Source organism: Arachis hypogaea, chromosome 16 (assembly GCF_003086295.3).
Source record: "Arachis hypogaea cultivar Tifrunner chromosome 16, arahy.Tifrunner.gnm2.J5K5, whole genome shotgun sequence".
NCBI classification, from domain to species: domain Eukaryota; kingdom Viridiplantae; phylum Streptophyta; class Magnoliopsida; order Fabales; family Fabaceae; genus Arachis; species Arachis hypogaea.
This window is the reverse complement of record NC_092051.1, coordinates 10210789-10354967: the sequence shown is the minus strand read 5'-3', so window position 1 is coordinate 10354967 and position 144179 is coordinate 10210789. Positions and strand designations below refer to the sequence as shown.

The window sequence follows — 144179 nt, the reverse complement described above, 5'->3', positions numbered from 1 at the left end:
AATTAACAACTAAAACCTACTTTAATTCTAAATTAAATCCACTAAATAGAAAATTCATAATAATAGTTAACAATTAAACCCTAATTTAATCCTAAATGTCACTCACTAAACAGAAAACAAGTCGAACCTAATAAGTACTAATTAACAAGTAAAACCTGAATTGATCCTAATTTTAACAGAAAAAAAAAAAGAAAATTAATTTACCAGAGATTGGAGTGGACGGTGGCTGTTGGTGGCGACTGACAGAAGTGGATGGCGGAGACAAGGCGAGGGGCTGCCGGCAAGGATGTGGCTAGCGGCGAGGCTGACGCGTGGCAAGCCTCTGGCCGAGCTGCAGGGGTTGGAGTGGCCAGAAGAGAGAGAGATAGAGAGAGCGAGGGTGGGAGAAGAAAGGGGATGCTAAGACAGAATGAGGAGGCGGCGGCGGGGCTGACGGAGTGTCGGGAGGTAGAAGTGTTGGAGAGAGAGGCGGAGGAGAAATGGTAGAGAGAGTGAGAGAGAGAGGATGTTGGCGGTTTGAATTTAGGCAAAAGTTACCGTCGGATTTATTCGACGGTAAAATTCACTCCTTCTTTTTTGTTTTTCTGCCAATTGTTACCGTCGAATTTACTGTCGGAAAGGCGAATCCGTAGGTAATACTTTAACCTGACAAATTCGATGCCTATTTTGCCGATAACGCCGCCACTATTCTATGGCATTAAATCCGACAGTAAATTCGTCGGTACTCAACACTTTTTTTTGTAGTGTTTCTGAATTGAGATTATTGATACAAACTTAATCTATATTTATGTCAAAATCGAGCAAAAATCAAGTAAAACCGTTAGAAATCATTTGGCACTGGAATGGTCCTGAACGGATTTGGTCCTTCTTATGGTTGGTGGCTCGTAAGGCTATCCTTACTAATGCGGAGAGGAGAAGAAGACACTTGTCGGATAACTCTTGCTGCTCTCGTTGTAACGCGGATGATGAGACTTCGATCCATGTCCTTCGAGATTGTCGATATGCAAAATTGGTTTGGAATTTTCTCAACCTCGTACATCATAGTCAAGACTTCTATCATCTCAACTGCCGAGAGTGTGTATCTAGCAACCTTTCAAATAAATTTGATTAGTCTATTTTGTTTGGAGTGACTGCGTCGTTCTTGTGGTTCTACCGAAATAAATTAATCTTTGAAGGGTTGATGACTCACCCTGCTACTGCTGCTGCTTCCATTAAATCCCCAACTAATGAGAGTTTGAAGGTGATGAAGAGAACTCTTGATCTTAAGAAACGTGACCATGACCATGACCAGTTGATTAAATGGACACTTCTTCCTGAAACTTCCATCAAGTTGAAAATTGATGGCTCTTATTATTCGAGTACCACCAATGCCGCCTATAGGGGAGTGTTCCGTAATCATTTAGGCATGTGCTAGCTGAGCTTTTCATGCAATATCAGCAATTACTCCATTATGCATGCAGAGCTATGAAACATTGTCAAAGGCCTTCAAATAGCAGCAGCTAATAAATTCGAGCATGTGACTGTGGAGTCGGACTCGTTAATGGCCATCACTTTCATCCGAGAAGGTGCGGCTACTCAGCACCCTTGCAAAGCTCTGCTTGATGACATTGAGCTCTTGGGTAAGCGCTTGTAAACAGTGAATTGGAGCTATACTCTCCGTGAAGGCAATCATGTTGTTGATCTCTTGGCAAAAAAAATGGCAGTCTCTATCTACTGGACTCTATGTTTTTTATAGTCCTCCACCTGATATAAAATATGCTTTGCTAGTTGATGGTTGTGGCTAGGGGTGGCAAGCGGGAAAGCCCGCCCCGCCAGAAGCCCGTCCTTTGGCGGGCTGGCCCGCACCGCTCCGCCTAGTGAGGCGGTCCTAGAATCCCACCCCGCCCGCCTAATTACGGGCTGACGGGCTAAGCCCGCCAAAGCTCTTTTTTTTATTATTAACTATAAATAATATATATAATTTCACAATCATATTAATAAATTTATAATTTCTAAAGGCATAAAAAATTATAGTTTTTATATTCATAAACATTAAAATCTTTGTAATTATAAATATTTAATAAATATAATTATAAACCAAGTTTTCATCCAAAACATAAGTATAAATATTCTCTCCAAAGTAAAATAAACATAATTTAAAACATAATTATAAATATTGTCTCCAAAATAACATAAACATAATACAAACCACTCAATTTTTATCTTCATACTCTTGTAAGTTAGGTTGGGAGAAGTTAGGTTTTGGCCAAAACATTGTAAAAATACCCCCTCACTAAAAAAATACTAAGTCCAGCGGGGAAGTTCACCCCGCCCGCCAAAGCCTGCGGTTTAAGCGGTGCGGGTTAGACAGGATTTTGCTATTTGACGGTCCCAATTTTTTAGCTCGGTCCACCTTTTTTAGCGAGTTACGCAGGTCGGTCCGACGGGTTTAGACCCATTTGACACCCCTAGTTGTGGCTCTTTTAGATTAAAAGAAAGGTGATAATGTTTTGTCTTTTTATTTTTGGGATCCTAAACCCCCTACCCCACCAAAAAAAAATTTGTTATTCTTTATTGATGTCTATTTTTATTTCTTTATATATTTATAAATATAATAAAAGATAATGAAAAAGATTTTAGGCATTTGCTTTTCTTTATGTATCTTATCTAAATGGAATGCAACTTAAAGATTGTCAGATTGTTATATTTCATACTGGATCTCATTTTTGGAATGTCTATAATCAAAATTATTTTTATTTTTGGACATAATAATAAAAATTATTGGATCGGATAAAAAGGTCTATATGAATTTTATTAGGTCTATCTTCTAAACAGAAAGTATACTAAAGGCCCAAACAATTGAATTATAACATTTACTTTTTTTTTTCGGCCATTACACAACACTATTTTTACTCTTTTTATACCTCTAACAAATATTTGGGCCTCAATCATATACCAAAGAAAACTCTGAAACCAAATCTCTTCCCAAATAAAAGCTAACAAAAACATTCTTCGGAAAAGGGGATTGAAAAAGAAAGAGTAAGAAAGGAAGATATAGGATTTTGGGCCAGCAATGAAATAATGTTATTTTCTATAAATCGTTAGATAATTCATAGATAACGAAACTAAAAATAATGATTTCTCACTCATTTATTAGGGTTTTGATTACTCTCCATTCAATCTATAAATAACTACCTATTCTCATCGGTAAATCATCTTGGATAAAGTATCTCACGCTTAGAATATATATATCATTGTCTCATAAACTATTTTTAATGATAATGTTAGAGAAATTAAAAAAGAAATAGTCTAAATTTATTTTATTTAGTATTTATTAATTTTTTAAAAAAATATTGTGTTGTGAATATTTTTATATTGCTCTTGTATTGGATATTTGTGTCGTTTTCGCTGCTAGGCTCTTTCACATTTTTTTTTTGCTAACTAAATGTAATCAAATTTCAATATAAGTGCTAACTCCTAGATTTTCTCAAAAAAAAAAAAAAAAAAAAAAGACTATTACGGTAATTTCCATTCAAATAACAAAGATATAACTGTTAAGTCACCAGCAGTAATTTGGTGTTAAAAAATAATTTGGATAATAAACATAAAATTCGGATATTAAATTTTATTGTTGCTAAATCCTAATGTACCAAAAGAGATGTATCTTGTCATAATTTAAGTAATCTAACTAATCTTGTATTTTGTGAAAAACACAATTATGGTGTAATGTGAGGCCTAATTTGATGGGTAATTATATGTATTTTTATATGAATTAAAAAAAAGTACGTCCTAATTTTGAATGATAAGCGTTGAATTAATATATCAAAGACATTGAATATTAAAATATTAATTATTATTATTATGCTCCTGGAGGTTATGGGATCATGCCATACCGGATGCCACCGATGCAGAATCAACCCGGTTACCATAACATGATGCCGCACATGAATCAAGCAAATGCACTACGGCCCGAACTTGGCCCCAATATGAACCCAAGAAATTATCATGTGCCTCCTGCAAGTTATGTTGGCTCTTATCCTGCTGTTCCAGGCCTACAACATCCAATCGCATACGCAGGAGGCATGATTAGTCCAAGGCCTATGAGTAGTTCTCCTGGTTCTATTTCACCTGCAGGTGGTAATGGCAACTCTGGTACATCATCTTCAAGTGCTAGCAAGAGTTCTGGGGGTCAAGTTGAAGGTTGTTATATCTATATCTTATAAATGTTGGTACATGCATATTTATGTTGCTGGTTTCTTACATCTCTTTCATTATAAAGAGTTTAGGTGGTGACTATTTTGGTATCGTTTTAATTAATGTATTAGGACCACCCGGTGCCAACCTGTTTATTTATCACATACCTCAAGAATTTGGAGATCAAGAGCTTGCCACTGCTTTTCAACCATTTGGTAGAGTTTTGAGTGCTAAAGTTTTTGTCGATAAAGCAACCGGTGTTAGCAAATGTTTTGGTAAGCCCTTGCCCCATTTACTGATGAATTTGATAGGTAGTTTCCTATGGAGCTTGTGCCTGATGAGCTCCATTTCCTGCAGGGTTTGTTAGTTATGATTCCCCAGAAGCTGCTCAATCAGCCATTAGTATGATGAATGGGTGCCAATTAGGAGGTAAGAAATTAAAGGTCCAGCTTAAGAGGGACAACAAGCAGAGTAAGCCTTACTGATGAAGCTTAACAATGGAATTTTGTATAATTCACGTTGTAATTCATGACCCATCTGATGTTTATACAATTTGTAATTTCTGTAACATGAAATTTCATTTAGACATTGATTATTAATTTATTGATTTTTCCCCCCAAGAATGGCTATTGATTGTATTGTCTTCTGTAGTTTCATCCAGGATAAGAGGACTCTTTTCCTTTGGCTCTCTGCGTCCTGCGGCAACAACAACGTTTTCTTTTTTTCCTCTGTTTTCGTTTACTTTTCTTGTTTCTCACAGGTTGAGGTAGTGAGCCGAATATTGTTTGCACCAGCCGCTATCTATCGTTTAGCCAGCAGCACCATGGAAATTATGTGGCACGTAAAAAATGGCCCTATACACAAATATAGCAATTAATATAAAATAATACTGTGACAAGGCATAACATATAGATGGTTGATTGTATTTTTGTTCGGATTATTACAGCCACATCAGTAACTTTCCTGGAAAGTGGGCAGCGGGAAAGTGGATGCCGGATTTTTTAAGTAGGATTCGTAATGGATGCGGCACAAGCAGCTTTAGGATTTATTTAGAAAAAAAAGTAATAGAGAGTGATATAATGGAAGGTCATGCTATCCCTCCGTGTTGTGCTGAGAAAAAGACACATGTAGTTTTTATAAAGTTAAATTCCGTTCTCCGTTTTTGCTTAGGAGAGGGATTAGTTGTGATTTTTGAGATTTGTTATGTGAATAGCGGGCTTGATGGTATGGGCCAAAGTAGTAAATTTGAGGTCAAACAAAAACCGATAGGGAGAAAATTGCAGTGGAAAAAAAAGCCAACCCAAAATAAAAAAACAATCTACTATGTATTTTACTTTTTTCTGATGTAGCTAAATACTAATAATGAATGGTGGTCCTCTAATATTCTATTAAGACGTTTGTTTTAGAAAAGAAATTTTCTTTAAGTGAAAAACAAAATAAAAATATTTTAAATCATGGAAATATAAATTAATTTAATATTTGTCAAAATTTAAATTAAGTTAGTAAAATTATATAGATATCCAATAAAAATATTTATTAAATCATTTTAATAATTTTATCAAATTAATTTAATTTCAATAAGTATAAAATTAATTTATATTTTTTATGAATTAAAATATCTATTATATAAACTTTTATTAATTATAGTGGAGTGCTTTTTTGTATAATGTGACACATGCATCTGTCTTTGATGATAAACTATTATTTTAATAAAAAATTTTAACAATTTATATTTTAATTTGTAAAAACAATAAATTGATTTATATTTTTATGATTAATTTTTTCTTTTACTTAAATAAAAATCATTGTGTTATAATACTCTATAATAGAATCATGCATGTAACAATAACAAATTTAAAATTTATGTATAGATTGGACATGTCTTTTCACCAACACATAACAGATAGGGTATTAGTTGAAGTTATATCGAATTAAACCCAAAAACAAAAAATTTCAGACATAATCAATAAATGTAATATACGAAGTACACACAGTAGAAGGCAATCTAATACAATAACTACATCCAACACAAGGAAATTAAAACATTGTCATGCTTATACCAAGAAAATTAAATTCAGTAAGTATACTTAGGCAAGACATTGTTTTCATGCTGCCTCTTTTTTTGTCAATAGTTTTCATGTTTATAGATTTTTTTTATCATAATGGACATCCACATCCGGTTAGACTAGACACATGTCACGAATTTAACACCACAGTCAACTACATGACCAATTTGGCTAGCTAAAAAGACACAAACAAAATATTTATGAAGTCAACTGAAAATGATAGAAAATCAGATAGATTACATTGCCTAATATATTTTCCCAATTGATTGACACTTTTATTAACTTTGTTTTTAATTACCAAAAAGGAAAAAAAATTTATTTTTTTGGTCATTCTCTATTAACTTTGTTTAAATAGTTTGTCCCATATTAAAATAATACCCATTTTTTTTTTTTTTTTGATCGGTGGATTGGACAACCCCCAATCCTAGGTTACACAACACACACACCCACTCACATACACTAAAGGTTCTATCACTACCCAGCTATAGCTGGGATTCGAACCTGAGATGTGGCTTCTGTGAGGCCAACATATTGGCCATTGGTGCAATGCCTCGGCCACTAAATAATACCCGTAACTCAAAGGATTTTTTTTTCTCTTTTGGATTGGCTTGTTTTATCCATTGCAATTTTTTTCCAATCCTTTTTTGTTTGATCTCAAATTCGCTACTTTGGCCCATACCACCAAGCCCGCTATCCACATAACAAATCTCAAAAATTACAACTAATCCCTCTCCTAAGTAAAAACGGAGAACGGGATTCAACTTTAAAAAAGCTACACGTGTCTTTATATCAGCACAACACGCAGGAATAGCACCATAGAACTTCCAATAATGGAATATAATTGAACCACAAAGAATTTGAAAGTTTCGTATTATTTTATAGATATTTTTTTTGTATATTAAAAAAAAATGACGAAACAAAGTTATAACTTATAAGTTTAACAAAAAAAATTAATATTTTTATATTATGATCAATATAATAAAAAATAGAATAAAATAATATTTAAAATTATAAAAAAAATAATTAATAAGTTATAGTACGTTTAAGAGTATAATAGATTATTTACTTTATAATTTTTTAGTATGATAATCAATTTCTCGTTAATATTCACATCTGCTCCATTTATGCTTAGGGGTATTTTATACCTCCAGACTTGTTCTTTTTATTCTGTTTAGAATATGATATTTTTGTCTTTTTTTTATGACGTCTATTTCATTTAAAATATAATTTATTGTTTATAAAAATAAAATATAAAATACTAAAAAATATTGTAAGTTCTGAATATAGTTAAAGTTGTTACATTATAAATTTCATAAATCATCTTAAAAAGTTTAAACTCATCAAATTTGATAATTGATGTCACATTTATTTGTGTAAGTTAGGAATAAGACAATTACTACTCATATCGGTCTCATATTTAAACAATTATTATTTGGTATTTTCTCTATCTATTTATAACCTAGTCAATAATTGAAAAACTCACTTTTTTAAAGCATGCTTAATTGGATTACATCTACTCAAATTACCATTCATATTAATATTTAGGGTAAAGTATAGTTTTTGTCCCCAACGTTTGGGGTACATTCTATTTGTGTTTCTAATGTTTAAATCGTTCTATTTGTATATTTAACGTTTATAAAAGTGATTCAATGTTATCCTACTATCAATTATACTAACAAATCATATTATATTTTTCAATTATTCTCACTTGAATATATTCATTCTCAATTAGGTCTCACTTTGATGTGTTCGATTTTAATATTATACCCACTATTTGTGTTTATATTCAATTATATCCCTAAAAAAGTGAATTATGTAAATGTTGTAAGAATTAGTTTCAACATTTGATGAGCTATTTTTTGGAGTAGATCATCGATTCTATTCCAGACATTTGTATTCTAACTTCAAAAAAATATTTTTAAAACTCAAATTAAAGCGCTCATGATGTATAATTGACGGTAAGATAACATTGAATCACTTTTACAAACGTTGGAGATACAAATAGGACGATTTAAACGTTAGGGACACAAATAAGATTTACCCCAAACATTGGGGACAAAAACGATACTTTACTCTAATATTTAACTATTTTTTGTTAAGTTTTAAAGTGATTTTTTAAAATGATATCATGTACTAAAATTTTTTATAAGATTTTAATTATATTCTTAAAATTAACAAAAATGTATTACATTTGTCTTTACGCAAATTATTTTTGATATTGGAGTGGAATGGTGTTTTTTAGGATTATGAATAATAAGGATGTTATTCTCAAATGTGGAAGTTTTTTATTTAAAATGTAAAAATTGGACCTTCTGATTTATTTGGGAATAAAAATCAGACTATCTGATTTATAAAGAACAAAAAGTCGGACCCTCCGATTTGTAATTTTTTTTTAAAAAAAATCATAACAAACAAATCGGACCCTCTGATTTGATATTTAAAAAATTTTAAAAATCAAGTTACAAAGTAATCGGTAAGTCTGATTACTGATTCCCATATTAAAATAAAATACATGCACACACCAACAAAATTGAATTACACACATTTATCTTCCATAATAAAAATTTTTAGCCAAACCTATTTTTTTAGAGTAGTGTTAGGGAGCCAATGGCCTAAGCGTACAATGTGTACAATGGGTTAAATCTTTGGTTTATGAATAAAATGAACATCACCTGGGTTAAATCTTTGGTTTATGAATAAAATGAACATCACCTATACTATCCAAAATAACCATCCGGATACCAGGGATAATAAACATCTCATGTTATAAAAAGTTAATTTTGGGTTCACCAAGGTTTGAACTTTTGACCTTCCAAATTTGCAACTCTAATACCATGTCTTGAAACCACTCATCCCAAAAGCGTAACCTAACAGGATAATGTAACACTAATAATCATATCTCTAATACTTTCTAAACCTTTATTGTATACATTGTACGCTTAGGTCATTGACTCCCTATACTTTCTCATTTTTTTATTAAAAGTTTGATGACGTGGCTTGATAATGTGTTGACTAATAACATGTGACACAATTGTGTTACATGTCAATTTGGGCCATTTGTCGCAATAATATTCGTCCACATGTCATCCGCTATGTCATTATTATAAATATATCAAATTGGTTCCTAAATTTGTATTAAGTAAACCATTTTAATCTTTAAAATTGAATGTCGTGTACTAAACTAGTTTTTTCATTAATTTTTTTTTATAAATTCAAAATTCTCAATATTTTTAAATGCATTAATTTTAATTCTATTTTTTAAATATTATTTAAATACAAATACTTTTATAAAATATTTTTTTTGTAGTACCCTTAACTACTGTCTTAAAACTGATGTGAAAGTACTTCAAATATTCTCACTGTCATCTTCAACTTCTTTCGTTTAGGTTTAACCCATTTACACACAATCAAAAACGTGTATTTTATAAGAATCGAAAAAATAAAAAATGTATATTTTTATTTTTGATTTATTATAAAAAACGTGTTTTTGGATAAAAAAATGTGTCTAATTAATCATATAATTTTTTTTATAATAACATACTTATATACTACAAAATTTATCAATATCAAATTATTATAGAAATAAATTATATAATTAAAATTAAAATTTTAAAATATGGAATGACACATGTCACTAACAGTCTATCTCATCAAATCATATCATCATATCATTAATAAAAAATAAATAAAAAACTAACATAATATATTTTTATCAATTTTAAAAATATAATTTATACAATTAAAATCTAAAAAATGATTTTATTGTACGACATCAATTTTAAAAATTATTTTGGGACTTAACTCAACACTTATTGACTAGCTTTTATTCAATCCCACCCCCCGAATTGTCAAGAAACTATAACTAGTCCATTTCATTTACTTTTTTATTCAAAGATTTCCCTTTATTTTTTCCAATAAACGTCACGACCGAAGCCTAAAACACAAATTCACAATCTGAAAGTTAACATATCCATCAAAGTCAACAAGGAATGCAAACGAAATACTGACAAAGACTATATAATCCCTATTTGACTAAATCTTGTGTTAGACAATTAGACTCCGTCTAAACTCTAAATGCTAATAATACTCTTTTCCATTGTCAGCATCCTCCCATCAGTTCCCTCTTATGGCATTTACAAACCAAAACTTTTTAACAAGAGAATAAACACTTTTTTTCCCCTGTATCATAATACATATTTTATTTTATTTTTCCATTTCATTAAGAAGTATGTTCTATCCACAACAATAATAAAAGACAGCCCTGTGAATCGAAAAGTATCAACTAATGTTGGAATACAAAATGCTTTACCCAAAAACATGAAGTCTTGGTTATTAAATTAATTATATTTAAAAAATATCCCATCTGAATATTGAATATTCTTGTACACAAAGTCAATCGCTAGTGTAGTGATTATAGATCTGAATAATTTTATGTTAAGTCTTAAATCGAAATTTATTGCCATTGATGATGACGCGATGATGATCCTAAAACTTGAATTCACTTTTAATTATCCAAAAATAAGAGGAAAAAAGTGGACTCTATTTGCTAAAACCTTCGGTATTGGTTTTCAGTTTTTCTTTTCTCCACCCAGCAATTCGAAACTATGACCTTATTGACTTATTCAGCTAATTAATTAGTTGATTAAATCAAAATTGACCATTTCTCCAATCCTATATAAAAATATTTCGTCCAATTCATAATTCCCATGGACTAGACCAATATATATTATATAGAATAAACACTTAATTTAATCTGTAATGACTTTACTTTTAAACAATTTTTTATTATTATAAAAATATTTGAGAATTACTCTTTGTCAAATAAATTAGTCTCTTTTTATCATTTTTAATCAAATTTTCAATATGTTTATGGTACAAATAAGTTCCTAATAAATATTATTATAAGATAATTGAGTCACTAAAAAATATTATTATCAAATAAATTAATTATTTTTTAAAATGACAAAAAAATTATTCTGTTTAATAAGAATAATTCTCAAAAACTTTTAAAAAAAATTAAAATTTATTTAGAAATAAAATATTAAATTAAAAATTCTTTTGGAACGGATATTTTCTGTTTTTTGTATTATATATGCATGCCTTACTAAATACGGGGAAAAAACTATCAGGCCATCCCACCCACCAAGGAATTTTATAATGTTTTTAGTGTACAAATCAATTTATATATACCAAAATTGATGTTTAAGCTAGTAATTTCTTGGCTGCTATAGAATACAATCAATAATTATAAGTAATCATCCTTGGAAACCATTAATCATGATTGTCAGCAACTTGTTTTTGGGATCTTGGGTTAAGCTGATGGCAATAACAATTGCCCACAAGCATCATAACAGATAGATATGTGATTCCTACCATGTGCCCACCACAAAAGTCAATCTTGCTTATTATTATATCAGCAAGGTGTTATAACTTATTTTTTTAATTTTTAATTTATAAAAAAATATAATATTAATGTCTGGTATAATTTTTAAAATTAAATTATAATTTTTTAAAAAATTATTTTAGTATTTATAAAAAACTTAAGAAAAATGACTTTTTTTAAATAAATTTTTTTTGTCATTTTTTTCTTAAAATAAATATTTTTAAAATTAAAAATTTAAATACAAAATAATTTATTTATAAATTATTTTTAATATAAATATTTATTATTTAAACTATTTTTTTAAAAATAACTTAATTAAAGTATTTATCTAAATTGGACCTAAATATTTAAAATTGGTACTGGATAAATTTAAAATTGAATATTTTATTTTTAATAAATTTTTAATATTATTTTTGTTAGACAAATTAATTACTCTTGTTTTCATCAAATTTTTAAAATATGTATGGAATAAATAAATTTTTAAAAAATTTTATTATAATATCTTAAAATAATATTATAAGATAAATTAGTTTCTCTTTAAAATAATCGAGAGATCAATTTATTTTTCGAAAGTTTTTAAGATTTGTCGAGAATAAAAATTCTTTGCAAAACAAAGTTTTTAATCTATAATTTATTTAAAACCTTTTTTTTTAATTCTTATTATATATTTTTTTTCTTTTCTATTTTCTTTCTGAGAATAGAGTGGCCACCCACCAAAAGTGGTCCCATTTCTTCGTTTGATTATTATTTTATTTCTTTTATCATTGTATTTAATGGGTACATCCCATGTTTCAAACTTAATGATCTACGGTTATTATTATTATTATTATTATTATTATTATTATTATTATTATTTTCTGAGGACAGAGGAGTATGATTATTTTTCCTTCTTTGTTAAGGCAAACAAAAGGACTAACTTAATTAGGTGTGGGAGGTGGATAAAGAATCAAAATAAAATTCACAATTTTTATCTGTTGTTATAAAACAAAAGAAAAAAAAAATATTGGCAGAGATATTATGATATATACTAAGGGTGTCCATGGATTGGATCGTATCCGCAAATCTGCGGTAATTATTTGCATCCGATCCGCATCTTTTGCGGATCGGATCGCGGATATCTGCTCTACATTTGCGTATCTGATCCGCGGATCTGCAGATCCGCACTATAATAATTAAAAAAAAAAATAAATATATATGTTTGGTATTATATTTATTTGTTTGTATGTTTTAGTTAGTAATTATTATTCATATATTGTATTATTTTATTTTTGTTATTTAGAGAGAGTTTGATTAAAAATATTTTAGGAATAAATAAGTTTAAAAGTATGAAAAAAATATTTTTATCGAATTCTTTTATATAGAAATATGGTTAAAAAGAGAAGATTTAATTATGCGGATATATCCGATATCCGATCCGCAAATGTGCGGATCGGATCAGACACTAAAAAGTGCGGATATCATATCCGATCCGATCCGATAGAAATTGTGCGGATCGGATCGAATTTTCGGCCATATTCGATCCGATCCGATCCGCGAGCACCCCTAATATACACTTAATTAAATCAAAGTAATTATATTTCATAAATATCCTGCTAGTGCCTTTTGGTAAAACATATCCGCGCAAGTTTGATCCTTTCAAGAGCCACTTCACACTTGCCATTAATTTTTTAAGTCTAACTATTTACCGTGAATCACATGGTCGCGTCTCTTATGCTTGTAGTTGTGGATTACTTGCGTAAATGGTAGCCGCTACCATTGTCTTTCTCGTGATAGTTTTATTAGTCCCAATTCCCCCCCCCCCCCCCCCCCCTCTTTTTTTTTCCAACTCTTTGAAACATTCTCTTCCATAACATAGACCAAATTTGAGCAGTTTCTTCTTCTTTTAAAGTGGCTGCCCTTATATGTTTTCTTGCAGGCTATAGCAACCCGTAATATATGTATTTTACATGCCTATTGTCCTACACGGAATTCCCTATATCATGACACTAATATTAGCCAAAGTTCCAACTTAGGAATTCACTTAATGAAAATTAGTATTGGAGAATGTTTTAAAATTTCTATCTAAGCTTAATAACTATCTATTCTCTTCGGCAAATATATATCACCGTCTCAACTCTCGTACACCTTATGTTTAATACGTGCATTTAATTATGATTTTTAACTTAATATCTCTTATAAAGTATGTTAGCTTGAGTATTCGAGTCTTTAGAAGTATGTTTCTAATATTAAAAACTACCGTTTTAAATTAAGATAATCAATAATAATTAACTTCGTATCTCCTAACTCATCTCTATACAATTTTGTTCAAATCATTTTATATACGAATAGAAAATATATAATATTGTGACTAATATTATACAATTTTTTTGGGAAAAAATATAGATATATACTATTGTAAAAAGCCTAGTGGAAATTATCAATTGAGCATTAATCCAAATGGGTATTAGGCTTAAGATAATGATTATTGGTGCTTCACCTTGAGCTAATGAAGTTTTATGATCAATGGTCCTTTTTGATATGAGTGATTCTTTTATTAGCTAATCACGAGCCTCATTATGTCTTTATTCTCAAATTATATTATATATTAAATGGCTAACCAAAGTTTATTGATTACAATTATGAGTTGTACTTTAAAAAAGAATATCGATATTCATTTTTAGGAAAATAATATATATTTTTTTAAAAAGGCTCTTAATTATAAAGACATATAAATAAATATATAATCATCATAAAAAAATATAAATAAATATAGCACATGAAAGCACTATTGAATAAGTCTTAGACAGATTATTTAAGATTTAATTAGTTCACTTGAAAGACGGGCTACCTTCAAAACTCTCGTGCTTCTTCGGCAGCTCCTACGTTGAAAAGTAAAAAAAAAAATAAAACAAAATATAAAATATGAAAAAAAAAAAAAAAAAAAAAACGTAAGTGGTTTGGTAAGAGTCATGCTCCATCTAACTTGACTTGATATTTGAGAACCATCAACTTTGACACATGGAAGCAAATAGATTTAAGTTCAATCATAGCAGATTAAGATATATATTGTATTGTACCGTGTTTGTACCGACGAAAAAGAAAGAAGGAAAAAAATAATAATAATAATAAAAATAAAAACACTTTTATTTTATGATCATTTCCATCCAAATGACAAAGATATGGCTGTCAAGCCACCAGCAGTAATTTAGTGTTAAAAACAATTTGGATAATATAGATAAAATTCTGATATTAAATTTTATGGAATCTAACTAAAAGAATTACCAAAAGAAATATATCTGTCATAATTTAAGTAATCTAACTAATCTTGTATTTTGTGAAAACACAATTATGATGTAATGTGAGGCCTAATTTGATGGGTAATTATATGTATTTTTATATGAATTAAAAAAAAGTACGACCTAATTTTGGATTATTAGTGTTGAATTAATATATCAAAGACATTGAATATTAAAATATTAATTATTAAAAAAATGATAAAGTTATTAAAGTTATGTCATGGTGTACGGTTTCTTCTAGAAGAGTATATATGAACACATTTGTATAATATGTTGGTTGCTACATATACACACACCCCTCTAGAAGACACTGACCAACTTTGAGGCCATTCCCTTCTTTTCTTCTCCATTTTAATAGTGACCACACTGATTCCCATAATCTGAACCTTAAGAATAGCCAAAAAGGCTTCGAAGGAATGAATGAAAGAAAGAAAGAAAAGCTTGCCCCATCATTGTCACAAAAACAAAGACACACCCCAAGTTTGCTTTAGCAGATTCCAAGGTATCTAACTCAAACCTTTGCAATGGATTTGAAGGGCACTTGTAATAATAATATTAATAATGTTTCTGATGGCTACATGCTTCTTGAGGCCAGTGGTGACTCTGAAGCTGATTTCATCAATCCCAGCATGGTTGAACAACAACATGCTTATGAATATGGAATTCACAATATTGCAGATGTTGATGATGCTCAATCTTGCAGCTATGATGATGAATTTGAGAACCCTTCTGAGAAGCTAAAAGGGTGTTTGAATGCTGCTTCTTCTGCTGATGATGATCAAGATGGGGTAAAGAAAAAAGGTGACTTTTGTGGAAATTCATGTTGTGATGAAGATTTTGGGATGATGCAAGAACATTATAAGTCATGTGTCTCTGATGATTCATGTCTTGAGCCAGCAGATGAGGTGGAGAAGAGCAGGCAGTTCTGGGAAGCTTGTTTAGCTTCTTGATCAATTTGTGTTTGTTAGTGAGCATTTATTTTTCTAAGATCACTGCTTCTTTTCTGGTTTCTCAGTATCCCAATTGAGGATTTGCTTCACCAGAAACATTTATTCTTTTTTTAACTTTATTCTTGAAAATATTGGGTTTGGGGGGTCCACTTTAATTGTATGCATACTTGAACAGAATTGTACACACTACACAAAAAAGTTTATGATTTTCACTCTTTCAAAGATTCAATAAGTTCTGCACTTAGTCCTATAATTGAATGTAGTAGACTGCATCATCATTCTCCCTTCTTTTCTTTATAACACTATTTGATTGATTTTGAAGGGAAGATGTGACATGGTTATTCCTCAAGCTATGTAACTATAGTTGTAATAGTAACATTTGTTTGAGATGTGTTGAAATTCAGATGATCACGTTTTTCCATGGCTGTGAGATTTAGGAAAGTTGGGTGTTGGGAAAGTTAGCCAGGGAAGACATATGGCCCAGCAGCCATAATAGCTGGAAAGTATAGGTTTCATTTGGTCCCACTCATTAAAAATCCTCGGTTCTTGGTGAGTTTCTGGACATGTATACTACTTGTATAGTTGAAACTTTGAATATAAGATGTGATGTTTATATAATTAAAATTAATCACTTTTCAACTCACATAGTACCATATACTTAATTGTGAATTTGTCAAAGGAAAAGATATTTTATCAGAAAATTCTAATCTTTATTATTGGATTTCAATCAGATTGAATTAAAATTAGTTGAATTTCTGTTTTCTGATAATAAGACGTAGAATTCAGTAATTTAATAATAATAATAATAATTACCATATAATAATTGCTAATATGGTAATACTACAGTTATATTAAATTGTTAGTATTGTTAAAGGGTAAATTCAAGATCTTGCAAGGACATGGAGATTTGGAGTTATTAAACTAAAGATATAATCTGGAATATATTGAATTTGAACATAATACACATCATACACAGCATTTTTCAGGTTAAATCAAACTTGGTAGTTCCCTAAGAATTCTAATGCATAACAACCCCCCCCCCCCCTTTCTTTTCCCCCTCCTCTAGAAATTGTTCAGTACTATAACATACAGAAGAACTAAGAGATCAAATTCAGCCCTAAGCTGAACATAACCTCCTAACAAAATCCACAACAAACAAACAAATCATGTTCCATCTATCAACTATTTTACACAAGCAACCCCTGCTTGTTGAGACAATCTGATACAAGTTACTAGTAACACACTGCTAAAAAAGGACACTAAGGTTCTTAACTAGATGAAAACAGTGGCCCCAACGATTCAGATATTGCAAATTTATCTATTATCTCCACATGACTGGTGTCTGTACTTCCTGTTGATGGGCTACTTGTGTTGACATTCGACCCCTCCGCAGTCAGTGGTGAACTCGAATCGTCTCCATAAGAGGGACTTGAGCACGAATTCCCAGGTTTGATATTAGTTAATGATACAGCAGATTGCTTGTTATAGCCAGAGCAACTTTTGGGGCTACAGAATTCTTCTAGCAAAGATCCTTCAGGAGGAGGTTCTTGTTCTGAGCATCCTTCTTCTGTGTTTTCATTCAAACACTTCAAGAAGCAATGCTCTATCTCGCTTAGAGACTGGACCTCCCTTTCTTCCCCTTCACTGCTATGGCTGCAGTTAGCATCATCATCATGATCGTCATAATCTAACTTTGTTCCCCGCAATTCCCCGCTGGTATCTGTTAGTTGCTGACTGTCATATTCATCCTCAGATTGGCAATCTGATGAGCGAAATGACATGGGAGAATAACCATCTGTTGCTGTTTCTTCGCGTTCTCTAAGTGTCTTCAATATCAGGGTCTTTAGTAAATTCATCACTTGGACCGCATGCATCAGAGCAGTTAATGGATCAGACATCTGTTCCAAGAGACAAAATAACGACACAAATTAAAGTCATACGGTATAGTACTGTGCATTATTGTAATAAAGCTATAGAACCAAGTTGTAACAGCATGCTATACAGAAATGGCAACTATTTTAACTGTAGTTTGTTTGGTAATAAATATTGCAAATTGCAAATTCTTGTCTAAAAGAAGGTAAACATGACCAATTAATCCATTGCTACAAAATTTTACATATCATTTCCTCAAAACATAAGGATACCATATCAAGTAAGTACAACAAGAAAAAGCTAACAATTAATAAGGCTTCATACCTGAGTCATGTTTGGAGCAAAAACCATAGCTATATTTCTAGCATCCATTTTGTTATACTCCTCTTCTACAACAACATCAGCCATGAGATCAATGGCCCAGTTGAGCAAGGCTGATTCAGTTGGCTTTAGCTGCTTCACAAGCTCAACAGCATCTTCTTCTGTATTGCACTGAAGAACTTGCTCAGGGGAAAGTCCATCGAGCACCCCCGAAGGAAGTTCTCGGAACCAAGCTTTAATTAGCCCTGCCAAGCAATGAACATCAATGTCTTCCGGCACAATGCCTCTATTCAGCTGGTCCCTTAATAGCTCCTCTTCGCCGTTTTCCGGGTTTATCCTAAATATACCTTCAGCCTGAGAATTCGAAGAAGAACCAAAACAAAGGGAAAACAATTAGTCTCATATTCTAATACTGATTCTCACAAGAAATTAGTGTTACAATGTCATGAATTATGTACCTTTAGGCCTTCCTGTGAGTATAGTCGCTCCTGCATTAGCAAGAGAATAGTTGGGACACTGTTTCCTTTTGAATCATAAGAACATTGCATTGATTCAGCTGAGACACCAAAAACACTAACACTGCAAGTATTGGTGATGGAAAAATCAGATTAGAATAACAGAATTACAAAATGTAAAAAAGTATCCATGAATTAAATATTCTAAAAGGGGGTAAAAATAAGCATGAGAACTTTTCAATCCTATGTTTTCGTTACCGTTAGGGATGCTTTTTAAGCAAATAAAGGTAAACCCTAATTTTCTTTCTTTTTTTTTTTTTAGCTTTCATAAAACATTCCATCTAACTTTTAGTTATGAATCTGAGAATCTTCTTTCTTTCCTTTACTTTTCTCCCATCTAACGTTCTTCTATCACATATCTGAAGTCAACCCCAATAAACTTGACTAGTTTCAATGAAAGCATGGATTGTACGAAAAATGTTAAACGAAGTACCTAGCACTGGGAACAGGAGCGGGAACATGAACCTCTAACTCAACGGGGAGACCAAGGAAGCCATTGAAGCGATCGAAGGTGACATGACTAACGTGCTTAACGTTTGTGGGCCATCCAATCTCCATTTGATGAACGGTATTCGATATCACATCTTTGGGACTGTCTACACTGCAAGCCACCATTGATTTCCTAAGCGCCGCCAACAGAACCGCCACCGGAGACAGCTGGTTCTGTTCGTCGTCGTCTTGCTCCGACGCTCTCCTACCACCACCGCATCCAGCGCCCTTGCTCACCATCACTGCCCCTGTCATTCTTCTTATCTTGTCTCTGTATCTGTGTGTATAATGTGCAGGAATGAAGATGGAGACAAGAGAGGTTTTAAATTTGAGGATGAGGCTTGTTACTTGTTTCGTTTGTTTGTGTTTGTGTTAGTGTGAGTGTGGGGTTTTGTGTTTGTTGCATTCATCTTCTTTTGAAGGCTCGCTCTCTCTCTTTTTGTACTTCAACGGCCACTCGTTTCAAATTTTGCTTTATCTACAGTCCTCTCTCTCTTTACCCCTCCTTTTTGGCTCATAATTACCCCTCTTTGCCACTCCACATTCAACACCACAAACATTTTCTCCTCCTATTAATTCTACTCTCTGTAATTGGAACATCATGTTTTCATTTATGATTTTTTATTTATTTTTTAAATATTTTTAATTATATACAATTTATGAAAGAATGTTATTTGTAAGATTTTAAGGGTTCTTTCGGACAAATTTGTTCGGTTAATAATTTTTAGTAATTTTGGTCAATCTAAATATTAAATTATTTTTAATAAATAAATTTTATTAATTTATATATATAAATTTTAAAAAATATAAATACAAAATGTATCGATTTATGTATATAAAATTTTGATAAATATAAGTATAAATTATATATTTTTTACGTGTAAAATATTTATAAATATGAGTGTAAATTATTACTGAAAAAAATAATAATATAGTGATATGACATACTAATTCTTTAATTGGAACCAGATATACTTATCATTTTAACTAATCTCACATTACTATTATTATTATTTTTTTTTTTGAAATAAAGAAAGCTCAACACATTAAAGTGGAGCAAACAAATAAAATAAACATAAAGACCTACTAACAAAACCCATTCCCTGCCATCTCTAGCATGTCATCAGCCTCCCATAGGATCACCACCACGCCATTCTGTGTAGCTCAACACTATTCTTGTGTGAATTATCTGAATATTTGTTTTTTTATTGTTAAATATTCGAGTATTACGTTCTAACCAGATGTTCCAAATTACAGCAAAAAACGCTGTCATCTACAACTTCTGTCCTTATTGCCTACTATGCATGCCATACCAACTCTCAAATAATTTTTTAATGATTCTCAAAATTATCCATTCTCTACTCAGAGACCTCAACCACTTGCACCACACTTATTATTATTATTATTAAATATTTGTGTGCCTGATAGTGAACCAATATCAATTAATAAAAATCCTAAATCTTACTCACAGCCTCAAAATTATTACTAACAAGATAATTTAACTACAACTATACAATTAATAAAATTTCTAAATCTTACTCATAACCTCAAAATTAATTATCGTATACAAATTCATATTTAATATTTATATAATAAAATTAATTATACAACAATAAAAAAGTTTGATTATTCTATAATGATAATTTTTATTATTCTATTGTAAAGTATTTGATTATTATGTTAACTAATTTTTTTATTAAAAGAATATGTGAAACAATATGTAATAGATATAGATAAATAGATAGTAATAAATTTAGTAGCTAATTTTTAGTATTGATGGAATATTTTTTATTTAACTACAGCTTATTGGGTAAAATTATTAAAAATATTTTTTTATTAAATTAAGTATTACTGTAGTAAGAAAATGTAACACAAGAAGACTCGATAAAATAGGAGAGTGTAGGCAATCTAGGCATATTAAAGGTTTTATTTGTAAAAACGTGAAGTTTGTATTTGCTATTTATTATGAGCTCACATGACATCAATGTGTGAAAATTAAGGCCATTGAACTCGAACTTGGCTTACAAAACTCAGTACCAAATCTACAAACTCGTTTTCTTTGAATGCAAAATTCATTGAGCGCTTAAACGAATTTTTGTATGCGTACTCATTACCGATAAACACATTCAAACAATCATTAAGCAAATGTACTTTGTTCGATAATGTTGTGTAATGAGTAATGACAATTACCAATTTCCAATCAATCACATTCTATAAACATATCTTAGTAAAATTCGAATTTGTTGAAGACCGTTGAATAAAGAGATGACAAAAAGAGTTATTTTTTTATTGAGGGCAAGATCCCCTTGCTTCGATCATCAAATCACTGGAGACAAGACAAGACAACTTTGGTGCGATACCCTTCATATAAGGTCCTTGTTTTACAGATTCCAAATGTATTATGAGAAGCGAACCAAGATGCACTAATAAACGTTACTACCTTTTTCTATTAATAAACGTTACGTTGCTCGCAAACTTTTTTTGAGAGGTTTTACTTTCTTTTCCTTTTAAGAAAGAAGAGCCCATGCTTGTGTTTATGGATACCACTACTCATCCTTCATTCAGCCTTTCAATTTAATATTTTATTATTTTAATTTTTAATTAATTATGTTTCCTGTTCTTAAGAAACTACAATTAGTTTTAGAAAAATACTACTTACATTTAAAATTCAGCATTTGTTCAGCTTTTTAATTTAATAATATTATTTAATTATTTTTAATTAAGTCACTTTATTATTTTTTAGTAAACATATTGTTAATCATATTTAGTTTAAATTTTATTTAATTATATGTGTCTGTTTTAATTTTTTTAATTATTATAATAAAAAGACTAATTAAAGAAATAAGTTAAAAGATACTTGGTTGCATTGATAAAAATATACTATATGATAAAAACTCAAGTAATATATGTTTAATAACCAACTCTAATAACCAACCAAAAAAAAAAGAGAACGAGTGTCACATAAGATGACTAAGTCCATCAACTAAAACAAATACAAAAATCAAACCACCAAATAAAAATGTCACTTTGTACAACTCTAACATCCAAATCTCTTGTACTACAAATTATTTAAAATAAAACACCTTTTAAATTTAACTTCAATTTACACATATTTAATTTATTTATACAAAATATAACAATTTTTAATATTTATTATATACTATCGTTAATTTACTGTCCCGCGTATCACGCAGGTTTCATTCTAGTCATGTTATAAATATACTAAAAATTAGTCTCTAATTAACCATTTTATATACAAATACATATTTCGCATTTTATAAAATATTTTTTTTATATTACTGTAAACAAATTTGATTATTCTAGTAACTGAATTATTTAGTTCTTTATTTTTTAATATTCAAAATTTAAAATTTTATTTTGTTAAAGATGATTGATAAAATTGTGAAAGAATAGGAAAAGCAAAGAAAATAACTTTTATTGATTGTTGATTGATTGAATTGCACTGAAGTGTGTTGTAAACTATGAGGGTAAAACTAAATATATATAGAGCATTGTCCTATGAAAGATAAAAGCAAATAAAGATAAGATAAGAACAATTAAAGATAAGATAAAGATAATATAATAAAGACTAAAATTAAAATTGAATTTTTGTATTCTGTTGGGCTGAATTTGTGGGTCACGATACTTCTTTATTGTTGTCATGGGTTAAAGTAGAAGAGTAGTTTAATAATGATTAACCCAATAAAATTAAAATAGAGATTACAAATTAAATTGAATTAATTTAAATTATATTTCAAATTATAATAGTTTAGAAAAAGGAATTTTGTTATTGGGAGAGTGAGTGAGTTAGTTTCTATGAGTGATTAGTTAGTTACTGTGGCTTAGTTAATTCTGTTAGTGTTTGGAGGAATGGCAGTGGTCACTTAGTTAATTCTGTGTCCTAGTGTGTATAATAATATAAATCGATATAGTTACACTAATAGTAATTTACTTGTACAATTTGGATATAACAAAATTCATGTTCTTTTTTCTGGATATTCTGATCTTGGTAATCAAGATCTCTAATATGGTGTCAGTCTGAAATTATATTTTTTTAACAGTTTTGCAAACACTCTTGAATAGTTAGAAATAATATATAATTAAGCAACCAAATAAGATGTGAGCATTATAATGTAAATCTAAAATAATTAAGCATAAATTTACTATTAATAAAAAAAATCAAAATAAAAGATTTTTGTTTTGCAACTAATAAACAATAAAACTCAATTTAAATTATCCAATGAGTAAATATTCTGCACTTTCACATTATCTCCGATAATAATATTTTTAAGTGGGATAAGAGTAGGAACATGGCGAACCATTTGAAACTTGCCATGAACGTTGATATCATGCCAAGAAGTCCCAAAAATACAAAAATCTTGATTTTCACGATCATGGTAGACAATGCAACTCGGTAATTGAGATGTGGTTACCGAATATTTGAAAATGGGAGTCCAAGATTCTCCAACTCCATATCTTTCCATCATCCACATTGATACAAGCAACTCATTAAAATACATGAAGCAAAAAGAACCCCTGAAATCTGCCATGGCTTCTCTACCTTGACCCGTGGGCGTGTTAGAGAAGAATTGAAACTGCTCGGTGTCAAAATTAAAAGTCCATATTGAGGCATTTCTATCAACATCTCTACCAATCCAATGAAGTGCCCCATTAAAATAATAAGGACGTTCGAACACATATCTCAAATGCTTGGGATAATCTACCTCAATATTTATCCATGTCGACGTTCCAACTGTGTGCATTTGAACAACTATTCGATGATCATGTTTAAAGATATGTCTCGTTATCTTGTATTGGTTTGTTTTTGGGTGAAAACCAAAACACCAAGATATTTGCTCGCAGGGAGTCAAGATTGGAGGGTGTTTTGGAAGTCTTATGAACTCACCTGTTATTGGATTGCAAACAAATGAAATGTTTCTATCTATTGACCACCTCATGTGAAAAAGACCATTACAAGAATGCACGTTAACATAAACTCTTTTACTCTGGAATGATTTGGGAATAGGGAGAGGAATCTCAAATTTAGGATGAAGTTTTATGCTGCTACTATTATTGGGTTCCAGGACCTCAAACAAACTGAGACAGAATGGATTGTTTCTCCATTCAATTCGATCATATTCAACAAGATGAAAGATTCTTGAATGGCAGTGTCGGATCATGGTAGCAGGAAGTGTATAAGTAAAGAGTAATTTGGCAAAGTTTGGATCAGAAATCAATGTATTCCAATGCTTGCAAACACATCTACAAATGAGAACAGATTTCATGGGAAGTCTAACAAAGATGTCGGTAATTATATCGACTGGAAGACTGGCAAAATAAGAATTTCGTATTTGGGATTTCCTGGCAATCAAGTACAAAATAATTCAGAAAAAGAAAAAGAAGAAATTTACGATATTGTTTTGTGTTACTTCATGGAGAAACAAAATATAGCTTACCTCACCCAACATGCAAAAAAGCATTGGAAGAGAGATTTGATCATTTTTTCCATCACTCTCACGTGGCAATGATTGTTGGGAGAAGGCAGGCACTCGGCGATTGAAGCAAGTGAAGTTGAAGCTTTCAAAGGGAGTTTACTGGTTTTTATAACAACCATACTAGCTGAATGAAAAAATCAGTTATGAATTACTAATATATTTTGTAAAGAAACTTTTAAATAAACTTTTAAAAAACCACAAACAATAGCATCGGCTACGTTATTTTCTGTTTTTATTGATCAAATAAGAACAAGATCGGACTAACCTTAAATTAAGGATATATATACAAATATAAAATACCAAAATAAAAAGAATGAAATAAATAAAAATAAAAATAAGATAAAATTAGATAAAAAAAATCACTTTACTTCAAATGGTATAATATCTTCTCGCTCGTCATTTTTTTTTGCTGATTTCTCGTACTCGACATTTAATTTTATTTGTGCATTTTATACTTTGTCACAAATGCTACAATAGTTTGATAAGTAGTATTTATAAATTTTACATTAGGTCGAGAAAAAATTTAATCATAAACCTATAAATATAAAATTCAATCCTTTAACTAAATTAAAATTAAATTAAATTAAATTAAATATCATAACAAGTAAAAAATTAAAAATATAAACTAATAACCTAAACTAAAATTAAATATTATAACAAGTAAAAATATAAACAACTTGAGGTTCACCGAAAAAGTATGTTAAATAGGGTTGTTAGGCTGTTTCGATTTTGAAGAAAGTATCACTTCAATTCAAATTTCAAATGACTTGATTTTGATTTTATTTTTAAATTTAATTATTATATAAACCTTTTAAATTTTTATTTTTTTCTTAAAAGAAATATAAAACTAACATGAGTTAATACAAGACTAAATAAAAGTAAAAATAAAAGTCTACTCATTTTATGTTCATATATATATATATTGCATGAAATAAGTGAAACAACTTAATGATAATAACTTAAATCTACTATAAAAGTGATAAAGGTATAATAGGTACTGTATGCAATAATAAAAAAAAGGTAGAGTGATATGGATTGTTACAAGGTAGTTATGCATTTAGGGAGAGATTCCTTGTATTGCTGCATAGTTGCTTAAATATGTTCCATCTCGTCCTATATATATATATATATATCAAGTCTAATATAAAATTCAATCTTTTAATTAAATTCAAAATATATTAAATTAAATTAAATAAAAAATATAAACTAACCTAAACTAAAATTAAATACTATAACAAGTAAAAATAATATAAACTAACCCGAGGCTCACCAAAAAACAGGTTAAATAGGGTTGTAATGCTTGCTTGGATTTTCAAGGAAGTACCAGTTATGCCAAGACGTGGTGCAATGGGTAGTAATTTGGATAAAGGAATGTAAGCCAACAAAGAAAATTAAGGGTTACTGAAGCTAAAGAATAGGGAATATGCGCGTAGGTGGGTTTAAAATAATAAAAAAAGTTGTTGAGGAATGTGTAATTGTGTATTGATTTGTTGCAATTGGTTTTTTGTTTATAGATAAATTATTATCCTTGTTTAAAAATATTCAAAATGCTAGTAAAAATATTGATAATAAAAAACAAATTCATCTTATATTTTTATATTTAAAAAATCAAATTTTTATATTTCGTGGTATCTTTTTTATCTCATCCCTGGTCATTTATAAAGTTTGGATTCATATATATATATATAGGTCAGAGAGAGATTACAGATTTTGTAACATCATTAATAGATAGCAATTTCAGTAACAGAGTTAGGATTCATATATTTAACGAGTAATATTTATGGCCCATGAGGAATTTGCCCAACAACGGGGTTATTAATTATGGTTAAGCAATTGGGTATGTCTAAAACAAGGACAACAATTAGGCTGCATTTGTTTTTACTTTTTAGAGATAGACGGAACATGACACTGAAATGGAGATAATAAGACGGAGACACTAAAAATTATCTTTTGTGTATTGTATTTGGATACAATGGACAAGACATTAATGTAATGTCTAGTATTATGTTTGGATACACATGAATAAGACTAAAATATTATATGAAATAACTAAAATAATCCTGTGATTCCAAATTTTCTACATCAATACAAATTAATTTAATAAAAAATGAGAGTACGTAGGAGTACAGACGGAACTTGAAAAAAATATTTGAAGAGGCAAAAAATTTTAATAAAAAATATATTAGTATTTATATTAAAATAAAATTTATAAATATAATTATTTTATTTTAAAATTTATTATTAATATGTAGGAATAAATATGGTTAAGATTAACAAAAAAAATAAATTTGAGTTTGATTAATAAAAAATTTTGTTTAAGTTAATAAGCCAAATTAATTTTAAATAAAAAATTAATTTTAAAAAAAATTCATTTTTACATGAAAAAATAATTAGTTTTTGCATATAAAAATTTATTTTTATTTAAAAAAAACTAATTTTTTTATCTAAAAACTGATTTTTCTTTATAAAAAATTGATTTTTCTTTAAATTATATAAAATTAATTACAATTTATAAATTATTTTTTAGCATTTTAAAAGATCAACTTTACTTTTGCTAATATTTATCTTTCAAAAGTTTTAAGATTAATTATTTTTGTTATTATTTTTATTACAAATCAAATAATATAATATAAGGTTAAAATGGTATTGAAGTAAAACGATAAAAAGAAAAGAATTATCTACCCCCAATAAAAAATTCTATAGAAAAGAGAGAGTATCTGGAAAAGAAAGAGATAGAGGAAGAATAAGAAGAAAAAAGTATATCTGAACAACGCAATAGGAAAAATAAAAAGGGATAATATTGGAAAAAAAAGAAAACAAAATTTATAAAATTGCCCGTGTCCACTCTTCTAAATCCCGTGTCCATCATTGTCCTTCGTGAAAGAGTGGACACAAAAGTATAAAAAACTGTCTCGGAAACAATATGTCCACTGTCCATGTTTCCGTGTCCTGTCCCCGAAAACAAACGGCTACCTTATGTGCTTATTAGATGCACCATATTTATATAGACCATTAGATTTGATTATATGAAAATCAAAGGCTAATATAAAGAAGAGTATTGATGGACTCTAATAAATACAGAATATCATAGTACATAAATAAATGCTTTAAATGGCAATACTTTAATACGCAATACTTTAAATGACAATAGAATCTTTTATTCTTAAATAATTAAATTTAAAATATATAAATACAAAAATATGAGTATTTTTATATTTTTTATTCAATAAAATTAATTATTATACAATAAATTTTTATAATATTAAAAAATTATATTAAAATAAAATTTTAAACTGTAACATAAAAATATAAAATAATTAAAATTTTATTTTATATTATTTGACAAATAATTATATTATTATATTCAAAAATTTATTAATTAACTAATTTTGTTAAAGATATTATTATATAAAATAATTTTTCATTAAAATATTTTGAAAATATAATTTATTTAAAACATTATATATAATACATGAAAATATTAATTTTTTTATTTTTTTTCAATTTTTTTAGAAAAATGAAATAAAAATAATATAATTCTAAATACATGTCTATCACATTATATATTTACTTATATTAGTAAGACCTAAACTAATCAAGCTTACGTATTTAAAAATATATAATATATAAATACAATAAAATAAATATTTTTTATTTATTAAAATTAACATTTAAAGTTTCATATATAAAATATTTAAAATTATATATTTATAATAAGATCATTTTTTATTTTTATTATTTTCAAGTATTTTTTTATTATTTTAGTTAAATTTTTTATTCTCTAACTCGACCAAATTTATAGGGCAGTTTACATAAATAAATTGTTTGCCCCCTCAAATGTACGCAATTGTATTGTTTCAAATATGAAGATGCAAAGTCACCAAAAAAAATATGAAGATGCAAATACATTATTTCATATATTTATAGAAACTGCTGCCGCCAGTAGTGGTTTACCGAAACACATCATCTGCTATAGCCAACAGCACAGAAACCGCTAGAGACTATCGCGATTTCTGTTTGTTTGTAAATTATATGTATTGGGACACGTGCATAAACCGTTGGAAGCAGCGATTTACGTTAAGTATGAAAACAAGTAGTAAAACTAATATTTATTTAAAAAAATAATTACAAAACAAATAATTAATGATATATACAATTTAAATAATATCATAAATAAAAAAATTTAATTTATAATTTCACAGTATAATTTAAAAATATAAATATGCATATAATAAATTTTTTATTTGTATTTATTATTAAAAGTGAAACCAAATTACAAATAAAAAAATACAGTACTCAAAGTATTAAATTATATAAACCAAGACTTTTTTTTTTTATTCTCATCTCTTTTAAAATTTATAAACCAAGACCAAATAATATATATTTTCTGTAATTGTAGAATTCTTTTGTTAAAATTATATTTTATTTAAATATTTAAAAAATTAAAATAAAATTAATTTTAAATTTTAAAATACAAATTTTTATATAATCTATGTTGATAGGGAGGTATAATTATTTTGATAGATGTTAGTAATTTTATTTTTTTTAATTTATAAAATAATTCATAAGAATATAAATTTTACCAATTAACATGTATTTAAAAAATCATCTTTAAATCTTAGCCATATAACTCAAAAGGTCATTGCATTTATATTTTTTAGGATTTTAAAAAATAAAAATTATTTATATTTTATAGTTGATTGATTGGATAAATAATAGTGATAGCATCATAATTTTGATGAATAAAATAAAAAATATAAATATGCATGTAATAGTTTTTTATTTATATTTATTATTAAAATGAGATTAAATAGCAAATCAAATAGTGAATACTCACAGAGTACTAAAATATATAAACTAAGACTAATTTTTATTTTTTTTATCTTCGTCCCTTCTAAAACTCATGAATGATAAAATAATTTATTTTTAGTAAAAAAATCACTAAAGTATATATTTTTCTTTAAAAATTACTTCATTTTTTATCCATATAAATCATATGATTGCAAAAAATATATACTCAACCTAAACTGATGTCGCCTCCAGCGGTTTACACGTGTCCTAATACACATAAACCGCTACTGGCAGTAGCAGTTTATGGCCAAAGCATCAACAAACAGAAATTGCGACAGCCTCTAGCGGATTATGTGCCTCTAGCGGTTTATGTGTTCCCCATTCGCAAGTAATCCGCTGCTGTGTATAGCGGATTATGTGTTTCGATTAACCACTACTGCCGCGGTTTCTATAGATATATGAAATAATGTATTTGCGTATTCATATTTGAAACAATGCAATTACGTAAATTTGAGAGACAAATAATTTATTTATGTAAATTGCCCAAATTTATATATATGAAAAATTAGTGTAAATGACATAATATTTTCAAAATACTTTTATTTTTTTATATTTATATGTTTTATATTTTTAATTACGTAAGTTTGATTAGTTTAGATCTTATTAATAAAATAAATATGTAATATGAAAGGCATGTTTTTAGAATTATATTATTTATTCTGTTTTAAAAAAATTGAAAAAAATAGAAAGGTTAATTTCATGTATTATATATAATATTTTAAATAATTATATTTTTAAAATATTTTGATGAAAAATTATATTATATAATAATATCTTTAATAAAATTAGTTAGTTAATAAATTTTGAATATAATAATCTAATTATTTGTCAAGTAATATAAAATAAAATTTTAATTATTTTATATTTTTATGTTACAGTTTAAAATTTTATTTTAATATAATTTTTTAATATCATAAAAATTTCTTGCATAATAATTAATCTTATTGAATAAAGAATACTCATATTTTTGTATTTATATGTTTTATATTTAATTATTTAAGAATAAAAGATTCTGTTACTCTTTAAAGTATTGTGTATAGTCACCAAAAAAAAATATTGTATATTAAAGTATTTTCATTTAAAGCATTTATTTATGTATTAGGATATTCTGTATTTATTAGAGTCCATCAATGCTCTTCTTTCATATTAGCCTTTGATTTTCATCTAATCAAATCTAATGGTCTATATAAATATGGCATATCTAATAAGCACATAATTATTGTGCTCGTTTTAGACATACCCTAACAACCTAATTAATATATCTACCTACCGTTTTTAGGGGTGGATTAAAATCCCTACCAAAATCTCCACCTACCACATCAACAAACAACAAAAATCTCTGTTGCCATTTGCCAATCCTTATATTTTCCTTTGTAAGGTGTGCTGGAATAAGATGAGGGTGCTATGGTCAACCTCCATGGGCTTTCAAAAAGCCGAACCATGTTAGTGAGCTTCAGTTAATCAAATATTAATAGTTTTTCAATTTAGTGTCGATCACATTTGTTTCGGCCTACTTTGATCTTTCATTCGTTAAATTGAAAGGTAACTGACGGTGTCTCTAAAAGTTTTTAATAAATTGAATGTGGAATTCATGATAGATTTTTCTACTTATACCTTTTATTGACCCGATTCTGATTTTTGTTCATAATCTCCTTTAGGATATTTGAATCTGCTTTGTTGGGGCCATGGAGAGATGAACTACGAAGATTGTTAATTGGGTTCTCTTTGATGAATCATTGAGGTTGAGCGGAGGCAAATGAATCGTAATCAAAACCGAAACAGGAAAAGAAAAATCCATGGACAGTATTCAGTAGGTGATTAAAAATAGATTCAATTTTGGTCTTTGGGTACTTTTGTTTAGCTTATTTTTAGGGTAAAAAACCAGATTAAACCAAGGGAAGTTGAAAATTACTTAGATAAGCCAAACTGAAATTCGTTTCTGCAATGAGCCAAACCCTATATTTATATAATTCGAACCAGTGTGGTTCGAACTCAATTCATTAGTAATTCGAACCAGAGTGGTTCGAATTATGAAGAGGGAAATTCATTCAAGTAAATCGAACCAGGGTGGTTCGAATTACTTGGGAGGAAAACGTATCACATAATTCGAACCACACTGGTTCGAATTATATAGGGAGAAGCTGCATCAAGTAATTCGAACCAGGCTGGTTCGAATTACACAAATTGAATTCAAACCAGTCCGGTTCGAATTAGTGGTAGACAGTGCAGTATATATATGGTTCTAAACGTGAGTTGCTCTCATAGAGGGTGTAATATGGCTAGTGAGGAGAGTTTTGGGGTTTTGGTTCACCATAGAGGATCCATTAAGAGAAAAACTCGCTCCGGTGTGAAGTTCACAGATAAGGATCCTCTCTGTATCGTCGTGAAACCAACGACGAGCTATGATGATCTTGTTAGATCTGTGCTGATGAAACTCGGTCTGGAAGGTGCGAAGCGAGTGAAGAAGTTTTTCTATCGCATTCCAATCACTGTCTTGCAGGATACGGTGAAGTATGATTGCTTCACGATTGGTAGTGATGAGGACCTGCAAGTCATGTTTCTATGTCGGAGGCAGTTTCCCGAGGTTAGGACACCAGAGTTGTTGGCAAAGTTGGTTGATGTGGTATCCAGCTCAGGGGGTTCGAACCGGAATGCCACCACTGAAGCAGCGGCAGCCGGTTCGAGTTCAAGGCCTGCCGTTGCTTCTTCGTCCGTCCCTGTGTACGAGCCAGCGGTCGAACCAGTCGCCTCCCCGTCTTTTGCTGTTGATCTGAATGATGGAGTAGGCGACGTGGTAGGATCAGTTGATATTCTGCCGAACGCTTTACAGGGAGTTCCACCAGTTGGCGTCGGTGACGGAGTGTTGGGTGATGTAGAGGAGGACGACGTCGAGCCGGATATGATTGAGGATGACAGCGGCGACGAGGTTGGAGCGACTGAGCCTGCTTTGGTAGTCGGTGGTTCTAGTTCTGGCACACAGCAGTATCCACCACATTTTTCCTCTTTGGACCTAGATGCCATGAGGCAAGAGGGTGTTTCAGGGAACTCTGTTGGATTCGGAGCTAGAGATGCTGAAGGGACCGCTGGTTTGACAGAGTTCCAGGTTGGTCAGCAATTTCAGGATAAAGACGAGGCCCTGTTAAGTGTGAAGACTTACAGCATCCGGCGAGGGGTACAGTACAAGGTTGTGGAGTCTGATCATCGCCGTTATGTGGGCAAGTGTTCTGAGTTTGGGAATGGGTGCACATGGTTGATTCGACTGAGTCTGCGGAAGCGCAAGGGCATTTGGGAGGTCAAGCGGTACAATGGACCTCACACTTGTCTTGCGACCTCCATCTCGAGTGACCACAGGAGCTTGGATTATCATGTGATTTCCGCGTTCGTTATGCCAATGGTTAGGGCCGATGCATCCGTCAGCATCAAGGTGCTCCTAAATGCCACGGCAGCACACTTCGGGTTTAGGCCGACTTACAGGAGGGTCTGGATGGCGAAGCAGAAGGCAATTGCCCTCGTATATGGTGACTGGGATGAGTCATACAACGAGCTCCCCAGGTGGGTTTTGGGAGTCCAATTGACGATGCCTGGTACTGTTGCAATCCTACGGACGAGCCCCGTTCGAGTTAGTGGACAAGTAGACGAGTCTCAAGCTTTTTTTCACAGACTTTTCTGGACGTTTCCACCGCTCATCCAGGCATTTCGCCATTGCAAGCCTTTAGTTAGCATTGATGGGACCCATCTGTATGGGAAGTACGGGGGTACTTTGCTCATCGCGATTGCACAGGACGGGAACTCCAACATTCTACCCGTTGCATTCGCACTAGTAGAAGGTGAGAATGCAGAGTCTTGGTCATTCTTTCTCTCCCACCTTAGACAGCACGTGACACCGCAGCCCGGTCTTCTGGTTATATCGGACAGGCATAACGGCATAAAGGCTGCGCTTGAGGCTCCGGACGGGGGTTGGTTACCTCCATCTGCATACCGTGCATTCTGCATTCGACACGTAGCGGCTAATTTTGCCCTTACCTTCAAGGGCAAGGATGCACGTAGGCTTCTAGTGAATGCCGCATATGCCAAGACCGAGGTTGAGTTTGATTACTGGTTTGATATTCTTCGGTCTGAAGACCCGGCTATGTGTGAGTGGGCGAACCGGATTGATTATTCCTTATGGACTCAGCATCGTGACGAGGGACGGAGATTCGGTCACATGACGACGAATATCTCGGAGTGTGTGAACTCAATCCTAAAGGGTGTCAGAAACCTCCCTGTTTGCTCTTTGGTGAAGGCAACATATGGAAGGCTTGCGGAACTCTTTGTTCGCAAGGGTAGAGAGGCTGAGGCCCAGATGGGAACCGGACAGCAATTCAGTCAGTACTTGGTGAAGTGTATAGAGGCCAACTTGAAGAATTCGAGGTGCTTCACGGTGACTTTGTATGACCGGGATAACTTCGAGTTCACCGTAGCCGAGACCACCCCGACGGGCTCTTTCTCATTAGGTACCTACAAAGTATCGCTTGCATCCAGGACCTGTGACTGCGGGTACTTCCAGGCACTTCATTTCCCGTGCCAGCACGCACTTGCATGCTGCGCCTACTCACGGGTTACCTGGTCCTCTTATGTTCACAGCGTGTATCAGATTAGTTCAGTGTTCCGTGTGTACCAGATGGGATTCACACCGCCGATACCGGAGGGATTCTGGCCACCTTACGACGGGCCAACCGTGATCCCGGACCCTGCCAAGAGGCGGGCAAGAGAGGGTCGTCCGAGATCGACTAGGATACGGACGAACATGGACGAGGCAGATCCGAATCGGCCAAAGAGGTGTGGCCTTTGTCGCCAACCCGGACACACCCGCAGGAGTTGCCCACAGCTTGGAGGACCGTCTCACACGGGGGGCCAGTAGTAGCGATCTTGTTATTGTTAGTGTTTATTGATTTTATTTTTCCTGTAACTTGTTATTGAAGATGATTTGTGTTATCTGTTTATCCTTTTAACTTCTAGTAATGAAAAAGTTGCATCTGAATTTGAATTTGGTTAGAAATCCCATGACTACAAAAGTTGATAACTACAGTGTCATATGATTCAATGATAATACATAGTCACTAATCCACAAGGTAAATAACAGATTTTTAAGTACAATAAGATGAGCATACAACAAGGAAAAATAGCTCTAAAGTAAATCATCTAAAATACATGAGTGAACCCTAACGTCCAAAATACATGACATGTAAATCATCTAAACAAGTGGGAGCCTGTCCCACAACGACGGGGAACCCGTGGCCTCTGACCTCTGCGGATGAACGGCTCCTCATCCTCTATCTCATCTGCGTCCTCATGCGGGGTAGGCTGTGCGGGTGGCGTAAAATGGAGTGGTGCGACAGACGGCCCGGCGACAGACTGTGATGCAGCGGTGTAAGCGGAATGTGGGGTACCTCCCAAAGCAAACTGGTCACCAACAGGAGTCGTAGCAGGCTCGTTCAGATCAACATCTAAGGGTGCCTGCGTGGCAGGGGTCTGAGGACGCCTCCTGCCCGGCTCGTCCTCCTGCATGATAGCCGAAATCTCCGCCAGAAACCATGGACTGCCGAAGTCCGGATCGAGCGTATCTGCCCCAAGGAAGTCCTGCCACTGTGATCCGGGAATAACCCATGGAGTACCGTCCTGCTGAGGCTGGTCGTCGGTGGGTACTCCAACAAAGTAATGTCCAAAAGGACCGGACCCAAGTCCAGCGTCACTAGGCTCAGCCCCGTCACCCATCCCGGAGCCATACCACTCACCTCCGTGAACCCCATCCTGGGTACTACCACCAACAACTGAGGCCGCCCCTGCACCATCCCCGCCCTCAGGCCCATGCTGATCATCGTCATCGTCCTGAGGGTCAGGTGCAGCGGCATGAACCGCAGCACGCCCTCTACCTCTGCCAGGATGATGTCGTCGTCGACCCCTAGCGGGGCCGGCCTCGTCGCCAGCCTCCATAGCACGCTCAAGCCAACCCCAGTCACGCTGGCTACGACGTGTGCCCACGCGAGCTCTCCTATCAACCCGCCTCCTATCCGGCACGTCGTCAGGCCGATCCATCTCAGGTACTTGCCCAGCTCCCCGCTGTGAGGCCTCAACAGGAATAGCAGCGGCTCTCGGATCGCCCAACTGCGGATCCGGAGACAAAAACCTCTTCCCGTGCTGACTCCACCAATCCAAGAACAGATGCGACAGACCAGGGTCAGCAACAACATCGAATCTCAGCACGCTCTCCGTACGGTCCTCCCAATACTGATGCCACTTCTGCAAATGGGACGGGAACCATCGATCGCCGCCTCTGCCGTCCTTCGACATCAGAAAGTCGATGTTCAGGGCGGCCTGTGGACGGGGCTGCACCCCTCCAAACTGCGGAAGAACTCTGTCTACCTGATGTCACTCTATGACGGCAAAGTAGATAAGCGATGTAACAGACCGCCACAGCACCATATGCCGAGGCTCCAAAACCTCGGGATGCACGACCTGAAGTACGTCAGGGCTACTGTACGGCATCCAGATAAACTGCACGCATAACGATACAATGTCAGGGCAACTCGTGATGCCAACTCGTAAATTGTGGTTAAATAAAAAAACTTATTAAGTTACATACTGACCTCTCTATCCTGCAACCGGTCTATCCATAGCCTCCACGTCTGAACTCTAGGACCCTTCTCGCTACTGGAAGGGATGTAACCTGACCACCTGCAACATGCACATGTGTTACCGCTACTTATATGTGTGCTTAGGGTATCCAATAGTAAATTGAAATAGACAAAGATTAGGGAAGTACCTCGAGGCCAGTGGCCAGCTGAACGTCTCAAATCCTGCAGGCCTAAACCGAGGAAATCGCCAGAAAATCCATGACTGAAGTAGCTGAAGTGGGCCCGCTAGCTTGATAACATTTCTGTTCGCCACACGGCACATGCACCGGTACAACCATGCCAGTGCTGCAGAACCCCAGCTGTAGGTCCCCATCTCCTCCAGCCTAGCTACAAACGGAAGCCATCTGATGTGAACGCGGTTACCCGACTTGTCCGCAAAAAGCTGCGTGCCCAACAACATCATGATGTACGCACGGGCATAACGACGCACAGTATCCTCATCAGCTCCCTCCGGGCACTCACCAAACGTCTCCTGAAACCAGCTGCAGTTGACCGCGTACTTCTGAACCTGGCTAGGAGGAGGTACCACTCTAAACAACTCCTCGAACCAAACCCAGGCTGGACGGCCACCCTCGATGTATATATGGAACTCTGATAGGCAGCCGCTGACGTAACGCCCGTCCACTGGCAAACCCAGCTGGTATGCCACGTCCTGCAGTGTGATAGTGCACTCTCCGAACGGCATATGAAACGTGTGAGTCTCCGGACGCCATCGCTCAACAAACGCACTCACAAGGGCCTCGTCCAACCGGAACCATCTATCGTTCAACCTTGCAAGATGGTAAAGACCAGCCATCTGCAGGTACGGAACGTATCTGTCATCCAGGACCATGCCCTGCTGCCGCCGCATGCTCCTGATGCATCGCTGAGGCTGCGGAAGAAATGAACCGCATTCTTAGAACCAGCTTAATTACCGGTGACAAACATAATCAACACGATAATTGATAAACCAAAAAATCTTACTATGTATAGCCGCTTAAAAATACCAAGAATGAGAACCATTTGCATAAGAAACTTAAATTAGAAACCCCCATAGGCTACTGACATGAAAGATCTAACATTATAAAACCACAACTAAACCGCCTACATAAACCACTACTAGAAACCACTAACGTAAACCGTTAACGTAAACCGCTTACATAAACCACATACATAAACCACTAACATAATCCACTAACATAAACCACTAACATAAACCACTAAGATAAACCACCAACATAAACCACTAACAAAAACCACTAACGTAAACCGTTAACGTAAACCGCTTACATAAACCACATACATAAACCACATACATAAACCACTAACATAAACCACTAACATAAACCACTAACATAAACCACTAAGATAAACCACTAACATAAACCACCAACATAAACCGCTAACAAAAACCACAAACGTAAACCGTTAACGTAAACCGCTTACATAAACCACATACCTAAACCACTAAGATAAACCACTAACATAAACCACTAAGATAAACCACTAAGATAAACCACCAACATAAATCACTTACAAAAACCACTAACATAAACCATTTACAGAAATCACTAATATAAACCACTAAAATAAACCACCAACTAAACCAATATCTTACTCGCATGCCAAACCACAAACTCACATGTACCGGTAAAACAAAGTTATTTCCATACTAACCTCTTCGTTGATGACCCCAGCTATATGGGCGACTCCGTCCAAGCGATATAACCGCGCCGGATCGTCTCCCATGAGCAGAATATTGCGTTCAGGTCTTTCGCGGAGAGAATCTGGGTCGTTTTCTCTGAGATTTGGTGGGGCAGGGGAAGGTGAGAATGGTTCGAATGAGGCTGATTCGAACTCCTTATATAGCCCATTCCCTAGTAATTCGAACCGGGGTGGTTCGAATTACTAACAACCTTGCTTAAGCGTAATTCGAACCAGGGTGGTTCGAATTACATGAAGAACACATTTCCCCCTAATTCGAACTGGAGTGGTTCGAATTACTTGCATAGGTAGTTCGAACCAGTCTGGTTCGATTTACATTCAATTTTTTCTTCGAAATTCGAACTGGTCTGGTTCGAATTATTTGAGGATGAAGTTCGAACTACTCTGGTTCGAATTACATAAAAATATGATCTGGCTCATTGCTGTATCGATTTTCATTTTGGCTCATATAGGTAAATTTGGATTGATGTTGGCTTATTATAGTGTTTTGCCCTTATTTTTATTTTCTTTTTTAGTTTGGTATGATGCGAGCCTTTTGGGTTTTCATGTAGTAGCCTTGGAGTTTTCATGTGTTAATCGACTTAACTTTTCGTGAGATTGAAGGTTCCAAATGTTTCAAGATTTTTCTTTCTTTCCTCACCTATTGCTATGTATTTAAGTAATTTAAAAAGAGAATTGTGGTTGTGTTTGGTAGTAGGAAAAACCTCAATTGCTGGATCTGCTCTTCTTACTATAAAGCGGTGTTCTAATCATAGATCTTTGTGCCAGGCTTGTGATTTGGGGTAGTGGATTGATCTCTCTCTCTCTCTGCTTAAGTCAAGTCCATTCTCTCTTTCCCTCTCTTTCTATCTTGCAATGATTGTCACTTAAATTTTATTAGTTTTAGAAAAATACTACTTATATTTAAAATTCAGCTTTTTGTCACGGTAAATTTTAGAAGGTTAAATTTAACAGTATTTGTATAATTTTTTAGAGTGTTTGAGAATACTCTAGATAGTTCTGGAACGTTCTAGAATGTCCTAGAAGGTTCCGAAATACTCTAGAAGGTTCTAGAAGACTCTGGAAGGTCATAGAGTATTCTAAAAGAGTGTGGATGTATATAGGAGTATAAAAAGTAGTATGGAAGAATCTAGAAGTATTTAGAAAGTTGTGGTATGATGGATATTTGTAATGAAGGTTCTAGATGATTAATCTAGACCGTTGATTAGATTTAATACTAACCATCCATTGAGAAAGTGGATGGCTATAAATAGGAGGTGAGAGTTAGTGTGAGTTGTGTGTGAATTATTTGTAACAAATACTTGAGTAATTAAGTGTTCTTTCCATCAAGCTTCCTTTCTCTTGTGTTCTCTTGTATTCTTAGCTTTCTTACTAAGTATTGAGAGTTAGGCTGACTTGGTCTTAGCTCAAGAGGTTGAGTAAGTTCGAGTGCCGGCACAGTAGCGTTGGAGTGTGTCCAAGGCCGTGACAATTTGGTATCAGAGCAAGGTTCGAGAGGGAGCACAAGTGGTTTGTGGGTATGGCTTCTAGTGTAACCATGGAGCATGTTGAGACTCAAAGGGGAAGGAATGTTATTCCTTCTCAGTGGGGAGGCAAGAAGGTCCGTTCTTCAAGTGAGCCTAGAGGTAAGGACTCTAACTTCTTAGAAGAGAGAGTTTCTGTGTTGGAGAATGTTCTATCCTCGATGGATGAGCGTTTCCAAAGGATAGAACATGACAATGAGACCCTCGAGGCTCACGTGTTGGGAGAACTAGATGCTTTCAAAGAAAGCATACTCCAAATCGAAGAGAAGCTTGAGAATTCCTTGAAGCTATTTGAGGAAGTTCGAGTTTGGTTCGAGGAGGAAAAATCTCGACTAACCATTATAAGGGAGACAACAAAGATTGATCTGCCAAAGCCAAAGGAGTTCAAGGGCGTGTGGGACGCTCAAGAGGTGGAGAACTTCCTATGGCAAATGGAGAGGTACTTTGAAGGCCAAAGGATGGTCGAAGAAGCAATAAAGGTACGCACTGCAGCTCTCTACCTTTCTATACATCAATTGCCACCCTCTACGTTACTGCACCTCCTTTCTACAAAAGGTCTAAAAAGTCAAAAGAGACTAATGCCACGTGTTGCAAAACTGTAGTTGATAGTCTTGACACATACGATCTATATGTGTGGATTGTTTTTACTATCCATATCATAGAAGTCCCCAGGCCCCATACGGTTATGTTTGTGTATCACTTTTTGTTTAGGAAAACCGAGGTTCTTCTTTGTTGTTTTGCCATCATATTTATGTTTATTTTCGTTGTTGAGAAGCAACAAGTGAAGAGTGAAGAAGGTGATGAATGAAATGACCGAGAAACAACATTCACACTAGTGGTGGCTTGACACTACCACCACCAACCGTTCCCCATGGCTTCAATGCACTCTTTTCGGTTCCAAACTTTATTCCTCTTTCTCCATCCTTATTAATTTGCATAGTAAAAAATAGTTGCAATTTTTGACAAATTCGTAAGTTGTAATTATTAGATTGTGTTGTAACTTGTTATATGCACAGAGAGTCCTTTGCCTATCCTTTTTTAGCCTCTTTTTTTCCTCCAAACCGGTTTGATGCAATGTGAGTATGTAGCTCTTACTACTTCCATTGTCAGCCACTTATGCACAACATCTTCAGGCCTAAGGCCCATCTTAGACATGGCTGCCACTGCATGTCTACAAGGCATACCTATAGACATGAATTCAATTTACCACATGCAATCAATCTTTTGTAACAAATATACAATTTTACAAGTACAAAATAGTATTCAAAACAAGTTTACCAGTTAGCTGCCATAGGTTGCATGTGCATGTTCTTTCTTCAAGATTAACCCCAACCTTGTGATTTCGACAGTGCACTTCAAAAAGAACTCTTTTACTATCTCCAGTCCAGATAGCTTTCCATTTTTGGCTTTTTGGCTTAATGAAGTCGTCCGGTCTTTTTTGAATACCCAAGGCATGTACAATATGCACTATTTCAATCCCCCACCTAAAACGATAGCGTTTTTACCGTTAAGTGACATATGCTTATTCCAGTTGTTTTCAACGCCAAAATGCACAGAAGAACCGCCATATATCACGGAATACAAAGACAGAGATCGGGACATATTATTTTTTTGGACAGAAATCGCTTTGTCCTTATTATGAAAATTGGACAAGGACCGAATTTAATGTTTACTCTTAGTATTTTCTTTTTGTATTTGGGCATACGGGCCAGATTCAGTCCAATCCCGACAACCTTTCTGACCCGATGGGAAAGATGCGTGACCAGAGGTCTAGCTCCACCAGAGACACCATTGTCGCTCAGAGGAAGAACACCGTTACCGTTCCATGGATCTTAAACTATTGTCTTAACCCACTTGCGCTGGTTCTTTTTGCTTTGAATCTGACCTACCACTCATCTTCATCATTCCGCCATGTCGCTCCTCCTCTCCCCCAACCCGTTTCGTGGCTGGATAGAAACCGGTCGTGGAGCATGGATCCTCGTCGTAGCCGCGCTGAAGAGGCCGATTCTGGCCCGCCACTATCCTCACCTTCAAAACGATCTGCTTGTTCGGTCATTCTCCACCGCAGAACCACAGCTTGCCCTTTGCCATCATCGCTGCTAGTCGGAGCTCGGAGCGGTTGGTTGTGTCGACGATCCGATGGGTTTCGCGTGCTTCTATATGAAAACTGTCCAAACTTGCATCTTGCATTGATTTACCATTTTCTGCGATGCTTGGAGAGTTTCCAGCCTGTTGGTTGAGACGATACTCACTGTTATCGCTCCCGAGATTAGATAAGTTCTCATCTGTTCTCAAATGTATTATTAGAAGTAATAAACGTTACTACTTTTTTCTATTGATAAATGTTACGTTACTCGCAATTTTTTTGAGAGATTTTACTTTCTTTTCCTTTTAAGAAAGAAGAGCTACTGCTTGTGTTTATGGATAACACTACTCATCCTTCATTCATCCTTTCAATTTAATATTTTATTATTTTAATTTTTAATTAATTATGTTTTCTGTTTTTAACAAACTACAATTAGTTTTAGAAAAATACTACTTACATTTAAAATTTAACATTTGTTCATCTTTTTAATTTAATAATATTATTTAATTATTTTTTAATTAAATTACTTTACTATTTTTTAGTAAACATATTGTTAATCATATTTAGTTTAAATTTTATTTAATTAGATGTGTCTGTTTTAATTTTTTTAATTATTATAATAAAAGACTAATTAAAGAAATAAGTTAAAAAATATTTGGTTGCATTGATAAAAATATTATATATGATAAAAACTCAGATAATATATGTTTAATAATTTTTTCTTCTTCTAAAAAATATTTTTGCATAAGTATATTACAAAAAGAAAAATATATTCACTTTATTGTGAAAGTATGTATTTTATAAGAGTATTTGTAAATGACACAACACAAAAAATTAATATTCAAAGTTTAAATTTGATTCGTTACAATATATTAATGATAGATTATGATAAATACAAGTCCAAAAATAGAAGATGATAATTTTCACAAATCCACAAAAAAAAATCTCAATTCATGCCTAAAATCAAGCATTTTCTACCATTAAGTCTGAATCCACAAAAAAGGGAAGCACTTACGGTGAATCAATAAAAAAGAAAAAACACAAAAATCGTTAGACTTTTAATCCCACTTTTAACCAACTCTATTGTATTTGTGCAATACATTCTCGGGCAAAGTATTTGATGGAACTCTATATGAGAAGGAAAGTCTACTTGTACAACAAAATTTAGCTTTTAGTCCGCCTTTAATATTATTTAATTATTTTTTAATTAAAACATATTTCTATATTTAGGATACACATTTATAATTAAGATTAATTTAAATTTTAAAAATTAAAATTTTTTTAACTTCCTACCCACTTCATAATTAGTTATTATTTCCTTCTTTTACAATTTTTGTGTCTCTGTAACACAGTTTTCTTCTTTCTTCTATTCTGCTATAATATTCCAATTTGTGTAGACAAAAAAAATTCAAAGTCAGTGCATTTAGAAAAAAATTAATCCCTTACTTACGACTTTCAGTGATGAATGGTCGAATATAATTATATACTCAAACTAAAATATTTTTAATTGTAGTTTCTTTTTCAATTGTAACACATCTAAAATTATTAAGTTATACAAAAAATATTTTTGAAACACATCTAAAATCATAAATCTAAAATTTAAATTTAAACATTAAAAACAATCGTAACACATCTAAAATTATGAAGTTATACAAAAAAATATTTTTGAAACACATCCAAAATCATAAATCTAAAATTTAAACATTAAAAAGCAATTGTAACACATCTAAAATTATAAAGTTATACATAAAATATTTTTAAAACACTTCCAAAATACAGAAATTGTCCATCCAAATCTTAGGTAAGTTTTTGGCGTGGACGAACGGTGATGTTAATGCGGACGAACAGTGACGAGGAAGAGGAAGGCGGCAACGAAGATGAGTGTTGACGATGAGAAATGCGGCGTTGTGAATGAGCATCGAGAAGGAGGAAGGCAGCGTCGAGGATGAGCGCAGAAGAGGAAGGTGGCGCGGATGAACGCCGGCGAAGGATGACTTCTCTGAATTTTCGATACGCCTCTGGATTTTCAATATGGGGCAAACGTCACTTCTCTGCTTCTTTGAGTGTTTTGTATGAGTTTACTTAATAATTAGATGATTTAAGATTTATTTTAGAATTTTAAAATCAAAATTTTGAATTTTGAATCATTTGATTTTTAGATATGTATTTAAATTATAATATATTAATAATTAAATAGAAACAGAAATTTTTTAAATTTTAAATTTCAGTTTTATTTAGTTTGTATTTTGAATGTGTATTTAATTTTAAAAAGACACTAAATTTATTCATAGAGTAAACTACCATTTGTACCCACGAAAGTTGAAAACGCTGACATATCTACCCATAGAAAAAAGAAATTACCATTTCTACCCATAAAAAATTATTTTTACAGGCAAAATTATCCAAACACTAAAAAATTACCTAAAATCCCTAAATTATCCTCATCTTCACCACCACACCACCTCATTCACCCAATCACCTTTCTAACCCTAACCCTCTTCACCCAGCCACCACCCCTCTTTCCCAACCCTAACCCTCTTCACCCAGTCACCACCCCTCTTTCTCTTTCTAATCTCAAATCCCACCACCCAACACATTCCTTTATCTCTCTGTAAAGCTTTTCTTGGACTTCCGGATTCGCAATCAGCTGCGCTATCCCCCATTCCACCGCCGTCGCCGTCGTGTCCGTTCCCCCGTTCAGGAACTTTGAGCAGAGGAAAACCAATTCATCATTTAAAGGATCAGATTTCCTCCCTTCAACCTTCAGATCGAACAGTGTGTCAAGGTATGAGAACGTTGTTGCGATTTCGTCGGAGCCTGGATTCTCTATAGCTCTTCTTCTCTGTTCAATCAACGGTACAATAAAATCCACCTGTTCCTTTCGAACTTGTAACACTCTTTTCCACTGTTTCGAGAAGAAAGGACTCAGGATCAGAAGTTAATCATCGAGTCTTGGATTCAGAGTTATGAGAATGTTCTTCATCACTTGATCTATTTTCTCCACCTTGTGTTCTTCCATGTCAAGGCCAAAACACATTGCAACGAGGATACAGAACGTCGCGAACCTCGCGTCTTAGCGGACGAAGACAACGCCATTGTTGTTCTCTGCTTCAGTTCTGAGGCGGTTGATGAGCTTCTCCATGGCATTGTCCCTCACGGTACGGAACTCCCTCAGCCTGGTGGAGCTCAGCATGTTCTGAACCATGTTCCACCGCAGAGACTTCCAAACAGGTCCGTAAACAGCGGTGTTAACGGTGAACTTGTTAGAGCTGAAGATAGTCCTGGTAGGATATCTCATCAATGTGGGATTGGAGATTAGAAAGAGAAAGAGGGGTGGTGGCTGGGTGAAGAGGGTTAGGGTTAGAAAGGTGATTGGGTGAAGGAGGTGGTGTGGTGGTGAAGATGAGGGTAATTTAGGAATTTTAGGTAATTTTTTAGTGTTTGGATAATTTTGCCTGTAAAACTAATTTTTTATGGGTAGAAATGGTAATTTCTTTTTTCTATGGGTAGATATGTCAGCGTTTTCAACTTTCATGGGTACAAATGGTAGTTTACTCTTATTCATAATTTTTAGACGTGTTTGTTTTAGTTTTTTTTAATTATTGTAATAAAAGACTGATGGCCAGTTTGGCTAAACTTCTTAAATAAGTTCTTTTGAAAAAGGAGCTTAAAATATAAGGACTTTTATTAATAATAACTTTTAAATAAGTTATTTTGAGTTTGGATAGTTATTATAGAAGTCCTTGTTTTAAAGTTGTGCATTAAATAAGAGTGATAAAATAGCTTTTGAAAATAGGAGAAGTCACATTTTTTAACTTCTTCAAAAGCTCTTAAATAACTTTTTGAAAAGTTAAAAGTTTATCTAAAAAATTGTACCAAACACATTAATGTAACTTTTTATAAGTCAAAAGTTGAAAAAAGTAGCTTTTTGGTATTTCCCAAACGGACCCTGAATATTGTACCATTTTTAAAGGATATCTAGTTGAATTGATATGAGAATTCCATTCAATGGAACTCTCAAAAATATTTATGAATGTGTCTCATTTCACTGTCTTATATTTATTTATTGGAAATAAAATATTAAGTTTATTAACAACCTTGTTGTGATAAGAACGAGAGCAACGTGGATGCCCATTCCAATGTAAAACTCATATTTTCAAAGAGAGAATGAATATTAAATGCATGTTGAAAATCAAGACCCATGCATGTATAAATAGGGAGTATGGTACGAGACTTTTTACACAACAATAATAAAACAAAGGTGGATACTACAATGAAGATGGCAAAAATATCTTCTCATGAAGATGCTTTGGTTAAAAGTGTGGTTTATTTATTTAGCCACACTTTAAACAAAAACAACACTTTTATAAATATCAAAATCTAACCATACAATCCATCATCCAAAGGTCAAAAAGAAATATACTCATATGAAGACAATTATGCCATCTTCATTGTAGTATCCACCTAAAACAAATACTCTCTCTTTTCTTTCTTACACTACAAAGCAATATAATAATGTTCTCTTTCTTTCTCTTACTATAAACAAATGCAATTCTCTCTCTTTTTACTTTTAATACTTCTTTCTATCTTTATATATATATATATATATATATATATATATATATATATATTTATGCAATTCTCTCTCTCTTTACTTTTTATACTCTTTTCTATCTTTATATATATATACACATTACAATATATAATATTATTATATATATACAAATCATTATTGAGCTAATTATTTTAATGCTAGAGTCTTATATTAATACATCTTTATTTTATATTTAATATATCTTTTATTTATTTTACAATACGTTATCAGCACGAGACTCTGATCAAATTTTTAGGAAGACTCAGGTAACAAATTTTTCATTATGTCGAAACTCTCTCATCTTGAATTCAATGCTCTTGATATATCTGGAAACAATTATTTATCATGGATATTAGATGCTGAAATCCATCTTGATTTAATGGATCTTGGAGATACCATTAAGGCTGAAAATAATGCATCCCAGAAGGATAAAGCTAAAGCCATGATTTTTCTTCGTCGTCATCTTGACGAAGGATTGAAAAATGAATATCTTACATTAAAAAATCCTGCAGATCTTTAGAAAGACCTTGAAGAAAGGTATAATCATCAGAAAATGGTGATACTTCCTCAAGCCCGATATGAATGGACGCATTTGCGTTTACAAGATTTTAAATCTATAAATGAATATAATTCTGCAATGTTTCGAATCACCTCACGAATGAAATTCTGTGGGGAAAAAATAACTGATTATGATATGTTGGAGAAAACTTTCTCAACCTTCCATGCCTCGAATGTGCTCCTGCAGCAGCAGTATCGAGAGAAAGGGTTTAAAAAATATTCTGAGTTAATTTCTTGCCTTCTTGTTGCTGAACGCAACAATGAGTTGTTATTGAAAAATCATGAAGCGCGCCCAGCTGGCGCTGCCCCATTTTTTGAAGTAAATGTGCCAAATTACCCCAGAAGAGGTAAATGGCAAGGTTTTAATAATAAGAAAAATTATGGAAGGAAAAAGAATTGTGTTCAAAAGAGAGGATCTCACCAGAAGTGGGATAAAGAAAGGAATATCGGGCAGAATAAATCAACAGAGGATAAGAGTTTCCGTTGTGGTGGAAAGGGCCATTGGTCACGTACCTGTCGTACCTCAAGGCACCTAGTCGATCTTTACCAGGCATCTTTGAAAAAGGACGACAAAGGAAAGGAAACAAATTTTGTTTCAAATGATGCTGAGAACTCCACCACTCATTATGATGTATCTGATTTCTTTGAGGATCCTGAAGGAAATATTGGTCATTTGATCAATGATGGAATAGTTTAATATGTGGGACTGTGAAATATATATGTAAATAAATAATGTAAAGAACTTATTGTTAAGTTTTATTTTCTATATATTTAAATTTCAAATGTGTCAAACTTTAAAATAAAATTTTAGTATATGACATTATTTTATGTACAGTGTTTTTTAGAAAAATAATTCTGATCAAGTATTCAATTTAACTGTGCATACTACTCATTTTATTATTATTTGTTTTTGAAGAGAATGGCAAGGATATGTAATGAAGATGTATGCCTTGCGGATAGTGCAAGTTCGCACACTATTCTCAAAAGTGATATATATTTTACCCATCTTGTGCCAAAAGAAGAATATGTTAATACTATTATTGGCTCAGGCAATGTGATAGAAGGCTCCGGAAGAGCTATAATTTTGTTTCCTGGAGGAACAAAATTTATAATAAATAATGCACTGTTGTCTACCAAGTCTCGAAGAAACTTGTTGAGCTTTAAAGATATTCGCCGAAATGGATATCATATTGAGACTATGAATGAGGAAAATCATGAGTATTTATGTATCACAACTCATGATTCAAATAAGAAATTTATATTAGAAAAATTACCCTCACTTTCATCTGGGTTGTATTATACCAAGATTAGTGCAATTGAATCACATGCCACTGTAAACCAAAAGTTTATTAGCCCAAATGAATTCATAACTTGGCACGACCGATTGGGTCATCCGGGAACAACCATGATGAGGAGAATTATTGAAAACTCTCATGGACATTGACTAAAGAACCAGAAGATTCTTAAAACTAGTGAATTTTGTTGTGCTGCATGTTCTCAAGGGAAGTTAATTCTAAGGCCATCATCAGTAAAAATTGGATTTGAGTCCCCTAAATTCCTAGAAAGGATTCAAGGTGATATATGTGGACCTATTCATCCACCATGTGGATCTTTTAGATATTTTATGGTCCTAATAGACGCATCTTCGAGATGGTCACATGTGTGCTTATTATCTTCTCGCAACCTGGCATTTGCGAGATTACTGGCTCAAATTATTCGATTAAAAGCACAATTTCCAAAAAATCCAATCAAAGCAATTCGTCTTGATAATGCTGGTGAATTTACTTCCCAAGCTTTTGATGGTTATTGTATGGCTAATGGAATAAGTGTTGAACATCCAGTAGCTTATGTTCACACGCAAAATGGGTTAGCAGAATCACTTATTAAGTGCCTCCAATTAATTGCTAGACCCTTGCTTATGAGAACAAATCTCCCAACCTCGGTTTGGGGCATGCTATTTTACATGCCGCAGCACTTATTCGTTTGAGGCCAACGAGTTATCATCAATTCTCTCCTATGCAATTAGCTTTTGGCCAGCAGCCAAATGTTTCCCATTTAAGAATATTTGGGTGTACGATATATGTTCCCATTGCACCACCTAATCGCACCAAAATGGGACCCCAAAAAAATTGGGAATATATGTTGGATATGATTCTCCCTCTATAGTGAGGTATCTTGAGATACAAACTGGAGATGTATTTAAAGCCCAGTTTGCGGATTGTCATTTTGATGAATCAAAATTTCCATCATTAGGGGGAGAGAATAAGCTTCCTGAAAAGGAGCTTAACTGGAATGCATCATCATTGATGCATTTAGATCCTCGATCAGGGCAATGTGAACTGGAAGTTCAAAAGATTATACATTTGCAAAGAATAGCAAATGATTTGCCTGATGCATTTTCCGATACAAAGAGGATAACTAAATCTTATATACCAGCGAAAAATGCCCCAATTCGAATTGATGTCCCAGTAGGACAAGTAGCCACTGAAGCAAATTCACGCCAGAAGCGTGGCAGACCTGTCGGTTTCAAAGACAAAAAATCCTCGAAAGAGAAAAGAGGTAAATAATATTCCTGTTGAAAAAGACATAGTAGAGACACCTGCAGTTGTCCAAAATTCTGATATAACGCCAGAAGACGTTCAGGTACCTGAAAATTGTGAAAATGACAAGATCTCGATAAATTATGTCTTTACAGGAGAGAAATGGGACCGAAATAAGACAATTGTCAATGAAATATTTGCATATAATGTGGCATTAGATATCATGCATGAAAGTAAGGATCTTGAGCCAAGATCAGTCGAAGAATGTCGACAAAGGAATGATTGGCCAAAATGGAAAGAAGCCATGAAGGCTGAATTAGACTCACTTGCAAAACGTGAAGTCTTTGGACATGTAGTCCGTACACCTGAAGATGTAAAACCTGTTGGATATAAGTGGGTATTTGTGAGAAAACGAAATGAGAAAAATGAAGTTGTACGTTATAAAGCCCGACTTGTGGCACAAGGTTTTTCACAAAGGCCCGGTATAGATTATGAAGAAACGTATTCCCCTGTAGTGGATGCGATAACATTGCGCTATTTGGTCAGTTTATCTGCATATCATAAACTGCATATGCATTTAATGGATGTGGTAACAGCCTACTTATACGGCTCATTAGATCGGGATATCTATATGAAAGTTCCTGAAGGACTAAAGATATCTAAACCATCTAGTGAATATTCGCAAGGGTTATACTCAGTCAAATTGCAAAGATCTTTATATGGTCTGAAACAATCTTGACGAATGTGGTATAATCGTCTTACTGAGTATTTGGCCAAAAACGGATTCAAGAATGATGATATCTGTCCGTGTGTTTTCATAAAGAAATCTGCATCTGGATTCATTATAATTGCTGTGTACGTTGATGATTTAAATATCATTGGGACTCCTGAAGAGATTCCAACAATTATAAAAACTCTAAAAGAAGAGTTTGAGATGAAAGATCTTGGAAAGACTAAGTTTTGTCTCGGCCTGCAGATCGAGCATATAAAAGGTGGGATCTTTATTCATCAAACAACATACACAGAAAAGATCTTGAAAATATTTTATATGGATAAGTCACATCCATTAAGTATCCCAATGATAGTAAGATCTTTGGATGTGAAAAAGGATCAATTCCGTCCTAAAGAAGAAAATGAAGATATCCTTGGTCCTGAAGTACCATATCTTAGTGCCATTGGAGCACTAATGTATCTTGCTAATAATACGCGACCTGACATATCATTCGCGGTGAATTTACTAGCAAGGTATAGTTCCTCTCCAACCAGAAGACATTGGAGTGGAATCAAACAATTTTTTTGATATCTTCATGGAACGGTTGATATGGGATTGTTTTATCCCTATGGATCCAAGTCACAACTAGTTGGCTATGCAGATGCCAGATACCTGTCTGATCCACATAAAGGGAGATCTCAAACAGGATACCTATTCACATATGGTGGTACAGTTATATCATGGAGATCCACAAAACAGACGATAACAGCAACCTCCTCTAATCATGCTGAAATACTGGCGATTCATGAAGTTAGTCGCGAGTGTTTTTGGCTGAGGAGTCTGATTCAATATATTCTGTCATCATGTGGACTGATTGATCATAAGATAGCTCCAACTGTCCTGTTTGAAGATAATACAGCATGCATTGCTCAACTTAAGGGTGGATACATCAAAGGTGATAGAACAAAGCATATTTCTCCCAAATTCTTCTTCACTCACGACCTTCAAAATCAAGGGACAATTGATGTCCAACAGATCTGTTCAAGTAACAATCTGGCAGATCTATTCACAAAGTCACTCCTAAAATCCTCCTTTGAAAGACTGGTACATGAGATTGGGATGTGCCGATTTCGAGACATTAAATAATGTCAGCAAGAGGGGGAGACTGTACTCTTTTTTCCTTGGTCAAGTTTTTTTTCCCATTGGATTTTTCTTGACAAGGTTTTTAATAAGGCAGTCCCCATCACAAAGAATATTGTACTCTTTTTCCGTCATTAAGATTTTTCCCACAGGGTTTTCCTGTAGTAAGGTTTTAATGAGGTAATAATCCTAAATGGGCATCCAAGGGGGAGTGTTGTGATAAGAACGAGCAACGTGAATGCCCATTCCAATGTAAAACTCATATTTTCAAAGAGAGAATGAATATTAAATGCATGTTGAAAATCAAGACCCCATGCATGTATAAATAGGGGGTATGGTATGAGACTTTTTACACAACAATAGTAAAACAAATACTCTCCCTTTTTTTTCTTACACTACAAAGCAATATAATAATGTTCTCTTTCTTTCTCTTACTATAAACAAATGCAATTCTCTCTCTTTTTACTTTTAATACTTCTTTCTATCTTTATATATATATTTATGTAATTCTCTCTCTCTTTACTTTTTATACTCTTTTCTATCTTTATATATATACACATTACAACATATAATATTATTATATATATACAAATCATTATTGAACTAATTATTTTAATGCTAGAATCTTATATTAATACATCTTTATTTTATATTTAATATATCTTTTATTTATTTTACAACAAACCTCATACATAATAGTGCATTTTTCCAAAGAAGCACACTTGTGAGTTGTTTCAGCTTTTCCAACTTACGAGGAATTGAAGCATTGAGTTTACTCAACTTAAAACAGAACTTGAGTTCCGGTTGTATGAACTAAACAGAAACATCAATGTCATGAGGTTGTCAAGTTGTGGCGATTGATAAAGTTTAGAAATGTGGAAGGGATGGAGTCAGAAAAGTTCAATTAATTTGCTGAAGGGATTTCTAGCTGGAGCTCCTCCGCCATGATTTTGCTGCTAACCGCACCCCCGGATGAAACGCCGTTGTCCGATGGAAGGCAAATGACATGTTTATTTTTCTTCTTTTCTTCACTATTTCCTAATGTATCTTACTCTGTTAAGTTGAGAAATTTTGTGTCTATTTTTGTTACCTTTAAGCAAATCTAATCCAAAGACATTTAAAATTTTCAATTTTTTGTCAATAATTTTTTTTTTCTTTTTCCTTCTCTAGATCTATCATGATGTTTTTCTCACTATTGTTCATACCAAGATCTGAATTTCTTGTGGCCTGTGGAGTGGAATTCGTTGCTGCAGATTTGATTTGTGGGGATTGATTAGGGAAAATTAGGCGCTAAATCCAGCATTCGTTCATCTTCCAAGCTTTCTCTATGAAGGTGGAAGCTGAGCCTTTATTTATTTATTTATTTTGGACAGAGTCGAACGGGTCGAGATGCAATCCAAACTGACCCAAACACAAGAACTTGAACCAGAAATGTCTAATCTAGCCATAGGCACTTAGCTCTTCCATGGCTGCCATCGAAGGTCAAAAAAGGATCTCAAGTGCCAGCGCCGCCCCAGGTGCCTCACTGCCCTCTGTAATTGCTCGCAAACCCGAGACTTCTACTGGCAGGAACGGCACTGCATCCTACCTCAGCTGTGCACAAATTGATGTCTCCATCTTCGATGATGGAAAGCCAATGCAACTCAGTCACTATGAGGACCTGCAACTCTTCTGCTTCCTGGTATCAGTGACTACCTCAGCCACTTGCCAAGGTAGCTAGGAGACTAAAGATGAAGAATCTGCTCAACCTTTAATTTTGAATCTTGTTAGCTGATATGAGCAATGACTCTTGAGTTTTCAATTTTTCATCAATCTTGCACCCCTATGAATCTTACGTCTGGTTGGGGTGGCTTGGGTTTTCCGAGCTCATATTCATGACCAGAACCAAAAAAAAAACGGAGGCCAATTTGTGAATATAAAAAATAGAGATGGGTCAATTTTGAATTATTTTGACAATTCCATCTAATGGAGCTCTTCTTTAAAGCTCCATTGAATAGTTTGCCTACATTCTGCACATCAACTGCCACCCTCTATGTTAATGCACCTCCTTTCTGCAAAAGGTCTAAAAGTCAAAAGAGACTAATGTCACGTGTTGCAAAACTGTGTTGATAGTCTTGACACATACTATTGTCTTAACCCAGTTGCGCTGGTTCTTCTTGCTTTGAATCTGACCTACCACTCATCTTCATCATTCCGCCAAGTCGCTCCTCCTCTCCCCCAACCCATTTCGTGGCTGGATCGAAACCGGTTGTGGAGCATGGATCCCTGTCGTAGCCGCGCTGAAGAGGCTGATTCTGGTCCGCCACTATCCTCACCTTCAAAACGATCTGCTTGTTCGGTCATTCTCCACCGCAGAACCACATGCTCGCCCTTTGCCATCATCGCTGCTAGTCGGAGCTCGGAGCGGTTGGTTGCGTCGACGATCTGATGGGTTTCGCTTGCTTGTTGCATTGAGTTACCATTTTCTGCGATGCTTGGAGAGTTTCCAGCCTGTTGGTTGAGACGATACCCACTGTTATCGCTCCCGATATTAGATAAGTTCCCATCTGTTCTCAGTCTCACGCTGTGTTGGTTGATTTGTTGCCTCCTTTGCTGCCAGAATGCCTCCCTTTGCAGGATTGTTCTAATGTCATGTGGTTGGCTATAGCAGCAAGTCTGATTCTAAAGGAAGGCACGCACATTAGCTGTTAGACCATTTCATAAATGAGTCCTCCAGGTAACTCTTCTTCTTTCGCAATTGTTCATATTAGTGATGCTGTTGCTGCTTGAGTATGTTGTCTGCTCTGTTTGATTGGCTGTTTAAAGTCCTATTCCAAACACTTTGCGTTCATTATTGTATACCTAACATCGGCTTCTTTTCTACACTTTTAAATAATGCCTGATTTCTCAATTTCCATATTTCCTACATGAGAAACCTTGATCTGCTCTTCGTGGTATCTTTTTTATCTCATCCCTGCTCATTTATAAAGTTTGGATTCATATATATATATATATATATATATATATATATATAGGTCAGAGAGAGATTAGAGATTTTGTAACATCATAGATCCATAGCAATTTCAGTAACAGAGTTAGGATTCATATATTTAACGTGTAATATTTATGGCCCATGAGGAATTTGCCCAACAACGGGGTTATTAATTATGGTTAACAACCTAATCAATATATCTACCTACAGTTTTCAGGGGTGGACTAAAATCCCGACCAAAATCTCCACCTACCACATCAACAAACAACAAAAATCTCTGTTGCCATTTGCAAATCCTTATATCTCCCTTTGTAAGGTGTGCTGGAATAAGATGAGGGTGCTATGGTCAACCTCCATGGGCTTTCAAAAAGCCGAACCATGTTAGTGAGCTTCAGTTAATCAAATATTAATAGTTTTTCAATTTAGTGCCGATCACATTTGTCTCAGCCTACTTTGATCTTCCATTCGTTAACTTGAAAGGTAACTGACGGTGTCTCTAAAAGTTTTTAACAAATTGAATGTGGGATTCATGATAGATTTTTCTACTTATGCCTTTTGTTGATTCCTACTATCAAGTGTCTAACTCCCCTCCCCCCCCCCCCCCCCCCCCAAATTCTGATTTTTGTTCATAATCTCCCTTAGGATATTTGAATCTGCTTTGTTGGGGCCATGGAGAGATGAACTACGAAGATTGTTGATTGGGTGCTCTTTGATGAATCATTGAGGTCGAGCAGAGGCAAATGATTCGTAATCAAAACTGAAACAGAAAAAGGAAAACCCATGGACAGTATTCAGTAGGTGATTAAAAAAAGATTCAATTTTGGTCTTTGGGTACTTTTATTTAGCTTATTTTTATTTTCTTTTTTAGTTTGGTATGATGCCAGCCTTCTGGGTTTTCATGTAGTAGCCTTGGAACTTTCATTATTGTTAATCAACTTAACTTTCCGTGAGATTGAAGGTGTCCAAATGTTTCAAGATTTTTCTTTCTTTCCTCACCTATTGCTATGTATTTAAGTAATTTAAAAAGGGAATTGTGGTTTTGTGTTTGGTAGTAGGAGATACCTCAATTGCTGGATCTGCTCTTCTTACTATAAAGCGGTGTTCTGATCATAGATCTTTGTGCCAGGCTTGTGATTCGGGGGTAGTGGATTGATCTCTCTCTCTCTCTCTCTGTGCTTAAGTCAGGTCCATTCTCTCTTTCCCTCCCTCTTTCTATCTTCCAATGATTGTTACTTAAATTTTATTAGTTTTAGAAAAATACTACTTACATTTAAAATTCAGCTTTTGTTCAGCTTTTTAATTTAATAATATTATTTAATTATATTTTAATTAAGTCACTTTACTATTATTTAATCATATTTAGTTTAAATTTTATTTAATTAGATGTGTCTATTTTAATTTTTTTTAATTATTATAATAAAAGACTTATTAAAGAAATAAGCTAAAAGATACTTGGTTGCATTGATAAAAATATATTATATGATAAAAACTCAGGTAATATATGTTTAATAATTTTTCCTTCTTCTAAAAAATATTTTCGACAGTAAAATTTTATCCGAAAAATCTGTTTGCAATCTATTATTTTTTAGTAGTGAACTAGTGTTTTAATGTGTATATAATAAACGATAATGATTAATATATAATTATTCAATCATGTTATAAATATACTAAAAATTAGTCTCTAATTAACCATTTTATATACAAATACATATTTCGTATTTTATAAAACGTTTTTTTTATATTGCTGTAAACAAAGTTGATTATTCTAGTAACTGAATTATTTAGTTCTTTATTTTTTAATATTCAAAATTTAAAATTTTATTTTGTTTAAAGATGATTAACCCAATAAAATTAAAATAGAGGTTACAAATTAAATTGAATTAATTTAAATTATATTTTAAATTATAATAGTTTAGAAAAAGAAATTTTGTTATTGGGAGAGTGAGTGAGTGAGTTAGTTTCTATGAGTGATTAGTTAGTTACTGTGACTTAGTTAATTCTATTAGTGTTTGGAGGAATGGCAGTGGTCACTTAGTTAATTCTGTGTCCTCGTGTGTATAAATCGATATAGTTACACTAATAGTAATTTACTTGTACAATTTGGATATAACAAAATTCATGTTCTTTTTGGCTGTATATTCTGATAATGGTAATCAAGATCTCTAATATGATGTCAGTCTGAAATTATATTTTTTTAACAGTTTTGTAAACACTCTTGAATAGTTAGAGACAATATATAATTAAGCAATCAAATAAGATGTGAGCATTATAATGTGAATCTAAAATAATTAAGCACAAATTTACTATTAATAAAAAAAATCAAAATAAAAGATTTTTTTTGCAACTAACAAACAGTAGAACACAATTCAAACTAACAAACAGTAGAACTCAATTCAAATTATCCAATAAGTACAAATTATCCAATGAGTAAATATTCTGCACCTCTACATTATCTCCAATAATAATATTTTTAAGTGGGATAAGAGTAGGAACATGGTGAATCATTTGAAACTTGCCATGAACCTCGACATCATGCCAAGGAGTCCCAAAAATCCAAAATTCTTGATTTTCATGGTAGGCAATGCAACTAGGTAATTGAGATGTGGTTATGGAATACTCAAAAATGGGAGTCCAAGATTCTCCAACTCCATATCTTTCCATCATCCACATTGATACAAGCAACTCATTAAAATACATGAAGCAAAAAGAACCCCTGAAATCTGCCATGGCTTCTCTACCTTGACCCGTGGGCGTGTTAGAGAAGAATTGAAACTGCTCGGTGTCAAAATTGAAAGTCCATATTGAGGCATTTCTATCAACATCTCTACCAATCCAATGAAGTGCCCCATTAAAATAATAAGGATGTTCGGACACATATCTCAAATGCTTGGGATAATCTACCTCAATATTTATCCATGTTGACGTTCCAACTGTGTGCATTTGAACAACTATTCGATGATCATGTTTAAAGATATGGATTCTCATTATCTTGTATTGGTTTGTTTTTGGATGAAAACCAAAACGCCAAGATATTTGCTGGCAGGGTGTCAAGATTGGTGGGTGTTTTGGAAGTCTTATGAACTCACCTGTTATTGGGTTACAAACAAATGAAATGTCTCTATCTATTGACCATCTCATGTGAAAAAGACCATTACAAGAATTCACGTTAACATAAACTCTTTCACTCTGGAATGATTTGGGAATAGGGAGAGGAATCTCAAATTTAGGATGAAGTTTTGTGCTGCTACTATTATTAGGTTCCAGGACCTCAAACAAACTGAGACAGAATGGATTGTTTCTCCATTCAATTCGATCATATTCAACAAGGTGAAAGATTCTTGAATGGCAGTGTCGGATCATGGTAGCAGGAGGTGTATAAGTAAAGAGTAACTTGGCAAAGTTTGGATCAGAAATCAATGTATTCCAATATTTGCAAACACATCTACAAATGAGAACAGATTTCATAGGAAGTCTAACAAAGATGTCGGTAATTATATCGACTGGAAGACTGGCAAAATAAGAATTTCGTATTTGGGATTTCCTGGCAATCAAGTACAAAATAATTCAGAAAAAGAGAAAGAAGAAATTTACGATATTGTTTTGTGTTACTTCATGGAGAAACAAAATATAGCTTACCTCACCCAGCATGCAAAAAAGCATTGGAAGAGAGATTTGATCATTTTTTTCATCACTCTCACGTGGCAATGATTGTTGGGAGAAGGCAGGCACCTGAATGAGAAAATCAGTTACGAATTATGAATATAATTTGTAAAGAAACTTTTAAATAAACTTTTAAAAAACGATAAACAATAGCATCGGCTTATTGATCAAATAAGAACAAGATCGGATCAACTTTAGATCAAGGATATATATACAAAAGCCAAATACCAAAATAAAAAGAATGAAATAAATCAAAATAAAAATAAGATAAAATTAGATAGAAAGAAATCACTTTACTTCAAATGGTATAATATCTTCTCATACTCGTCATTTAATTTTATTTGTGCATTTTATACTTTGTCACAAATGCTACAATAGTTTCATAAGTAGTATTTATAAATTTTACATTAGGTCGAGAAAAAATTTAATCATAAACCTATAAATATAAAATTCAATCCTTTAACTAAATTAAAATTAAATTAAATTAAATTAAATATCATAACAAGTAAAAAATTAAAAATATAAACTAATAACCTAAACTAAAATTAAATATTATAACAAGTAAAAATATAAACAACTTGAGGTTCACCGAAAAAGTATGTTAAATAGGGTTGTTAGGCTGTTTCGATTTTAAGAAAGTAACACTTCAATTCAAATTTCAAATGACTTGATTTTGATTTTATTTTTAAATTTAATTATTATATACACCTTTTAAATTTTTATTTTTTTCTTAAAAGAAATATAAAACTAACATGAGTTAATACAAGACTAAATAAAAGTAAAAAAAAAATCTAGTCTACTCATTTTATGTTCATATATATATTGCATGAAATAAGTGAAACAACTTAACGATAATAACTTAAATCTACTATAAAAGGGATAAAGGTATAATAGGTACTGTATGCAATAATAAAAAAAAGGTAGAGTGATATGGATTGTTACAAGGTAGTTATGCATTTAGGGAGAGATTCCTTGTATTGCTGCATAGTTGCTTAAATATGTTCCATCTCGACCTATAATATATATATATATATATATATATATATATATCAAGTCTAATATAAAATTAATCTTTTAATTAAATTCAAAATATATTAAATTAAATTAAATATCATAACAAGTAAAAAATATAAACAAACCTAAACTAAAATTAAATACTATAACAAGTAAAAATAATATAAACTAACCCGAGGCTCACCAAAACAGGTTAAATAGAGTTGCTTGGATTTTCAAGGAAGTACCAGTTATGCCAAGACGTGGTGCAATGGGTAGTTGTAATTTGGATAAAGGAATGTAAGCTAACAAAGAAAATTGAGGGTTACTGAAGCTAAAGAATAGGGAATATGCGCGTAGATGGGTGTAAAATAATAAAAAAAGTTGTTAAGAAATATGTATTGATTTGTTGCAATTGGTTTTTTGTTTATGGATAAATTATTATCCTTGTTTAAAAATATTCAAAATGCTAGTAAAGATATTGATAATAAAAATAAAATTTATCTTATATTTTTATATTTAAAAAATCAAATTTTTATATTTCGTGGTATCTTTTTTATCTCATCCTTGGTCATTTATGAAGTTTGGATTCATATATATATATATAGGTCAGAGAGAGATTAGAAATTTTGTAACATCATAGATAGATAGCAATTTCAGTAACAGAGTTAGGATTCATATATTTAACTTGTAATATTTATCGCCCATGAGGAATTTGGGCCCAACAACGGGGTTATTAATTATGGTTAACAACCTAATCAATATATCTACCTACAGTTTTCAGGGGTGGACTAAAATCCCTACCAAAATCTCCACCTACCACATCAACAAACAACAAAAATCTCTGTTGCCATTTGCCAATCCTTATATCTCCCTTTGTAAGGTGTGCTTGAATAAGATGAGGGTGCTATGGTCAACCTCCATGGGCTTTCAAAAAGCCGAACCATGTTAGTGAGCTTCAGTTAATCAAATATTAATAGTTTTTCAATTTAGTGCCCATCACATTTGTCTCAGCCTACTTTGATCTTCCATTCGTTAACTTGAAAGGTAACTGACGGTAGTTTTTAACAAATTGAATGTGGGATTCATGATAGATTTTTCTACTTATGTCTTTTGTTGATTCCTACTATCAAGTGTCTAACTCCCCATCTCCTTTAGGATATTTGAATCAGCTTTGTTGGGGCCATGGAGAGATGAACTACGAAGATTGTTGATTGGGTTCTCTTTGATGAATCATTGAGGTTGAGCGGAGGCAAATGAATCGTAATCAAAACCGAAACAAGAAAAGGAAAACCCATGGACAGTATTCAGTAGGTGATTAAAAAAAGATTCAATTTTGGTCTTTGGGTACTTTTGTTTAGCTTATTTTTATTTTCTTTTTTAGTTTGGTATGATGCCAGCCTTCAGGGTTTTCATGTAGTAGCCTTTCAGGGTTTTCATGTACTGCCTTGGAGCTTTCATGATTGTTAATCAACTTAACTTTCCGTGAGATTGAAGGTTCCAAATGTTTCAAGATTTTTCTTTCTTTCCTCACCTATTGCTATGTATTTAAGTAATTTAAAAAGAGAATTGTGGTTGTGTTTGGTAGTAGGAGAAACCTCAATTGCTGGATCTGCTCTTCTTACTATAAAACTGGTGTTCTGATCATAGTAGTAGGCTTCATCAGTGATTTGAAATTAGGAGCATCTTGTCAAATATTATTAGCAATATTTCTAATGACTAATAATAAATAATCTACTGTGCATATCATGCTTTGATTGATTTAAGAAAGATTGAGCTTATCCCTGCAACTGTGGCATAACACATGATGATTCAGGCCAACCTAATCTCCCCTTTATTTACATATTAACAACCATTGTCCCAATTAGATTACTAGGTTCTCCTAGTATTGGTATAGTTTTTCCTCCAAAAGAGGGACAAGTAAAGGGGAGCCGGCATTTAAATGATAATAAAGTGATAAAAATTATAAATAAAACAATAATTAATATCTCATTTTATAATTTTACCAATTTTTTATAATTAGAATAAATATACTAGGAAGAAAGAAGAAAAAAGACATAGAAAAGAAAACTGTTCATTCATGGTCATCTTACTATTCACAAAATACAATTCATTCGTTTTGAGGAGTAATTGGCATAAGAATACAACTTATCAGAAATGAAATTGCAAAACTATAAATGACAGAACTAAATAAAAACCAAATACATGTAACACACTTTCCTATTGTTGTTCTAAAAGAGTAATCCCCATAACCAACTGTTGTTATGGAAATCACAGAAAAGTAAAAACTATCTAACCAACTCATTCCCTCTGAACGATGAACTATGAATGCTCCGATGCCAAAGACAAACGGGCCAGCAAGAAGTGCTAAGAAAAATTTTAAACAATAAACTATTTTATGGTTAACTACCAAACAATCTAACATGCCTCCTTCTAATTTTTTAACTAAGCACTTTTCTAATTTTCTAAGAAGGCATTTCAGGTAGCCTTCAAGAATAGCGGAAACCACAGGACAGAAAAGAGCTAAAATCATAGTAAGAACTTTACCAGCTTCAGAAATAGGGGTAATATCCCCGTAACCTATTGTGCTTAGAGTAACTACTATGAAATAGACGGCATCCACAATTACCACAAACTTCTTTATACAATTACACTTATTAGATTTATCCCTAAACTTCCCGAACTTGTAAACTAAACCCCCAAACGAAAAACAAATTAAAAGCCATACCAAAGGTAACACAGTACATTTCTTTTTAGGAGATAAGGGTGGGTCACTGTTATCATCTTCCTGAAATTAAATAGAGTAAACAATAATTAGTAATTAAATAATAATTTTTTATAGAATTACCCTTATTAGAATTATCATGAAACTTCCCGATCATGTAAACTAAAACCCCAAACAAAAAACAAAATAAAAGACCTAGTAAAGGTAACAAAGTAGTTAATTTCTTTTTTACCCTAGTAGAAGGAGGGGTAGAAGGAGGGTTAGGAGATAAGCGTGGGTCACTGGTATCATGTCCCTGAAATCAAATAGAGTTAACAATAATTAGTAATTAAATAATAATTTTTTATAACAAATAAATTAGAAATATGTAATTAGTAATGTTAAAAAGAGTCATATCTTAATTATATCTAAAAAATATTTTAACTATGTGTTTATTAATCTTTTATTTTGAACCATTAATTTTTAAGGATAAAATATATTTTTTGTCTCTAATATTTACAATCTTTTAAAAAAAATACTCAAAACCTAAAATTTTATTCAATTTTATATCTAGCATTTTTGATTCATTCAATTTTGCCTCTAATATTTTCGATTTGTGTCAAAACTATCATTAAAAATTTTTAATTTTATCCTTAACAGTTTACGTCAAGATAACATCTAGGTAATTTTGACACAAATTAAAAACGTTAAGGATAAAATTGAAAACATTAGAATTTTCAAAGAACATGACTTAGAAAAGCAAAAACAAAGTAAAACTAAAATTGAAAATAAAAACCTAATATTCCTTAGTATTTAAAAAGGGAAAAAACCTAATATTCCTTAGAACATAGTTATTAAAATTATACCGGATCGACCAGTTCGATTAAAAAATCGGTGAATCAAATTCTAAATTAATTAGGTCTAACATTCTTAAAGTGTTAACAGAACATGATATCATTTCTTATCATTTGGTAAATTTATATTTATCTATACTATAATATTTATGAAATTATAATATATTACAAAAGATTAACACACCTCTAGAGAAGTTGAGATATTGGTCTGGGGAAAGCGATTTATCTCGGGAAATAAATAAGATAAGGGAAATAAATAAGATAAATCAACTACTCGATGCTGAAATCAAATGAAACAAAAAATATAATAATTTTAGTTCTTATTCATATTTTTGGTACTTCCAAATAAATATAACCAAACTAATTAACTTAAAATACAGGAAAGCAATAACAAATTAAAATTAACTTAAAATATTTTTTCATTACTAATAGGGTAAAATTATAAAACTAAGTTAATTAATTAAGACAAATAATTTACAATTCTACACAAATTTAAAAGTGCAGTATAAAATAATAAATACAAAAATGACAAGCATATCTCATTTAAATTAATTTTCAACCACAACCAATAATAATATCCTAAATTACTAATTTAAAATAAGTTAATATACAAAATAATTAACAAACAGATTAATAAAACCAAATTAACAAACTAACTAAAGCAATTATTAAACAATGAAACAAATAAGCAATGAAGCAGGCAGATCAGTGATTCAGACATTCAGTATTTCAGTATTTCAGGCTTTCAGTAAATCATAAATGAATGTACCAAGAGACAAGAGTCCAAGGAGGTAGGCTTTCAGTATTTCAAAATTTTAGTATTGCTTTATTCAATTGCTTCACTGGGCTGAACTGCTAAATCTAAGAGGGGAGGAGGCAGAACACATCAGCGGTGCGGCGCCCAAACCCAGCGCAGCAGGATTGCAAGACGAAGGCGAAAGGCTGAAGACTGAAGAGCAGGGACCGAGGGACGGATCGCAGAAGAAGAAGACAGAACTAGAAGAGCTGAAGTTCCTGAAGAGGAACGCAAAAGAGGAACGCAGAAGAAGAAAGCAGGACCAGAGCGAGTACCAGATAACCAGTGAGGCGGTGAAACGCTGAAGAAGAAGGTAGAACCAGATACCGAAGGCACGGCAGAACCACTCAGGCACACAACCAGTGACGCGGAAGAAGAAGGCAGATTCAGAAGCTGAGCCATGCAGATGAAGAAGGCAATGCAAGGAGATTTATATACAGTCACGGAGCCATGCGAAAGAAACGCTGAACGGGGGACAGTGGCACAACACCATCAGCGGCAGTGAGCCAGTGACACCGGCGGAGACGCGGAGTAGTGGCACTGGCGGCAGTAGCTCTGGAGGGCAGAGGCTGGAGCAGGGGAAGAAAATTGGAAAAGGGGGAGAAAGAAAAGGGTTAGGGATTTGGAGGGGTGGGGTCAAAATTAATTAAGTAGTGGGAGCAAATAAGGTATAACACTAAAAATTATTCAGTACTCAGTGGGGGCAAGAATAGCATTATGCTGAATCTATATATATATAGCTGAGGGGGCTCATAACAGTAGTAAGGTTATGTGTTACTCTTAGCTTGGATGTAAGTTGAATGTGATAAATGAGTATAAATTTTTTATGGCAATTATTTGTAATATTTTTCAATTGATACTTTATTTATTTTTTGTTATTGTTGTCATTATTACTTATTAGTACTACTACTATTGTTAATTATTAAATTTTTCTATCCATTTGGATAGTTGAATGATGAATTTAAGCGTTTCTTGTCAAAGAATGTTATCAGATGCAGAATAGGTTGTTCATTTTTCTTATTGTTTCCTAAAAAAATAATATAAAGATATAATATATAATTTGACTAACTTATATAAATCAAATCACTTTTATATTTTGAACTTAGATTAATTAAATACACTTCATAATAGTTATCTCATGAGGCAGATTTCAACCGAAGAGGTATTAACAACAGATTTTTTATTGTTAAAGTACTCCTCCTATATGTATGTTTTAGAAGAAAAAAAAAACTCACTTGCATATTTAATATGAAAAAAGTTTGCAGGGTGGTCTAAGTTCTAAAAGTCCTATGTGTATTTTGCGACTGTAGTTAGAAGAATCAACAAATCAGGAACTAAATCAGAACTAAATAAGAGGATTCCAGTGTTCAAACTTCCCACCAAGATCCTTGTTTTGTATTTCTTGGATAAGCATCCGAATAAATAAAATAAAAGTAATGCTTCTAATTAACATACACGCAATATAAATGATGAAGTTTATTGTTTTTATGGTCATGAAAATATGAAAAATGATTGTTTATACAAATTCCTATGATACTTAACGGGTTGAGATACAGGCTGACCCTGTAACCTCCAGAGCCCAAGTTAGTTTACTCAGCCCTATATCCTGGGCTTCTGGCCCGCATTATTACCAAAAACAGTACTAAACAAAATATTTTGTATTATTTTTTCTATGAACACCTGAAAGAGAGAAAAGGAAGGTACCGAACATTATGAAAGCAAGACATTAAACTCATCCGTTCTAACATTCTAAAAAATTTTAACATACCGGTTGCTGATATGGGATAGCCGTCCGATAAGAGGAATCAGATGAACCAGCTACTTGATCAGATTGATCCTAGAATTCAAATAAAAAAAAAAATTTAGCTTTTATTCTTATACCAAAATAAATTATTAAAAAAAATAATATCATATCATATAAAAAATATTAATTGAATTAAAAAAAATATAATATGATGTTAATAATTTTACTTTAAAATATATTTTTAAAAATATTATTAACAAAACAGTTTTTAAATAATTTAAAAATATAACAAAAACAATTCATAAATATTATATTTTTTAAATAATAAAAAAAATTTATATTTAACAAATGAGTTATCTATTAAATATAAATTTTTTGATAATATTTAAATAAATAATTTAAAAAATGTAAAAAAAAAATCAAAGCTCTATTTTTTTTTACTTTTTAAAAAATATAATCATTCATAAAATTATTAAATTTTAATAATAAAAAAATATTTTTTAAATTTATACATTGTACTATAATCAGTAATATTTGAATATAAAAAAAATTATATTTAAAAAATGACTTATCTATAAATATAAATTTTTGTAGCAATATTTGAATAAATATATTAAAAATAATATTTAAATGATTTAAAAATATAAAAAAATTTATAAATATTATATTTTTTGTAAGTTATAAAAAAAATTCATATTTAAAAAATGACTTATCTATTAAATATAATTTTTTTTAGCAATATTTGAATAAATATTTTAAAAAATAAAAAAATACAAAACAAAATTTAAAAAAATTATTATCGAATGAACTCGTGTGCATGAAGTAATATATAAATGACTCGTTAAAAGATTAAAAAAAAAACTCCTTAAATAATTGGTTTGTAAAATGAGAAGTTTATAGTTATAATAAAAAAACTAATTCATTAATGAAAGATTAAAAATGTAAATTGTTAACTACTAAAAAACTTGAATAAGCACATACGTACTCAATATCATTTCTAAATTCGGCAAATTAAGAAAAAAAAGACATATTAAATACATATCATAATCATGCAATGAAAAGTGAAGTGCGTAATATAAATTGCATTCGTATTGCAAATGAAAAAGTGATACCAATACATGAAGAATAAAAAAATCAATATATATATATATTACATGCTTTACAAAAATATATTATTTGTCTAAAGTCTTGTTACTTAGTAGATCCAACAAAATGAAATTCTCTTTCATGACTCAGTTTTCCTTTCCATTTAAATATTATACTATAAAAAAAATATTAAGCAATATTAAATGTAATATTGTAATTAATAAATTGATTTTAGCTAAACGTGTAATACATATCATAGAAATGTTGATGGGATAGAATTAGCTCGTCTCTCTTCTGCGGATCTTTTTCACCCTACATTCGGTTCTACTTATAGTTTATCTATAGTTTCATAAACACACCAAAATTAAACTAAAATAGTGCATTATTATTTGAAAACTATAACACTACAGGCCTATATTCAAACTATAGAATATGATGATTAAATAAATTGCACTATAGGCCTATAAAACATAGCCAGCAAACAATTTTGTGCCAATATTACAAATAACATTCTCTCAAAACAATTGCAAATTCAATTCAATTCTAAAAAGTTGCTACTATTCCATAAAACAGTAACATACATACACTGAGATAGATGATTTTTGTCCATCATCTCAATTAATCAAATCTATCATAAGACACATCCATATCCACAAAATGTGTATAGATCAATATTATCAATATCAGCCGTAAGCCACTGCTTATACTTTTGTAGTAACTAAATCCAGCAACCCCTTTAACAACAAAAAGAATATAAACAAGTAGCTTTGTATTGTCACCATATTTTCTACTTTACTTCATCTTCATAAGTAAATCCACCCGTAATCTGAAAAAAGGTTAGCAGCCAAAATGCAGCAATACTTGGACCTTTTACGTTGTGTGGTATGTGCTGGGAATTGAAAACAACTAGTATTTTTATCCATAATAATATTACGGAAATATAAATTTTTTAAAATTAAGGTTGACTTTGTTCAGCATAAATTATGCAGGATATAAAAAAATTTATAAAATTAAATTACTTTTACAAAAAAAGTTATACATTGACAAAAGTCTCTAGTGAAAAAGACTAAAATATCTGTAGATAAAAAATTAAATAATAAGATTTTTAGTTATTATTTTTATATAAAAAATCTAATTTTTTATTAATAATTAATTTTAACATTTGTTATGTAAAATTTAAAACAATTTAAAGTGTGTACTTTTATATTTAATTAAGTGTTAACTATTAAGTCTGTTACACAAATAAAAATAATTAATTTTTATACTTGTTATTTGAAAATAATATTTTTTCTCTCTATGTATATAAAAATATAATTAGATATTAGCACAAAAAAATTATACTAATAGTTATAAAATTAACTCATAATTAATTATTTTAAAACAATTGAATCTTGATTCTAACTTTTAATTATAACATTAGTATTCTCTTCAAATTATATGTAAATAAATATTTGAAAAAAGAAAAATGAAAATATATATTAGAAATATAAGCGGTAAAAATTTAAAACTAAATAAAAAACTAAAAAATTATGTATATAATAACAACAATAATAATAATATTTTTTATTTAAATTATATCATTTTATTAATTTTGTTTTTTGTAAAAGCGAAAGATAGAAAAAATAGAGAATGAGAGAAAAGAGAGAGAAAGATAAAGATGAAGAATGAGAGTGAGTATATGACTTTGTTAATTTTGGAAGAAAAAAATTTATTTTAATTGTAAAAAAGTATCGGATGACATATTTTAATTTGTCAAATTACTAATATAAAATATAAATTATATAGAGAGTAAAAATAGTAGAGAAAAATAGAAAAATGGAGAGAGGTAGATGAGAGAATTTAGAAAAAGAGTTTATTAATTTTGAAAAAAAATATTTTCTCTCAATTTTAATAAGAGAGTGTCATGTGACACATTTGATTATTAAATTAGATGGTAATATATGATACATAATATAGGTATATTTCAATTTCAATTTTAATATTTCAATTTTAATTTTAATACAATTAAAAAATATCATGTTGCACATTTTGATTGTCAAATTAGTAATTAGTCATTGATATTGATATTGATAATGATATATAAAATAGATAGAGTGGTTGAAGGAATGAGAGAACTAGAGAAAGAAAGAGGGAGGAGAGGAGAACTCTTTAATTTTGGAAAAAAAGATTTGATTTTAATTGTAATGAGGGAGTGACATGTGGCACATTTTTGTTGTAAAATTAGTAAGGAGAATGGAAGATTTCTTTAATTTTGGAGGAAAAAATTTAATTTTAATTACAATGAGAGAGTGAATATTTTGGTTGTAAAATTAGTAAGGATGAGAAGAGAATTCTTTAATTTTGGAGCGAAAAATTTTATTCCAATTGTAATAAAAAAGTGACATGTGGCATATTTTAGTTTTAAAACTAGAGATATATAATAGATAGATATATAGTTAGTTAAGGTTAGCATATCGAGTAATGTAAATGGAACAACAATATGATGCTAAAAGCATAGCCAATGAAAGTATGAAGGCAGAGTAGTACAAAACTAACTTGAAAAATTAATATAAGTTGAAAGTAACTTGAGGTTAGGGCTGGAAGTGAGTCAAGCCAGCTCATGAGCCAGTTCGAGCTCGACTCGTTAACAGCTCGATAAGCTAAGCTCGTGAGCTGGTGAGCCAAGCTTGAGCCTGCAATTGAGCTCATAAATTAAATGAGCCGAGCTTGAGTTTGGATAAGCTCAGCTCATTAGTTCGTGAGCTGGCTCGATTATATATATTATAACAATCTTAATTATTTAATATTTATATTTATTTTTTACATATAATTTTAATATAGGACATAAATAAAAAAATTATAATTTATTGATAGATAAACAATATATAAAATTGATCTTTTCAAATATTTTTTAAAGTATATAAGTTATAATTTATTGATATAAAATTATAGATTATGTATCTATGTTTCTCTTATTTGAGCCAGCTCGTGAGCTTGAGCCAGCTCGTAAGCTTTTGGTGAGCCGAGCTTGAGCTTAAGAAATAAGCTCGATTGTTAATGAGCCGAACCATGAGCCAAGCTCAATTTTCGTGAGCCGAGCTTGAGCTTAGTCTAGCTCGGCTCAGCTCGGCTCACTTCCAGCCCTACTTGAGGTATCAACGGCATTAATGTCCTATCAATTACTATCAGTATCCAAATGATATATAGAAGAGAATCACTTATTTCTAACTGCACTTTTTAAACCATAACCTTGGGTAATTAGAATTGCTGGTATCATAAGTTCATAACTTCTACCAAATTCAAATTAATAAAGCAAGTCAAAAGAAGTTTTGCATATCATGTTTCAAGAAACTAAAGAGAAAAAATACATCTAAGAGATCAAGAAAGGACAAGGCTGATTATACCAATATTAACATGTGCTGCCATTTCTACCATAAACAAAGTATGAATAATTGATAACTAATGTTTAAAATTTTTCAAAAATATGATGAAAGAGAATAAAGTATCCACTGAAATATCACCTTTGGTTTTTGTTAAAAAATTAGGAACAAAATAAATTACACATTTTTCACACTGAAATTGATAGATCAGTTATTAAAAATTTATCTTAAAAGATAAAATCAAATCAAATTAATCTTTTTTTTAGATTGTTTAGATTCACTTTGAGCTCTTTTTATTACTGTCACTCTGTCAGTTGTCTATAGAGAAGAAGGGGTTCTCTTGTTAACCTGTAAAGTTAGTATCAATATTTTTACATCATAAACAAATATAAACTTTTTATATTGTAGACATTGAAAGTAAAAAAAAAAAAAAAATGAAGACCTTCCCATAATCCTTAGATCCAACTTTGGTGCGATACCCTTCACATATAAGGTCCTTGTTTTACAGATTCCAAATGTATTATGAGAAGCGAACCAAGATGCACTAATAAACGTTACTACTTTCTATTAATAAACGCTACGTTAAATACTCGCAACTTTTTTGAGAGTTTTTACTTTCTTTTCCTTCTGAGAAAGAAGAGCTCCTGCTTGTGTTTATTTATGATTACATTGTAAAGCCAAGAGTGTGGAGATAGATACATAAAAAAGAATTTGGATCCTAAGCTAAGCATAAATATTAAATATGATTACATTGTTGAGCTCAATGCCGTCGCTGAAGCTCCTCCGCTGCTTCGTGTCCTCGTCACTACTCTTCTTCCTCGCTAGCTCGCCGCTACTCCTCGTTGCTCGTCGTTGCTTCACGCCGCTGGGTTCCAATTTTGTTTCAGATTAACTTGATTATTCTGCTTCAGTTTCTAATTATTCTGCTTCTATTTCAATTCTGATTTTGTTAATCATACTGTTGTTGTTGACTCTGATTTCATATTGGGTATTGATTCCATCTTGGGTATTGATTCTATTATTTTTCTGTTTCTGTTTTGTTTCTGATTCTATTTTATTCTTCTATTTCTCTGTTTTGATTTTTTGATATCTTTTAGTTGAAATTTTGTTGTTGTATTTTTTTTCTCTGTTTTGGTTTTTTTATATTCGTTAGTTGAAATTTTGTTGATGTTATTGAAATTATGTTGTTGTTAAAATTGTAGTTGAAATTTTATTGAAATTCTAGTCTAAGAAGAAAAAAAAAAGAGATATAGTTGTGATTGAGATGAAGAACTGGGTACTAAGTATTGCTGTGATGAAGAAAAAGAATCGGTTATTTTGGGAAGAAGGAGAAGGGTATTTTGGTCCGAATAACAATTTTAAAATTAAGTTAAATCTTATGGACGATTTTGTATGCAAAAAAAAAATTAGAGACGAAAAAATTTTTAACCTATACCATAAGAACTAAAATCATACTTACCCATAAATTTATTTACCATAACATTTTTTTTAACCCAAAAACAGCATTTTTTCACCTTTCTGAAGCGCAATGTAAAGGAACTTATTACTTCATCTAAAATAAATAAGTGTGAAGGAGAAAAAATTACATAAACAATTATTATTATTTGTATTTTATCAAACATAATGTTTTTTTTTTTGAAGTAAAGGTAGCTCAACACAATAGAGTGGAGCAATAAAAGTAGCTAAAAGTATCATGGAAAGTAACAATCACAACCCCTAGTCATTTTCGGCATGGCCATCAACAACCAAAGGGTTCACCACCAATCCATTCCTCCTGATACGCAAACGACCTGTTGATAATTTTCACCACACTTGAGGCCTGATTTCTAAATAGCCTGCCATTCCTTTCCAGCCAGACTGTCCATATAACAGCAAAGAACTCAATCAACCACCTCTTCCTGTCCCCCTTCCTTGGTGATGAGCTCGTCCAACTTTTAAAGTGGTGCTCAATTCTCGGAGGGACAAACCCTTTCCAAACCGCGCTAGTAAAGCTATAGCATGTGATTTCCTCCGGGAGAGTTTCCGCCTGCACCATCCGCACAAAGGATGTAGTTGAATAAAACCTGTTTTATCAAATTTTCATACCACTCTATTCTCTCTCTCAGCTGCGGGCTTAACTAATTGTAGTATCTCATGCAGTTGGTTTACCAAATCCAACTCCCATTGGAATAATTCTCGCCTCCATTGGAAACTCCAAATCCACTCTACCCCATCCCAAAATCCACACTCGCCTATAACAGATTCATGAAGGTTTGAAACCGAAAAGAGTCTAGGGAATAAATCTTTCAACACCCCATTAAGTAGCCAGCTATCCTCCCAGAAGCGGATTGTTCTGCCATTCCCGAGATCCATAGCCATCCCTCTGATCATCTTTTGTCTCACCTGCGAGTCGCTTATTTTTATCAAACATAATGTATCTATTAAATCATATTTTTTATGAATTATTTTTTATACAACACCACAAATAAAAAAGGAATTATTATAATTTAATAGTTACCAAAATTCTTAAAAAACTTAAAAAAAAAAAAATCAAATTTCACTTTACTCGACAACCATTTCAAAATTATTCTTATAAATTTGTGAGAGTGATCAAAAGAAACCAAATGTGAGATAGACTGAGAGAGACCAAATAATTATTCCAAATATCACAGTCCTCGTTATAATAGCAATAATATTAAATATATGCTAAAAATTAGTTATCAATCAATTATTGCTTATAAATATATATTTGACATCTTATAATTTTTTATTATATTATTGTAAATAAATTTAATTATTTTATTATGTCAAATTTAATTATTTTGGTAGCTAATTATTTAATTAAAAAAATATAATTAATATGTATAAATATCAATAATATTATTTATACACAAAAAAATAATTATAAAATTTAAGAGTGTTCATGAATTAGATTATATCCACACACTTATAGTATTTATCTGTATCTACACCAAATAATATGTTGTATTTATATTTTATTTCAATTAATAATTATTATTTATATATATTGTATTATTTTATTTATATTATTTAAGAAAAAATAGTTTAATAATATTTTTGAAATATACATATTTGAAAGAATGAAAAAAAATATTAGAGCGAAAAGAGGAATTTTATTGACTTTTTTTTTAAAAAAAATTATTTTAATTTTTTTTCTGCCCGATATATATGAAATCTGATCCCATCCGAAAATATAAATTTCAAATCATATCCGAGCAGAGAAAATGTAAATATTGGATTCGATGAGTTTAGTATATATTAACTCGAGATTTAGATCATATCCGATCTAATACGATCCGCTAACACTTTTAATTAAATCAACTATCTACATGGAATATGTGTTAAAATACAAAATATAAATTAAAAATAAATTAAACAATACATATCTATACACAAATATATAGTAGTTAATTTTTTATAAGAGTGTAAATAAGTACGGATAACTTGATTATCTAATTAAGCAGATACAAATAATTCGATTATCTGATTAAATCTAACCAAATCCGATTTTATATTGAGCATTATACTTAATGGATAATCAAGTAAAATTCGATTATACTCAACCTTATTTTGTTCGGAAATCAAATCTAGGGAATCAACCTGAACCGACCCGATGAACAAATTACCTAACATATTATATTAAAAAAACTATAATATTTATATAATTTAAATTTTACTAATTTTAATCTCATCTTAGTCATTAATTTTTTACTTTTCAGCATAATTTTTTTTGTGTTATGCAATATTTTTTCACATTTTTTAATTTTTGCATACTAATTTAATTCTAAATATCCAATCTATTCCAACTTAAATTTAATCGGTTTAAATTTAGTCACAAAAAATATAATAACTCAATCTAACTCGAGCTGATCAAATTTAATTAGTCTAATTCTTAAACTCACCAAAACTCTACCTAACGTGCTAGTTTCATTATATCTCTAATAATTTTTTTGTATACACATATATATATATATAATTTTTAGTGTGTATATAGTTTTTAGTTGAACAATTATAAAAGTTAGACATACTTTTGTAAAAGAAATTTAGGAAATAATCATGATTCTGATAATCGAATTGAACTATCCATATTCAATTGGATTAACTAAAAATTAGTCAATAAATCAATTTGATTTAAGATAAAAATTAGTTGATAATAAATAAGTTAAAGAATTCAAAAATCAATCAAACTATTACTTTTTTAAGTAAAATAATTTAAAAATAGTAAAATACTTTTTTAAATGTATATTTATATAAATATATTATTTTATTATATACGAATCAATTCCAATTAAATAACGATTTAATTTTTAAACGACCAAACACATAAATTTTATGAAAAGAAAAGGCCAATGAGCACAATTTCAAATTAAGTTTCCAAGGTACATATTCTTTGTCCACTATTGTCTTTGCTTAACATTAGTTAAGCAAATTCCCTCGAACAAGAAATTTTTTAGGTCCTCATGCTTCTTGCCTTCAGTTGTGGGGTGCTTCCAGCAGCTTAAAGGGACCATATGAATTAACTAATTTGCCATGAAATGAAACTACTAAATTAGTTCTCAATTCAAATGTTGAAAATACAAAAATCTGGCCTTCTATATATTTTAATTCATGGACTTCCAATAAAAATTTTTAGAAGTTGCAAAATCAATTTCTAGGACTAGGACTAGGAACAATTCTAAAGCAGAGCAAAGTAGAGGCTCTACAAACACATTCAGCTTAAAATAGACAACCTAAGTCGGCAAGAGCAAAAGCGAAATCAAACAATCATGCCTTATAGCCATATAGAATATCAAGAACTGAACCAATAACCCCGAAAAATTTCTCTCGTTATAACCAAATTCACCAATCACATTATGCAAAATGCTTACAATCCATGTATGAGGGTTAGGAAGATAGTAAAGCTTTTAAATAACAGGAATCAAACCATTACTTCTATTACAGAACCACCTTCCAACTAAAATAACAAAAAAGGAATACCTGTGACCAACAAGGAACTGCATTACATCTGGACCAATTTTTTTAATAGTGCTTTTAGTGCCAGTTTTATTTGAGAAGCATTTCAAAGCCACTTCAAATGTTGCATCCTCAGGACAGCCATTTGACTTTCGAGTGTGAACAGAAGGCTGCAATTATGTATAAAACAAACAAAATTAAATAGAGATTATGAAACCTGTAGCTTACTATCCGTTGAGGCTCCATTTCAAAAGTAACAATACATAATGTTAAGCAAGTAGATTTTCAAACAATCTAGCTACTGATTACCTTAGTCATGTATTTCCACAGGTAATGCACAACTATTTCCAGTTTACTTTTTGGTTCACTGAAGGTCTGCAATCACACAGAGTAAAAATAGAACGATTAGCCATAACATAACTGTCATGTCATCAATACTATGTAACTATCATATAGTGAGATTTATTTTGCTTCTTGATTAGTATAACTAGAAGAAAATGTTTCAAAAGGAAAGGGATAATCCTATACAGACAGCTATTTGCAAAAAGGGTGAGAGGAGCAGATGGTATCTATGCTGTAAGCTAGTTGATCTAAAATTATGTCCATCAAAGGTTTTCTGCATCAAAATAGGATGTCAGACATATTTTAGCCAGGAGAATTGAGTAAAAATGAAAAATCAATTGAAAGGAACCTAGAGAAACATAATTAATCGAAACAACTACCTCAGACCATCTGCTCTTGTTGTGTGGCCTTCAAGATCTGCTTTCCTCCTTGATATATCAAGGTCCTTAATCTAAAATCATCCAGAATATTAATAAATAAAAAAAAAAAGTTGTTTGAACTTCAAAATACATAATCTTTTCAGAAACTTACCATAACAAAAAACTTATCCACAGAGACACAGGTGTTCTTCACTACTTCATGTAAAGCAAAAGATAATACAGTATGAAAGTGTTTGGATAACCGAGATTCAGTATTCTTTTGAATCTCTAGATGTGCATGTTAGCTCAAACCAACAAATAAGCAAACCATCGAACACTTGGTGTGCACAGCGACATTCATCTAACCTAACTGCTCCTAAAGAAAAAGAAAAAGAGAAGTTATGCAACCAACCTGCGTAGCCAAATTGAGAAAAGAAGATACTGGGACAAGAAAACATGACATTTGTTTTTAATCCTGCACCAAACCAGAAAAATTGAAACAATGAACAATATGCGCAGATATATGTAATACTGAAGAATAGGCTTGCAGGGCTGAACTTGATTTCATTTGCAGCCCCAACTACTACTAGGATACCAAATGTTTTCAGAAGTGCTATGTAAGGATCAAAAGGATGATCACCAATGCTGTGTCAATTATAAAGTCTAGTGTCTTTGTTAATCCCTACATGTATACATATATATAGCAATATTAGTCAACATTCAACTCAGTCATCATGTCATGAGGTAGAAATCTTACTGTTGCACCAAATGCTCTTACACTCAGATATAATCTAAATAAGCCTAAAATATTCATATTCAGGGTGAAAGCATAAATATTCAAGATCAAACCACATTGCAAGGTTTGAATTAATACAAAAGGCATTCGAGGTCAAATCATTCCTGAAGTTCCACAAAATAATAGACGCGTTACCTCTCTTCAATTACTGCTCTAAATGCGTCCATGAATACTTCAACATTCTGTTTTGAACATTAAAATTCAAAAGGAAATAAACCGAATTGGATATGATTTTAGGACCAAAACAAAGAGAAATAAAAAACCAAACTAATAAATAAATAAAAATAAATAAATAAAATGTGTTCCCTTGTTTTGCAGCCACTTATCCTTTATTTCTACTCTCTCGCTGACACAGCCAAAAACTGACCATAGGTAAGGCTAAATTGTTTAAGATATTTTGTAGTATATTTTGTTTAAGATCTGAAAAATCAATTTTCTGTAGGCATATGTACCTTAATAGCTCCTTTCAGCCCTTTCTTTGCATAATCAACTGGCGTGTGGTTATTTTCAATGGAGGCAATGCGGCCAATGTCAATGAAGTCTCTAGAAGGAATACAAATTGGAGTCCCAACCTATCTAATAGAAGATATTACATAGAAACTCATAGAAACCATGAATCACAAAACAAAATAGAATTAACAAGGCTCCTTCCTTACACTAACAGTAGAACCCAAACAGATAAAGTCGGTTTTAATGGTAAGAAAATTCTTTCAAGATAAGGTTTAGAGATCTCAATCAGAACAACAATTGGGTTGACTGAGATCACTCCAAAAAATAATGATGCAAAACAACATAAATTAGTAAATCAATGCTTCGAATTTTCAAAATGTGAATTAAATATATATTATAAACAATACCAGTGTAACAATTTTTTTTCTTTTAAGTGATACGATTTTATTTAGTACACATCTCCTCTGAAAACCTCATTCTAATCAGTCACAGAGTAATTTGAATCTATGTACTTAGCACGTTGCATTTCATGAACTGGTAATTATAGTTACCTCAGAAGCAGGACTCTAAAAGGCACAATAGATTATCTTCAACGCAAACTTTTAGCCATAACAATTAATGGAGCTACTTTCAAAACCAAATTCGAACCTTGAAGAGGATTCAAGAACAAAAATCTAAACCATAAAATAAAAGTGGAACAGATTGAGTTTTAGATGCAATAATAACGTATGAACATTTGAATTCCAAACAAAATATAGATCAATAGAAATTCCAGAATCTAAAATAGATAAAGACATACATGTAGGTTTTAGATCTGGTGACACGATGACTCGACGAGGCTGTGAACGGCGAGGATGGATGGCGCGAGACAGAGAGAGACATAAGCTGAGAGGCGGCAGAGGGAGCTCGTGTAACGCGAGCAGCAGAGGAGGGAGCTCATGCGAGCGAGCGGCGGCGGAGGGAGCTCGTGCAAGCGAGCAGTGACGGAGGGAGCTCGTGCAAGCGAGCGGCGACAAAGAAGAAGCGACGGAGAAGTCACATTTTCAACGCGAGTTTTGCCCTATTTTCAACTCGAATCAGAGAGAGGGGAGAAGAGCAAGCTTAAAGGAAGGATCGCAGAAAATGAACTGTGATTTTGTGTTGAATGAAGTTTCATCATCGAATATGGTGTGTTTTGTGCAGGACTTTGTGTTTATGCAATCAGGGCTTAATTTTGGAGGGATTTATTAATGATTATAGAAGGATTTTTTTGTCGATGATAGTTTTAAATTTCAATTTTATCGACAAAATTACCGAGAAATTTTAGAATCTGTCAGTAAATTTTGTGAAATTTTTTCTCATTTTGTATCACAGAAAATTTATAAAAAATTCGTTGATATTTTTGACAGTAAAATTTTGTCAAAAAAATTTGTCTATAATTTATTCTTTTTGTAGTGTATGTTTGGATTTGAAGAATTTGCATAAAATTAATTTATATAAATAAATAAAAAATAAAAATTAATAAAAATATCATAAAAATTAATAAAAATAAAAATTTATATTAATAATAGTTGTCATATGAATAAAAAAATATAATAAAAATATAAAATTAAAACACTAAAAAAATAATATAAAAATATTTATCATATAAATAAAAAATACAATAAAAATATAAAAATTAAAATATGAAAGAGAATACTAAAAATAATAAAAAAATTTATAATATTTACTTTAGCTTGATTGAAATAAATTTAATAGATTTTGATGAAAAAAATTGAAACGAAGAACATACACAAAGAATTACTGTGAACGATTACTTGCATCCTTTCTATAGAAAAAAAATGAATGGTAGGATTGGTAGAAAAAGAATAAATTTCTCATCTAATTTTTCAACTGTAATCAATCTTCCCCAACATAAACACAGAAGTTAAAATTTTTTGCTTTACATAAAAATTATTCTGGATTGAGACTTGAGAGTTTCACAAAATTATCAAATATAAAAATAAAATTACCAAACATAAAAATAGGACGTTTAAAACACTCAAACGGACTTCTCTCGTGAACCCAAACATATCCTTCTATGGTTGAATTTTAACATGTATATAATAAATGACAATGGTTAATATATAATTATTCAATCATGTTATAAATACTAAAAATTAGTGCCTAATTAACCATTTTATATACAAATACATATTTCGCATTTTATAAAACATTTTTTTATATTGTTGTAAACAAATTTGATTATTCTAGTAACTGAATTATTTAGTTTTTTATTTTTTAATATTCAAAATTTAAAATTTTATTTTGTTAAAAATGATTAAACAATAAAATTAAAACAGGGATTACAAATTAAATTGAATTAATTTAAATTATATTATATTTTAAATTATAATAATTTAGAAAAAAGAATTTTGCTATCAGGGAGAGTGAGTGAGTTAGTTTCTATGGGTGGTTAATTAGTTACTGTGACTTTAGTTAATTCTGTTAGTGTTTGGAGGAATGGCAGTGGTCCTCGTATGTATAAATCGATAGTGAAATGTTTGGTAACCAAAGAAAATCAGGTAAAAATAGCCATAATTTACCTTATTTAGTATTTATTAATTGTTGCGATAATTAATTAATGTTAAATAAGATAAATTCTGACTGTTTTTTTTTTTGTCTACCTATCATTACCAAAATCGATATAGTTATACTAATAATAATGTATTTGTACAATCTTGATATAACAAAATTCACGTTCTTTTTTCCTGTGCATTCTGATCTTGGTAATCAAGAGCTCTAATATGGTATCAGCCTGAAAATATATTTTTTAACAGTTTTGCAAACACTATTGAGTAGCTAGAGACAATATATAATTAAGCAACTAAATATAATGTGAATCTAAAACAGTAGAATTCAATCTAAATTATTCAATGAGTAAATATTCTGCATTTTCACATTATCTCCGATAATAATATTTTTAAGTGACATAAGAGTAGAAAGTGAATCATTTGAAACTTGTCATGAACCTCGACATCATGCCAAGGAGTCCCAAAAATCCAAAATTCTTGATTTTTATGATAGGCAATGCAATTAGGTAATTGAGATATGGTTATAGAATACTGAAAAATGGAAATTCAAGATTTTTCAATTTCATATCTTTTCATCATCCACATTGAGACGACAAACAGCTCGTTAAAATATATAAAAAGTTTAACATAAAATCCAATCCTTTAATTAAATTAAAAATATATTAAATTAAATATCATAACAAGTAAAAAATATAAACTAACCCGAAGCTCACCAAAAAATATGTTAAATAGGGTTGTTAATTTGTTATGCTTGCGTCGATTTTTAAGGAAGTACCAGTTATGACAAGAAGTGGTGCAATGGGTAGTAATTTGGATAAAGGAATGTGCGCCAACAAAGAAAATTGAGGGCGGGTTACTAAAGCTAAAAAATAGGGAATATGCGTGTAGGTGGTGTAAAATAAATAAATAATAGGAAAAATTGTTGAGGGATGATGCGTTTATTTATGGATAAATTATTATCTTTGTTTACAAATATCCAAAATGCTAGTAAAGATATTTATAATAAAAATAAAATTTATCTTATACGATTATATATACCCATAAAAAATAAGACTATTTTGATAAAATTATGTATATTATAAAAAAAATATTAAAAATTTTTAAAGGATTCAAATTCTAAAAGAGCATAATAAATAAAGTTTGATTAATTTTTTTATTTGCCGAGGCAACTATAATGTTATTGAGAATATGAAGATTTTTTTTTCTATTTGATGCAATGTTGAGTAATAATAATGAAAAAAATTTATATTGGTAAATATATATAATATGAGGTTATACAAAAAATTTATTTAATTTAATCTACTTTTATTATAAAAAACACGGTAAATATTACGTACATTAATGTCGACTTTTAAAGGTGAAATCTACATAATAACCATACTAGGATTGCTAGCTTAATGTGAAAATTAGTTATGAATATAATTTGTAAATAAACTTCTAAATAAACTTTATAAAAAACCACAACCAATCACATCGATCACATTATTTTCTGTTTTTAATAATCAAGTTACATCTTGAGAATAAAATTGGACTAACCTTAGGTCATGGATATATAGCAGAATACCATAATAAAAAGAATGAAATAAATTAAAATAAACATAAGATAAAATTAAATAGAAAGAAATCAATTTATCTCATTAAAAAATGATTTATTTAATTTTATTTGTGCATTGTATATTTGGTCACAAATACTACAATAGTTTCATAAGTAGTATACTAATATGTATAAATTTTAAAGAGTAATATTACACATTTAAATTTTTTTTATGAACCAAGTCTAATTAAATTAAACAAAAAAATTTGAATGTATAGCATTATTTGATTTTATATTAGATTGAAAAAAAATCTAATTATAAACCCATAAATATAAAAACGAATCCTTTATTAAAATATACTAAATAAATAAAAAATATACTAAATTAAATTAAATATCATAACAAATAAAAATATAAGCTAACCTAAACTAAAATTAAATATTATAACAAGTAAATATATAAACTAACTTGAGGTTCACCAAAAAAACATGTTAAATAGGGTTGTTAGTGATAAGTGTTCAGAAAATACATGTTTAGGAGAATATTTTCGTTATTTTAGAGATAAATGACAGAATAATAATTTTATCAGATTCGAAGATATGAATACTATAAGAGTTCGTCGTAGTACTAAAATGACGATATTCATAAAGTCTATTGGGCTAAGTCAGGACAGCAAAAGGTCCAGTGAAAGATACCAATTTAATATTAATTTTTGAAATTATTAGGCATATATTTTAGTTTGCTTTATTGCTAGGGTTTGTTAGAAGATTTGATTTAGTTCTGCTAGTGATATGTTTATGAATTTTAAGTTTAAATCAAACTTGATCTAATATAATAAGATCAAATCTATTTAAATTAGTTATTTTATCTTTTAAGAGGTTTAAATAAATTATTTTATCTTTTAGTTAGTTTGTTAGGGATCTATTTAAACACTTTTGTGAGTCTTTCTAAACAATTTTTGTAATGAATACAATTTTTAGTTGCTTTATGCATGTTTTTATTGTGGGATTAAGTGAGGTGAGTAATTTACTTAGCTTGTTGTATGAAAAAGATTAAAGGATTCAATCTAAGGTAATTCTGTGTGGTGGTTTCTTCAACTTTAACGTTTTTTCAACTTGAACCCTTTGATCTAGGTTGTCAAAGACAAATTTTTTTTGTTTTGAATTAGAACACGCTCAACACAGCATGGTGGAGCAATTAGAGTCCAGACCATAAATAAAATAAATACAAACATTACGAATAAACGAAAGTGATATCAACCCCGCTTCATCTCGGTCGTTCCATCAACAGCCAAAAGGAACACCACCAAGCCACTCGTCAGAGAACATGAAGGACTTATTGATTATTTCCACGACTCCTGTGCCATGATTATTGAATACTCGATCATTCCTCTCCAGCCAAACTGCCCAAATGATAGCAAAGAAGCCAACCAACCACCGCTTTCTCTCAGTCTTCCTCCGTGCCGCATGCACCCAACTCTCAAAGTGTTGTTTCAGTGTACCTGGTAAGGTCCATGACCTTCCAAAGGCGAACAGCCATGCATTCCACACTTTCCACGTGATCTCGCAACTAACAAACAGATGAAAAGCGGACTCATTAGCCTTACTGCATAAAGCACACATAGTGTCATGCTGATCAATAACACCTAGTCTGGATAGTCGTTCTTTAGTGTTCACCCTCTCGATCAACACAAACCAAGCAAACAGTTCAACCCTGGGCGGGACAAAGCCTCTCCAAACTGCACTAGTAAAGCTGTAGCTCGTAATTTCCTCTTGTTGGACCGCTTCTTGCATCACATGGACAAAGGATTTAGTCGAGAAAACACCAGTTCGATCAAACTTCCAGATGACCCTATCCTCCCTCTCAGTTGTTAGCTTTACTGTCAGTAAGACCTGATGGAGTTGGTTCAAAAGCTCCATTTCCCACTGAAATAGCTGACACCGCCACTGAAAATTCCATATCTACTCTATTCCATCCCAGAATCCACAGTCCCCAATAACAGATTCTTTAAGGGTTGAGACCGAAAACAGTCTTGGGAACATCTCCTTCAAGATCCCTCTAGGTAGCCAGACAAATTCTTTAAATATCTAATAGAAAATTTCTTCCGATAACCTAAGTTGCTGAGATAAAATTAGATAGAAAAAAAAATCATTTTATCTCATTAAAAAACGATTCATTTAGTTTTATTTGTGCATTGTATATATACTTGGTCACAAATACTACAATAATTTGATAAGTAGTATTTGTATTAGGTCGAAAAAAAATCTAATCATAAATATATAAATATAAAATTCAATCCTTTAACTAAAATTAAAAATATTTAAATTCAATTAAATATCATAGAAAGAAAAATATAAACCAACCTAAACTAAAATTAAATATTATAACAAATAAAAATATAAACTATTGAAAATCACGTTTTTAAAATGAGGTTAAATAAATATCAGCATAAAAAAATATTTTAGACATTTTTATTGGATTAAGTATCATGAAATAAACCCTAAATTAATTAAACACCAATTAATCAACTTGTTTATGCCAACAACCAGCCTTTTTTCTTTCTTTCTACGTCAAGATTATTAAAAAAAAAATTTATTCTAAGCCATTTCTTATTAGCACTAGTACAATAACTAGTATTTAATTATCAAGATACATATTTGTTAATTTCCTTCAATTATTTTGAAGTTTGTCGCCGCCACGGTGTGTTTAACCATTATCTATAACAATATATAATGAGAAAACTCATTTTTGGTGTCCAATTTTTTTTTTCCATTTTTATCTTTTTTTATAACTTACTTCCAGTTACAGCATTCTACTATTTTATTTCCATTCACATTTACGTCAATATAACTTCTGGCCTTAATTTCTCTCACATCACGTTACTGCAGTTAAAGAATTCTACTACTTAATTTCTACTACTGCATCAGTTTATTTCTCTCACATCAGTTACTGTATCAATTGTATTATTCTCAATTTTTTCTCTTAATCTCTCTCACTTCACTGGTTACTCCGTATCTCTCCATCATAGAAAAAATTTCTTTCACACTGTTTTTATATGTTTCTTTGATTAATTATAGTTGACAACATATCAATGAAAGATTTACGTGGAAGTGGTCGACGAACTTGGCAAGACTATGCCAGACAACGAAAACAAAATATGAGTGAAGAACAGATGCAGCAACACCTTGCCAGAAGGCGTGCCAATTACCAAGAGAGTATTAGACGAGGAAAACAAATCGATACATCAAGTGGACCAACTAACATGGCAACACCATTACAAGATATCACAAATATACCCCTCAACAATACTCTATATCAGGTACTCTAAGTTATACTTCTCATTAATAAATTTATGTTGTTAGTTTATCATTTAATATGAATTATTTTTTACGATATATCTATGTTACTAGACTCTTAGTACGTACTAATTATGTATAATTTATTTCTTAAGTGTACCCTTAAATTATCAAATTACATTATTTTTATCTTAATAATGTATTTTTTACATATACAGATACTCACAATAACACCGGAGCTAGTTCAAGTAATATACCAAACGGTCCAAATATGGGTAGGAATCCTATATTTATATTTATTTAATTAATAATAATTTATTTTTTCTTAAATTTGATTCAATAAATCTTTTATTATTGGCCTAAATAATATTATTATATTTTCTTAAATGTACTTTACATCATTATAATATCAATTATTAAATAGTTTAATAATTTTTTAATATAATATCATACAAATATAAAATTTTTATAACTGTATCTATAATCTATAACAATATATAATGCCAAAACATGGAGGTTTGGTGTCCAATTTTCTATTTCCTATTTTAACCCTACTAACATAATTCAAAAATATTATACAGTTACTTATTTCACTAACAGTTACAAAAACTCACGCATAACTTCTATTCAATTATTTACTCTGACAATCTCTCTTTTTTTATTTTTTTTATTTTGTTCTGATTCTCCTTCATATGTGATAATATTATTTTTTTTAATTTTTAAATTATTAATTATACAGAGTATTATATTTAAAATTTAAGTATATGAATATTTATTTTTAAATTAAACTAAAATAAATGAATTATATTACAAAAATATAATTTATTTTTACTTCTATAATATCATTTGTTTGGCATATGGCACTGGTTATTTGATTAACATATTGTTCGGCAGGTCGGATACCGGACGGTTCGAGTTAGGACCCTGAGGTCAACGCTTGGGGTGGTGGAGAGGCTCGTCTGGTCGTGGTCTCCTGGTCCCGGGCGTGCGAGGTCCCGAGCACTTCGTATGGAGAGGGGGGGTGCCACCTGCAAAGACACTCCGACGCTCTTGTCAGAATATGTACAGGCGGAAAGGAGGTGGTGTAAGAATGTCACGTACCTCGGGGGGAGAGCCAGTCTCCCCCTTATATACATGTCAGTAGTGGGCCCCTCAAGTGGACAGGCCCATACCCTCAAGGACGCTGTCTCACGGCTGTGTGCAAGCCGTACGGGACGCGTGTCCGGGTCGGGTAGAGGGCGCGTTGCTGGGCCGGCGGGAACTCGGGTCGGGTTGACCCGCGTGAATTTGGGCCAGGCCGTAACAGTGCCCCCGACGCGTCAGCGATGACCGTGAGGGCCATTGGTGGCGCGTGATGTCTTCGTTCGTACGTTGTCGCCGGGTCGGCTGATCGTGGGAGAGACGCGTCTCTTGTGCGCGTGTCTCTTGGTCTGCTGTGGCATCTGTTTGCCGTTTCGTTCTCCGCGCTGGGCATTTAATGCTCATAATGATTCGAAAAAACCCGCGCGCAAAGACTATTTTGCCCCTGCTTTCTTTCGCGCTTCTGGTGATGGTTTTTAAACAGTTTTCTCCCTATCCACCTCCCACTCTTACCATTTCCAACTCCTTCTCTCCCTAACATCCAAAGCTTCCAGTGCGAACTCCCTCCTGCTTCAACTTTCGGTCCAAGTTTCTTTCATCATTCCAGGTAATTTTTTGGTCTCTTTCCTTTGGTATCTGTGTTATGTCCTGTTGCTGTGCGATTGCTGCTTGTGTTTGTTGCATGGCTAGTTTATTTTTGCCGAAAGGTTTTTCAATGTTGGGGTAGGTGAGTTAGGGGAGGGGTACCATTCTAGGATAGGTTTTTGGGTGGTTTGTGTGGTAGGCATAGTTTTTAGCCGTGTTTGGTCACGATTGAGTTGAAAAGGCGTAGTTTCTGAGTTTTTTCGGGCTCCCAACCTCATAGACTAACGGAGTGGTACCCCGCTGTAGGTATGCCTCGCGTTGTTTCCCGGTCTTCTGGATCTGGTGCGGCTTACGACCCGTATGCTTGGGTGACCGACGATATAAGGAGCTCACCCAACCAGATGGACTTGGAGGAGTTGACCGAGTTCTGGCAAGCCGGCTACTTGTGTGGGGGGACTGACGAAGAGGCCAACTACGAGGCCATTGTCCCTGCCCCCCATGAGCGTATTTATGAGCTCAATTTTCACTCCCCTCGTGTCCCCGATTGGATCTGGTTTTATAAGTCCATGTTCACGCAAGTTGGCGTTTGGATACCGTTCTCCGAGTTTCAAATGGCGCTTCTGAACCGGATATCCGTCCCCCCGTCTCAGCTTCATCCGAACAGCTGGGCTTCGATCCGCTGCTTCGAAATGGTCTGCGAGTACTTGGAGCTGCCGGTGTCGGTGGACGTTTTTCTCTTTTATTTCAACCTTACCAACCCCTCCAAACAGGGGAAGACGAGAAAAGGGTTTCTTTCTTTCCGTTCTGCCCAGGGTAGGAGGATTTTTGGCCTTTTTGAGGACTCCTACCATGGTTTTAAAGATAAGTACTTCAAGGTTCGTCCCGTCAAGGGTCGTCATCCCTTCTGGTTGTCGTTAGAGGGGGAGCGCCTTATCCAGACTTACTGGAGTTTTGGCGCGGGGTCGAATCCTTTCATCAAAGTGATGTACAAAAGGTTGTCGGCTGTAGATAAGCAGATAGCCGACGTCCTTTTTGCTATCTTTGAAAAGAACCCCGTGAACCCACATCTTCTTATGGGTGAACGGGAGGCCGCCAGGAGCTATATTCGTGAGTTATCTTCTTTGTTTGCCTATGTTTCTTTGTCGTTGTTTTTCTTTTTCCGATCTAACGACTAACGTGCCTGTTGTTTGTTGCAGTGGAAATGTCTGCCACCGTGACCGGTCTTGAGAATCTGATGAAGACATTTTTTGAGGCAAGTGACGACGAGAATGCCGAAGAGAAGGACGTCGGTAAGTCGGGGGGTCCTTCAGGGGAGAAAGAGAATCAGGCTGCGCCTTCTTCTCGGGATACCGAAACGTCGGGAAAACAGGCCGTAGGGGGTCAGGCTTCCCCTACCCGCGAGGAAGGGTCCGCTGATGGGCACGCGACTCTCATTCCTCATCCGGATAGTGATGTGGAGCTTATCCATACTCCCAAGAAGCGAAAGATGTCTTCCAGCCCGGAAGGGGCCCTTACCATAATGGAGAGGAACTTTGATGCTACCAAATTCATTGACTCCCAACTGATACCCGGGACAGAGGAGCATTTTCACGAGACCGAACTGTCCGGGCAGGCGAGGTGGATGTATCGCACCTTGCTTCGTGGGGCCATGATAGCTCGGAAGGCCGAATTCGAGTTATCCGGTATGGAGGCGCTTCGGAGGAAGCTTGAGTCCTCTGTTAAGGCGAACAATGACTTTAAGGCTCAAGTTGAACTCCTCCAGGGTCAGCTGTCCGAGATGGGGGGAAAGCTTAGCGCTGCTGAGGAGAAGTCGTCGTTTGTTGCGGAGAGGTTGAAGGCATCCGATGAGACCGTGGCCCGGCTTCTTGAGCGCGAGATGACATTGGAGGGTCAGCTGAAGGCCGCTCAGGGTCGGGTTGTCGCCTTGGAAAAAGAGCGGGAGCAGGCCGTCTCGGAGGCGAAGGCCGCTAAAGCTGAGGCCGCTGAGCTTAATAAGAAGCTTAAGGTGACCAAGGAGCAAGGGAAGAATGCTATCTCGATGACCGAAGATGCCCTGAAGGCTCAGCTGAGGATCGCAGCTCCTGATTTCGACACGTCGTCAATTGGCGTTTTCAAGACTATCCAGGACGGAAAGATTGTTGACATGCCGAGGAAGTGAAGTCTTGTAACTTAGGATATTTTGTAATGCATTTGCTGAACAACTTATTGTTCGTTCTTTGTTTTGACTCTTTTTAAGTTATACTTATTTGGTCGTTTGGCCGGGTTGTCGTTTATTGTATTTGTTGTTATTTCTCTTGGGGGGCTCGCGCCCGTTTTCCCGTTTTGTGATAGTTATGGCTTGGATTGCCGTGGTCGTGTTGTCGTCGCAGTTGGCTTTGGCCGTAACTAAGATGGCCCCCGGGGTGATCAGTCCCGGTCTGCCGTTTTAAGACGCGCTCGTGTGCGTCGCACGTAGGGAAGAAGTAAAAAAGTAGACAAGTAGGCAAGCATGAGTAAAAAGCAAATTAACCAAGTACGAGTTAATCGTTAGCCAAGCAATTTAACCAATATGGTGAATATTTGACAAGATAAAAGGGTAGATTGTCATGTGAACAATCCGGGTATTTACTTATTTCTTTAAGTTCTCAGTTCGGCGAATCGCCTGGTCATGGGTAGAACCTTCTTAGGCTACCCGCATTCCATGTTCTGGGTACTTCCTTGCCGTCAAGTCTTTCGAGCTTGTAAGCACCTTTGCCGAGTACCTCCCTTACCCTGTAGGGTCCTTCCCAGTTTACGGCCAGCTTGCCTTCCCCTGGGGTCGGGACGCCGATGTCGTTGCGTCGCAGGACGAGGTCCCTTTCCTCGAAATCTCGTTTGAGGACTTTTGCGTTGTAACGCAGGGCTATTCTTTGTTTCAGCGCCATTTCTGTTAGGTGAGCTATCTCCCTCGTTTCCTCAATCAGGTCTTTCTCGACCGCTTCGCTCATGCCCGCGAGCAGTAGTCGGGGGCTCGGTTCGCCGATTTCGACTGGTATTACCGCATCGACCCCGTATGTTAGGCGAAAGGGAGTTTCCCCCGTAGCGCTTTGCTCGGTTGTCCGGTAAGACCATAAGACGGAGGAGAGTTCGTCAGCCCAGCTTCCTTTCTTATTGTCTAGGCGCTTCTTTAGGCCAAGGAGGACGACTTTGTTTGCGGCCTCTACCTGTCCATTTGTTTGGGGGTGTTCTACCGAGGAGAACTTTTGCTTTATTCCTAGGCCAGAGAGGAACTCCATGAACTTCTTGTCTGTGAACTGGGTCCCGTTGTCTGAGATAACGACTTCTGGGATACCGAAGCGGGTTATCACCTGCTTCCACATGAACTTCCGACAGTTGGAGGACGATATCGTAGCCAGCGGTTCGGCCTCCACCCATTTGGTGTAGTAGTCGATGGCGACAATGAGGTATTTGACTTGTCCTGGGCCGACCGGGAAAGGCCCCAGGAGGTCGACTCCCCATTGTGCGAAAGGTCGAGTAGTCGTCAGAGAATTTAGTTCGGAGGCTGGTGCCCTGTGGAAGTTGGCGTTTTGTTGACACTTTGTGCATCTTCTGACAAATTCCTTTGAGTCCTTCATCATTGTCGGCCAGTAATATCCTGCTCGGATGAGCTTCCTTGCTAGGGCTTTGCCCCCGATGTGGTGTCCGCAACACCCCTCACGGACTTCTCTAAGCACGTAGTCCGTTTGGTCGGGGTGCAAACACTTCAATAGGGGCTGGCTGAGTCCCTTTTTGAATAGTTGTCCCTGTATGATTGCATATCTGGCCGCCTCCCTTCTTAAAGCTTTGGCTGCTTTCTCATCTTCGGGCAACTTGCCGAGTTCCAGGAAGTTGGTGATGGGGTCCAGCCATGAGGGGCTCGACTTCGTCAAGTGGAGGGCGACCTTTGGTTCTTTCACCATGCTTTGGATGAGTGACCGGTTACCCGATCCTGGCTTTGTGCTCGCCAGCTTCGACAGGAGGTCTGCCCGTGTGTTCCTTTCTCTTGGAACGTGCTGGACGATGACCTTCTGGAACTGGCTTGTCATTTCCTTAACCTTTTCCAAGTATTTTTGGAGGAGGGGATCCCGGGCTTGGTAGCTTCCATTTACCTGCGAGGTGACGACTTGGGAGTCGCTGCATACTTCGACCTTCGTCGCCCCGACTTCCCGAGCTAGCATTAGTCCACCCAAGAGAGCCTCATATTCTGCTTGGTTGTTCGACACTGGGAATTCGAACTTGGTTGATTGCTCATAGATGACCCCTACTGGGCTTTCTAGGATGACCCCTGCTCCTCCGGACGTTTGGTTGGAGGCCCCGTCCACATGAAGCCTCCACCGTGTGCCCGTTTCTTCGGGAGGGTCCCCTGTTACCTCAACCAAAAAGTCTGCCATTGCCTGGGCTTTGATTGCATGTCGGGGCTCATACTGTAGGTCATATTGTGAGAGCTCGATGGCCCAGGTCATCATCCTACCAGCCAAGTCAGGTTTTTGCAGTACTTGTCGAATCGCCTGATCCGTCCTCACGACTATACGATGGCTCTGGAAGTATTGTCTTAACCTTCGGGAGGACACTAGGAGCGCTAGCGCCAGTCTTTCCAGCTTGCTGTACCTCAGCTCTGATCCCTGAAGTGCTCTGCTCACGAAGTAAACGGGCCGTTGGGTCTTCGCTTCTTCTGTAACGAGGACTGCGGCAAGCGCTTCCTCGGTTACTGACAGGTAGAGATAGAGCGGTTCTCCGGCCCTGGGTTTCCCGAGAACTGGTGGTGCTGCCAAGATCTCCTTGAAGTGGTTGAATGCCTCTTCGCATGCTGGGGTCCATTCGAACGTCATTCCCTTTCTCATTAGATTGAAGAAGGGTAGGGCTTTTGCTGCCGATGCGCCGAGGAAACGGGATAAAGCCGTCAATCTTCCGGCAAGTCTCTGGACGTCTTTGATGCAACCCGGACTCTTCATCTGAAGGACCGCTTGGCACTTCTCGGGATTGGCTTCCACTCCTCTTTGAGTGATCATGAAACCCAGGAACTTTCCGGCCTCCATGGCGAATGCGCATTTGAGCGGATTAAGCCTCATGCCGTGTTGCCGGAGGGACGAGAAAATGCCGTTAAGGTCGGTCAGGAGATCGTCGGGTCGTGCGGTCTTTGCGAGTATGTCATCCACATAGACTTCTACTGTTTTGCCCATGAGTTCGCTGAATATCTTATTCATCAACCTTTGGTATGTGGCTCCAGCATTTTTTAAACCAAAAGGCATTACCTTGTAACAATAGATGCCCCCCGGCGTTATGAACGCCGTTTTTTCCTCGTCGGGTCGGTGCATCGGTATCTGATTGTACCCTGAGTAGGCATCCATGAAGCTTAGATATCTGTACCCCGCCGCTGCGTCGACGAGTGCATCAATATTAGGCAGGGGGTAGCAGTCCTTGGGACAAGCCTTGTTGAGGTCAGAGTAGTCCACACACATTCTCCATCTTCCATTGTGTTTTTTAACCAGAACTACATTCGACAACCAAGTCGAGTAGTCCAGTTCCCGGATGAACCCCGCTTCTAGGAGGCTGGCTGTTTGCTTGGCCACCTCTTCCGCCCTTTCCTGCGACATCTTTCTCCTTCTCTGGGCCACTGGTTTGGCTCCTGCCTTTACGGCCAGGTGATGCGACATGAGCTGGGGATCTATCCCGGGCATGTCAGCAGGTGTCCAGGCAAAGAGGTCGGCATTGGCCCTGATCATTTCCATCAAGGGCTCCTTTATCTCGTGGGGGAGGTTTCTGTTTATGAATGTGAATTTATCGTCCTCCTCGCCGACTCTGAACTTTTCCAAGTCTCCTTCTGGCTCCGGTTTGGGTTTGTCGTCTACTCTGGCATCCAGGTCGGCCAGGAAGACCCCTGACGCTTCTTTGGATTTTTTCCTGAGAGAAAGGCTGGCGTGGTCGCAAGCGACCGCCGTTTCCAAGTCGCCCCTGAGGGATCCCACGGATCCGTCATCGGTGATGAACTTCATCACCAGTAGTTTCGTACTGATAGCTGCCCCCAGGTCGTTAATGGTCTTTCTCCCCAGGATGATATTATAAGCCGTCGAATCTCTTAATATTACAAAGTCTGCCATGACTGTTCTCCGTCTTTGCCCTTGTCCCACAGAGGTCGGGAGTGTGATGATTCCGTCCGGCTTGATGAAGTGGTCTCCTAACCCCACCACACCGTGCTGGTGGGTCGTCAGGTCGGAGTCTTTCAATCCCAGGGCATCGAAAACGTTTCGAAACATGATATTTGAGTCTGCCCCCGTGTCTACCAGGATTCGTTTGACGAGGCCAGTTCCAACCCTAGCCGTGATGACCATGGGCGGACTTTCCGGCACCTCGTCGAACCATTGGTCCTCCGGGCCGAAAGAGATAGGTGGGAGACCCTTAAGACTTCTAACGGGTGAGGTGGAGACCGCTAGGACCTTGGCATCTTTCTTCTGCGCCGATTTCGACCTCGGGGCGGTATTCCTGGCCGTCACCACGTTTACCACCGTGAGACCGTGGTCGTCAGCCTCTGGTTCTTGTCGTCGCCTCGTTGGTCGGGATCTGTCTTCGCTGTCGTGGTCCCGGTTGCGTCTCCTTGGTTCCCTTATAAGGTGGGAGAAGTCGGCGAGTTTGCCGTCCCTGATAGCTTGCTCGAGGGCGTCCTTTAGGTCAAAACAGTCTTGGGTCTTGTGCCCGTAACCCTTGTGATACTCGCAGTAGAGGTTCTTGTTTCCTCTCGTCCTGTCCTTCAGTGGTCGGGGCTTCGATAGTATCCCCTTTTCTGCTATCTGTTGGTAAACTTCAGTGATCGATGCTGTGAGGGGGGTGTAGTTGGTGAACTTCCCAACTCGGGAGAACGGTTTGGGTGGTTTACTCGGACCGCCGTCCTTGGCGTGTTCCTTTGGTCTTTCTCTGGCTTCAAAGTGCCGGGCTTGGTTGTAGGCGGGCTGCCGTTTATTGGCAGCCACAACCCGGCTGACTTCCTCGTCATTGATATATTCTTTGGCCACGCACTGGATTTCTTGCATCGTCCAGACGGGCTTTGTGGTGAGGTGTTTCCTGAAGTCCTCATTCGAGAGCCCGTTCGTTAAGCACAAACTTGCCACCGAGTCCGTCAGACCGTCAATTTCCAAGCACTCGTCATTAAAACGGTCCAAGTACTTCCTGGTCGGCTCTCCGGGTCTCTATGTCACCCCTAGCAAATTGATTGGGTGTTTGGCTTTGACAATCCTAGTCGTGAACTGAGCCAAGAAGGCATGGCTAATGTCGGAGAATTGGGTCACCGAGCCTTGCGGGAGGTTGTTGAACCACCGTATTGCCGGGCCCGCTAAGGTGACCGGGAAAGCGCGACATCTGACCTCGTCTCCCACTCCTTCCAGGTTCATCCTGGCCTCAAAGGCCGTCAAGTGTTCCAGGGGGTCTTGCGTTCCGTCATACTTCATGTCTGTCGGCTTGTCGAAGTGCTTCGGTAGTCGGACCTCGAGTACGGAACGGTGGAAAGGAGTCGCTCATATTATGACGGGTCCTCGAGCAGTTTTTCTCGACTCGTCGTTCTCGCGGCGCGCCTCCTCGTCGCCCCTGTTCGACGCACGCCGCCTTTCGTGTCGGGCGTAGATGATGGGGTCCCGACTTCTTCTTCTGGGGCGTACCCGCCCCCCAGTGCTCTCCGACTCGTATTGGGGGCTGGGCGTGCGCCTCGAGCGGCTCCTTGAACGGGAACGGGTGGGGCTCCGCTCTGGGGAGCGTTGGTCGCGCTCTCTCTCTGCTAGCCTGCGCTCTAAGTCCTGCATTCTGTGGCGTAGTTCTTGCATTATCCTGGCGTGGTTGTCACCTGTCCCCCCAAAGGGGCGTCTCTCGTGAGTTTGCGTCGCATCCCTTGGGGGTGGCCTCTGTTGTTGCCGGGTTTCCGTCGCAACGGCGCCTCCTGCGAGCACAGGAGGCGCTACCTCGGAGCCTGTCCCAGTTTGGACCAGCACGAAATCCATGGACGAAGCTGTCCCCACAGACGGCGCCAATGTTCGGCAGGTCGGATACCGGACGGTTCGAGTTAGGACCCTGAGGTCAACGCTTGGGGTGGTGGAGAGGCTCGTCTGGTCGTGGTCTCCTGGTCCCGGGCGTGCGAGGTCCCGAGCACTTCGTATGGAGAGGGGGGGTGCCACCTGCAAAGACACTCCGACGCTCTTGTCAGAATATGTGCAGGCAGAAAGGAGGTGGTGTAAGAATGTCACGTACCTCGGGGGGAGAGCCAGTCTCCCCCTTATATACATGTCAGTAGTGGGCCCCTCAAGTGGACATGCCCATACCCTCAAGGACCCTGTCCCACGGTTGTGTGTAAGCCGTACGGGACGCGTGTCCGGGTCGGGTAGAGGGCGCGTTGCTGGGCCGGCGGGAACTCGGGTCGGGTTGACCCCGCGTGAATTTGGGCCAGGCCGTAACACATATAAAAGATGTAATATATAAATAGTGATAATTAATTACTGTGGGGTGAAGAGAAGGTGGAAGGAGAAGAAAAAATCGAGAAAGAACAAAGTAATATAATAACAGCGATTAGACAATGATAGGTATGTGTATAGAGAATAATAATAAGAGAAAGAATAGTGTTTGATATAGTAAGGGGGATATAATAAAAATTATAAATTAATAATTTAGAAAAATAATGAAATTAAAAATATTTAAAAAATTAAATATAAAATTAAAAAAGAAAAATAAAATATTTAAAAAATTAAAAAAAATTTAAAAATTAAATATAAAATTAAATGCTTTATTTCTTACTTTTTTTTAGCGAAACTTCAACAACTCATAAAAGTTAACGGAATAGATTGTTATAAATCAAAATGATAGACAAGATTAAAATTTGCAATAATAATACTTGATGATAATTAATTACGGACGGTCGGGTGAAGAGAAGAAAAGATGGAAGGAAAAAGAAAAAACGAGAAAGGAGAACAATGTATAATAATAATAATAATAATAATAATAATAATAATAATAATAATAATAATAATAATAACGACGACGAGACAATGACATACAGGTATGTGTATAGAAAATAATAGCAAGAGAAAGAATAGTGTTTGATATAGTAAGGGATATAATCAAAATATAAATTAATAATTTTGAAAAAATAATAAAATTAAAGACAATTAAAAAAATTAAATATAAAATTAAAAAATAAAATATTTTTAACAATTGAAATTATGCATGAAGATAGAAAGTGCTTTTAATATAAATTTTTATCTCGGCTTCAAATTAAATATGAATTAAAAATAAATAATTAAACTAAATACACTACTAGAAAACTAGTTATTACAGACGGATATTTCCGACGGATTTTATCCCACGAAAATACAGAGAAAATTTTAGAGAGATTTTTTGTCGAAAAACCAAAAAAATGGATTAGCATAAATTGCAGACAGAAAAAAAAAATTCGTCGATAATTTCGTCAAAAAAATTAGTTTTTTTCCATAAAAAATAGTTACAGATAGAAAATCCATCTGTAATTAAATAAATAAAATAATGTATTTTATTAAATTATTACACACGGATTTAATTTTTCGTCGGTAAATATTAAGGTAACCCTAATTTTATCACCACCCAATCACACTCCATTCACACTCCACACAAATCAAATGTCTCTCCGTCACCAAGTTGCTTCTTCTCTCCGTCGCACCAGCTTCTTCCGCCGCCGCTCGCGTCACAGGATCTCTCTCTGTCATCCCTCGCGTCACACGGGCTCCCTCCGCCGCCGCTCTCGTCGCGTCTGGAGCGATTCGTGAAACTCATCTCAACTCGGTGGTTATTGTTGAATGGCAAAGCTTGAAGCGAAGCTTGGAATGCTAGTTGACTCCGTTGGTAACTTCTTCTCCGGCAAAGACCAGCTTCTCCACTAACCGAATCAAATCGAATCAAACACTTTATATATAGGGTTGCAGAGATCTTCAATCTTTTGATCTATTGGCACTCCACTAACCAGGTTAGCCCTAACTCCATCCCTTGTTTCTCTCGCTAATTTTTCATTCCAAACGCGTTATTGTGCAGTGTCTTGCTCTGGTCTCGAAATTCGATTTAAAACAGTGCCGATTAGTGGTTAATTGCTATCAATTTTGTATAGTTGAACATATCTCGAGAAAAACCATCTAATTTGCTAAATATGAGAAGTTAAAGAGGGCCAAATATAATTGGAATGCTTAGAAAAAGTAGTTCTTGTTTTTTTAAGACTCTTAGGGTTTTCTGAATTCAGCATCCTGAAATCGTGATCCTTTGATTCTGCCATTACTTGTTCTTTTTTGTTCTAATTAATTGTTTATGTTTGTGGTATTATTCATTTTCAATTGATTGAACCTCGCTTTGGCTGCTTTTGGTTTTGCTTTAACACTTGAAATATCATAAAACTGAAAAGTGATAAGAACATAGTGATAAGCACAGCCTTTGTGTTGCTGTGATGGTATTTTTGCTTTTGTTTTAGTTAGCATTATCATTATTGTTATTAATATTGTTTTTTCCTAAGTATATATATATATATATATATATATATATATATATATATATCAGACCAATTTGGAAACTGACTTAGCATGGTGGAGTGTTGTGTGTGTTGTCATGGATATTATTTCTCTCTGTTGCTACTTAATTTGATATCTCAAGATAGTGCTGCCATGACTTGTCCCATTTACTTTCACCTGATTTCTTTTTTTTCCTCTTTGTTATTCTAGTGTACGAGCTGTGACAACTGCACGTTGGTGTAACTTTCTTGTTTTCTCTCTCAAGTTATCCTTCTCAAAGAATAAAATAAATAGAAGAATCCTTGAGTTATTGTGGTTTGATAATAAATTATTTTGTTTCATTACAGATGACTGTAGTTGAGGCATATATTGGAAGGAACAAATTACATCCACCAGATGACTCATCAAAGTTAAATCCGGAAGTTTTATCCTTGATAAACGAGGGCATTGCCCAGAATACTACTGGAAATGTTTTTGTGCCTAAGGTTTGCCTTCGAACATAATTTAATAAGTGTTTCTAGGATTCCATTTTATGTTGTATAGTTTGGTGATAATTTATGTGCTCTGCTAATAACAATATCTTGTGATTCTTCAAGTTGAAAACTTCTTACAGCTTAGACATAATTGTTGATGTCGAGTCATTTAATATTTATTAACCATTACATTTGTGACTGAATTTGGTTTGGTAGGAAGGGGGAGAGGCAGAGATTTCAGGATCTCCTACAGAGAAGGCAATTCTTTCATGGGCAGTAAAAGTACCTTTGCTGTTTTTCCTCTATTATTATTATTACTCTTCCACACCTTCCCTCTATTGATTGAAGCTCAACTCGTACATATTGCAGTTGGGTATGAATTTCAGTCTTCTCAGATCAAATACGATAGTTCTCCATGTCTTCCCCTTTAATTCCGAGAAAAAAAGAGGTGGTGTTGCTGTGAAGCTAGTGAGAATTTGATATATTTGTTTGCCATTCATTGTACTTTTGAACTAGTATCAGAGTATGCATCCCTTTAGCTTTTGATGATTAACTTTGATCGTGAATGAAATGAAGTTATAAATGTGAAAGTGTTTTCTTTGTTATTATGGTCATATCACGTGCCTAGGATACTTAATTCTTTTATTGATTCATTATATTAATTTTCATCCATCATTTCTTTCGTAATATCTTGATAGGAGGGCTCTGGAGTACATACACATTGGAAAGGAGGGCTCTTGATCACGAGGGATTTGTTGCTGAGGGGCCTAATATGAATGTGGCTTTTGTGACTAAAGAGAAGGAGCTTATAATGCCCCACTTCGATAAAATTCTTAGTGGCTGCACAGCTAAGAGGGTTTTGACGCTTGCTGAGAAGTTGTTGAGCAAGGGTAAGCTTCGTGGGATAAGGATGAAACATGTGACTGTTGAGGAAGGAAAGAGTGCCGCTGAAATGATGCTTATTGGCAGTGGCGTCCTTGTTTGCCCTGTAGTGCAGTGGGACGAGCAAGTTATTAGAGATGGTGAGTTCTTTCATTACTTCCTCCAAAAATGATATGAATTTCTTGTGAATCACTATATATATATAACAGAGACAATTTGTTATAAGAATTTAGGTGGATTATGCGGGAGTTCCTTCAATGGCTTGTTATTGTGTTTCTTTAAAAATTGCCATCTATTCTTTCTATGGTAGTATCTTGTTCTTGTTACTGCTGGTTTGTTGAAACTACAACTACTGATGTAAACAATAAGTATAGGATATAGTTTCAGGAAAATATGGGCTCCTTCCTTGCTAGGATAAAGAAAAAACTCAAATTTTCTTGCCCTCATATTCGGTGGTGTAAATAGCTTGATCATGCCAAAGAATCCTTTTTTTTTTCTCATTCTTATAATTTTTTTCCTGTACATTGTAACTAACTACAAGAAGTGTATATTCTCAGTTATATGGAGCTTAACATTTTATGCAGGACAATTTTGGTTTATTGTTTGGTTAGTTTTTGAAATGCCATATCCTAATAATAATTTAACAAATTTGATGTAGCTTAATTACACTTTATATATTGATAGTTCCCATTGTCCATTTCTTGTAATAATTAGCAGATTGAATGTCATACTTTCATCTTCATGAAATGATCTATATATTTATTTATTTGTTGGAATTTCAAGTGCGTTGTGATCACATGGAAACACCCATAAACTCACTTCTTTAAAGTTTCAAATTAAGATGAAGTATCTAAGTCGTTTTTGTATAGTTGATCTTGTGTTTTACTATCTTGTATTTTAGGCAGATATTGGTCTTTCTATGGGCATCCAAGGAACTGAAGTTGCAAAAGAAAGCTCAGATATTATAATCCTGGATGATAACTTTGCCTCAGTAGTAAAGGTAAGTGTTTTATTTATTGGATTGAACATCTATTATATATAACATGTCCTTTAGTATTGGTTTACCAGAGTTTGCTTTTGGCCCTTTAGGCATAAATATAATTCACCATAAAGTTTTGCTTACCATGGCTAAGAAACATGGCAATTTTGCTGATGCACTGGGACAATTAGAATTTGACTTAACGGGAAATTTATTCCACTAAGACAGTAGGTGGATTGGTCCAATGCTAAGAACTTCTTTTGACAGGTAAAACACTCCCTTATCCTCAATATATAATTAAGTTAAAAATGATACATAAATAAAAAAGTTTTAGATCCGTTTGATTTCTCTTTAATTTTCTTTTTTATATATAGTTAATAAAAGATATTTTTGTCAAATATATATTACTTTAATCTTGAATATTATTTTATAAATATTCATAAATTTGTGTGTTGATTTTATAAAAATAATACTCTTAACACTCTCTCTCTCTCTCTCTCTCTCTCTCTCTCTCTCTCTCTCTCTCTCTCTCTCATTGTGTAGTAGTTGATTATTAGAAGACTAATTTGTGTATTCGCTCAGAGATTTTTGGTCCAATCCCTTCAACTTTTTGCTTGGAGTTAAGGTTAGTGCAATTCTTGTGTTGTAAACTTCATTGATTTCTAGGGTATTGTATGATAAATGAAATATTACTTGTGTTGTGTTGTTGCTTGTATTGCATTGAAAACATTGGTATGGTTAAATATTGATAGGATGTTGTATGATAGATGAAATATTGCTTGTGTTGGATGATTTATAGGTACTAAAAATATCGAATTCGTAAGAAATGTCTTGGCACCATGAATGTGGATGTATGATAGGTTGAATCCAACAAGAGGGGGTATTAAACCTGAGTGTGGATGTAAGACGGTGATTTTCTAGTGTACAAGGATGATATTCTCATCATTCTTCTGTTACTAGTATCCAAGCCTCTCCATGATTTCATTATTCTGTTTCTGTTTCTGTAACCGCTGCTACCATTTTCTTTCTTAGCAAGATTTTCTATGCTCTGCACCCTCTCTAAACAAGTGTATCAGATATAATTTTAATTTTAAATTAGGTAGAAGTTAGCAAATAGAATCCAAGTTGATTAAAAGGGCATGCATATGCATGAAGGAAAATGGTTCATGAGGCTTATCTGAAATTGTGTATAGTCTATGAAATCCAGGTCATTTTTTAGACTGTTGATAGCTTTTGCTTGTTAATTTGTTATTATACAGTTTTGTATATCCAGATGCTTAATATTTTTACTTATATTCTGTAGATAGTTTGTTCTTTGCATAGAAGAGAATATAGGTGAGCTGGTGCATCCGCATTGTGCTTTTTTACTTCCTTTCTTCCTTTCATCTTGTATCACTGGTATGAGTTTGTTTTCTTCTCAGAACAGAATCAGATGAAAGTTTATCTTGCTATCAATTGTATTTTATCAACCTTTTGAGTTTTGTGCATAAAATTTATGCTTGTGGCACACTTGTTATTAGGGGATAGGCAGAGGATAAGGACTAAAAATTGGAGACAGCCATATCCTGAGTCACTGTCTTAACTTGTTTAAACAATTGACTAGAGTCTCACTCATTCTCCAACCGGATCTACAACACATTTCACTGATGAGGGCTATGATGATGATGAGGATGAAGATGACACTGAAGACTATAGCTGATAGTTTTAATATGGTTAAACAATATACTAAGAATTATAGTTGATGATCAATACATTTTGTTTATGTTTTGAATTATATTGACTTGCTTGTTTATAATATTTTTCTTTTAGTTTGATAATACGATGAATTTGTTTATTTTTTGAAATATTATAAATATTCGAATACAAATTAAATAAAAATTTGTATTAAATTTATATTTATTTTGTATGAAAATAAGTTTATTTTATAATTAGAAAAATAAAAAAATCTATTTTACTTTACTGACGAATTTTCTGTCTGTAATTAGAGTGTAAGATGATTTTCTAAAGTTCAAATTACAGACAGAAAATCTGTCAGAAAATTCGTCTGTAATTACAGACGGAAAATCCGTTGGAAAATCCGTCTGTAATTACAGACGGAAAATCTGTCTGAAAATTTGTCTGTAATTACAGACGGAAAATCCGTCGGAAAGTTCGTCGCCTTTGGAAAATGGATAGAAAATTTACAGAGGAAAAATCTGTCGGTAACTGGTAAAAATCCGTCTGTAATTTTTTGACGGAAAAAAATCCGTCGGTAAATAATTTCCGACGGAACTTTTACAGAGAGACAAAATCCGTCGGTAATTTCGTCGGTAACAAAAAATCTGTCTGTAATAAAGACTAAATCCATCTGTAAATCTGTCTGTATTAATCCATTTTCTAGTTGTGATAATGTTTATAAATAGTTAATTTGTAAATAATGTTTCTAAATTTTTATTTTGATTTTATTACACATCATTTTTAATTGAATAATCTTAAAGGGTTTATATATTTATTTTTATGGTCAATAAATCTGACAGTTTTCTAAGACTAAAGAAGTTATTGATAAGAAGATGTATGATGAATTAAGAAGGATTTTTTTCAGATACACAATTTTTATAATCTCCTATTTTATTTATTAATTATTCTTATATTTTGATATTTAAAACGAAAAAAATAAGCATTCTTATTTATTCTATTTTTTCACTATTTATAAAAAAAATAAAGAACTCTTCGTATTTAGATTTATATTTTGGCCTACTACTTAAAAAAGATGAAGACAAATATGAATATCCATGATATTTAAGTAAAAATTATTTTTTACAAATAACCAACATGTATTTTAATTTATATATACTTTTTTGAATCAAAATAATGTTATTATCATTATTTTTTGAATGATATTTTAGTTTATAATAATTTTAATTTTAATAAAATATAATATAAATAAAGTCACATCAACATTAAAATAAAAAAATACTTATCTAATAAATTTGAAAAATGAATAATATATTAACAAAAAGATAATATTAATTTCTTAAAAATAATAGAAAAGTGGCTGAACAGGCACGCACGGTTGAGCTGCTAGTTATTGTTAACTATAATCTTGGAATTGAAGATTCTTTCTTTCTTTGATTTGAATTGAATTAAGAAACTAACTTGATTTAGCTAACGATTAGGATCAATTTGAAGATGATATGATTATATGATTAGTAGTATTAGCTTCATCTTCTTTTAGAAACAGTGGCAAAAGTTGAAACAAAATTTTAAAAAGGTCAAAAATTTAATAATAATATTTATATTAAAATTAAATTTATAAATATAATTATTTTTAATGTTTATTACTAATAAGATAATAAATAAATAATTTTATAAATAAAAAATATAAAATAATTTATAATAGTACTCTTCGAGTCTTTAGTGATTTGAAATCTTTAATAATTAAATCAAAACTAAAGTTTTTAGTAATTTATAATATTTATTGAATTTTTTATCACTTTATATAAATACAATAATATCAATACTTATTAGATATTTTAATATTTTTTATTATATAAAAATTAAATTAAATAAATAATAAAATATAAAATAATATTAAATTAAATAAATAAAAAATACCTAATTTTTTATATTTGAACTCAAAAATAAAAGAAGTGTTGCTTGTTGAATAAAAAGCTGCAAAATGCGAATAGAAAAGCTACTAGCAAAGCAGCGTGTTTTTATAACCGACAATTTTTATCTTTTATTTTATTAGATGATTTTTTTTATTCTTATCTTTTTTTGTTAGATAATTTTTTTATTTGATTTGATTTTATCTTTTAATTTTGATGTGTTGTGAAATCCAACAAAGGCCCACTCAATTCAATCCAAATCTAATATATTTTTAATATTTAAAATTAAAAATTATTGTGCAATAAAAATAAGAAATGAGAATTAAACTTGAGTACTTTAAGTCATAGTAAAATATTTGAATCAACTGAACTATTTTTTTTATTTTTTAAAAAATTACTACTAATTTTTTTATAAAAAGTTTGGGAGAGTCACCTCCCATTATTTCAAAAAAGCTCCGCCCCTGTTTAGGAATGAAGTAATTACTACAAATAATATATAACTAGAATGCAAATGCTAATAATCTTGATGAATTATTAATTAATCATACACGATTATATTAAATACAATCAGATTATACTCCAATCAAAATTCTAAAATTGTCTTTATATAAAAGTGTTTTGTTTTACTATTAAATAATAGATGATAGGCCAAGAAGTAATAGCTCAAATAACATAATCTCTCCATATTCAATTAAGAGGTTGCGGGTTCGAGTCTCCATATTTTCGGTAAAAAAAAAAAATAGTAGATCATAGAATTTAATTTTGATTTATTATAAAAACGTAATTTTTATCTAAAAACAATATTATTTCTTTTAATTAAATCATTATTTTTTTGTATAAATTATATTTTTAAAGTGAGACTAAATAAATATTATTTTAAAAAAATATTTTTGATAGTTTTTAGAGTAGGCCTCGTGACATAAACCTTAAATTAAGTAAACACCGATTAGTCAATCTGTTTATGCCAACAAACCACCTTTTTTTTCTTTCTTTCTACGTTAAGATTATTTAAAAAAAAAAAAGATTGACTTAAGCCATCTCTTATTAGCATCAGTACTATTATTCTGGTGCTCAATTGTCAAGATACATTTTCGTTAATTTGCTTTAATTATTTTGCCTCGGTATAATGCAATTGTTACAATAATATATCTAACTATATAAATCAGATTATTATATATGGAGTATGTACTTAATATGGAAGGACAGTAGATTGATGCCTAGTTCTTCATTTAGTAATGAATTTCTTAATCTTAATTTCTTGTACCTCATTCTTTATTAATTCGATGATTGAATTTTAATGTGCATGTAGTAAACGAGGTTAATATATAATTATTTAATTATGTTATAAATATACGAAAAATTAATCACTAATTAATCATTTTATATACAAATATATATTTTACATTTTATAAAATATTTTTTTATATTGCTATAAACAAATTTGATTATTCTAATAACGGAATTATTTAGTTCATTATTTTTTAATATTCAAAATTTAAAATTTTATTTTGTTAAAGATGATTAAACCAATAAAATTAAAATAGGGATTATAAATTACATTGAATTAATTTAAATTATATTTCAAATTATAATAGTTTAGAAAAAGAAATTTTGCTAACAGTTTTGCGAACACTGTTAAAAGTTAGAGACAATAATTAAGCATCCAAAATAAGATGTGAGCATTATAGTGTGAATCTAAAATAATTAAGCATAAATTTGTTATTAATTAAAAAAAATCAAAATGAAAGATTTTTTTTTCTATAACTAATAAACAGTAGAATTCAATTTGAATTATCCAATGAGTAAATATTCTGCACCTTCACATTATCTCCGATGATAATATTGTTCAGTGGAATAAGAGTAGGAACATGTTCGAGCATTTGAAACTTGCCATGAACCTTGAAATCATACCAAGGAGTCGCAAAAATCATAAACTCTTGATTTTCACGATCAATGTAGGCCATGCAACTAGGTAACTGAGATCTGGTTATGGAATACTGGAAAATGGGAGTCCAAGATTCTCTGACTCCATATCTTTCCATCATCCACATTGAGATAAGCAGCTCATTAAAATACATGAAGCAAAGAGAATCCCTGAATTTTAATATGGTGTCAAAATCGAAAACCCATATTGAGGCATTTCTATCAACATCTCTACCAATCCAATGAGTGCTCCATTAAAATAAGTAGGATGTTTGAACACATATGTCAAATGCCTGGGATAATCTACCTCAATATTTATCCAAGTCGATGTTCCAACTGTGTGCATTTGAACAACCATACGATGATCATGTTTAAAGATATGAATTCTCATTACCTTGTATTGGTTTGTTTTTGGGTGAAAACCAAAACACCAAGATATTTGCTCACAGGGTGTGTCAAAATTGGAGGTTGTTTTGGAAGTCTTATGAATTCACCTGTTATTGGGTTGCAAACAAGTGAAAAGTCACTTTCCTTTGTAGAACTCATGAGAAAAAGACCATTACAAGAATGCACATGAACAAGAATTCTTCTACTCTGGATTGATTTTGGATTAGGGAGAGGAATTTCAAATTTAGGATCAAGTTTTATGCTGCTACTATTATTGGGTTCCAGGACCTCAAACAAACTGAGGCAAAATAGATTGTTTCTCCTTTCATGCCATTCAATTCGGTCATATTCAACAAGGTGAAAGATTTTTGAATGGTAGTGTCGGATCATGATAGCAGGAGGTGTATAAGTAAAGAGTAACTTAGTAAAATTTGGATCAGAAATAAATGTGTTCCAATCCTTACAAACACATCTACAAATGAGAACAGATTTTATGGGAAGTCTAACAAAGATGTCAGTAATTATATCGACCGGAAGACGGGCAAAACAAGACCTTCGTATTTGGGATTTCCTGACAATTAAATATAAAATAATTTAGAGGGAGAGAAACCAAAAATTTTTGGTGTTGTTTTGTGTTACTCCATAGAGAAACAAAATATAGCTTACCTCACTCGTCGTGCAAAGAAGCATTGGAAGAGAGATTTGATTATTTTTTCCATCACTCTCACGTGGCAATGATTGTTGGGAGAAGGCAGGCACCTGATGATTGAAACAAGTAAAGTTAATGTTTTTTGAGGAGTTTATTGATTTTTATAATAACCACATTAGTTGAATGTGAAAATCAGTTACGAATTTACGTATATAATTTGTAAAGAATCTTTTAAATAATTTTTTAAAAAAATTACAAACAATAGCATTGGCCACATTATTTTCTGTTTTCATTAATCAAATAAGAATAAGATCGGACTAACCTTAGATCAAGGATATATACAAATGCCAAATACTAAAATAAAAACAATGAAGTAAATCAAAATAGAAAAAAAAAATTGGATAGAAAGAAATCACTTTACCTCAAATGGTATAATATTGAGTCACCAAAAAAAATTTGGTATAATATTTTCATACTCACCTAGAAGTCGCGGCTTCGAGTTTAATTCTTAACTTAAAAAAATGTATTCGAGAGAAAATCTAATCATAAACCTATAAATATAAAATTCAAAAAAGTATGTTAAATAGGGTTGTTACTTGTTAGGCTGCTTCTTTTTAGGAAGTAATTCAAACTTCAAATCAAATTACTTGATTCTGATTTTATTTTTAAATTTAATTATTATATAAACCTTTTAAATTTTCAATTTTTTCTTTTAAAAAAAATTAACATGAGTTAATACAAGACTAAATAAAAGTAAAAAAAATCAAGTTTACTCCTTTTATGTTCATATATATAATGCATGAAATAAATGAAACAACTTAATGATAATAACTTAAATCTACTATAATAGGTACTGTATGCAATAATAATAAAAAAAAAAGGTTAAGAGTGATATGGTTGTTACAAAGTAGTTATGCATTTAGGGGTAGTTTCCTTGCGCTCCATCTCGACATATATATATATATATATATATATATATATATATATATATATATATATATATATATATATATATATATATATATATATATATATATATATATAAAAAGTCTAATATAAAATCCAATCCTTTAATTAAATTAAAAATATATTAAATTAAATATCATAACAAGTAAAAAATATAAACTAACCTAAACTAAAATTAAATACTATAACAAGTAAAAAATATATATATATAAACTAACCCGAGGTTCACCAAAATACATGTTAAATAGGGTTGTTATGCTTGCTTCGATTTTCAAGGAAGTACCAGTTATACCAAGAAGTGGTGCAATGGGTAGCAATTTGGATAAATGAATATGCGCCAACAAAGAAAATTGAGGGCGGGTTACTGAAACTATAGAATAGGGAATATGCGTGTAGGTGGGTGTAAAATAATAGAAAAAGTTGTTGAAGAATGTGTATGGATTTGTTGTAATTGGTTTTTGTTTATGGATAAATTATTATCTTTGTTTACAAATATTCGAAATTAGTAAAGATATTCATAATAAAAATGAAATTTATCTTATACCATTATATATACCCGTGAAAAATAAGATTATTTTGATAAAATTATGTATAGTCTAGAAAAATATTAAAAATTTTTAAAGGATTCAAATCCTAAAAGAGCCTAATAAAATAAAATTTGATTAATTTTTTTTATTTGCCCAGGCAATTATAATGTTGGTGAGAATATGATTTTTTTTTCTATTTGATGCAATGTTGAGTAATAATAATGAAAAAAAAATATTGGTAAATATATATAATATGAGATCATACAAAAAATTTATTTAATTCAATCTACTTTTATTATAAAAAATATGTTGAATACTGTAAGATTGTTTAATTTGGGTAAATAACTTAATTAAACTTCTTTTGAAAAAATAGCTTAAACAATAAATGACTATATTAAAAATAATTTATAAATAAGTTATTTTGTGTTTAGATTTTTAGTTCTAAAAGTGCTTATTTTATAAAAATGTAGTAAAAACTAAAAAGTAGTAGTATTATGAGAGAAGTCATTTTTTTAAACTTCTCTATAAGCTTTTAAATAATTTCTTAGAAAGCCGCAATTTAATTTTGAAATTTGCACCAAACATTAATACTACTAATCTACTACTTTTCATAAATCAAAAACTAAAAAAAGTTACTTTTGAAACTTCCCAAACAGGCCTAGTGTTGCACATTAACCGCGGCTTTTAAGGGTGAAGTCTACATAACAACCATACTAGGATTGCTAGCTTAATGTGAAAATTAGTTATGAATATAATTTGTAAATAAATTTCTAAATAAACTTTATAAAAAACCACAACCAATAGCATCCACCACATTATTTTCTGTTTTTAATAAGGAAAATGTTACTTATATAATAAATTTTTTATTTGTTTTATACTTTCAGTTATTTAAAATTTAAATTTTGAATTCAAAATTAAAATTGAAAAGAAGATATTCATTTTAACCTCTTATAAAGTTATGAAAGATGATCTTTTTTTCTCTTTTGTTTTTTCAATTCTTCTCCTCACTCTTGTTCTTCCCCAATTCCCATTTTTTTCATTTTCCATTTCATCTCTTTCCATCTCATAAGTTTCTTCTTCCTTTTGATTTCGCACAAAAATACATAACCAAACCTTGAGTTTCAATTCCGCAGAAGGCTCAACCACGGAAGAAATAAACTGGTACATATATACTAACTCCTTTTCTTTAGATCTCTCTTTTAAGTTGGTGATAGTTAATGGAGTATGCTTCGAGCTTTATTTATTATTTTTATTTTTTCGTTCGAATTAGTTTTGAGACAGATTCCTATACCAGATAGTTTTGATTCCCTCGCATTTCTCTTTGAAATTTTCACACCCAGAAGGTTTATGTATAACAGGTGGATTTGGTTCAGTATAATTCGGTTTCAAAAATTCTCGAACAACGATTCTCTATTTTTCTACTTCCTTTGCTTATTCAACTTTTTGATCGACTCATTCCTTGGTTCCGTTTTCTGATTTCTGCTCTTCCCAAATAATGTTCAAGTTGTGTTCTTTCACGTGTTTATTGTTAAAACAAGGGGAGATTTCATTTGGATTTTATTTAGGATAATCAAGAATGGAGGATCGAAGGACTAGAACACGATACCGATATTCTTTGTTCTGAATTCTTGATGCACTCATTAAATCCAATGAAATACAAGCTCTTCCTATTTTTGATACCATGTAATCAAGCTCTTCGGATTAAATTTTTTTTTTCTCTATTTATTTTTGTTATCGTTTTTTCTTCTTTTCTCTGAGATTTCAAATTTTCAATGCTGTTTAATGTTCTGATTAGCTTATGTTTTTTTAAAATTCGATTAGGTTGGAAAAGCTGGTGGTGCTAGGTGAAAGTCCATGTTCGATGCTGTGAGCAAAGCAAATTCTCTTTTATTATTCTTCTTTCTTCGGATAACAATTATTTCCAATTTTTGGTTGTTGTTTTAGGATTTATTCTCTAATTCATTATATTATCATTCTTCGGGAAAAAAGCTTCATATCAAGCAAATGCTAGAGAATAGACTAGCATATGAGGAGGATATACGGGCCTACAACAAAGGATTGATAATTGCGTTGACTCAATATTTTGATTCTCTCTTATATTGTGATTCATACTAATCTTATGGTTGAGCTCTTAATGTTTTAGAATGAGAGTGGAGATTCTAATAAGTCAAAATCTGTGGTGAATGACGATTATGATGATGAAGAGGTGATGAAGCTTTGTAATTTATTTGAAATAGATTCTGACAGTAGTTGTTATTGTTTGTTAATGAGTTTGAAATGTTCTTATTTTTTATAGAGGATGAGTGAAGTAGCAGCTATGGTGAAGGAAGAGGCCTTCGAGTGGGAGGAAATAATTTCATTCATCATCAATCTTCATATAGTTTTGGGAGTTGATTGACAATATAGTTTGATCATCTTAATTTTCTGCTTACTTTTATGTGTGAAGATCATAAAATTTGAAGTTTAGTAGGGTTCTGTAATTACCATTTATGTTTGAACAAGTTCTTTAGTAATTTTTTCATTCAAAAATTTAGAATCCTCAACTCTATTACTTTTTATTTCTCCGCAACTTTATTTATTTTTAACCTTGAAAGAGATTTAGTTTATAACTTTGTCAAAGAATGTTTATAATTCTTATGGATAAGGTTTAATTGTTATACTTAGGAGTACTAAATCTTCTTAGGATACTATTGAAAGAAATTTTTGGCAATCTAAGTTTACTAACTAATTCTTTTTTATTTAGTCCTCTTCTTGATAGAATTTTTCACTTATATGTTTATTCTGTTTTTGGATTTGAAGAGTCAAAGAAAGACTTTGTACCATTGCCTCGCGATTATTTTATTTTTGGGATATGTGATTTACTGTCAAAACTTATATTTCATTGTTAAAATGAAAAGAATAAGTTGATTAGTATTGGAGGTTAAGAGAAACGAATTTTAAAATTCAAAAGAATGATTTTAGAATTAATGTAAAAGAGAAAAAAAAATATTTTAGTTGTTTCTCGAGCATAAAAAAGATATAGTCATAATGTTAATAATAAATGTGATAAAACTATGTATATGTAATTGATAATTTTTAACTCTTTATCCAGAGAATCAAATAAAATATCATAATAGAATAATAAATATTTGATGAGATGAATTATTTATTGGCTAATTATATAATACATATTTATGTATAGAGATGCAAGAATTTGTTGATAAGTGTGCAATGTATTAGAGGCAGGGAAAGTTGGGCAAAGCTTTGAAACCTTGTCTGTCTTGGTAGTTGAAGGAGGAGCTGGCTAATGAAATAAGCTAATAAAGAGCCAATGGTAGTTGAAGGAGGAGCTCGCTAATGGAATAAGCTAATAAAGAGCCAATGTTACAAATCCTCAAATTTAGAGAGGTGGGCTGCGCCTTTGTTTTAGTTTTTTATTTTTGTTCATCAGTGGTGGACTTGTTTAACATAATTGGACTTATACATCTTGTAAGCTTCTTCCTATGGATGTTATCTTCTTCGTTTTTCTAGGTCCACATCATAGCAAACAAAAAGAAGAAGATCAAGGAGAAAACAACAACAACATCCAATTGCTATTGAGAAACGAAGAGATCTACATCCAACAGCACCGCCACCAACCGAGGGTTCGAGATATGGCCTGATCATCATCAACCAAGCTACTACTCCTTCGGTTTGGGTCCATCTAGTGAGAGAAACACCACCACAAACCCAAGCGACGACGTTTCGGTGTCTTTCTCTGATGAGTCGAATCGGATCGGGTTCACCGTGATCTGGTCTTCTTCGTCTGGATCGAGTCTAGGAAGCGGCACAAATTGCAGAGACTGCGTTAACCAAGCCAAGAAAGACTGCCTCCACCTTCGCTGCCGAACCTGCTGCCGAAGCCGAGGGTTTCAATATTCTACTCCAATTCAACACAATCAGAAGTAGAATCGTCGACCCCCATGGTTTTTGCTCTATTGAGTTTTATGCGTGTATAATTTCATTCACTAATGATTATGTTTGTTGTTGTTGTTACTATGCAGAATGCGATTAGTTTCTTTTCCTTAGATTTATCATTAATTAAATAATTGAAAAAAGATTTTAATAACTTTATTTCTTTGATTAAATAGAATTTATTTATTGTAAAATTTTATATTATTCTTAAAAATTTAACACAATAAATTTACTACCTATACTTTGAAATGAGTTTAGTCCATAAAATTCAAATATAAGTAATATTACACTTTACACCTGCATATATTTTTATTATTATTATTATAGTGGTGTTCATTTGAGAAATTAAATTTAGTTTATAATAGTATTAAAAAGGTCCTATTTACTGTTTTATGCATTTAAATACTTTTTTTTTCAAAAAAATTATTTTACATACAATTCAATTTTAAAAATATATTCAGTGATAATTCTAGGTAATATATTATTTTTATTTTTTTTTCAACAAAACAAATTAATAAAACTTACCTTATTAGTATAGTATCATTTTTTTTTTTGGGTCAATGGTATTATTTTTCATTATCCAATTATACAACTTTAATATATATCTACCTAAATTAACTTGAAGTCAACTTAGACAAAAAATATATTTTTAAGTCAAAGAAATTGCCCAAAGCATTAATAAAATGGGTTTCTTTCCTTTTTTTTTTTTTCAAGATAAAAAAGGTATTGAAACATGGGTTTTTAATTATTTTTTCCTATTCCGTTAACAAAATGCAAAATATTTGAGGTCCAATTCATCTGTTGGGATATCCAATTTATTATTGTCAAAGCCCACTCCAGATGTCCAACAGCTAACATTTACATAGACAGCCTTGGCTCCATAGTAGCTAGAATCTCGATTTAACTCTTAAAATATTCTGATATTACGATTTTAAATGATTTTATCGATTTTATGAAATTTGTACTAAGTCTGACGATTTTACGATTTAAATCTTGTTAAGATTTTACGTTTTACGTTTTTTATTTATTTTTTCGATTTCACATAAAATCTCGATTTTCTCTACCTTGCTTGGCTCAACCATAGCTACCATCCACGCCCGACAAGCCCTGCCAACACCTGTACCAACTTGCATCTGCCAGAGCCACGTGTCGATCTGGTAGTAAAGCAAAAAAAATTTCTGTATATCTGTATCAACTTGCATCTGTATCGGAGAGTGACCCTTGTTTATTTTGTGATAAATTTTTTAGTTTCTATTTTTTTTTACAATTTTCTTTCTATTATAGTAATTAACTATGAACATAACTTACATTATGTGTTTCATGGTTGCATATATTTGTTTATGAATATATTATTCTTTTAATTATTGTATTATATATGATATATCATCTCCTTAATAAACTATTGTTAATCTAACAAATAATGTAAATACTATTTAATTTATTATTACATTTATTCTGTCTAAAATTAAATCTAAGAGAAGACTGTCTAGGAAGTAATATTATACTTTGTTATCTTCAGACAGGTTTTTAATAATGTTTTATGATTCCATATTCTTTATATTTTAATGGTGAAAGTAATTCTTGCACTATATGATTCAGTGATTGTTACGCCATGAAATATAATTTTTTTATTTAAAGCTAGATTATTTATATTCATCAATTAGCTTTGCATAGAGAATAATTGCATGTGGTTATTTTATTCATGTCCGTACGTAACACAGATCCCTGTTCTAGTTTAAAATATAAAAGTTGGTTAAAGTAAGTATTCCTTCTAAAAAGTTACTGTAGCAATCTCCAATAATAGAACAATATCGCATCCAAATTATGAACTTATGATAATCTAATGATAATAAAAGATAAATAAACTACATCATCCTAAAATCAAATGAAACAAAAAATATAATAGTTTTAGTTCTTAATCTTATTTTTGGTACTTTTAAATAAATATGACCAAACTAATTAACTTAAAATACAGAAAAACAATAATAAATTAAAACTAAAATTGAAAAAAGAAATTAAAAGTGTTATTCCATGGTATTTAGAAAGGAAAGGACTATTACTATTCTCTTTCGTATTTACGAAACAAATTAATATTTACCATTAAAAATATTTAATATCTTTTAGAGAGTGACTATTGTGTGGATATAAAAAATTATCTACATTTGTGATGATATGCCTTAGAATATAGTTGTTAAAATTAGATCAAACTGACTGATGAATCAGACCTTAAGCTAATCCGTTCTAATATTCTAAAAAATTTTAACATACCGGTAGTTGGTCTGAGGTTGTTGTGTAATAAGAGTGATGTGACGATTCGAGAGATGAATGAACTACTTCATTTTCAGATTGATCCTGGAATCAAAGGAAAAAAATAGTTTTAGTTCTTATCCTTATACCAAAATAAATTATTTAAAAAAAAATAATATTGTATCATATAAAAAATATTAATTGAAGTAAAAAAATATAATATGATATTAATAATTTTACTCTAAAATATATTTTTAAAAATATTATCAACAAAACAGTCTTTAAATAATTTAAAAATATAACAAAAATAATTCATAAATATTATATTTTTTTAAGTAATAAAAAAACTTCATATTTAGTAAATGATTTATCTATTAAATATAAAATTTTTTGACAATATTTAAATAAATAATTTAGAAAATGTAAAAAATCAAAGCTCTAAATTTTTTTACTTTTTAAAAAGATATAGTCATTCATAAAATTATCAAATTTTAATAATAAAAAAATATTTTTTAAATTTATGTATTGTACAATAAAAAACGTCAGTTTCATAGTCACTCAATTTATTAATCTTTAGAAATAAAAGATGCAGCTTACACAGTGTGTGTGTGAGAGAGAGAGAGAGAGGGAGACGATGAGAGACCATTGTGCGAAAAATGGTTGGAAATAAAAAAATACAACTTACATGGTGTGTGTGAGAGACAGAGAGAGGGAGACGATTAGAGACCACTGTGCGAAAAATGGTTGGAAATGAAAAATGCAGCTTACACAGTGTGTGTGAAAGAGAAAGGGAGACGATGAGAGACCACTGTACGAAAAATGATTGAAAATGAAGAATGCAGCTTACACCGTGTGTGTATGAGAGAGACGATGAGAGATCACTGCACAAAAAATGGTTCGAAATGAAAAATGCAGCTTACACATTGTGTGTGTGAGAGAGAGGGAGACAATGAGAGACTACTGTGCGAAAAATGGTTGGAAATGAAGAATACAACTTACACAGTGTGTGTGTGTGAGAGAGAAAGGGAGACGATAAGAGACCACTGTACGAAAAATGGTTGGAAATGAAAAATGCAACTTACACAGTGTGTGTGTGTGTGAGAGAGATGGAGACGATGAGAGACCATTGATAAAAAAATGGTTGAAAATGAAGAATGCAGCTTACACAGTGTGTGTGAGAGAGAGAGGGTGCAAAAAATGGTTGGAAATGAAGAATGCAGCTTACACAGTGTGTGTGAGAGAGTGTGGGACGATAAGAGACCACTGTGCGAAAAATGGTTGGAAATGAAAATTGCAGCTTACACAGTGTGTGAGAGAGAGGTGTAGACGACGAGATACCACATTGCGAAAAATGGTTGGAAATGAAGAATGTAGCTTAAACAGGGAGATGATGAGAGACCATTGTGCGAAAAGAGACTACTGTGCGAAAAATTGTTGGAAATGAAGAATGCAGCATACACAGTGTGTAAGAGAGAGAGAGAGGGAGACGATAAGAGACCACTGTGCGAAAAATGGTTGGAAATAAAAAATGCATCTTACACAGTGTGTGTGTGTGTGTGTGGGAGATAATGAGAGACCACTGTACGAAAAATAGTTGGAAATGAAGAATGCAGCTTACACAATGTGTGTGTGAGAGAGGGAGACGATGAGAGATCGCTGTGCGAAAAATAGTTGTAAATGAAGAATGCAACTTACACAGCGTGTGTGTGAGAGAAAGGGAAAGGATGGGAGACCACTGTACGAAAAATAGTTGTAAATGAAGAATGCAGCTTACACAGTGTGTAGGTGAAACAGAGACGATGAGAGACCACTGCGCGAAAAATGGTTCGAAATGAAAAATGTACCTTACACAGTGTGTACACGAGAGAAAGGGAGACGATGAGAGACCACTGTGCGAAAAATGGTTGGAAATAAAAAATGCAGCTTACACAGTATGTGTGAGAAAGAGAGAGGGAGACGATGAGAGACCACTGCCCAAAAAATAGTTGAAAATGAAGAAAACAGCTTACACAGTGTGTGTGAGAGAAAGAGGGTGCAAAAAATGGTTGGAGATGAAGAATGCAGCTTACAAAGTGTGTGTGAGAGAGTGGGAGACAATAAGAGACCACTGTGTGAAAAATGGTTGGAAATGAAAAATGCAGCTTACACAATGTGTGTGTGAGAGGGTGAAGGAGACGACGAGGGACCACTCTGCGAAAAATAGTTGGAAATGAAGAATACAGCTTACACAGTGTGTGTGAGAAAGGGAGATGATGAGAGACCACTGCAAAAATGGTTGGAAATGAAAAATAAAGCTTACACAATGTGTGTGAGAGAGACAGGGAGACGATAAGAGACCACTGTGCGAAAAGAGACCACTGTGCAAAAAATGGTTGGAACTGAAGAATGCAGCTTAAACAGTGTGTGTGACAGAGAGAGTGAGACGATGAGAGACCACTGTGCAAAAAATGGTTAGAAATGAAGAATGCAGCTTACACAGTGTGTGAGAGAGGGAGACGATGAGAGATCATTGTGCTAAAAAAAGTTGGAAATGAAGAATGCAGCTTACACAGTGTGTGTGAGAGAGAGAGGGAGACGACGAGAGACCACTGTGCGAAAAATGGTTGTAAATGAAAAATGCAGCTTACACAGTGTGTGTGTGAGAGAGAGGGGGAGACGATGAGAGACCACTGTGCGAAAAATCGTTGAAAATGAAGAATGTAGCTTACACAGTGTATGTGTGTGTGTGTGAGAGAGAGGGAGACGATGAGAGACCAATGTGCGAAAAATGGTTGGAAATGAAGAATGCAGCTTACACAGTATGTGTGTGTGAGAGAGAGGGAGACGATGAGAGACCACTGTGCGAAAAATAGTTAGAAATGAAGAATGCAGCTTACATAGTGTGTGTGAGAGAGAGGGAGACGATGAGAGGCCATTGTGCGAAAAATGGTTGGAAATGAAGAATGTAGCTTACATAGTGTGTGTGTCAAAGAGAGGGAGACGATGAGAGATCACTGTGCAAAAAATAATTGAAAATGAAGAATGCAGCTTACACAGTGTGTGTGAGAGAGAGAGAGAGGGAGACGATGAGAGACCACTATGCAAAAAATGGTTGGAAATGAAAAATGCAGCTTACACAGTGTGTGTGTGTGAGAGAGAGGGAGACAATAAGAGACCACTGTGTAAAAAATAGTTGGAAATGAGGAATGAAGCTTACACTGTGTGTGTGTGTGTGTGTGTGTGAGGGAGAGGGAGACGATGAAAGACCACTATGCGAAAAATGGTTGGAAATGAAAAATACAGCTTACACAGTGTGTGTGAGAGAGAGAGAGGGGGAGACGATGAGAGACCACTGTGCGAAAAATAGTTGGAAATGAAGAATGCAGCTAACACAGTGTGTGTGTGAGAGAGAGGGAGACGATGAAAGACCACTGTGCGAAAAATGCTTAAAAATGAAAAATACAGCTTACACAGTGTGTGTGTGTGTGTGAGATAGAGGGAGACGATGAGAGACCACTGTGCGAAAAATAGTTGGAAATGAAGAATTCAGGTTACACAGTGTGTGAGAGAGAGAGAGAAGGAGATGATGAGAAACCACTGTGCAAAAAATGGTTGGAAATGAAGAATGCAACTTACACAGTGTGTGTGAGAGAGAGAGAGAGAGGGAGATGATGAGGGACCATTATGCGAAAAATGGTTGGAAATGAAGAAAGCAGCTTACATAGTGTATGTATGTGAGGGAGGGAGACGAAAACAAACCACTGTACGAAAAATAGTTGAAAATAAATAATGCAGCTTACACAGTGTGTGTTTAAGAGTGAGAGACGATGAGAGACCACTGTGCGAAAAATAGTTGGAAATGAAAAATGTAGCTTACACAGTGTGTGTGAGAGAGAGATAGAGACGATGAGAGACCACTGTGCGAAAAATGGTTGAACATGAAGAATGCAACTTACACAGCGTGTGTGGGAGAGAGGGATACGATGAGAAACCACTGTGTGAAAAATGATTGGAAATAAAAAATGCAGCTTACGCAGTGTGTGTGAGAGATAGGGAGACGATGAGAGACCACTGTGCGAAAAATGGTTAGAAATGAAGAATGCAACTTACACAGTGTGTGTGTGAAAGTAAGGGAGACGATGAGAGACCATTGTGTGAAAAATAGTTGGAGAAGAAAAATGTAGCTTACACAGTGTGTGTGGGAGAGAGAGGGTGCGAGATGATGAGAGACCATTATGCGAAAAATATTTGGAAATGCAGAATGCAGATTACACAGTGTGTGAGAGAGAGAGATAGGGGGAGACAATGAGAGTCCACTGTGCAAAAAATGGTTGGAAATAAAGAATGCAACTTACACAGTGTGTGTGTGTGTGTGTGTGAGGGAGACGATGAGAGACCACTATGTGAAAAATGGTAGGAAATGAAGAATGCAGCTTACACAGTGTGTGTGTGTGTGTGTGTGAGAGAGAGAGAGAGAGAGAGAGAGAGAGAGCGGGGGGGGGGGGGGGGATGATGAGGGACCAATGTGTGAAAAATGGTTAGAAATGAAGAAAGCAGCTTACACTGTGTGTGTGAGAGGGAGGGAGACGATGACGGACCACTGTGCGAAAAATGGTTGAAAATGAAGAATGCAGCTTACACAGTGTGTGTGTGAGATTGGGAGATGATGAGAGACCACTGTGCGAAAAATAGTTAGAAATGAAAAATGCAGCTTACACAGTGTGTGTGAGAAAGAGATAGAGACGATGAGAGACCACTGTGCGAAAAATGGTTGGAAATGAAGAATGCAACTTACACAGTGTGTGTGAGAGAGAGGGAGATGATGAGAGACCACTGTGCGAAAAATGGTTGGAAATAAAAAATGCAGCTTACGCAGTGTGTGTGAAAGATAGGGAGACGATGAGAGACCACTGTACGAAAAATGGTTGAAAATGAAGAATGCAGCTTACACAGTGTGTGTGAGAGAGAAATGGAGACGATGAGAGACCACTGTGCGAAAAATGGTCAGAAAAGAAAAATGCAGCTTACACAGTGTGTGTGTGTGAGAGAGAGAGAGAGGGAGGGAGGGAGACGATGAGAGACCATTGTGCAAAAAATGGTTGGAAATGCAGAATGCAGATTACACAGTGTGTGAAGGAGAGAGGAAGAGATGATGAGAGACCACTGTGCGAAAAATGGTTGAAAATGAAAAATGCAGCTTACACAGTGTGTGAGAGAGAGAGAGAGACGATGAGAGACCATTGTGCGAAAAATAGTTGGAAATGAAGAATGCAGCTTGCACAGTGTGTTTGTGAGAGAGAGGGAGACGATGAGAGATCACTATGCGAAAAATGGTTGAAAATGAAGAATGCAGCTTAAACAGTGTGTGTGAGAGAAAGGGAGACGATGAAGACCACTGTGCGAAAAATGGTTGAAAATGGAAAAATGCAGCTTACACAGTGTGTGTGAGAGAGAGAGGGGGACAATGAGAGACCACTGTGCGAAAAATAGTTTGAAATGAAGAATGCAGCTTACACAGTGTGTGTGTGAGAGAGGGGGAGACGATGAGAGACCAATGTGCGAAATATAATTGGAAATAAAAAATGCAGCTTACACAGTGTGTGAGAGAGAGGAGACGATGAGAGAGCACTGTATGAAAAATGGTTGGAAATGAAGAATGCAGCTTACACAGTGTGTGAGAGAGAGAGGGAGATGATGAGAGACCACTGTGTGAAAAATGTTGGAAATGAATAATGCATCTTACACAGTGTGTGAGAGATAGAGAGGGAGACGATAAGAGACCACTGTGCGAAAAATTGTTGGAAATGAAAAATGCAGCTTACACAATGTGTGTGTGAGAGAGAGATGGAGAAGATGAGAGATCACTGTGCGAAAAATGATTGGAAATGAAGAATGCAACGAAAAAATGATTGGAAATGAAGAATGCAACTTACATAGTATGTGTGTGTATGAGAGGGAAATGATGAGAGACCATTGTGCAAAAAATAGTTGGAAATGAAAAATGCAGCTTTCAGTGTGTGTGAGAGAGAGAGGGAGACGATGAGAGACGATGATAAATTCATACATACTGGTGCAATAAAATCGTAGACAAATTAGAACATGGCATGTGGAATATACTTTCTACGTCACTAATTAATTTTATTTTTTTAAATACATATCATATCACTAAATTACCCTTATATTTTAATAAAAAAATTATTTTACCAAAAGACTTAAATATCCTTTTTTTATATTGGACAAAAATTATCCTAATTCTTTTAATTTAGTTAAAATTCAATTAACTTTAGTTTTATATTTTTAAATCTAAATCAATTTAATAATTAAAACCAAAATACATTTTATTATTCATATATGCTAAAAAATCGTTTTATTTCTCATGAACCATAATTTAATCTCTCTTGTCCGCTTCATATAAAAAAGAAGAACATATCTAAAAAATTGTTCTTCATCATTATATACCAATCTACTAATAAAGAACAACCTCACTCCTAATCTCCTACCCGGACAGCAGTATTCTATCCTCACCCTCTCCCTTCCTAGTCGTGCTCCCTCTCTGTCGCTCTTCACTTAGTAGCGGAACGCACCAGCATCCGCCTTGTTGTTCTCCATCGTTCTCCTCCCCTTCTGGTCAAAGAAAAAGAAGAATCCAGTTCCTCCAGCAAAGGTTTTTTCTCACGGCATCGTCGGCTCTGTCGCCGCTTCAGCTCACGGCACCACTCTCGTTGTTTACTTGCATTTCTTTGCCAACATCATGGAGGTTCCTCAGCAAAGACTTTTTCTCTGATAATTTATCAATTAATTTCTCATCTTCTTCGTGTAAGCTCTGCAAAATATTGAATTGCAAAATAATTTCTCACGTGGTCATTATACTTGAATTATATCCATTTTAGTAATTCACTAATTCAGCTGGTTTGCTGGTAATCTTCGAAATTATTCTCTTTAGAAATTGTGGTCAAGTGTGGATGATTTGCTTAAGTTCATTTTGACTTTGATTAGAGTTTATTTAGGTCAAAATCATCTCCTAGTATTCTTAATTTCCAAAGAGTCCCCTTAGTTACAGCACATACAGAAGCCTGGAGTGGTTTATTGTACCTGTAATGTCAGATTTCAGGAAAAAAGTATAAATTTTTTAGGTAAGAGACCTATGATGTCAAAGCAGAGTTGCAATCAATATAAAAAAATAAGACTTGACTTGAAAATCACTTTGGAATATTTTCAAGAAAAACAAACAAGAAAAATGCAAATGCAAATGCACTATAGTCAGTACCGTGAAGGAAAAATCATATAAAATTGGCTATGTTTGATTAACTTCATGTCCCTGAATGGATTATAGTCCTCAACGAATATGTGAACTTGAGTAAACTTGAATGACCTGATAGTTGGATATTTTTTGTGTTACAAAAAATTTCTTCAATCAGCGTGAACCACAAGGGGAAAAATGGATAGTACTCACATTAGAGCAAGCTCTCCAAAGCATGATAGTTTTTCCGATGTGTAATGCTGTAAAACCTTGGTTACTTCCCCATCTTTTTCTTCCTGCCATTATTATAAACACAGAACAAGAATTTTAACACATCTTGTTCACAACAAAGAAAGTAATCCGGTTTTAGAAATGCTTGTAGAAGCAACATTTGTGATATGGTCCTAGACCTTGAAAACGTGATTTCATATGGATTATGCAAGGGGCAAAGCCAAGAGAGCCGGAGTGCTGGATTAGGTTTTAGAAATAACAGAAAGGTGGTTTTCGTAAGTGTTTATGTCAGTTGTCTTTATCATGAATGAAAAATTGCTTGCTAAGAAAGCTTTTAAAATAAAATTAGAACTTTTGGACGCCTGCAGATGCCATGATCCTTGCCTTTGCCTCTGGCTTGAATAAATTTCAGTATTTGCTTGAAAGAATAGTTGAGGAGCCATCACAGAGATCCATAAAATCGATACGGCAATCAAATGACAAAGATACAAACCTGAGTTGCCAAGACTTCAAATTCTCCACTACCAACAACATAAAAACAGTCACCTTCACTGCCCTGAAAAGTATAACTTTTGTCACAATTTTTGCCATTGCAAAATACAAACCAAGTCAAAATAAACAGAGGTTTCTAATATTAATGCAAGCTCCATTCAAGAATAGTGTTAATCCATTTAGAGGCTTAAGCTCCACATTGTAGTGTTTGGTAGTACTATATCTTAGAGAACCATCATTATTATAAATCCCTTTAGAAGCACGTTGTAGACCAGAAATATAATCTTCAGATACTGCTGCACCAGCATCGCAATAATCTACTGGCGACCTGAAATTCAAGTGGAAAGACTCTTGAAATACATATGCTAGTTACTCAAGGTTAACCACAGTAGAATAGACAACAGCATTATTGATTGTAATGAAGAGTAGACAAGACCATAGAAGGTCGATGAAATTCATTTTACCCCTGTCTAGGTTTGTCTGTAATTCCATTCTAACAACTTTAATAGCCTACAATTTAAATCCCCTATGTCTATATATACTATCAATAATAAATCAGCGTAAAGATTCAAAACGTGGAAACAATTCAAAGTTTTAGTTAAAACTATACAACAATGCCTCTCATTTAAGACATTATTATGACATTCTTTAAATCTAAGAATTTTTTATTGCCTCATAAATAAGTCTTTAAACGATTGCAACTTGTCCAAATTTGTAAAATATAAATAAATAAATAAAAAACATCCTGAAATCAGCTTGCTAAATCTCCAAAAACCCATTATGAAAGCCTTTTTATATTTCCTTCTTTGATGTCGAGTCTAAAACGGCCATTACAATCTGAATTTTTGGGTAAGTTACTTGATCTGTGTTCCCTCAAATATCGATGAGCTTTCATGTGTCTGATAAGTTAATGTTGATTGGTGCAGAAAATGACTGGGGAACTTTGATACGAAGACCATGGATAAGAGTTCCTGAAAACGGTGCAACGGAGCTCGCGAATTCAATGCCAAATATCTCTTCTGAACACCTGATGAAAATGCTTTTGAAGCCACAACTTATTAACAATAATGGAGCCATGGCCATGCAACAGGAATCTTGTTAGTACAGAGAATCTGCCACTGAAAAAATTTGTATTCTCAATCTGTTCCTGACCAAGCTAATGTCATTAACTTACATTCTCAAGCAAAAAACGATAACCATATGTCTTCTGGAACAGTTATTGATAAGCCGAAGTTCGAACCTGAGGTATTAAATGCTCAAATGTATGAGATTCCATCTGTAGGAGCAGGAACCAACATTGAAAAAGTGGCCTCAAATCCTGCTAACTCTCAAATAGCACGCTTCCTCAACTATCATTCCATTCCTATATGCTTTTGTCATGGCCCTTTTTTTAGAGTTAGTTTTAAGCTGATAATTTGAATATTCAGGAACTTGTGATTAAAGTTAGTTTAGTGCCGTAACTTTCGATTAAATCTTTTGTATCAACTAACCCTTTTTATATGTTAGGAAATCTGAGTTTTTAGTTCAATAACTTAATCCAAAAGAAAACAGATGTAACAGAGTCGTGACTAGTAACTAAATCTTGGATTTTCTGTTTGGAACACAGATTAGACAGATGCTCTTTGGACATTCAAGAATGAAAACTGATTATTCTACTAATTTTGCATATAACATTGTAATAATTCATATATTATTGGATAACATACTAGATCTCATTAAAATTCAGTTCAATGATAAACATTAAATAGATCGACTCAGTTATCTTACATAAAATAAATATACCAAACATAACTCTGCAAAAATGGACATCCAATTTACAACATGAATATACTTTTAGGATTTATATGTATGAAATATGAATCTAATTTTAGACTAACCTCAAAATTTACAACATGAACTAAGACTCACATTTTCCCTTAGCATTACTTCCAAAGATTTGGGATCATGCAAGTGTTTCTACTTAAATGTGGATTACAAAGAAATTGTAGTGTACTATGTATGAATATAGGTGTCAGCATGGTTCATCCGCTTTGTACACAGGTCTTTGCCAAACTTTTGTGTTCTTTTTTGGGACCATCGGTGAGGCTATGATCAGTGTCATCTTCTTTGAATGTTCTAATAACAGGTTTTTGCATCCATCATGATAAGCTTCTCCACCATGAATAGCTCGTAATTGTTCTCAATCAAGGGATCCAGCAGATGACTATAGTTTGAATAATATGCCATTTTGTACCTGCAAATTAAGAGAAATACTCTCATGGCTCGATGAATGCACACGAAGAAGGGTGCATCCGTGCATGGCAATACAGAAGTAATACACTATACAACATCCAAATGACATGTGCACAAGTCAATAGAAAACCATGAAACATAAGTTGTAGATAATGAACAAGGACAATACCTGCAATAGAGTTAACTGTGCAGACAAAGATGTTGCTTCAGTTTGCAATGTCTGCACCTTCCTTTCACATTCAACAATGTAGCGCATCTTCCTCTCTTTTGATCTTGCACTGCCTATTGCCCAAATCCTGTTTCACACATCAAAAGACAACACTTATCAATATAGATTTTTTCGGCTCATTAAGGGGAAAAAAAGGAATAGCAAATTGACAACAACCAGCCATACAACTGAATATGCCTTCAACAAGGGCCATTCTATCAAAGCAGTTTCTAGAATTTCCCCTAGCAGGTAGTAAACATAGAGAATAAGAAAAGGCAAAGAATTTTTTTCATAAATCAAATTAGAATATTGATGTTAACAGGACAGTATATGATAAATGCTTCTAAATTCAACTACAGCAACTAAAATATAGTATATAAACATATCTAAATTTCAGAATTAAATAAGGCACAAAATCACACACCAGTCCATAATTGGTTCAGTCTCCCCAAGCTAAAGATAACGACAAAACAAATACGACTTATTCAGAAACGATACCTCTTTGCACGCTTGGGATCAATTAAGGCTAGTTGGGCAAGCTTGACAGCTGACATTGCTTTTTTAGAATCAGTTGCTTGCAGATATGTCTTCTGAACTAGAGACTAGCATCTCAGGTTTGATGGTTGTTGACCCATCCATGGATTGGCTGTGCTGGTGTCTAACTCTAGGCCATTCATTGTTACCAAGGACACTGTTCTCTGCAGAAGAGGTAGGCCCTCCTGATGCAGGACCTGATGTGAGTTGCCAAACCTGAAGCTGCAGCAGCATTAGATGGCTCACCCATCTGAAATGTTGATGTAGATGACGAATTGAATTTATCTATATCGAGGTACATTGAAAGTAAGTCCTCCTCTGTGTCATCAGAAAACGACGCCACATCGGCGCCTCCAACAACACCAAGGTCACTGTCGAAGCTGATATCATCGGGTAGGGTTAGAATCTCTGAATGAACACGCCTGTGTCCCCTATTTCTTGGAGGATTATCGGGCATCGTGACTAAATCGACATTCCATTACCAAAGTGACTGGAGTCTGGGCTAGAACCTGGAACCATTGGAGGATATGACGACGAAGAAGACGGCTCGGATTTCACATTGAAGGCATTTTCAGTGGGTGAGTAACCCAAATAACGTCCTGATGGAGGTGGAAGACCTCCACCATGAACAAAAGGCTTGTCCTTGTCCATGCAGATTCCTTAATTTCAACCCTAACAAACACTATGCAATTGCAATGTTACTGCTAAGCTAATACAGTCCAACCACTCCAAACCCCCCAGTATATCTCATTCCACGAAATATGACAGCCTAAGAATCGAAGAAGGAAAAAAAAGCAGAAAAAAATCAATTTCCTAATGTGAAAGTCCGAGTAATGGTAATTCTAAAAATGATAAAGAATAAGCATCATGCATGCCGAATCGATAACAATGAAATCGCAGATTAGTAGCAAATAGGCGCAGTGGAAGACGATTCAAACACTTATTTTTATTTTTTATTTTTTTATATATGTTTTTGTTGTAAACTTTTAATTTTTAAATTGATTAAAATTTTAAAATATAAAACTTTAGTTGAATTTTGACTAAATTAAAAATATTAGGATAGTTTTTGTTTAATATAAAAAAAATATTTAAATTCTTTTATAAAAATTAAATAAAAATTATTTTTTATTTTTTTTACCAAAGATAGGAGACTCGAATCCGCAACATCTTAATTGAATATAGAAAAACTATGTCATTTGAGCTATTACTCATTGGCTTTATTTTTATTAAAATATAAGGATAATTTAATAAAAATATTGACATGGTATGTATTTAAAAAAAATAAAATTAATTAGTAACATAGAAAATATAATCCATGTATTATTATGCTTACGTATAAATTTTTTATCCTACTGAAGCAAACACACCTCGTTTTTCTTATCTACTGGTGGGTTACTCGCTCTTCGCGTGGGACTGTATTATGATTTATGCATCAAGTGAAGCAATATCAAAAAATTATGAATGCTTTGTTTTGATGTCAAATAATTTAAAAAAATGGTTAATACGAATAATTTATTAAATTAAACCTTAAGTTTATCAGTATAATTTGAATCATTATATATTGTATAGAGGAATTACACCTGCATAAAATAAATGCAAACAAATAATATATTATTTAATGTGTTGCAAAAAAATGTTTCAAATTATTTCAAACTAATATAATAGAAAACTGACAATTTTGCAATAAAAATCTTAATTTTACATTAAATGTTGTAAAAAAATTCAAATTAAATTGTGCTTTTCATCTTGCTCTATATAATAATAATAATAATAATAATAATAATAATAATATATAATTATAAAAAATTAATTATTTATTCCCATCTAACCTATATATATATATTCATGGGGAATTTTTTTGGATATCTATAATCATTAATCAATTAGTATTAGCATTTTCTTTTTGTATTTGGCCATACGAGGCCAGATTCAGTCCAACCCCGACAACCTTTCTGACCCGATGGGAAAGATGCGTGACCAGAGGTCTAGCTCCACCAGAGACACCATTGTCGCTCAGAGGAAGAACACCGTTACCGTTCCATGGATCTTAAACTATTGTCTTAACCCACTTGCGCTGGTTCTTCTTGCTTCGAATCTGACCTACCACTCATCTTCAGGGTAATGTTCAAATTCGTCTCTAAAAGATAACGCGATCGTTTTCATCTTCAAATGATTTTTTTAATCAAATTAGTTCCTTAGTCAAATTAGTCCTTCCGTTAATTGGATGATGACGTGTCAGTTAAGTGCCACGTGGTGGCATGCCACGTAACAGGTCAGTGACATGCCACGTGTCACTTGATATATAAAAAAGTTTTTTATTAGTCAAAATAGTCTTTGAAAGTCCAAACGAAAATCATTTTCATCCCTCAAATTTTAAAAATTAGTCAAACTAGTCCTTATATAATTTTTTTATAATATTAAATTTATAATATTATTTTATACTACTAATTTTAACATTATTTTTTAAACCTTAATAAACAAAATTCTCTTTACATAAAATAATAAAAATAATTAAATTTTTATAAAATTATTTTGTCATTTGTATTTTAAAATTTTACATTTTCAAATTGTAATTTTTTATGTGAATTTTTTTTATTTAAATGAGTTTATCAAATTATTATTGATTATATATTTAAAAATTTAATATTTTAAATTTTAATAAATAATATAGTAATTATTTTAAATTTTAAATCTTTTAAATTTTTTAAAATTATAATTTTTATTATTATTTAATTTATATAGTAAAACTCAATAATTGAAAAACTGGTTTATGGAATCACTTTTTGAATCTTAATATTCTAATATAATTTTTTAAATATTTCATTTAAAACAAAATGAATTTTATTTTAATACGAAGCATATCTATTTATATAATGTACTAGTGCGGAATAGCATGTGTTATGTATAGGTATAATGATGAGTTTGGAAAACTCTTGATTAATATTTGTGATGACTAAACATTATTTAAAATAATTAACTGCAAAAATTAATAATCTGATTTGATTAAATAATCTTTGTTGCAGGTTTTAATATTGGGCCGAAAAATGAGTTTCTGGTTCAAACCCAATAACCAGCCTTGTTGCATGTTTTTATACTAAGTGGCTGAAATTTTGTATTGTTGGGCCAAGCTTAATATTGATTACAACCAAGCCCATGATTAATTTTTGATGAGAACCTTCTATACTTGATCCGAAACAAATCTCATCAAGAAAGTAAATGTTAACCAAATGGGCCAGTTTTAATTTCAATGTTATAAGCCCAAATTTTATTTGTGATGTATGATTCCAAACTTGGTCCAAAACCAAGGAAAAATGAAAGCAAAGTGCTTCCAACGGAACCAAGTCTTTAACCATGTGATGGATTTCAAAATCTATTACATTGTTAATTAATGCATGGGAAACATGAGAGAGAAAAGTTCATCTGAATTGATTGATGAGTGTAATGACTACACGCCACTCTAAGCTAGGGAAGTAAAAGCAACTTTCACCAACTAATTGGTTTATTACATTTGAATTGCTTTTGTTTCAAGCTGTTTATTTTCTCTCATCTCTCTCTTCTTTTCGGTCAATATCCAGAAAATAAAGGAAGCCATGGAAGCTACATGGAGCTACCGAAATGAAGTTGCATGCATCAAGACCATCAAGCTAATGATGACAAGAAAACATACTAAAATAAAAATGAGCTGTGGCTGAGATATTCACCATATTTGGTTAGATTTGGTGATGTATCTTGAGCCTTTCATGCTCAAAAATGGACGAAGAAGATTCGGCCAGCAAGGGAGATTTTTGAAGCATGGCTTGTCTTTGATTCTGCTCAACCACCACAGGGAGTAGCTAGAGTGGCGAAGTGATGGTTGAAGGCAGAGATTAAAGCAGATGAAGTCATCATCATCATGAAGCATCAAGGGCCAGAATTCCATCTTGGAGAGCAAGCCAAGGATGGAGAGCTCGGATTGATGAAGGGTGATGATCAAGAAAGGTCCAGAGGTAATTGCATGTTGAGTTTTGCATGGTTATCTCTTCTCTCTCTATGTGGCCGAACCGGTTCTGTTTGTTGAAGGAGGAAGAAGTTGGTTCGGTTTTGGCTTCAATAAGTGGAGGCTCCCTTCTTCTATAATAAGGGTGGACAGCCACTGTTTGAGGCAAGAAGAAAAATTCGAGAGTGCAAGGTACAGTGTTCTCAGAGCTAGCTGAGCTAACAGTTTTCTCTTCTCCATCAATGTATTTTGTTTTGTATTTTTCTGTTTAATTTTGTCATGTCTTGAGTCTCATGGAAAAAAGGCAAACAGTGAGGTTTGTATGAAAAAGCCATAGAGCGAAAAAAGACAGAGAGTGCAAAATTAAAAGAAAAAGCCATAGATGTCTTAGAGTTCCTTTGTTCATCTATGTTGTGTTTCATGATTCTGTGGGAATCCCCTTGTAAGTTGGGTTAGCACTTTACAAGTTGTAATCAGATTGATTATAGTGAAATTCCATCATGTTTGTGATGGAGACTAGATGTAGGCTGCACTGCACTTAGCAGCTGAACCAGGATATATCTGGGTGTAATCTTTCTTCTCTCCATTTCTGTTTTCTACTGCACAGGAGCAAAAACCAAAATGTCTCGTGCCAAGTGACGAGACAAAACAAAAAGTCTCGTGGCAAGTGACGAGCAAAAACAAAAAGGTCTCGTATCCAGAGACGAGCCAAATCGAAAAAGTCTCCTCTAAGTTCAGCAAGTATTAAGCAACAAAAAGGGGGCTAAGATTCAACCCCCCCTTCTCTTAGCCACTGAAACCATCAATTGGTATCAGAGCCTGGTTTCAAAGAGATCAAGCTTTGCAGCTTGGAGTAAAGATCCTCATGGCAGAAAACATTCGCGCAAATGTGGTGTCCTATAATCTAACTGAAGGTCAATCAAGCAACAGACCTCCTCTTTTCAATGGAAAAACTATACCTATTGGAAGGAGAGGATGAAGATATTCGTACAAGCAGTGGATTATAGACTTTGGAAGATTATTCTCGAAGGGCCTCAATTTCCAACTATCACAAGTGCAGAAGGAGTTGTTTCTCTCAAACCAGAAGCAAGATGGATCGAGGAAGATAGGAAGAAGGTGGAGTTAAATGCCAAGACAATAAATCTGCTCAATTGTGCTATCAGCTTCGAGGAGTACCGACGGGTATCAAGATGCACAACGGCAAAGGAAATCTGGGACAAATTACAAATCACCCATGAAGGAACCACCATTGTCAAGAAGACTCGGACAGATATGCTAAATAGAGAATATGAAATGTTTGCAATGAAGGAAGGAGAGTCCATTGATGAACTGTTCGAACGGTTCAATGCTATCATTGTTGGCTTAGATGCTCTGGGAATTACACATTCTGATTCTGTGCTAGTGAGAAGAGTGTTGAGATGTCTCACAAAAGAGTGGGAAACTAAAGCTTTAATTATTTCTGAGAGCAGTAGCTTAGACTCCATGACACTTGATGATTTGAGAGGAAATCTTCTTGCTTTTGAAAATACCTATTTGAAAAAAGATACAAAAAAGAAAGGAATTGCATTTTCTTCTGTGACTAACCCTCTGGATGATGAATCCAGTGATAACTCTTCTGAAAATGAGTTTGTTTTATTTGCAAAAAAATTCAGGAAAATGGCTAAGCTCAAAGGCAAAGGCAGCAGCACAAGGAGAGTAAAGAAAGACCTTAGCAAGGTAACTTGCTATAATTGCAAGGAAATGGGGCATTTCAAATCTGATTGTCCCAAGCTGAAGAAGGAGGAAAAGCCGAAAAGAGGAAAGAAGAAAGGACGGATGGCCACATGGGAAGACTTGGAAAATGACTCTGATGATGATGATGAAGAGACCGAGACCAAGTCACAGACATGTCTCATGGCAGACCACATAGATCAGGTAGTCTTTCATAACCCTAACACTGAAGATCTTCATCTTATGATAGACCACCTTTCTGAAAAAATAAGATATTTTCTGCTGAAAAATCAAGAACTTGAACAGCAAATTACCATTCTTAAGGCCGAAAACAGTTTTCTAAAAGAAAAAGTGAGAGAGGCCGAAATTGCTTGTGATCTTGTTGAAGAAAATAAGTAGTTAAGAGCCCAAGTTAGGAGCTGTGAAAGTAACCATTGTGTTCTTGCATATGTGGACTGTTTTAAGCAAAATGAAGAGTTGCTTAAAGAGGTTAAAAGACTTAAGGAAGACTTGGCCAAGTTTACACAAAGTTCCGAAAGTTTAAATCACATCTTGGCTAGTCAAAAACCTCTTTATGATAAGGCTGGGTTGGGGTTTTATAAATCTGAAAATTCACATTTTGAAAATATTGCTTCATCTTTTAATGACACAAGATTTCAAGATCCCACCTACTTTAACAAAAATGCAACTCCAAGGTTTTGTAGACTATGCAATCGGAATGGACACTTTCCCATTCAATGCTTTTTCGGTGAAAGAATGGTTGGTGACAAGGTTTATAAAATTATTTTTGATTACAATGGCTTAGGACATAGAAGATGGTTTAACATAAAAGGATCTAAAAAGATTTGGATACCTAAGGTTACTTAAGCATTGTTTTGTAGGTGTGCCTAGCATCCAAAAGGAAGGAAAATGTGTGGTATATGGACAGCGGATGCTCTAGGCATATGACCGGAAAGGCAACCTTCTTCATAAAGCTTGATGACTATGATGGAGCACTTGTCACTTTCGGTGATGATGCAAAAGGAAAAATTGTGGCTGTTGGGAAAGTTGGTAAAAACTTTTCTTCTTGTATAAATGATGTTCTCCTTGTACATGGCTTGAAACATAATTTGCTTAGTGTTAGTCAACTTTGTGATTTGGGTTTTGAAGTTATCTTTAAGAAATTTGTTTGTTTAGTTGTGTGTGAAAAAATTGGGAATGTTCTTCTTGAAGCTAAAAGATGTAACAATGTGTATGGATTAACTCTTGAAGATTTGAAGGAACAAAATGTAACATGCTTTACATCATTTGAATCTGAAAAATGGCTTTAGCATAGAAAGTTGGGACATGCTAGCATGTATCAAATTTCTAAGCTAGTCAAAAGAAATTTGGTTAGAGGAATCCCAAACATCAAGTTTGATAAGGATCTTACTTGTGACGCTTGTCAATTAGGCAAACAAGTAAAATCCTCTTTTAAATCAAAAGATGGAATCTCAACCAAAAGGCCATTGGAAATGTTACATATTGATCTTTTTGGTCCTACTAGAACTCAAAGTTTAGGAGGTAAACATTATGGTCTTGTGGTGGTAGATGATTACTCTAGATTTGGTTGGGTACTTTTCCTTACTCATAAGAATGATGCCTTTCATGCTTTTTTCACCCTTTGTAAGAAAATTCAAAATGAAAAGGATTTGAAAATTGCCCATTTGAGAAGTGATCATGGAAGAGAATTTGAAAATCAAGATTTTGAAAAATTCTGTGATGACTTAGGGATTTCTCATAATTTTTCATGTCCTAGAACCCCCCAACAAAATGGGGTGGTTGAAAGAAGGAATAGAAGCCTTCAAGAAATGACTAGGGCTATGTTATGTGAGAGTGAAATTCCTAAATTCTTATGGGCTGAGGCTGTGAACACAGCATGTTATATTTTGAATAGAACAATCATTAGAAAAGGGTTAAAGAAAACGCCTTATGAGCTATGGAAAGGAACCCCTCCAAATCTTAAGTACTTTCATGTTTTTGGATGCAAATGTTTTGTGCTTAACAATAAAGAAAATCTTGGAAAATTTGATCCAAAATCATATGAAGGAATGTTTGTTGGATATTCCACCACAAGCAAGGCCTATAGAGTTTATCTCAAGGAACATAGGACAATAGAGGAATCCATACATGTTACTTTTTGTGATTCTAACTTAATTCCCAGCATTGTGAAGGATATTGATTCAGATTGTGAAGAGGATGGAACAAGCAAAGAAAAACCCAAATCTGTCCAGAATGAAGAATCTGTTAGCCCGATTCTGTCTCGTCAGATTGAAGGAGAAACTTCCATTTTATCTCCTGAGCAGACACGAGAAACTGAAACAGCGAGACCACCAGAAGTTCATCAAAGTTCAACACCTGGCCGAAAACCTAGAGAATGGAAGTCTATGAGGGGTTATCCTCATGATTTCATCATTGGTAATCCCTCTCATGGTGTAACAACAAGATCCTCCACCAAAAGGCAAACCGAACCTAGCAACTTTGCTCTCTTGTCACAAATGGAGCCCAATAATGTCAAATAAGCTCTTGAAGATCCATCATGGGTCAAGGCCATGCAAGAGGAACTAGCTCAATTTGACAAGAATGAGGTTTGGACATTAGTACCTTATTTAAATGGTATGAAGGTAACGGGTACTAAGTGGGTATTTAAAAATAAACTTGGTGAGGATGGACAAGTTGTTCGTAACAAGGCTAGATTAGTGGCCCAAGGTTACGATCAAGAAGAGGGTATAGATTTTGATGAGTCTTTTGCTCCGGTAGCTAGAATGGAAGCAATTCGGTTGCTTCTTGCCTATGCCACCCATAAAGGTTTCAAAATGTTTCAAATGGATGTTAAGTGTGCTTTTCTTAATGGCTTTATTGATAGAGAAGTGTATGTGGCACAACCCCCCGGTTTTGAACATGAAGAGTTTCCAAATCATGTTTTCAAATTAACTAAGGCTCTTTATGGTCTTAGACAAGCTCCAAGGGCTTGGTATGAAAGGCTTAGTGCCTTCTTGTTAGAAAATAAATTCCAAAGGGGTACCACCGACACTACCTTATTCATTAAAGCATCTAATGATGATATACTCCTTGTTCAAGTTTATGTTGATGACATTGTATTTGGATCGGCCAACATTTCCTTGTGTGAAGAGTTTGGAAAACTCATGACTAGTGAGTTTGAAATGAGTTTAATGGGAGAGCTTACTTTCTTTCTTGGCCTCCGAATTAAACAAACTCCTAGTGGTACTTTTATTTATCAAGGAAAGTATGCAAAAGAACTTATCAAAAAGTTTGGCCTAGAAAACTCCAAATCAATGGGTACTCCTATGCATCCCAATACTAAACTTGAAAAGGATGATGATGGCCAAGATGTGGATGAAACAAGGTATAGAGGAATGATAGGATCACTCATGTACCTTACCTCCTCTAGACCGGATATTGTTCAAAGTGTGGGTGTATGTTCAAGATTTCAATCTCACCCAAAAGAATCACATCTTACGGCTGTTAAACGCATCATTAGATACATTAAGGGAACTTGTGATTATGGCTTGTGGTATCCTAAATCTGATGAATTTTGTGCAGTAGGGTTTTGTGATGCAGATTATGCGGGAGATAGAGTGGATAGAAGAAGCACGTCCGGCATGTGTTGCTTCCTTGGAAGCTCACTCAACATGTGGTCAAGCAAGAAACAAGCCACAGTGGCTTTATCCACAGCTGAAGCAGAATACATTTCCGCATCTGCATGTTGCACACAATTAATTTGGTTAAAAACATAATTGGAAGATTACAAATTAAAAATCAGTAGTATACCCCTATTTTGTGATAATATGAGTGCAATAAATATTTCAAAAAATCCTGTTTTGCACTCAAGAACCAAGCACATTGAGATAAAGTATCATTTTATTAGGGAACATGTGCAAAAGGGTACTATTGATATTCAATTTGTAAAATCAGAAGACCAAATTGCTGATATTTTTACAAAACCTCTCTGTGAAGACAGATTCTGTACCTTGAGAAAAAGTTTGGGAATGTTTGATTTAAGTTTCATTGAAAATTTGTGAATAATTGACTCTGCTCAGTTTTTGCTCGTAGATTTGGACGAGAAACAATAAATGGCAGAATGGAAGAGCTGTGGTCAAGGGGGAGTCAACGCAGAATTTGAATTTTATGGGCCCCACCAAAAATTCCTTGACCCTACCAAGACAGTTTTGTTAGTTTCATTTCTTTTGAAAAATTAAATCAACAAAATCCCTTGGTTGTCTCATCAAATCTTGTTGGAAGAAGCATGTTGTTAAATCAAATCTTTCCCTCCAACTAATCCCTTGATTTAGGGAAACCTCTTTTCAGTTTTTGAAACACCCCTTGGATAATAACCGCTCTCTTAATGGGTAATAACTTCTCTCATTCTCTTTCCAATTAAGCATTTAATGCTTCTCTAACCTCCCATCACTCACCTCACTATTCGGCCACCTTTTCCTCTCCAACTTCCATCTCCATTGATCTTCTTCATTCTGAAAAAGAAAACAGCCCCAAGGAAGAGTGAGAGAATTCGCCAATCTCAAAAACCGTCTACACCCCAATCACATACCCACATTCACATCCATTCCACCTCCTCTTCTTCTCTTTCACCCTCCTCCAAGAGAACCGAGACTATGAGGCGCAAAGTTATTGCTCAAAAATCTTCCGGAAGAAGGAAGAGCGAGAAGGCGAAGGAGCACAGCATTGAAGAGGAAGTAGAGGAGTCTCATACCTCACCTTCTCCATCATCGCCGAAAAGAACCTCTCCACATGCATCTGGAAAGAGTTCCAAGAAGACGAAGGGTTTCGAGTTTCATGAGACCAGAGAACCCGCAAACCTTGGGTCAATGGAGTTCAAGAACAAGTTTCACAAACAACACTCACATTTCGATCCTTCCAGGTTCTCTACGTGTGCTGCTTTTGAATTCCACAATGAAGTCCTGGAGAAACGGCATTTGTGTCTCTCTTATCTAGTGAATCTAAAATCTCTAGCCTCCAAAGGACTCGATTTACAGCCCATGTTTGAAGGTCTTAAATGATCACCTCTGCTTCATATTCATAAAATGGTGTACCCAGGGCTGGTTAGGTAGTTCTATGCAAATCTAAGGTTTATTGATGGTAGCCTTCACTCTTATGTGAAACGGGTTCAGATCATACTGGATTCTGAAACAATCTCTTCTGCCCTTGGATACATTGATGAAGGGCCAAAGGTTTATATGAGTGATAAATGGGACTCACATGTAGGAGTTACATACAAGCAAGTGATTCATTAAATCTGTGAAAATTTGTCTGGCCTAGATGGAACTGTTCCGACTCATAAGGCTTTGGGTCCAACTAACTCTCTGTTGCACCGCATCATAACTCACATTCTCACTCCTCAAAGTGGTTCTCACAACAGGGTAACTGTATCTGATTGTCTCATAATATTTGCTTTAGTTACTTCAACTCCTATTTTATTTAGCTATATTATGATTCGTCACATGTGGGAGTCTGTAAAAAGTACAAAAAAGGCCAATCTACCTTATGGAATGTTTCTTACATGTATTTTTGAGTACTTTAAGGTAGATTTAACTAATGAGGATGTAGAGAACCGGGTTTCCATGATCAGAGCAGGCGGAGCTGCAAAAAGGGGAAAGAAATCTGATGATGACTTTGAAGGCCGCCCAGAATCCTCAAAGACGACTGGTTCCCTCAGAGAAATTCTCACAAAATTCACCAATATGTCCGATCTCATGGTTCAATTTCACAAGTCTGCTCGCAAACTTGCTTATGAGAATGAATTGGCATGGAAGAAATGCCAAGAGAGGGTCAGTCTAATGTTGGAAAGTCTTGAAAAAGAAGCTGGCAGTGATGGCGCCGAGGAGAAACTTGACTTTAATCTTTTCGATGATTAACACTCTGGTTACTATTTGATATTGGCACAATTTGGCTCAATTAGCTCTTTTGTTTTTTTGTTAAGGTTGCAATTGACAATAGCTACCTAGGTGATACTTTGATGACACCGTTTGGTTATGTTTTGAACTGTTATATTGCATATTCTGTTCTCTGTAACAACATTTTGTGCAGGTGCCCCCATGATGACAAAAGGGGGAGGAATTTAAAGTTCCAAAATTGAAATTGGAACGAAATAAGGGCTGCTGAAAACAGGGGAACAGGGGTTGAAATTTTCAAAATTGAAAATTCATGATCACCCTTGTTCAAAGAATGCATGTTGTTGCTTGAACTGCATTTGACTTATAATGATTGGTTTATATTGGCATTTGGTTTATAATGATGTTAGATTTATTGAGATGCCCAGCTGTTGATTAATCATTGATAAACTTGTTATATTGAAAACTTATTTTTGGCAGTTCCTTTAAACTATGTAATAAAACTGCCCTGTTTGTTTGCTCAAATACTTCTCCATCATGTTGTTTTGCTCTGATATCTTTAACAGGAAAAGATTTAAAAAAAAAACATTTTGATATTTTTTGTATGAAGTAGTTTGAGCAGTAAATCAGTTTATGATATCAAATAAGTTTTGATTATCAATTAAAACTGCTCATAAATCAAGCATTTAGCATCATAAAATATGCTAAATAACATTGTTACTTGAAGCTTGATTTAAAAATGTTACAGGTTGAGTGCTTCCCTTGGTAATATAAGCATACATCAAGGGGGAGCAATGTAACATTTTGAAAGGGGGAGAAAATTCAATCTACAAAGGGAGTATTCTTTACTAAATTTTTTTCCCTTTTTAATTTTAATAATGTTTGTCATCAAGGGGGAGATTGATGAGTTTGGAAAACTCTTGATTAATATTTGTGATGACTAAACATTATTTAAAATAATTAACTGCAAAAATTAATAATCTGATTTGATTAAATAATCTTTGTTGCATGTTTTTATACTAAGTGACTGAAATTTTGTATTGTTCGGCCAATCTTAATGTTGATTACAACCAAGCCCATGATTAATTTTTTATGAGAACCTTCTATGCTTGATCCGAAACAAATCTCATCAAGAAAGTAAATGTTAACCAAATGGGCCAGTTTTAATTTCAATGTTATAAGCCCAAATTTTATTTGTGATGTATGATTCCAAACTTGGTCCGAAACCAAGGAAAAATGAAAGCAAAGTGCTTCCAACGGAACCAAGTCTTTAACCATGTGATGGATTTCAAAATCTATTACATTGTTAATTAATGCATGGGGAACATGAGAGAGAAAAGTTCATCTGAATTGATTGATGGGTGTAATGACTACACGCCACTCTAAGCTAGGGAAGTAAAAGCAACTTTCACCAACTAATTGGTTTATTACATTTGAATTGCTTTTGTTTCAAGCTGTTTATTTTCTCTCATCTCTCTCTTCTTTTCGGTCAATATCCAGAAAATAAAGGAAGCCATGGAAGCTACATGGAGCTATCGAAATGAAGTTGCATGCATCAAGACCATCAAGTTAATGATGACAAGAAAACATACTAAAATAAAAATGAGCTGTGGCTGAGATATTCACCATATTTGGTTAGATTTGGTGATGTATCTTGAGCCTTTCATGCTCAAAAATGGACGAAGAAGATTCGGCCAGCAAGAGAGATTTTTGAAGCATGGCTTGTCTTTGATTCTGCTCAACCACCACAGGGAGTAGCTAGAGTGGCGAAGTGATGGTTGAAGACAGAGATTAAAGCAGATGAAGTCATCATCATCATGAAGCATCAAGGGCCAGAATTCCATCTTGGAGAGCAAGCCAAGGATGGAGAGTTCGGATTGATGAAGGGTGATGATCAAGAAAGGTCTAGAGGTAATTGCATGTTGAGTTTTGCATGGTTATCTCTTCTCTCTCTATGTGGCCGAACCGGTTCTGTTTGTTGAAGGAGGAAGAAGTTGGTTCGGTTTTGGCTTCAATAAGTGGAGGCTCCCCTCTTCTATAATAAGGGTGGACAGCCACTATTTGAGGCAAGGAGAAAAATTCGAGAGTGCAAGGCACAGTGTTCTCAGAGCTACCTGAGCTAACAGTTTTCTCTTCTCCTTCAATGTATTTCGTTTTGTATTTTTCTGTTTAATTTTGTCATGTCTTGAGTCTCATGGAAAAAAGGCAAACAGTGAGGTTTGTATGAAAAAGCCATAGAGCGAAAAAAGATAGAGAGTGCAAAATTAAAAGAAAAAGCCATAGATGTCTTAGAGTTCCTTTGTTCATCTATGTTGTGTTTCATGATTCTGTGGGAATCCCCTTGTAAGTTGGGTTAGCACTTTACAAGTTGTAATCAGATTGATTATAGTGAAATTCCATCATGTTTGTGATGGAGACTGGATGTAGGCTGCACTGTACTTAGCAGCTGAACCATGATATATCTGGGTGTAATCTTTCTTCTCTCCATTTCTGTTTTCTACTGCACAGGAGCAAAAACCAAAATGTCTCGTGCCAAGTGACGAGACAAAACAAAAAGTCTCGTGGCAAGTGACGAGCAAAAACAAAAAGGTCTCGTATCCAGAGACGAGCCAAATCGAAAAAGTCTCTAAGTTCAGCAAGTATTAAGCAACAAAAAGGGGGCTAAGATTCAACCCCCCTTCTTTTAGCCACTGAAACCATCATATAATATTTCCTATTTCATTTTATCTCATTGATTTGTGAAATTAAAAGAAAAATTATATAATATATCTCAAACATATGAAACACACAAAAATTTATTATGATGTTTGCACGTATTACGCTTAAGAAGCCATTCATTTATAATAATAATAATAATTAACCAACAAATTTTCAATATTTTGTAAAGTTTGAAATCGAAGCATGTGGATCTTCTTGAATTTTGACTCTAAGTATCACTACCATTACATCTTATATATAAGTAATATCGTAATGAAAAAAAAAGATGTAGTAGAAAAAAAAATAGTGGTATAACTTTGTTTAGATTAACATACATAAATTTTGATTTTGAGCATATAACTTTGTTTAGGTTAATAAATACATACATTTCAATTTTGAGTGTATATATATATATATATATATTCCAGCAAAATGTAGTAATGTAAGAAAAATGTTTTAGAATAGAAAAGAATAAGAGAGATTTTGAGAAGAATTAAAGGAGAGATATAATTTTATGAAGAAAAAATAAAAAAAAAATATATAAGGACTAGTTTGACTAATTTTTAAAATTTGAGGGATGAAATTGACTTTCAAGAACTATTTTTACTAATAAAAAACTTTTTTATATGTCAAGTGACACGTGCCACTGACCTGTTACGTGGCGTGCCACGTGGCACTTAACGTGACACGTCATCATCCAATTGACAGAAGGACTAATTTGACTAACAGTTTATCTTTTAGGGACTAATTTGATTAAAAAAATCATTTGAGAATGAAAAAGAAATAAAATGCAAAATATCTTTTGTTTGTTTCTTATATATATAAGTGTATATATAAAAGTCAAATTTGCTTTGATAATTTTTAAGGCTAAACGTTAGTACATGAAAAATCAAATTTTGATTTGATTAATGTGTTTTGAACACTATAATTTTAGAAATTAGTTTTTTCTAATTTTCTTGATTATAAAGAGCGGCCTGACAACCAGGAGTTTTATTTTTAAGATAATAATCAGTATATACATTTGATATATTAGGGATTTAATTTTATATTTTTACTTAGACAACCTGGGAGTATAAAATTTAATCCATAAATACTGGTAGAAATTCTCTAATAATTGAGATAAATCCTAAAAGTTAGGAGTTTGTCAAAAATAAATTTATCTCTTGTTTACAAGGAGCAACTTGACAACCAGGACACTTGTACTCAAAGATAGAATTTATTTATGCATATGATGATGTATAAGGAGAATTAATTTTATACTTGAACCTAGACAACCTAGGAGTATAAAATATAATTCAGTTAAATAATTGTCTGACAACCAGATAATTATTTGGGATTATAATTGTATGAGATACAATTTAATCATGTTTATTTGGAATAGGAATAAGTAATAACTTGACAACCAAGATACTCATTCGTGATTCTAAATAATTTTGTCAGAAATATAGATTTTTTGATTTACTTTCATATTTTAAATTTTTAAATATGGCCATTTTTGTGTGGCATACTTGAAAGTAATAAATTGGCTATACATTGAGACTTGTTCTTATGTATGAAAGGGTTATCATGGACATGATAATTCTATTGAAATAATATTATCCAATAAAATTAGTGATGGAATAGTCAGTCCTTATGAAGTATCTAAATATTATTTTACTATAATATGGATTGTTTTGACAACCATGAATTCTAATTTCAAAAGCATATACCCACTATTTATTACTAAACATCTTGAGAAGATGTATGGTGCCCAAAATAAGATAGTATGACTATCAAAGATTTTATTTAAACTAGTGGGAGTATTGGGCAATATATTTTGATCTAAACAACTTTAGAAGTTGGAATGCCATTAGGCAAATGGCTTTTGCGAGAATTGGTATTGCAAGTATTTTTGGAGATTTATTATATCACAAACAATTTATAATTGGTCTTAATATGATTAAGGTTTGTGATCTTTTTTAAAAAAAAGTTCAATATGAGTATTGAGGGCACTTAAGAGTTGGTTTGACCAATAATAAAGATATTGAGTATTTTTATTATATGCGACAAAAAAGTGCCTTTAAAACTTAAAGGTAAATTCTATCGCACCGCTATAAGACCGGCTATGCTGTATGGTACGGAGTGTTGGGCGGCTAAAGGGGAGCACGAACATAAGCTGAGTGTGGCAGAGATGAAGATGTTGAAATGGATGAGTGGTCATACGCGATTGGATAAAATAAGGAATGAAGATATAAGGGAGAGAGTTGGAGTAATACCCATTGTGGAAAAGATGGTTGAATCGCATCTCACGTGGTTTGGACATGTGAGAAGAAGACCGATAGAACATCCAGTCAGAAGGGTGGATGAGATAGAAGATGAACAAATGGCGAAAGGCAGAGGAAGACTTAAGAAGACCATCCATGAGGTGGTCAAACGAGATCTACATGTAAACGGTCTCTCTGTAGACATAATACATAACAGAGTATAATGGCGTTGTTTGATTCATGTAGCCGACCCCACTTAATGGGACAAGACTTTGTTGTTGTTGTTTTGTTTGCTCCTAACTAAAATATGTCCGACATCCTATTTTGATGCAGAAAACCTTTGATGGACATAATTTTAGATCAACTAGCTTACAACATAGATACCATCCCCCTATTTCTTAAGGTTGAGTGTGAACATTGTCTCTCTGCTCCTCTCACCCTTTTTGCAAATAGCTGTCTGTATAGGATTATCCCTTTCCTTTTGAAACATTTTCTTCTAGTTATACTAATCAAGAATCAAAATAAATCTCACTATATGATATTTACATAGTATTGATGACATGACCGTTATGTTATGGCTAATCATTCTATTTTTACTGAGCGTGATTGCAGACCTTCAGTGAACCAAAATGAAAGCTGGAAATAGTTGTGTATTACCTGTGGAAATACATGACTAAAGTAATCAGCAGCTAGATTGTTTGAAAATCTATTTGCTTAACATTATGTATTGTTACTTTTGAAATGAAGACTCAGCGGATAGTAAGCTACAGGTTTCATAATCTCTATTTAATTTTGTTTGTTTTATACATAATTGCAACCTTTTGTTCACACTCGAAAGTCAAATGGCTCTCCTGAGGATGCAACATTTGAAGTGGCTTTGAAATGCTTCTCAAATAAAACTGGCACTAAAAGCACTATTAAAAAAATTGGTCCAGATGTAATGCAGTTCCTTGTTGGTCACATGTATTCCTTTTTTGTTATTTTAGTAGGAAGGTGGTTCTGTAATAGAAGTAATGGTTTGATTCATGTTATTTAAAAGCTTTACTGTCTTCCTAACCCTCATACATGGATTGTAAGCATTTTGCATAATGTGATTGGTGAATTTGGTTATAACGAGAGAAATTTTTCGGGGTTATTGGTTCAGTTCTTGATATTCTATATGGCTATAAGGCATGATTGTTTGATTTTGCTTTTGCTCTTGCCGACTTAGGTTGTCTATTTTAAGCTGAATGTGTTTGTAGAGCCTCTACTTTGCTCTGCTTTAGAATTGTTCCTAGTCCTAGTTCTAGAAATTGATTTTACAACTTCTAAAAATTTTTGTTGGAAGTCCATGAATTAAAATATATAGAAGGTCAGATTTTTGTATTTTCAACTTTTGAATTGAGAACTAATTTACTAGTTTCATTTTATGGCAAATTAGTTAATTCATATGGTCCTTTTAAGCTGCTAAAATTAGTTAATTCATATGATCTTTTTAAGCTGCTGGAAGCACCCCACAATTGGTGGCAAGAAGCATGAGCACCTAAAAAATTTCTTGTTCGAGGGAATTTGCTTAACTAATGTTGAGCAAAGACAATAGTGGACAAAAAATATGTACCTTGGAAACTTAATTTGAAATTGTGCTCATTGGCCTTTTCAGCTTTTCTTTACATAAAATTTATTTGTTTGGTTTTTTAAAAATTAAATCGTTATTTAATTGGAATTGATTCGTATATAATAAAATAATATATTTATATAAATATACATTTAAAAAATATTTTACTATTTTTAAATTATTTTACTTAAAAAAATAATAGTTTGATTGATTTTTGGATTCTTTAACTTATTTATTATCAACCAATTTTTATCTTAAATCAAATCAATTTAGTGACTAGTTTTTAGTTCATCCAATTGAATTTGAATAGTTCAATTCGATTCTCAAAATCATGATTATTTTCTAAACTTCTTCTAACTTTTATATTTGTTTAACTACAAACTATATACACACTAAAAATTAATTACTAAATTAATGATCATATATATATATATATATATATATATATATATATATATATATATTTATTTATATAACAAATATTATGTGTATACAAAAAAATTATTAAAGATATAATCAAACTAGCACGTTAGGTAGAGTTTTGGTGAGTTTAAGAATTAGACTAGTTAAATATAATCAGCTCGAGTTAGATTGAGTTATTATATTTTTTGTGACTAAATTTAAACTAATTAAATTTGAGTTGGAATAGATCGGATAATCGAAATCCAATTAGAATTAAATTAGTAAGCAAAAATTAAAAAATGTAAAAAAATATTACGTAATACAAAAAAAAATGCTAAAAAGTGGGAAAAAATAATGATTAAAATGAGATTAAAATTAGTAAAATTTAAATTATATAAATATTATAGTTTTTTTAATATAATATGTTAGGTAATTTGTTCATCGGGTTGGTTTAGGTTCATCAACCCCCTAGATCTAATACTCGAACAAATTAAGGTTGAGTATAATCAAATTTTACTCGATTACCCATCAGATATAATGCTCAATATAAAATTGGATTTGGTTGGATTTAATCAGATAATCGAGTTACTTGTATGTTGTATCTACTTAATTAGATAATCAAGTTATCCGTACTTATTTACACTCTTATAAAAAATTAATTATTATATATTTGTGTATAATTATATGTATTTTTTATTTATTTTTAATTTATATTTTGTATTTTAACATATATTCCATGTAGATAGTTGATTTGATTAAGAGTGTTAACGGTATTAAATCGGATATGATCAAAATCTCGAGTTAATATATACTAAACTCATCGAATCCAATATTTACGTTTTCTCTACTCGAATATGATTTGAAATTTATATTTGCGAATGGGATCAAATTTCAGATATATTCGCAAAAAAATAAAAAAATAAAAAAAAGAAGTCAATAAAATTCCTCGTTTCACTCTAATATTTTTTTTCATTCTTTCAAGTATGTTTGTTTCAAAAATATTATTAAACTATTTTTCTTAAATAATAAAAATAAAATATAAATGTAACATATTATTTGGTGTAGATACAGATAAATAAGATAAATACTGTAAGTGTGTGGACATAATATAATTCATGAACACTCTTAAATTTTATCATTATTTTTCTGTGTATAAATAATATTATTGATATTTATACATATTAATTTATATTTTTTAATTAAATAATTAGCTTCCAAAATAATTAAATTTGACATAATAAAATAATTAAATTTATTTACAATAATATAATGAAAAATTATAAGATGTCAAATATATATTTATAAGCAATAATTGATTGATAACTAATTTTTAGCATATATTTAATATTATTGCTATTATAACGAGGACTGTGATATTTGGAATAATTATTTGGTCTCTCTCAGTCTATCTCATATTTGGTTTCTTTTGATCACTCTCAAAATTTATAAGAATAATTTTGAAATGGCTGTCGAGTAAAGTGAAATTTGATTTTTTTTTAAAGTTTTTTAAGAATGTTGGTAACTATTAAATTGTAATAATTCCTTTTTTATTTGTGGTGTTGTATAAAAAGTAATTCATAAAAAATATGATTTAATAAATTATTTATGTTTGATAAAATACAAATAATAATAATTGTTTATGAAATTTTTTCCCCTTCACACTTATTTATTTTAGATGAAGTAATAAGTTCTTTTACATTGTGTTTCAGAAAGGTGAAATGTTGTTTTTCGGTTAAAAAAAATGTTCTGGTAAATAAATTTATGGGTTAAGTATGATTTTAGTTCCTACGGTATATGTTGAAAATTTTTTTCATCTCTAATTTTTTTTTTTTGCATACAAAATCGTTCATAAGATTTAACTTAATTTTAAAATTGTCATTCGGACCAAAATACCCTTCCCTTTCTTCCCCAACCAATTCTTTTTCTTCATCACAGCAATACTCAGTATCCAGTTCTTCACCTCAATCACAACCATATCTCTTCTTTTTCTTCTTCTTCAACTAGAATTTCAACAAAATTTCAACCAGAATTTTAATAACAGCAACATAATTTCAACTAACGAATATAAAAAAATCAAAACAGAAAAAAATACAAAAGCAACAAAATTTCAACTAAAAGAAATTAAAAAATAAAAACAGAGAAGCAGAAGAATGGAATAAAATTAGAAACAAAACAGAAACAGAAAAATAATAGAATCAATACTCAAGATGGAATCAATACCCAATATGAAATCAGAGTCAACAACAACAGTATAAGTAACAAAATCAGAATTGGAAAAGAAGCAGAATAATCAGAAACAGAATCAGAATAATAAAGTTAATCTGAAACAGAATTGGAACCCAGCGGCGTGGAGTAACGACGAGCAACGGCGAGCTAGCGAGGAAGAAGAGTAGTGACGAGATCCAGCGACTAGGACACGAAGCAGCGGAGGAGTTTCAGCGACGGCATTGAGCTCAACGAACAACAGCGGTGGCAGCTGGAGCGATAGCGGCGACACTCCTCCTACACCTCTCTCTCTCTCTCTCTCTCTCTCTCTCTCTCTCTCTCTCTCTCTCTCTCTCTCTCTCTCTCTCTCTCTCTCTCTCTCTCTCTCTCTCTCTCTCTGGTCAGCGTCACGGTGGTGGATCTAGCGATGACAAAACAGCTCAGAACGGTGACGACGACGCGG

At 33.2% G+C, this 144179-nt stretch overlaps 7 protein-coding genes, 2 long non-coding RNA genes and 2 pseudogenes across 81 annotated transcripts; 5 read left to right on the top strand and 6 right to left on the bottom strand.

The window, feature by feature from the left end:
• Window positions 1–3841: 3841 nt before the first annotated feature.
• On the top strand, window positions 3842–4796 carry LOC112756610 (RNA-binding protein BRN1-like). Its single transcript, XM_029293493.2, has 3 exons — window positions 3842–4179; window positions 4305–4448; window positions 4531–4796. Exons 1-3 carry the CDS (start codon window positions 3864–3866, stop codon window positions 4656–4658), a joined length of 588 nt encoding a protein of 195 aa, XP_029149326.1. The 5' UTR covers window positions 3842–3863; the 3' UTR covers window positions 4659–4796.
• Window positions 4797–16760: 11964 nt separating this feature from the next.
• Window positions 16761–19495, bottom strand: LOC112758389 (rho GTPase-activating protein 2). The gene is made up of 4 exons (XM_025807056.3): window positions 18989–19495; window positions 18499–18619; window positions 18044–18394; window positions 16761–17745 (listed from the first exon to the last, which is right to left on the bottom strand). Exons 1-4 carry the CDS (start codon window positions 19297–19299, stop codon window positions 17116–17118), a joined length of 1413 nt encoding a protein of 470 aa, XP_025662841.1. The 5' UTR covers window positions 19300–19495; the 3' UTR covers window positions 16761–17115.
• An 11224-nt stretch (window positions 19496–30719) lies between these two features.
• LOC140179897 (uncharacterized) lies at window positions 30720–35727 on the top strand. Its single transcript, XM_072219803.1, has 2 exons — window positions 30720–30932; window positions 31049–35727. Exon 2 carries the CDS (start codon window positions 31627–31629, stop codon window positions 34288–34290), a length of 2664 nt encoding a protein of 887 aa, XP_072075904.1. The 5' UTR covers window positions 30720–30932; window positions 31049–31626; the 3' UTR covers window positions 34291–35727.
• Window positions 35728–35798: 71 nt separating this feature from the next.
• Window positions 35799–36377, bottom strand: LOC140179898 (serine/threonine-protein phosphatase 7 long form homolog). Its single transcript, XM_072219804.1, has 3 exons — window positions 36193–36377; window positions 36017–36104; window positions 35799–35924 (listed from the first exon to the last, which is right to left on the bottom strand). Exons 1-3 carry the CDS (start codon window positions 36375–36377, stop codon window positions 35799–35801), a joined length of 399 nt encoding a protein of 132 aa, XP_072075905.1.
• A 7539-nt stretch (window positions 36378–43916) lies between these two features.
• LOC112756609 (cytochrome P450 77A3-like) lies at window positions 43917–44675 on the bottom strand (annotated as a pseudogene).
• A 6966-nt stretch (window positions 44676–51641) lies between these two features.
• On the top strand, window positions 51642–60060 carry LOC112756345 (uncharacterized). 6 transcript variants are annotated; one of them, XR_011873850.1, is made up of 6 exons: window positions 51642–51918; window positions 52092–53637; window positions 54103–54272; window positions 54535–54690; window positions 54945–55077; window positions 59704–60060. It is a non-coding gene; the product is annotated as an uncharacterized lncRNA (long non-coding RNA). The 6 variants fall into 6 exon arrangements; XR_011873849.1 differs by having other exon boundaries at window positions 54103–54372; window positions 54535–54686; window positions 55019–55077; XR_011873848.1 differs by having other exon boundaries at window positions 54103–54372; window positions 54535–54686; window positions 54948–55077.
• A 543-nt stretch (window positions 60061–60603) lies between these two features.
• Window positions 60604–63301, bottom strand: LOC112756608 (uncharacterized). The gene is made up of 4 exons (XM_072220345.1): window positions 63011–63301; window positions 62288–62383; window positions 61503–61565; window positions 60604–61333 (listed from the first exon to the last, which is right to left on the bottom strand). The coding sequence occupies exons 1-4, from the start codon at window positions 63299–63301 to the stop codon at window positions 60656–60658; spliced, it is 1128 nt and encodes a 375-aa protein (XP_072076446.1). The 3' UTR covers window positions 60604–60655.
• A 7369-nt stretch (window positions 63302–70670) lies between these two features.
• On the bottom strand, window positions 70671–77262 carry LOC112756343 (negative regulator of systemic acquired resistance SNI1). Of its 50 annotated transcripts, none has more exons than XR_011873820.1 (10): window positions 76788–77225; window positions 76540–76662; window positions 75991–76114; window positions 75674–75720; window positions 74915–75118; window positions 74764–74834; window positions 74574–74657; window positions 74351–74416; window positions 74066–74211; window positions 73417–73608 (listed from the first exon to the last, which is right to left on the bottom strand). XR_011873820.1 is itself a non-coding variant. In XM_072219798.1 (7 exons), the coding sequence occupies exons 5-7, from the start codon at window positions 75203–75205 to the stop codon at window positions 73993–73995; spliced, it is 336 nt and encodes a 111-aa protein (XP_072075899.1). In that variant the 5' UTR covers window positions 75206–75217; window positions 75674–75720; window positions 75991–76114; window positions 76540–76662; window positions 76788–77225; the 3' UTR covers window positions 73894–73992. The 50 variants fall into 50 exon arrangements, 6 of the variants coding, with proteins under 6 accessions (XP_072075903.1, XP_072075902.1, XP_072075899.1 ...); XR_011873841.1 differs by lacking the exon at window positions 74574–74657 and adding an exon at window positions 75155–75217 and having other exon boundaries at window positions 74915–74958; window positions 75991–76110; XR_011873806.1 differs by lacking the exon at window positions 73417–73608 and adding an exon at window positions 75155–75217 and having other exon boundaries at window positions 73894–74211; window positions 74915–74955; window positions 75991–76110.
• A 17360-nt stretch (window positions 77263–94622) lies between these two features.
• Window positions 94623–99683, top strand: LOC112756342 (calcium-transporting ATPase 9, plasma membrane-type). 19 transcript variants are annotated; one of them, XM_072219786.1, is made up of 10 exons: window positions 94623–95003; window positions 95880–96017; window positions 96222–96287; window positions 96375–96453; window positions 96704–97027; window positions 97793–97887; window positions 97977–98133; window positions 98413–98491; window positions 99170–99201; window positions 99387–99683. In XM_072219786.1, the coding sequence occupies exons 2-7, from the start codon at window positions 95880–95882 to the stop codon at window positions 97980–97982; spliced, it is 708 nt and encodes a 235-aa protein (XP_072075887.1). In that variant the 5' UTR covers window positions 94623–95003; the 3' UTR covers window positions 97983–98133; window positions 98413–98491; window positions 99170–99201; window positions 99387–99683. The 19 variants fall into 19 exon arrangements, with proteins under 19 accessions (XP_072075887.1, XP_072075886.1, XP_072075883.1 ...); XM_072219785.1 differs by having other exon boundaries at window positions 99170–99264; XM_072219782.1 differs by having other exon boundaries at window positions 98410–98491.
• A 7189-nt stretch (window positions 99684–106872) lies between these two features.
• LOC112758407 (uncharacterized) lies at window positions 106873–109992 on the top strand. Its single transcript, XR_011873798.1, has 5 exons — window positions 106873–107066; window positions 107727–107771; window positions 107850–108111; window positions 108202–109292; window positions 109416–109992. It is a non-coding gene; the product is annotated as an uncharacterized lncRNA (long non-coding RNA).
• Window positions 109993–122142: 12150 nt separating this feature from the next.
• On the bottom strand, window positions 122143–123652 carry LOC112756605 (probable transcription factor PosF21; annotated as a pseudogene).
• Between the last annotated feature and the right edge of the window lie 20527 nt (window positions 123653–144179).

What these genes read in the sequence shown, in the direction of transcription:
- LOC112756610 (XM_029293493.2), top strand. Translation starts at nt 3,864, where the DNA reads ATGCCATACCGGATGCCACCGATGCAGAATCAACCCGGTTACCATAAC. An exon ending in TTCTGGGGGTCAAGTTGAAG is followed by an intron (nt 4,180 to 4,304) that starts GTTGTTATATCT and finishes TTAATGTATTAG; the next exon opens with GACCACCCGGTGCCAACCTG. An exon ending in CGGTGTTAGCAAATGTTTTG is followed by an intron (nt 4,449 to 4,530) that starts GTAAGCCCTTGC and finishes CATTTCCTGCAG; the next exon opens with GGTTTGTTAGTTATGATTCC.
- LOC112758389 (XM_025807056.3), bottom strand. Translation starts at nt 19,299, where the DNA reads ATGACAGGGGCAGTGATGGTGAGCAAGGGCGCTGGATGCGGTGGTGGT. An exon ending in GCTCCTGTTCCCAGTGCTAG is followed by an intron (nt 18,620 to 18,988) that starts GTACTTCGTTTA and finishes CAATACTTGCAG; the next exon opens with TGTTAGTGTTTTTGGTGTCT. An exon ending in TTGCTCCAAACATGACTCAG is followed by an intron (nt 17,746 to 18,043) that starts GTATGAAGCCTT and finishes CTCTTGGAACAG; the next exon opens with ATGTCTGATCCATTAACTGC.
- LOC112756608 (XM_072220345.1), bottom strand. Translation starts at nt 63,301, where the DNA reads ATGGCTCAGCTTCTGAATCTGCCTTCTTCTTCCGCGTCACTGGTTGTG. An exon ending in TTGCAATCCTGCTGCGCTGG is followed by an intron (nt 62,384 to 63,010) that starts GTTTGGGCGCCG and finishes ATTTGATTTCAG; the next exon opens with CATCGAGTAGTTGATTTATC. An exon ending in ATATCTCAACTTCTCTAGAG is followed by an intron (nt 61,566 to 62,287) that starts GTGTGTTAATCT and finishes ATTTGATTTCAG; the next exon opens with GGACATGATACCAGTGACCC.
- LOC112756342 (XM_025804882.3), top strand. Translation starts at nt 95,880, where the DNA reads ATGACTGTAGTTGAGGCATATATTGGAAGGAACAAATTACATCCACCA. An exon ending in TTCTTTCATGGGCAGTAAAA is followed by an intron (nt 96,288 to 96,374) that starts GTACCTTTGCTG and finishes TACATATTGCAG; the next exon opens with TTGGGTATGAATTTCAGTCT. An exon ending in TAATTCCGAGAAAAAAAGAG is followed by an intron (nt 96,454 to 96,703) that starts GTGGTGTTGCTG and finishes ATATCTTGATAG; the next exon opens with GAGGGCTCTGGAGTACATAC.
- LOC140179897 (XM_072219803.1), top strand. Translation starts at nt 31,627, where the DNA reads ATGGTTCTAAACGTGAGTTGCTCTCATAGAGGGTGTAATATGGCTAGT.
- LOC112756343 (XM_072219797.1), bottom strand. Translation starts at nt 74,663, where the DNA reads ATGCAGAAAACCTTTGATGGACATAATTTTAGATCAACTAGCTTACAG. An exon ending in CACCCTTTTTGCAAATAGCT is followed by an intron (nt 74,417 to 74,573) that starts GTCTGTATAGGA and finishes GTGTGATTGCAG; the next exon opens with ACCTTCAGTGAACCAAAAAG. An exon ending in TGTGGAAATACATGACTAAG is followed by an intron (nt 74,212 to 74,350) that starts GTAATCAGTAGC and finishes ACATAATTGCAG; the next exon opens with CCTTCTGTTCACACTCGAAA.
- LOC140179898 (XM_072219804.1), bottom strand. Translation starts at nt 36,377, where the DNA reads ATGGGGACCTACAGCTGGGGTTCTGCAGCACTGGCATGGTTGTACCGG. An exon ending in AGCTGGCCACTGGCCTCGAG is followed by an intron (nt 36,105 to 36,192) that starts GTACTTCCCTAA and finishes TGCATGTTGCAG; the next exon opens with GTGGTCAGGTTACATCCCTT. An exon ending in ACCGGTTGCAGGATAGAGAG is followed by an intron (nt 35,925 to 36,016) that starts GTCAGTATGTAA and finishes TTATGCGTGCAG; the next exon opens with TTTATCTGGATGCCGTACAG.